This window comes from Pogona vitticeps, chromosome 8 (assembly GCF_051106095.1).
Source record: "Pogona vitticeps strain Pit_001003342236 chromosome 8, PviZW2.1, whole genome shotgun sequence".
Taxonomy (NCBI): Eukaryota; Metazoa; Chordata; class Lepidosauria; order Squamata; family Agamidae; genus Pogona; species Pogona vitticeps.
In genome coordinates this window covers 23,781,857-23,896,236 of record NC_135790.1, presented here as the reverse complement: position 1 = coordinate 23,896,236, position 114,380 = coordinate 23,781,857, and the positions used below count along the sequence as shown (strand labels likewise).

General features: G+C 46.5%; 5 protein-coding genes across 9 annotated transcripts; 2 read left to right on the top strand and 3 right to left on the bottom strand.

Moving 5' to 3' along the window:
* Positions 1 to 892: 892 nt before the first annotated feature.
* Positions 893 to 10,163, bottom strand: ACAD8 (acyl-CoA dehydrogenase family member 8). Its single transcript, XM_020792131.3, has 11 exons — positions 10,000 to 10,163; positions 8,275 to 8,375; positions 6,799 to 6,968; positions 6,612 to 6,721; positions 5,832 to 5,908; positions 5,356 to 5,493; positions 4,265 to 4,400; positions 4,068 to 4,165; positions 2,626 to 2,778; positions 1,770 to 1,872; positions 893 to 1,252 (listed from the first exon to the last, which is right to left on the bottom strand). Exons 1-11 carry the CDS (start codon positions 10,097 to 10,099, stop codon positions 1,200 to 1,202), a joined length of 1,239 nt encoding a protein of 412 aa, XP_020647790.3. The 5' UTR covers positions 10,100 to 10,163; the 3' UTR covers positions 893 to 1,199.
* Positions 10,164 to 10,296: 133 nt separating this feature from the next.
* On the top strand, positions 10,297 to 16,982 carry THYN1 (thymocyte nuclear protein 1). 2 transcript variants are annotated; one of them, XM_020794657.3, is made up of 8 exons: positions 10,297 to 10,565; positions 11,645 to 11,714; positions 12,616 to 12,839; positions 13,728 to 13,796; positions 14,667 to 14,759; positions 15,150 to 15,245; positions 15,736 to 15,886; positions 16,753 to 16,982. In XM_020794657.3, exons 2-8 carry the CDS (start codon positions 11,675 to 11,677, stop codon positions 16,794 to 16,796), a joined length of 717 nt encoding a protein of 238 aa, XP_020650316.3. In that variant the 5' UTR covers positions 10,297 to 10,565; positions 11,645 to 11,674; the 3' UTR covers positions 16,797 to 16,982. The 2 variants fall into 2 exon arrangements, with proteins under 2 accessions (XP_020650316.3, XP_020650324.3); XM_020794665.3 differs by lacking the exon at positions 13,728 to 13,796 and having other exon boundaries at positions 10,316 to 10,565.
* Positions 16,983 to 18,215: 1,233 nt separating this feature from the next.
* VPS26B (VPS26 retromer complex component B) lies at positions 18,216 to 29,860 on the bottom strand. The gene is made up of 6 exons (XM_072979143.2): positions 29,324 to 29,860; positions 25,772 to 25,928; positions 24,269 to 24,433; positions 23,657 to 23,832; positions 22,536 to 22,678; positions 18,216 to 22,376 (listed from the first exon to the last, which is right to left on the bottom strand). Exons 1-6 carry the CDS (start codon positions 29,544 to 29,546, stop codon positions 22,230 to 22,232), a joined length of 1,011 nt encoding a protein of 336 aa, XP_072835244.1. The 5' UTR covers positions 29,547 to 29,860; the 3' UTR covers positions 18,216 to 22,229.
* A 1,033-nt stretch (positions 29,861 to 30,893) lies between these two features.
* NCAPD3 (non-SMC condensin II complex subunit D3) lies at positions 30,894 to 70,235 on the top strand. 3 transcript variants are annotated; one of them, XM_020792106.3, is made up of 35 exons: positions 30,894 to 31,048; positions 31,748 to 31,902; positions 33,029 to 33,191; positions 34,381 to 34,553; positions 35,589 to 35,759; positions 36,247 to 36,308; positions 36,565 to 36,652; positions 38,636 to 38,769; positions 39,914 to 39,986; positions 40,915 to 41,040; positions 41,949 to 42,201; positions 42,550 to 42,612; positions 43,002 to 43,082; positions 44,981 to 45,054; positions 47,474 to 47,608; positions 47,710 to 47,930; positions 49,450 to 49,641; positions 49,746 to 49,843; positions 50,536 to 50,651; positions 51,714 to 51,821; positions 52,214 to 52,328; positions 52,432 to 52,542; positions 53,453 to 53,691; positions 54,734 to 54,813; positions 59,901 to 60,038; positions 61,041 to 61,174; positions 62,669 to 62,868; positions 63,142 to 63,252; positions 63,920 to 64,099; positions 64,465 to 64,610; positions 65,120 to 65,238; positions 65,351 to 65,428; positions 67,821 to 67,895; positions 68,011 to 68,071; positions 69,335 to 70,235. In XM_020792106.3, exons 1-35 carry the CDS (start codon positions 30,985 to 30,987, stop codon positions 69,447 to 69,449), a joined length of 4,452 nt encoding a protein of 1,483 aa, XP_020647765.3. In that variant the 5' UTR covers positions 30,894 to 30,984; the 3' UTR covers positions 69,450 to 70,235. The 3 variants fall into 3 exon arrangements, with proteins under 3 accessions (XP_020647765.3, XP_072835243.2, XP_078235967.1); XM_072979142.2 differs by having other exon boundaries at positions 53,453 to 53,695; positions 54,738 to 54,813; XM_078379841.1 differs by lacking the exon at positions 30,894 to 31,048 and adding an exon at positions 31,220 to 31,331 and having other exon boundaries at positions 53,453 to 53,695; positions 54,738 to 54,813.
* Positions 70,236 to 73,944: 3,709 nt separating this feature from the next.
* Positions 73,945 to 112,997, bottom strand: JAM3 (junctional adhesion molecule 3). 2 transcript variants are annotated; one of them, XM_020792085.3, is made up of 9 exons: positions 112,848 to 112,997; positions 85,167 to 85,232; positions 84,159 to 84,272; positions 83,548 to 83,700; positions 81,773 to 81,975; positions 79,979 to 80,078; positions 78,290 to 78,419; positions 77,575 to 77,629; positions 73,945 to 76,763 (listed from the first exon to the last, which is right to left on the bottom strand). In XM_020792085.3, the coding sequence occupies exons 1-9, from the start codon at positions 112,957 to 112,959 to the stop codon at positions 76,728 to 76,730; spliced, it is 969 nt and encodes a 322-aa protein (XP_020647744.3). In that variant the 5' UTR covers positions 112,960 to 112,997; the 3' UTR covers positions 73,945 to 76,727. The 2 variants fall into 2 exon arrangements, with proteins under 2 accessions (XP_020647744.3, XP_020647752.3); XM_020792093.3 differs by having other exon boundaries at positions 75,136 to 76,763; positions 83,626 to 83,700.
* Positions 112,998 to 114,380: the final 1,383 nt, after the last annotated feature.

Below are 114,380 nucleotides of genomic sequence, written 5' to 3'. Positions count from 1 at the left end.
TGAGCTTTTCGTGAGATACAGACAGACCTCTACACGGATATAGCTCGTCTTGTCATTTGACATGAAAGGAGGAGATACATCCTCAAGAAAAAAAGAGCTTAAAAGGCCATAGTAGTTTTCACGTGTCCTTCAAGGAAGACGTATCATCTCTCCGCAGTGCGGAGTAAACAAGGACATTATTTCTTTCTAAATCAAGAATGCATCCCCCTCCCAGAAAAGTCAGATATTAAAATCCATCAGCCGCCGGTCCTCAAGCTACCTTGTGATGCAGGAAGAGATACAGTTGGGATGAATCCAGCCAGCGCGGTGTACCTTTGGAAAAGTATCAGGAGGTCAGAGCAGATGACCCCTTGCTTGCAGTCTCGAACAAAGGTGGTTCCATTTAGACCTTCCAAGTCCTGCCAAGTGGTAACAATCCAGGTGCTGTTCAGCTCAGAAACACAGGATGGCTTGAGCTGTGTCTACCAGCAGAATGGAGGAACCGAAGGCTAGCCTTACGACGGGCTCATCTCTCGCTTCCAGTTCATGGTGGCCACAGCAAGGAGTAGCTGCCGGGGTGCATTGGGTCTAAAGTAGAGATGGGGACGGATATAAAAACAGATTGGTTTTTCCGACAAATATAGCCGATTTGTTAAATATCCATCGATCCATATTTGTGGGTTCCAGAGACCCCCACAAATACGAAGGGATGAATATATACTCAGTTTCCAATTTAGCTGATCGGCGGCGGTAGGCAGAATGGGCTTCTGTGGCGTGTGGTAAACTCTCCTGGGGGGACCCAATATGTGGGTGAATAACTCGGAGGTCCGACATTCAATCTTCAACAAAGTTGGCAGGCATGTTGGGGAAAGACATAGAAAGCTCTGTTGTGATTCTGGAGTTTCTAAGTATCTGGGGGGAGCTTTCCTGGTGGGGTCCTCTTTGTGAGTATATAACTCAGGGGTCCGTGATCCAATGTTCACCAAACTTTCAGGAGTTGTAGAAAAGTGTCTTGTGGAAGCTTGCCTGCAAATTCAGCGTCTCTAGGTTGTTGGGGTCCAGTTTTATAGCTGTTTAAAGCAAAGACGGATCGATTCGTTGAAGAATCTTCGTATATTTGTATCCCTTGATCCGTTAACCTTGACGGATCATGAATCAAAATGGATCACCATTTTTTTTTAATTTGTCCCCATCTCTAGTCTAAAGCTGAGCTCCTGACATTATGCCTCTAACAGATTTCTGGCCACAATCATCCTCATCACTTCGTTGGTACCTATGGACAGAGAAGACCAAAAGACAGAGATGAGTCTGGAAGCAAATAAGGGCTCCATGTGGACTGGGGTGTGTAACTGAAGAATGCCATTGCACTGAGAATCTCAGGTTGCTTTCTCTCCCTGTTGAGAAGAGCCAGCCGAGTCATTCTTTGTTGTCCTCCTGGGAGCAAAGTCTGAAAGCATTTAAAGACCCAAAATGCAGTACGGTGCCAGCTGATAACACAAAATTTAAAGTGACTATCAATTCTGGTCTCCCAAACACCAGGTCACATATTCCTATCAACTGATGAATCAGGAAACAAAAGTTCATAGACCATCAAGAGCCATTGCATTGTTAAGAGCCAAGTGGATCCATTGAACAATTACGTCATCATGTGCCTCCATCAGCATGTTGCCCCAAGCTCTCAGCGTAATTAAGGAGGACAGGGCTGGAATGGGTGAGGTTGTTGGGACCCGCCAAGCATTGTTGCCATCATCTTGGGAATACCCTGTTTGCATGCAGTGTTCCAGATTTACCTTCCAGAATCTGGTGCACTCTGATGTCCCGTACAAACTGTTGCACGGCATAATCCTTTAAGTAGCCGTAGCCCCCATGCATTTGCAGAGCCTGGTTGCAGATCTGTGTAGGAGAAAATATATTAGGATCAGGCCTTAAGAGAGAGAAACCAATAGACACAAGTTTGGAATTTGAGCAGAACAGGGGAGAATAAATCCTAGGCTGGGAACACTGGGGGGGGGGAAAGAAACATATTCTTTTTTTAAAAAGCTTTCTTTTTGAATCCCTTCAAAACTTAGCACAGCTTATTCTCCAGCATTTAAAAAAAAACAATTACTCTATCCTGTATGATACACTTTTTCTCAACAGCACATAATTAAGACACACACAGTTAAAGTAAGATATAGTACTGCCATCTTGTGGCTACATGAGTTTGCTACTTCTTTCCGGTTACAGGTACGGTATTGAGATCTTGCTGTTCTTTACCCCACCTGAAGACTGATGCAGCAGCTGGGTGAGCAGTGGCATGCAGTCCTCACGGACAGACGTTATGTCCTGCAGCAGAATCATTTCTCTTACTTGGGTTCAAACTGGATGATACAGTTTATATTGTTAGAAGTGGAGCTCATTAAAAGATAAAACAGCTTGTTTCATTCTGCATGTCATAATTTAGCCTTTTTTTGGTGGCAGGATACAGAGATTAAGAAGGGCTTCTGCTGCATGGAGATTTGAAGGAACTGTGTTTCTGGAAGGAAAACATTTACGCCAGCAGGAGGAAATAGACATTTCACTGAATGTGTGATGCGACCCTCTGTATACGGTCTTATCATTATGTCTACAGCTCTGATCGTTGCACAGATAAAAGATTTCACCTACCGTGAAACACTCATCTGTGGCAAAGAGCTTAGCCATGGAGCAGAGGGCCACAGCATCTTCGCGCCCCTCCTGCAGCGCCCGCGCCGCATTCCGCACCATGAGCCGCGCCGCCACCAGGCTTGTTGCCATCTCCGCCAGACGGAACTGGAGGTACTGTCAAAGAAAGATACCGTTCATTCAATCCCCACAGTCTTTGTTTCAGGATGGCATCCTTTCTCTAGCAACAGAGAAGTTTTAAAGCATGTAAATGCGAGTAGATAAATAGGGACCACCTCAGTGGGAAGGTAATGGCATTTCATGTCTAGTCGCGCTGGCCACGTGACCACAGAAATTGTCTTTGGACAAACGCTGGCTCTACGGCTTGGAGACAGGGATGAGCACCGTCCCCTAGAGTCGGACATGACTGGACTAAATGTCAAGGGGAACCTTTACCTATATCTAATAAACTCACTCCTTCCAGGCTGTGTCTGGGTGTGTCAGAAACACATGCCTAACTTTTACTTTGATTGGCCAGCCATGTTTCAAGCCAGGAGAGAAAAGAAGGATGAGAAGGATTAGGGCAACCAGCCCATGACTAACCAGAAGGTCCAGCCTCAGGAACAGAATAAGGCCAGCAATGTGTCGCTGCAGAGGGCTGGACAGGATCAGGGGAATCTAGGTTCAGGATCCTATGAAGTGTGTCACCTACAGTAATGACTATCTTAGGGTCACTGAAAAAGACACGGAGTGACCTTGGGTCACCTTCTCTCAGGGCTGTTGCAAGGAGGAACGTCAGGTATGCTGCCTTGAGCAGCACTAGAGTGGTAAATTTGGAAACACCAATGCTCATCATAGCAATCCCCATGGCTATTTAGTCACATAAAGAGTGCAAAAATGCAGACCGCTGGATCGGAGCACCACGATGATTGAGTAGTTCTTTTATAACTTTAATAGCTCCTCATTGCCTGTTCAAGACAGAACCGCATTCAAATATGTACACTGCAATACAAGGGGAGAGTTTGCAGTAGTATACTGTTCCTGGGAAAATCCATTCTTATCCCAGCCTCTCAGAGGATTGTCGATTTCTCAAGGGAAACTCGGTAGCCTGAGGGAGGTGGTGGTATATCATGTCATTGTCCCTGGAACTCAGAAGGTCTCGAGACTTCAGTCCTACAAGCCTTCCTTCCATTAAATCACTGGCTTTGAGCCCTTTGGATAAAAACATCGGGATAAAAGTGTGAGAACCCGCAGGGTGCTATGGGCAGAGAAGTCAACTAGGACTCGGGAGAGCTGGGTTCTGCTTGATCACAGGAACTCACAGGAAGGTTGCAGTGATTAAAGCCTCTCCTTCAATACCTCACATACCTCGAAGCCCCTTTTAGGGTCGCCATAAATCCCATGTGGCTCGAGGGCAGGTAACAACAACAGAAACGTGACTCACGACAGAGGAAGATAGAAGTCACCTGGTTGTTGGCCAAGAGCTCCCCAAACTGTTTGCGGACGTTAAGGTGATCCCGAGCCAGAAGGACCGAGGCGTGGGCAGCCCCCAGAGAGCAGGAAGCTAGAGAAGAAAGAGAGGGAATTTCTTAGGATGCCCTAAAAGGCTCCTGCCTCCCCTCCCTCCCTGGGGCGGTCCATCCCTCAATTTGGAGTTCTTTACCGATATTAATTCTCCCTCCATTCAAGCCCTTCATGGCAATGTTGAATCCTTGGCCTTCTTCTCCCAGCCGGTTGGCCACTGGAACGGCACAGTCCTCAAAGATTACGGCCCGGGTCGGCTGGGAGTTCCAACCCACCTGGAGGAGAAACAGAAAACCCTTCGTTCTCCATTTCTCGTCAGAGGCCGGAAGAAGAAAAAAAAGATGCAAATCCTGGCTTGTCTCTGAGTCAAATACGAGGGATGAGAATCCACAAAATTAGTGTCCTCTCCCTTCAAGAGGATAGCAAGGGTAGTTTTCAGGGATGCAGATTAAGTGGATCTGGCAAATAGGGATGGAACACAAAACTGCACAATGTAGCCTTTGAACTGCAGGGCAGGAAGGGACCCTCTGGATCACCGAATCGAACCTCTGCCAAAAAGGGACAGTGGGGGAATCAAACTTCCAACCTCCGGCTCCACAGCCAGAGACCTAAGCCACTGAGCTACCCAGCAGTTCCTGGAGCTAACAAGATGACAAGGTTTTATTGCTGCTTTTATTGTAGGGACTTTTAAGGAGAAGAAGCTTTTGAGAGACAGTCGGCTGCTTTTTAAACAATCCGTCTGTTGTCCCGTGCTTGCTGAGAGTGTGCTTTGTTTTTGAAAGAACTCTAGTTTTGGGCAGTTAAAGATACTAAACCAGAGGAGCCAGAGGTGGGGAGTTCGATTCCCCCCGTTGTGCGTCCTTGACAGCTGCTGGATTTGATCACCCATAGGCTCTCTTCTGGCCCTGCAGTTCTAAGATAATTATTATCATTAGTGCTCTTCCCTATCGTCATCATCATCAGTTGTTTCCGTTTTGGAAACCTGGGGAAAAATAGCATTTCCTGTCTTGCCTGGAGGCATGCCATCTTGTGGGGCTTGAAATTTCCTCATCAAAGTGTCTCGTCAAACTGAGACATTCTCAATCAAGGAGCACCAAGAATTCAGTGAATATTCTTCACAACCCTAACCCAGTGGGAAGTAATGACTTTGCTGCAGTATGTTCCGCAACGCAGGACTAGCTTCTTTTGATGGCCCCCGGGCGTAAGAACTTTGCACGTCCAAGGACTCACCTTCTTCTCCTTTTTACCAAAACTCAATCCGGGAGTCCCTTTCTCCAGCACCAAGCAGGAAATTCCTTTCGGGCCCGGCCCTCCGGTGCGAACCATCGCGACGTAGACATCAGCATCACCACCGCCGCTGATGAAGGCCTGGGTCAGGGAGGACAGAGAGGGGAACGTTCCAGAGGCCTCGTTTGCATAGTTGGTCGCACCAAAGCCAACCAAGGATCTTACGGCACCTGATGGACAAAGCCGTTCCTATTGGCTTAAGCTTTTGCTGCTTGCTGGCCGCTTTAGACAGCCGCTGGAGGAGTCAGCGATAAAGCCGCAAAAGTTCGTGCTGCATAAAACATATCCAGCCACCGGACTCTTGGTTGGTTTTGCTGCGGAGAGATGATTCAAATCCAAGAAGGCAGAAACCTGACACGTGACACATTTTCCCCGGGGAGAGGGTTCAAGCCTGATTTCAAGAAGAGGAAAGCTGGTACCTTGGAACCATTGAGGATGTAAGCGTCACCTTTCCTCTTGGCTGAAGTCAGCAAGGAAGCAGCATCGCTACCGCTGCCTGTTTGGGGAAGGGAAGGAGAATTATAATTAAAAGACATTGAAAACAGCAACACATGTTCCACGACATGTATTGTTCTTGCTGCTCTGAACGGAATTCCTGATGGGCGCTCCACATTAGTCTCAGGAATTGTAGGCAGAAATCGTGGCTGCCTTTTTTTTGGCCCCACTCAAAACGTTCTCTGGGGCCTTGTCACAAAGTTGGGATGGGCCGTCACCCCATTTTCAGCAGGCCGTTATTTCCCCTGCTCTGTTATCAAATATGGCTGCGAAAGAGGCCGAGCTACTGATCAGGAGGTTCCCGGTTCAAACCCAGCTGCTGCCAAGGATGTGCCTCCCTCAGAATCAATGTTCCTTCTAAGTTTCTCTCCCACGGTGCAGGAGCTTCGCTCCGTCTGCGCAGGGGCAGGCAGGGCTTCATTTGGAAGGGGAAGTAAGCAAACCAGCTGCCCATGCGCAACCCCGATGGAGCTCTGGGCAAGCGCATGCATGCGCAGGTTAGAGGGAGCCTTGCTCATAATGCGTCAGTAAGAGCATCCAAGATATTTCAACAGAGATGTCTTTTCTTCTGGCCTCAGACTCTTGTCTCAAATTCCACCCTGGATTGAAGAAGCGAGCCAAGCTGGATGGGGAGATTTGCAAGTGTTCTGCTCGTATGGGGTGTGCGAGTCCTCCTGCCCCCCTTGCTCCCCGCTAATTCTCACCTGGCTCAGTCAGGCAGTACGAGGCTAACTTCTCCATGCTGCAAAGCGGCGGGCAAAACCGGTGCCTCAGCTCTTCCGTCCCAAAGGTGTCGATCATCCAGGCGCACATGCTGCAGAAAGAGCAAGGAGACGGATCACCACACGGAGACTCCAGCTCTGACACCCTGAACTCGAACCCGATACCCACTTGTGGATGCTGATGTAAGCTGTCGTACTGACGCATCCTGTGGACAAGGCCTCAAAGATGATGGAAGTGTCGAGCCGGGACAAGCCAGAGCCTCCCACCTCTGGTCTCACGTAGATCCCACCAAATCCCAGCTGAGCTGCTTTCCGCATAGTATCCACCGGGAAGATCTCCTGTTGATGGGAAAGAAAAGGAGATGGGATCACCTCCAGCATCATAACGGATACTAATTGAAAAGTCTGCATTTTTTTCCCTTCTCAGCCTGAATTCTATTGGCACGCTCAATTAGAGGAGTCCCATGAGTCAATAGGATTTACATAAGTGTTGACTCACCATTCAAAAATTTAATTCAGGGGGTCCACTTGAGTCAAGAATACCATTAGGAACCAAGCTTTCTGTTCTTATTCCTCAGTATTTTAAATACACTCGAGAAGCAATGGCAAAATAATTGGTTGGTTCACTGTCTTTCAAAAATGTATGAACCTTTTTTTTATTCACATGGAATACAGTATAGATATATATATATATATATCATAAAATAACTACTGAAACAATACAGACACGTTGAAAAGCACTAACTTAAGATGCATGGACAAATTAAAAACAAACAAACTGTTAAGCAAACCCTGGAACAAACAGAGTAAGTACAGATCACACGTCCTTTGGGGAAATATTTCACAGCCAGAGAGCCCCACAAAGAAAATGTGCTGTTCTATAAATGCACCCTGTACTCCTTTCAATGGGAAAGGACAGAAAACAGCTTTCTCTCAAGCATTTATGGACAAAAATTCTAGCAAGCTGCCTTTTACACAATCAGATCACTGGCCCATATAGTCCGATACTGCTTACACTGACCGACAGCAGTGGACTCTTCAAAGTCTCAGGAAGAATTACATGTTGGACTTTGGACCTCTTCCACACAAAGCCTTTTTTAAAAAAAAAATTCTAGCATGTTTTTGGCAGACAAGTAAACTGACTCAGCTGAAGATCTTTTAATAAAATGAATTATTAATTTTCCTGCAAGGAAGTAAACTGTAATTATCTGCAGAGCCTGAAGAGGTTAATAGGGGAAAAGGTAACTTCCATGGTCACTAACTATGATGGTCTTGGGTTTCTGGAAGCTGTAGGCTCCAAAAATTGAATATACCACCTGCTGAAAGAGGTCCGTATACCCACAAGTGGCTCACACCCAGATGGGGGATCCCGTCCTCCTTTGGGAGGGTGTCTCACACATACCTCTTTATGGGCTACTCCTACCTATAACCAAAACTTCAACCTACTTACAATTTGGCGATTGAAGACTGCACACTATAAGTGAAAGAACTTACCACCAAGTAGCCCAGAAAAACATGTTTAGCATTTTTGACTAACAAGGAAACACCGAACAAGAGAAGCGGAGGTGGACACAAGCAATAACAGCGGACAGCAACTGCAGTAAACATTATTAACAGCCGGATGCTACTCCACGGTTGCGCTCACCTTTTCATCCCACTCTGCCATGTGTGGGGCCATCTCTTTGGCAGCAAAGTCAAAGGCCACTTTTTGGAACTCCTTCTGTTCTTCTGTCAGTCCCACAGAGGCTGCGGGGGGGGGGGGCGAGAAGTGTAAAAGCTTTCAAGCAGATGCAAAATTAAATTAAAGTAGATTAAGGCATGTTCACACTGTGAAATTTGGTGTGATCTGGCTGGTACTTAAAAGCTGGTCTTTATCTCGAGTCCAATCTATTTTAACTTTTGGTACATGCAGTATTAAGAGCTATTCTGCATCTTCATGAATCATGCCAAAAAGACTGCATGCCCTAGCCGTGTGCCAGAAAGATATGGGACAGCTTGAAGGATGGATCATTTAAAGTAGAAACATAAGCAGACAACATTTCTTTTCTCCATGCCAAATAAAGGTATCCTGGAGCCATACATCATAACTACGTATATGCCAGTGTGGACAGGCTCTTAACTTCAGGGAGTTGGATTAGGCTAAATGCCTAAGTATCATCGAGGGACAGTATCATCGAAGCGACCAACATGAATTTGACCAAACTCCAGGAGACAGTGGAGGACAGGAGGACCTGGCGTGCTCTGGTCCATGGGGTCACAAAGAGTCGGACACGACTTAACGACTAAACAACAACAAATGCCTAAGACCTATAAACATGTTCTGGGTGGGTGCTGCAATTTTTCATTAGCCTTTGTTTTATTTGCTTTTCAAATTCATCTTAATACTGTAGCTCTCTCAGCTGGGTTTCAGAACTGCAACTTCACTCGCCAGAGTTTTGTTAATTCATATAGTGAGCTGCTGTGGGTCCCAGTTCCATGAGAAAGGTTGGATATAACCCAATTATTTTTTGTTTAAAAATGATGAACAATCTAAGCTTCAGATCCATCTGTAGATACTGCAAAGGCTCATTCCACACCTGCCCTTGTTACCAACTGTGGTTTACTACGGTCCCCTTTAGCAACCCTAATGCCTCCTGATGCTGAAAATATCACAAACTCTCTTTGATTTCTTTTTTTTCTCCAAACTGCTTACTCCCAAGTCTTTATGAATCTGTAGGAACACCTAAAACCACAGCAGTATCATCCCGACTCTTTCTCCCAAAGGTCCTTTAATAGCACCATGGCAGGCTGAAATCCACCAGTTAAAGCCATGCCCTCATCCCAGTCTGTCCATGCAATAATAGCAATAGCAATAGCAATAGCAATAGCAATAGCAATAATAATAATAATAATAATAATAATAATAATAATAATAATAATAATAATAATAATAATAATAATAATAATAATAATAATAAAAATAAATAAATAAATAAATAAATAAATAAATAAATAATATAGGACCACTCTATCCGCCTAGAGTGATCGTATAGACCAGATGGGCGGGATACAAATCAATCAATCAATCAATCAATCAATCAGTCAATCAATCAATTAATTAAGCAATCCATCCTGCCAATCCTACAGGGGAGAAATTCTGTGGGCAAAGCCCTCCCTCGGGCAGGGAGGAAATCCAACAGGGGATGCTTTTCCTCCCAGCCCTGCCTCTCCGTGCGTAGAACGACAGGACCTGTTGGATTTCTGCCTGCCGCACTTCTGGAGCAAGCCTCACCCCCCCCCCGCTCTCCCCGCTTCCCTCCCTGCCTGCCAACCCTCCTTCCCGTGCACACGACCGGGTCCTCTTCTCGCCCCCCCCCCCCCAGCCTCTCACGGTCTATGCAGGAGGCGACGCTCCGGCGCCCCGACGCCCGCCTCCACCCGGGGGCGCCCCACAGCGGGGACCCCAGCCGGCAGCAGCTCCGCCAAGCCATGGAGCCCAGGGTCTCCCAAAGCCTCCCTCCTGGCAGGACACGCCTCCGCCGCGCGGCCTTGTGGGAGTTGTGGTCCTCCTCTCCCCGCGGTGCCTCTCCACCCCCTTTATACGTCCGGCGGAAAGGAGACTACACTTCCCAGAAGGGAGAGCGGGGGCCTGCTAGGGCTTCTGGGAGTTGCGGTGTTGGTCTGAATCGGGGAGGCGGCTTCTCATTGGTCCCGAGGCAGGGGGCCGGTCTTAAAGGCGTAGGCGCGGTTTGCATAACTGTTATTTGTCCTCCGAACTAAAATTGGCCTGAGTGTGTTCAGAAGTGCAAGCTTTTTCCTGGAGATTGATTGGAAGCGTGCAAGGGAAGGGCTGTCAGTGAGCAGCTGGTGCAGACGGGAGCTGAAGAAGAGCCCTCTGATCATTAAGGGCCAAAGTCAACAATTGCATATTTATTTCATCACAGAAATAATTAACAGGTAAGCTAAGTACCTTATACACACACACACACACACACACAGAGAGAGAGAGAGAGAGAGAGAGAGAGAGAGACAGACAGACAGACAGAGAGAGAGAGAGAGAGAGACAGAGAGGACTTGGTTCTCATGGGTACATCCTTCAGTCATGCTCCTGTTGGAGAGCAACAGTTACCAGCTCTATTTCAAAAGTTATGACATGATGTAGTTGGGCTCACTTCCTTGAGTTACCTGAACTTCTTTTTCTTTTTACCTACCTCTCTGCAAGCCGCAGGGTTGAGCCAGGAGGGCAGGAATCCCAAAGCCGTTGTCCGATAATACTTAATTTCTGCTGGACAAAGAGTTCACCAAGTGGGGAACAGCTTTTAAAAAAATTAAAGTGATGGTTTAAAGAAACAGAGCTATGGAACAAATTAATTGTTTTCTATATTTATTTAGAAATATGTCCCACTCTGGTGAGTGGTGCATGAGCTCAGATAAATATGTATTGGGTAGTTTGTTGAATTGTATGAGATTGTATTACATGTCAGCCAAGGCTGTGGCCATTACATTCCCCCATTTAGTTAAGAAGTGAGAAAGAACTTAAATAAAGTAGCCCCTAGGCAATCCCCTTCCAGGTCTAAGCAGCCCAAACTCTGCATTCTGTAACCTTATATTAACTACCTCCCCCCCCCTTCCATTGCTGTTTAATTTTTTTCTTTTAGTTTCTCTGTTTTGCAACACATGTATTTCCTTTTGTTCTTTATTGTGGCTGCTTTTTCCTGTGCATTGCAATGCATTCTGACAACCTTTGGCTGACCCTTTCCATATAAATAAGCCGTGATGGGACCGTTATATGAAATTTCAAGATGTTTCCCCTTTTTAAAAAAATCACATACTCTGCAGTCCTGTATTGCTCCCCAGGACTCATCCTGGGTTTTGCAGCCATGGAAAGAAGCAATAAAAATCTTGCCCACGAGATGCAGAAATGCCCTGTTTTCTCTGGAACTGCAGCATGACCAGAACTTGGAAATACTGTATGTTCCAGAATCTCCCAACCAACGGCTGGATTTTGAGCACAACATGTGCGATTGTTTCCACAGGCCTCCAGGTACCTTCCGTGCTTTGAGAAAATGCCTCCCCGTGGCAAGAAAAGAAGAGCAACCTCGACAGGTCAGTGGGGGGAATAAGGCCAGCTGGTCATTCTCCTGAGTGCGGAGTTTCTTGTAACTTAAAATCCACAACATCTTGCCTTTTTAAGCTAGATGCATGCAAATAATTTAGGAAAATCTATAACATTTCAGCAGGAGCGTGGGTAGCAACACAGAGACAAATAAAGCTTTTGCGGAGTGCGTCTGATGAAGTAGGCGGCGGTCCATGGAAACGTATGCTATATAAAAACTGGCCGGGGGTTTGAGGTGCCACAAGACACACAAAGATTTACATAAAGGATCTTGTTGGGCTGGGAGGGCCAGCATCCTTCTGAGCATTCTTTTCCCCAAAGACTTTTCAGTCTGACCTTTTTTCATATCAGCATTCCAGTCTCCATCCCTCATCTCATGCCAGCAATGCATTTACTCCCCTGACATACCTAGGTCTCAGATGGAGGTGTTTACATGTGAGTTTGTTTTCTTCCTCCAGTCCTACATGGCCTTTGTGTGCCTCACAGGAGGTACAGGGGTGACATTCTGTGGCTGGCACGTTCTCCCTGAGAAGTTGGAATGTTTGTGTGTGTTCCGTAACATCACTGCACCACTACCTAATGCATCTTGCAAGTATCAAGCTGCCAGCAAACAGTATATACATAATTATTGCTTGCCACACCACAAACATTATTAGGAAAAGTGAGAGATCCACAGAATGGAGATAAAAATATATTTAGCAATGCTCCAGACTTGCTTTTTGTTTCTCCATTTTCTCTTTCACTTAAAAACCAAACAGCATGGGGATTGTTATCATTTAGCTAAGGCCCACAAAGTGAACATTCCTGTTCCTTAAGAAAAATAAATAATAAATTATTGGATAAATTCATAATAGTTCTGTGGCCTTACCTATTACTTTCGCTTGCTTTCAGCTGTAAAAGAACCTGCTTCTAAAGCAGCCAAAGGAGAGGCCCAGAAGAACAGTGAGGAATCTCGATCATCCAGAGTCAAAACCAAAAGGGTGGAATCAAGAAATGTTCCTGAAAGCGCTCAAGGAGAAGTTGGTGCCAAGCAGGAAGGAAGCAAGAAAGTGTATACTCACTGGCTTATGAAATCGGAGCCTGAGAGCAGGTTGGAGAAAGGAGTGGATGTGAAAGTAAGCAAATAATCTTCCATAATTATGTGTGCGCTGGTGATTGGAAATTAAAAATATACAGTAGGATCCCCCACATCCACAGGATCACTATCCACAGTTTCACTTATCCATAGTCTGAAAATATTAAAAATGTTAAACATACAACCCAGAAATACATATTTCCATGATGTAATTACTAGAACTGGCCACTAGAGGGAGGCAGAGACCTGTCTATCTATCTATCTATCTATCTATCTATCTATCTATCTATCTATCTATCTATCTATCTATCTATCTATCTATCTATCTATCTATCTATCTATCTATCTATCTATCTATCTATCTAAAGTTGGCTATTATCCATGGGGCTTTGGCATCTGTGAGAGGGTGTCTTGGAACTGATCCCCCACAGATACTGTGGTCCTACTGCACAGCACTTAATCTAGAGCCTCTTCCATGTGGCACAGTGGACTACAAAAGCTGAATGCCACATATCTTTGCCACCATTTGGTATGTTGGTTATGGACCAACAGCTCTTTACGCTTGCTTTGCTCTGAGCTGGCCTGCCGAGGGGTAGAAGAGGAGAGAGGTTGCATTCTGATAACCTCTCACAGGCTACAGGTTCCCCATTGGGCAGCCATTCCATTTGCTAGCAGACATTCCGAGATCTTAATTCTTTTCTGCGGTTCCATCATCTCCAGTCAGCCTGCTGGCTAAGGAGAGGATGGGAGTTGTCAACCAAAATATAACTTTTTTTGTGAGCATTGGATTAGAATTCCAGCCTATTAAATTCAGTAAGATGTATTTCCAGGGAAATGGGGTACGGTATTTCAGCTTTAATAAATATCCCTTACGAAAATGGCAATTATAGGATCTTGGGTAATACACGCTTTTAATTTGATTATCCAGTTCGGCATAGAAGATTTAAAAGCTCAGCCCGAACAGACAGCATGCTGGGATGGAGTCAGGAATTATCAGGTAAGACATCAGTAGCAATTAGGTTATTTCAGTAGCCTTTTGGGGAGGGGGGTGTTCAGTTGTTAAGCCTTGGAAGAGGAAAAAAATCTTGCAAGCTGCAAAATTCAAACTCATGTTTTTTACAAGCCCCCCTTTCTGGCTCTTGTTTTCTTGTGCGCTTCTGATTCAGAGGAGTTATTTTTGAAGACTTTTGTTTTAAATCATTTAAAACTTGGCTTTGTGGTACCGGTGCCCTGAGATCTCATGATACAAGGTGAGATATAACTACTATTTTTAAATAAAAAGAGATTGGTCTGGTTATTTGAGTGGGACAGAAGAGAGACTTCTTCAGGTCCCATGAAACTCATTGGAAAAGCATGGTCAAATACTATCTCTTGGCCTACTTTCAGGGGTGTTGTTAAGATACAATGAGTAGGGCTTCATATGGGCTACTTTGAGTTCCCTGCAAGAACAATGGGATAGAAATGTAACCATCAATACAGAATTTGTGGTGAGAGGAAAATAAAACACATACACGTGCCTGTTTAGTTCAGATTAGGCGTCGTTCCCCAAAAGGATGAAGCAAAACTGAACTATGGATGAGTATGAGATTTGAATTGATAAACAATGGTTTGTAATTGACCGGAACCAGAAACTGTGATTTGCAAACCATGGTTTGTAGTAACTATGATCTGAAGTTGCTACCTGGAGTAGTGGACCACATTTTTGCTGTTGGTCTGTGGGAGTTGTCATCTTTTTTTCAAAAAAAAATGGAAGCTTTCCCACATTGTTAACCAGTGTCCTCTCCTCTGAAATCTGAAGCTATAGTAGAAGTGTTGATCGGTAGCCTTGTTTCTCATGTGGGTGTAAAACCGCTTCGCTCTCCGACAGGCACGGAATTTCTTGAGGGCCATGAAAGTCGGCCAGGAGGCTTTCTTCTATCACAGTAATTGCAAAGGACCCGGGATTGCTGGCATTGTCAAGGTGAGAGCAGATTTCTACGTGTGTACAGCATCACTCTTAAAATATAGTGCTGCGTTAAGAGGATTACAGACTATTGGTTTGAAAGTGGGTAGATTTCAATCCATGGAATGTCTAAAACTGTTGTGGGGAACCTTTCTCTCTCCAGATGCAGGACTCCATCTCCCACCATCCCTGGCCCATAGTTGGGGGATAATGGGAGTTATAATCCAGACCTATCTGGAAGGCAGATCCATTCCCCTGCATCTGAATTCAGATTTGGTCCATGTAGGCAAGCTGGAGTCATCAGCATGTGCGAACTGCGTCTCTCTTAAGCTACGACTTCTCTTCTTCAGCCATCCTCAGTTCGTGACTCAACCTTCTCCCTCTCTATCCTTCTCTCCCAAATTCTAGATAACGAAGGAAGCCTATCCGGATCACACTCAGTTTGACAAAACAGATCCTCACTATGATTCTTCCAGCAGCAAAGAGAACCCCAAGTGGTCTATGGTAAGATTTGCTGTGCCTGCGATCCGCCTTTCTCTCCAGGAAGCGTCTGATTCGCCCCTTGCCAGCCACCCCCTTTCGTGACTGCAGTCTGGATGTGGGATGTGGCAACTCTGAGCAAAGGAGGGCTTCATCGAAACCGGTCTCCTGGCTTCTTTAGCAAATCAGTTGTCTTCAAATGTTTCCCCAGCATAGATGACTCCCTGCATATTGTGAGTTAGCACAGCAGGGAGGGCTGTATGAAACATATCCCTGATGCACTAGTTTACTGCTTGCAGGGAGACTGGATAAAAGAAGAAAAATGCTCAGTGGAACATATAAAGAAATGAAGCTCTTTTTTCCCCCCACCACCTCTATTTCAGCCTGAAATCTTAAAATTTTGCTTCCTGAATGCAAGGAGGCCTTTCTTGGAGTCAATGGGCTTCCCGGTATCGTGTGTCAATTGCTATGGCTAGCATCTCCTTCATTTGCCTGCCTGTCCTTGTGTTTGTAGGTTGATGTACAGTTTGTGCGAATGACCAAGCGGTTCATCCCTCTGGCTGAGCTGAAAGCTCATCATCAGGCGCACAAAACATCTGGCGGGCCCCTGAAAGAGATGTCCCTTTTCACGAGACAGAGGCTGTCCGTCCAGCCCTTGACCGATGGTAAGGGCTGGGAAGCGGCCATTTTTGTTTCCTTAGCAACGGGGGGTTGGGAAAGGGCTGGCGGGTCATCTCCAAGCTTGTGGAAGTTGTCGGTTTGCCTCAGAAGTCTCAGAACCTGGTCACCCCTCTGGGAGTTGTGATCCAAGAGAGGCCATTTTCCAAGTTCTCCTGCTTCATGCCGGAAGTGACAGCATTTCCAAGATATGCCTGCTGAGGTTCTGCTAGACCTCCAGCAAAGGAGAGCGAAAGATAGATCTGGGTCAATGGATTTCGTAGCAGAGTCATGTTTTCGGGATTTGAATTAGGGGATTCCGGGAGTTGTCCTCCAAAAATCAGAAATTGGCACATCTCCGTTCCACAATCAAAACAATCTTTGCTCATGGTCAACTCATGTTGGAACTCAGCTCTGTAATTTATACCTTTGACCAATTCCTGTCCTCTGGGCTAATGGTGGACGCTGGCCATGAGTCTACCATGAGCCGAGATTGTTTTGATTGATATATACTTTGCCTGTTTGCTTTTCCAATCATGAACAATTCCAGAGGTGCTAGGATCACACACATGCCCCACATCTTACTTTTTTCTCTAGTTGAAAAAGTCCTTATCTCATTAAAAGGTTCAAGGAAACCAACAAGGGTCCCCCTCCCCCCCCGCATTGATTCAAATGCAGAACCATTGGCTGGCCATCCCATCTGTTCAAGACCAGGTCCTTTCAGAAACCCAAAGGGTTAAATGGCAGGACATCCGAGCAACGCTCGACTCCTCGATTCTGACAGCCTAGCAGTGGGAAGTGGGTAGAACAAAGAACATCCATGTCTTGGCACTAACTTGCTTTATCTCACCCTCCTCCCTGCCCCGCTTTTAAGAGGAATTTGAGTTTATTTTGAGCCTAGAAGAGAAGAAGCCGTAGACGTTTGAAGGAGGTTGAAGCACGGCGAAACGAGCCAAAACCGTTATGTCTATTGTGCTCCCGTCGTCTGTTTTCAAAGAAGCTGGAAGCAAGAATCTGGATATTCCTGAAGCCATGTTATGTTCACTACAGGTTGCCTTGTTTTTAAGTGGTACATCTTCCAAATTAAAGAAATAATCTGTGTTACTGGGGAGGTTTATATCTTTTTAAACGTTCTTTTGCCTCCAGAAAGTTTTCTAGGCCGCTAGTTATGCATGCGTCCCCTCAGCCCAGTGAACTCGAGGCCTGAATCCGTGGGCTGTGAAGTCTTGCCCACAGGTGGGCAACTGCACAAGCGGTTTCCACATTTTGCCAGCTGCCCGCCTTGGGCCGGTTGCACTATCGGTCACACAGCCTGCGGAAGACCAGGAGCACCATAGACAGTGGATGAAATTTCTCCAGCTGCTTGTGTGACTGTTGTTTCATAGGCGATAGGCGTTGTCTCTGACCCATTTGTGGTATCACCTGGCAGCACAAAGTTCCAAATAGAGTATTCCTAGAACGAGCTGGAATTGTTAGCATGTATACATTAATGAAACAGCGACATCTATGTTGGCTTGGGCATGTTGTGAGGATGGCTGATGGTCAGACTCCAAAAGATCTCCTGTATGGAGAATTAGTGCAGGGAAATCGCCCCAGAGGGAGACCACAGCTGCGATACAAGAAGATCTGCAAGCGGGATCTGAAGGCCTTAGCAATGGACCTCGACAGATGGGAAAACTTGACATTGGAGCGTTCAGCCTGGAGGCAGGTGGTGCATCATGGCCTCTCCCAATTTGAAGAAACCCTTGTCCAGCAGGCTGAGGCAGAGGAAGTCACAAAAGCAGCAAAACCAGGGAACTGGACAGGGGAGATTGGATTTGTCTTCAGTGTGGAAGGGATGGTCACTCTCGAATTGGCCTCCTCAGCCACACTAGACGCTGTTCCAAGTCCTCCATACAGAGCACGTTACCCTAGTCTCTCTAGACGGAAGGATGCCTAATCTAAAAACTTAAATGTGTGATTGTGGCAACCAGATTCTGGATGGGGAATAGCCAGTGGTTTGTATAGGAGTCTGCACAGAAAAAAATAAAAAATAAAACGGCAGGGGAAAAAAAGGGGAAGCTGGGATATATGTAATGAAAGTGTGGTTTATTTAAAAATCATGGGGGCGTTAACAAGACAGGCTCAGGGATGTTACAGAAGCTCCGTTGTCTATCTAGAATATTTCGCCCCACCTTCCAACCAGTGTTGACAGCCCATGGCATCCATCTGAGGTGGGCAGTGAAGACGATCGAGTCCCTATCCTTCCCTTCTTCCTTTTTTGTAAGAGTAACCACCGGGTAGAAATAATCACAAGTTCAGAAAAAGAAAAGAAAGAAAAAAACACTGACACTCAACTTTTGAAAGCCTAGACAGGCTGTTTTTTATTATTATTGGAGACAAAAAAGCAAAATATCCACCCTCCCATCCTTTAAAAATACAACCAATTCAAAGACAATTAACAAACGTGTAAACAATGCAGAGGCTTAGAATTTACAAGTTGCACAACTTTATTGAGTACCCGCGGAGTCTCTTTTCCGTACCCCCCCTCCCCTTAATGCAACCTGGTGACAATCCAATCATTATGGGCTGACTAACCTCCCTAGCTATTCTTACAGAGTCTGCACTCTCTCCCCGTTCACTGCTGCCTCGGACTACAGGTTAAATTTAATTCTCCCAGGAATAACTAGACATTGTGTGGGTGAACAGAAACCACGCTGGGAAACAGGGACGAAGTGCAAGGAAAAGGAACAGCCGGGTGGCAAAGGGGTATCATCTGCCCAAATCTAAAGTTCTAGGGCGAGATGCCCGTGTATGTTGGCTATATAAAGTATACAGTGCCAGTCCATTGGGTGGCATGTTTTGTTTTCCCCCAAATTTATTCTACTTCTCCTATTTGTGGAAGAAAGCAAGAAGTGAAAACTGCAGAAGACGCTCTGAATGTTGCAAAATATCTGAACCTTATGCTCCAAATGAGGTTCAGCTTCTTGGATAATTCCTTTAAAGTTTGGACCAAAACCTGGAGCGGATTCACTGTCCTGATGATGCTGGAATCCCCCGCCTCCATTGTCATGCTGATGGGGGGAGGGGAAAAGGAATCTGGGGGTTGCAGACCAAAAAAAATAACTTTTCCAAACCCTTGAGAACAGGGCCAATAGAGGATGCAGGAATGATCGTATTTAACCTTCCCTTGACTTTTCAGTACCTCTTCACATACTGGTTAGCAGAGTCTCCATCAGCAAGCACGCTGTCACTTTGGAAATGAAAGTTTAAAAGTTCTCAAGCTAGATTCCATATTGACGGCCACATCCCGTACCACTGTAACTTTGTACAACTGGAAAATGTTAGCTTTCTCCTGAAAAAGAAAAATGTTTGCCACTGCACGTCGTTGAAGAAGTAGGTTTCCTCCATCATCCTAACACATTCAAGTGCTTCCTGGATTACCAGCTAAGAGATTTGTCAACCGGCAGCAGAAGACCGCTTGGTTGGCCAACAACAATGACATGTCTACTGCAGCGGTTCTCAACCTTGGGTGCCCAGAGGTTCTTGGACTAAAACTCCCAGTATCCTTCATCACTCGCTGTGCTGGCCAGGATTTTTAGGAGTTGCAGCTCAAGAACATCTGGGGACCCCAGTTTGAGAACCACTGATCTGTTGGGACTGGAGACAGATGGGAGGTCAGCAGTTGGTGATAGAAGATACACAGGATGAGTCCATATCTTGCCACTGTTCTGATGGCAAAGGGTCATCTAAGAGTAGAAACGATACTCAGCTTTCTTTTCAACAGAAACTGGAACTGAATCATTCCTTTTGCTTTTGTCTGGGGAAGCAGAGGGCTGCTTGCACTCAGCACTGAATGTCTTCAACTCAGAGCAGGGAAATTGATGATGATGATGATTATTTTTTGGAGTATAGTTCCCCAAAGTCCCCTAGCCAGCAAGGTCCCATAATTGTCCAAATAAATAAACTTTGCTAAGCTCGATCCCAACTTGGCCAGGCCATTCTAAAGGGACAGGGCAAAGTTACTTTTTTTTGCAGAGTTACTTTTTTGGCAGGGCAGGGAGAGGAAGAGCAGGTAGCTCGATTTGCGAAGTTCCAAATCTTTGGAATTGACATTCAGGATTTTAGGCCCGCCTCTGCAGAAGAAAGTGCATTATTTATCACAAAACTGGGGGGGGGGGGGGGGGCCGAGGCCGGCAAAGACGGGATTGTGATTATCTCCAAAAGTCCATTTTCACAGATGAATACAAACGGGCAAGCAAAGAGATTACAACCCATGCTTCGAGAACAACACACAACTATTTAATCTTCACACAGAAGGGGGTCAGATAAAACGACAACAGTTACAACCAGCATCTGTTTGGGAAAAATGTACCTTTGTCTGGAAGGCTCTGGTTTTTCAGCAGAGGGTAAGCCAAGTTCCTCAGTCCGGAAGAACAGGGTCCAACAGTCAGGAGAAAAAGCTCTGTTACCTCTTACTTCTCTGGCGCCAGAATATACTTTTGGTCACTGTTGCGCCTGCAGGTCCCTTAAAAGTTTTTTTTAATGACAACATTGAGTATCACCATACCAGTTGAGACCACTTGCACTCAGGGTTCGAGAAGGGGCTACGACTGAGTGGCAGAGGCTTCCTTGGCTGGCAATCATCCCACATCTCCCTCTAGTGCTCTTGGTTAAAGCCTCATATGGAAGAGGGCCTAGAAAAGAGACTCTTCCCCCGACATATTTCAGGGAGCCTCTAGAAGAGGTCACAGGGAAATGCTCTTTCATCTGTGCCAGAACTTGTAAGGGTTATTCTGGTGGACTACAGTTCCCAGAATCCCCCCACCAGCAAAGTCACACTCAGGTTTTCCAAGCTATCCTCTCTTCGAGGTCAACTTTTGCTGTTCTGGCTGAGAAGCGATGAGATGATCTAGCAGGATTTCCCCACCCCAGAAGTTCAGAACAGGGCATCCTCCAGAGATATAACAGGGAAGCTCCTTCTGGGGAGTCAGAGGCTTGAGTTGAAGTCAATATTTTGCCTATTCCCTTTCTTTTTCTCAATCCATACGGTTTGGGAACGTGTGGGTTGGGATGATTCACTCAACTTCCTCCAAGCAGCAGGGAAGTCCTAGAAACGAATTCTCCAGATCTGAAAAGTGGGCGTTCACTTGAAGCACAGAACATATATACCTTCCCTCGAGTCCCACATTTCAAGCAAAATTATTTATCACTGCTTCCTCAGCGAGGTTCCCTCAGAGGCCTCTTGGGACAGTTTGCAAGAGTCCTCTTGCTATGTGGAATTGTGTTTATTCAATCTGACCTAACAGGCTTAAAAGATTGAAAGCACAAACGTCTAAACCGAGGGCCACAATCTAAAGCAGCTGAGAGGTTCCCTGTTGCCCCCCTGCAGGGCTTGGCTTAACCCACCTCCATCCATCCATCCATCCATCCATCCAAGTAGGGTCATCCCATCCCCATCGGCGCTGACCCAAACGGCTCAATTTGTCCACCAGAGTTACTGCACTTCCGAGATCCATTCAGAACACAGACTCACACAGAGACACCAAACCGTCTTCCCCAAGGTTCAATCATCCTTCCTTTTTGCCGATTTTAGAACAGGGAGACGAACCTTTGGCCCTCCGCTGGTTTCGATGGCAGCGCACACCATTTCTGACCACAGGTCCCGCTGGCCAACCCATCTAGGCCTTGGAGTTCAAAACATCCAGAGAAGCAATGATTTACCGCCACTTCGAGACGCAAAACTTTTCCGTCCACTGTGAAAGAGATGCAGCTCCTCATTTTCATGCCTGACAAAGAATTCCCTTAGCAACAGAGGTTTTGGAGACACTAGAGAAAGGATTTCCCCATCCTCGTGCGTGAGCATTAAACGCGCCTTTCATCCTCATGGCACGCCCGACGCAGGACTGAATCATGCCAACGAGGGGAGAGAAAGAGAACTTTTCTTTAAAAAAAAACCCACCAACAATATCTTCAAGCATATGGATAAACAAGCAAGAATCTTTACATCTGGAATTTTTAAAAAGCTTTCGGGTCCGCATCTCTGAATACTAACAATGTTCCCCTTACACTCAGGAAAGTTTGGACCCAGACTTTCTTCCATACCGACGGAGTACCGAATAGAGGGGGAGGTGGTGGGTGGGGGCAGGCTTCCTTGTTACATGTGCCGACTCCCTTCCCATCCTTCAAGTTGCTAGTCCTTATGATAAAAAGGAAGAAAGAAGAAAACACACACACATACATATACAACCTGACAATTTGTTTTCGCAAATCTCTGATGAAAGATCTGTTTCCTGTCTTTTTCCTTCCACAGCTCAAAGGTGCGACCGCGGATGTCCTTCTGGGAACGTCTCGCTCCCCCTCCGGATGCTCTTACTGCCGACCGTTGTTCTCTGAAGGCTGAGTGGGTGTCCTGCTCTCCGTCTGGGAGGACGTCCCTTCAAAACGCTGAGAGGCGATCGCAGCCTGATGGGACATGCTCTTCCGCACGATGTCTCCCTTGCGCCACAAAACCACCTCCTAGTCAAAGGAGAGAGGCAGAACGCGGTTTGTCCCTAAAGCATCAGCAGGATGCGCCCCACGCATGTGGGTGCAAGAAGAGGCCAAGGGGCGGTTGTGGGGTGCCACCAAGGCAGGACGCCCTGCGAAAACCCCGTTACGCTCCTCCATCTCACTCACCTGCTGCTTGAAATAGCGCCGCTCCTCCTCGTCAATCAGCACCAGGTTGAGGTAATAGCGCACCGAGAACTTCTTGTTGATGTCCCTCATGGTGGGCGTCAGCTCGTAGCCGGCGAGAAAGAGCCGAATGGGGATCGATTCCCCTGCAAGGGAGACCAAACCAAACCACGGCTAATAAACAGAATCATCAAACAGCAACGCAGCTTCTTTTTATTCCTTAAGAGCGTCCATATCCCCACAAGAGTAACCGTGGGTGGGACGCAGGATTCCAGCGACACATGGATTTTGAATGGGAAAACCTGGGCTCCGTTCCCCTTGCGGCTCCAGAAGCCAACGTGAAACCACGCACCGGCCACCCTCTGAGGCAAGTCGAGCGAGAGCTTGGAAGCAACACAGGATCAATAGCAATGGGAACCATTTTAGCCTTTGCAAATAACGGAGCAACTGCTAACATCACTAAAAATAAATAAATAAATAGTGTCGGGGAACACACACACAATGCACCAGTTTCCTCGTTCATTTATAAGGGGCTAAAATGCTTTGTGGGGTCTTTCGAGGGAGTCCTCCCCTGCAAAATTCAGAACTTTTTTTTCTTTCAGTTTTTGAGGAACTGTGGGAAAACAACTGGGTGCCTGGCAACTCACGGACCTAGATGTGACCTTCGGGGCCTACTCGACTGAGTCCTTCCCACCTACCTCAGCTCCGTTTCCCCTGAAGCTCCTACTGTAGCTTGAAGAAAAGTCTCTCATGGGGGCCAACAGGAAGGCTCACTACAGCCCATGTCTGTGTCAGACACTGCTTTCCAACTTTGGGTCCCCAGGTGTTCTTGGACTGCAACTCCCAGAAGCCTTCCCCACTCGCTGTGCTAGCCAAGATTTCTGGGAGTTGCAGTCCAAGGACATCTTGGGGAGCCAACATTTGGAACTACTGTTGTAAGAGATGACCAGAGAGGTCTTGGATGAATGGATAGCTATGGCTTTGCTAGAATCCGTTTCGGCTTTGGCCCCGCCCACCGCTGGCCGATGGCCCCGCCCTGCAACGGGAGCCCAGGAAGGAAGGAAGCCCTTGGGATGAAGAGGGATCATGTGCACACACCCCCCATGGTTTTGAGGCATCTTCACCTCTCACTGGTGCTCCATCCATGATCTCGTATTTCGCAATGGTGTCATTTTCGTGGTAAACGTTGGGTCCGGTCCCCGTGGTTTCCCTCTTGATGATATCAATCTCCATGTGTTTGATCTTGATCCGCACGAGGAGGAAATAGATCTTCCCCACAATCACATCTTTTAAATGGTATCTGGGACGGAGGGGAAATCAATGAGAACATGACGTCCAGCCCGGTCGCAATCTTGGGAAAGGTCTAAAATCTTGGGCTACCAGCCAGCCACGCTGGAAGGGGAATTTTGGGACTCGTAGTCCAGAAAAGTAACTTTTCCAGGCTCTGCCTATGACTTGAGAACTTCCCTTTCCATGCTATTATTACTAATCTTTAAAGACTTTTTTGTCTTCACTGTGGCTGGTGCCAAATGATAAAAAATTAAAACAACCCAAGAAATCAGGGAGAATTTCAAGAACAAAAACAGAAAAATGACAGAATAAAAAGGGTTTGGTTTGTGTTTTTTGTTTTTACAAATTGTTTAACGGGTGCTGAAGACAACAAACAAACAAGCAAAAAATACAACTCAGCAAAAAGCTGAGGATGCATCCTTAAGATTTATTAGCAGGGTGCTTACTTGGATTTATTGTACTCAAATTCAATGTGCAAGCAGTCCTCAATCCCTACTTCCATTTTGATGGAGGAGTTGAGTTCGGGATACGTGCTGAGTGTATGCACAACGATGTCCATCTCTTTGACCACATCGTTTAGCCTTCTGCTCACAGTGGCCCGGAGGAAATACCTGTGAAAGGAGGAGAAGAGACCCTTCTTGTTTTCAACCCTCTTGGAATTCAAATTCCCTAAGAGACCAGCTCCCGCCCGAAGAAGGGGATGGTCAAATATTTCTGAGTATTCTCTACCTGGAAAACCCTTGACGGCACATGATATTATGATGATGTCTTGGCTTTTTATTCATATTGTCTTAGCACTTCTTTGTCAGTCACTCACTCAATACAAGAAATTATTAATATCCTGTGACAAATCTACATTTCAAATGTTTTTATTTAATTTTAAACTTGCCTATGTATCCCATTCAGTAGAACTGAGGATACACAGCAACATCAAATGCATATTTCTCAAAGCCAGTTTTATTTTTATTATTATTATTGGTTCCGTATTACATTTCTTGTTTTGAGGAAGCTGCTCCAGGCCGCTTGTATTTCAATTTGTACGGCTTGACTCCACTTCTACTGTACATTTAATGAACTTCCAAGGTGCTTCCATTTGCCAATACGTGCACCATACAAACCTATCAATTCTAAAGGAAATCAACCCTGAGTGCTCACTGGAAGGACAGATCCTGAAGCTGAGGCTCCAATACTTTGGCCATCTCATGAGAAGAGAAGACTCCCTGGAAAAGACCCTGATGTTGGGAAAGTGTGAAGGCAAGAGGAGAAGGGGACGACAGAGGACGAGATGGTTGCACAGTGTCACCGAAGCAACCAACATGAATCTGACCCAACTCCGGGAGGCAGTGGAAGACAGAGGGCCTGGCATGCTCTGGTCTATGTGGTCACGAAGAGTCGGACACGACTAAACGAACGCACCATACGTCCATTTTAGGAGCTTAACGAAGCAGGTAATGAACACAGTCTAAAAGTGAATGTTTAGAAAAGCAAGTTCATCAGAATAGTTAAAATGCATTTTCTCAGCGGCCTGCATTTTAATTATTTTTAAATGAACTTTGTTTTCTTAACGTTCACTTTTAGACTGTGTTCATTACCTACTTTGTTGGCTTTACTGAGCAGTCTTCATAGGCTATTTAAATTGTCAGCTAGTAATACTGTACTATCTGCAGACAGACAACATTACATTTGACTTAGCAAGTGCTTCTCTAAAAATCTTCTTGGAGTTCAAATTGAAAAACAATGGCAAGAGTATACATCTTTGGAAAACTTCGATATGTTTTCTGTCATCTGATTTTTTCCCCCCTGCACATACACGCTACTAATTACATGACCATGGATTGACTCAAGACTTTCGTTTACTAACAACTAGAACAGCTTCCCACACTGGACTTTGTGAAAGGCTTTCGCACAGCCAATAAAGCAATAACTTCCAATTAAAAGCTGGAACTCACCTTAGCTTCACATTCTGCCCAGTATAAGACTCATATGGTTTCTCCACATGTGTGAATTCAAAGTCAAAGGTCTGTGACTGCGTGAACTCTCCAGGACGAGCCAGGTCCTTCACCAGTGAGACAAATTCATGGTGGTTCCCTCGGTCGTAATAGAGCTCTAAAGGCAAAAGACTCTCTTGGTCAAGACTCTTCTACCCAGAGTTGGTATCTCAAGTGCCACGGGGGCCTCGGATCAAAAGCAGAATTCTGCTCCATGCAAGACACTCCTGTGATGCAAAGCAGAGTTCAGAGCTATGCAACTGCTTTCTGGGCAGCAAAGCAGAGCTCAGAGCTATGCAACTGCTTTCAGGGCAGCAAAGCACAGCTCAGAACTATGCAATGACTTTCTGGGCAGCTGAGCACAGCTTATAATTATGTGACTGCTTTCAGGGCAGCAAAGCACAGCTCAGAGCTATGCAACGACTTTCTGGGCAGGAAAGCACAGCTCAGAGCTATGTGACTGCTTTCTGGGCAGCAAAGCACAGCTCAGAGCTATGCAACTGCTTTCAGGGCAGCAAAGCACAGCTCAGAACTATGCAATGACTTTCTGGGCAGCTGAGCACAGCTTAGAATTATGTGACTGCTTTCTGGGCAGCAAAGCACAGCTCAGAGCTATGCAATGACCTTCTGGGCAGCAAAGCACAGCTCAGAGCTATGTGACTGCTTTCTGGGCAGCAAAGCACAGCTTAGATTCATGCAACAATTGCCCAGGCTTTCAGTAGCTTCTTATCATCAGCCACTGCTGGGCATAACATGAAAAGATATGTGAGGGTGGCTGAGATATCTCTGAGGTTCCTCTTCTAGGGTGGGGTAGATTTACTGAGTGATTTCCTGAAGGTTATAGCAGTTAAGCAGCAGGCAGGGCACCATATACCATTTCCCTGAAAATAAGTATGATTTTTCAGGATGCTGGTAATATAAGCCCTATCCCCCCCCCCCAAAAAAGCCCCAGTTAAGTGAAACCATGCCCTCCACCCTTGTGCAGCAACCAGAAGAAGATAACATGACTGTAAAATAAAACTTCCCCTGAAAATAAGCCTTAATGAGTTTCTTTGGAGCAAAAATTAATATAAGAAAGACCCTCTCTTATTTTTGGGGAAACACGGTATTTATTTTTTTCATTTATCAGTTTAAAGCATTTGTCACCAGGCTCTGCAAAGCTATTTACAGTACATTAAAATGTAGTTTAAAACATTATTTGAAAGGCCCCAAATGTCCTCTTAATTCTATTTTTTTAAAAAGGTCCTAGAGCCTTTGGACCCATATAATGTTAGCTGTTCATTGGAAACCTATGATATCAGAGCCTACAGGCAACTTTCAGTATATTCCTTTTCTGTAGTTCGCAAAGGTTTATTGGAATTACAAGGATTCCAGTTACCGTCTGAAACCAAACCAAGTGGAAATATGATTTTTTTTTGTCCTCTTACTCAAGAAAAATAAACCACATTATTATTTTTCCTTAATAGTTTTTGATTGCTTTGGGGGTTGGACTGGTTGGTGCATTTTGTTCTACTGTTTCAGAATATCTGGGGTGTTTTTATGAAAAGAGTGAAAAGTTTGAGAACAAAATGTAAAGCCACTTGATTGCTAAGTATGAACCATTCCTTGTCTTCCAAAAAATTAGACAAGGCAATAATTTCAAAGTACACTTTTCAACTGTGCAATTTCAAAACAGCAGAAATACTTGGTTTCAAGCACATCAATAATATCCCACCATGTCTTTAAATCAAGGAGAAAAATCACCAGCCTACGGCAATTTTCTATCTGTCCCTGTTGCTTCTTCTACTGTTATCACCCATCACCGATTGGAGATAAGAGTGTCTTAAAAACACTTATGTTCTAAACACTCTGCACGGAACGGAGGTGTGGTTTCCAAGTGGAAATGGCTGTTGCTTGGAATTCAGCAGGTAGGAAGGCTGCTGTGTGGCATTTATTGCTGAGTAGACCTATCTAGAATTCACCCAAACCACATCACAATGGGTCCCTACTCCCTCTGTCTCTCGCTTTATGCCTTTAAGATTAACATAATGCTGAAGCGTAGCCCCGAGACCTTTGCCCAACGAGAAATCAGTCTCTCGAGCTAAAAAAGTTGACAGCAGCCAAGACTGAACCTTCTTGCTACTGAAACACTCAACGTTTTAACCATCAAGCTGTAATGCTCCCAACAAGCAACACAACATCACTCATCTGGTGATGAAGCACCGTCACTGCCATTCCATTAAATGCCCAGATATTGCATAGGCAAGGATGATTCAGAATTAAATACAGAGTTCTTCAAATATTCATCTTCTTTCTGAGAAGCAAGAGAGGAAAACCAGCTGTGAAAGACAAGGAGGTGTCTCGCCACGATGGACGGGCTCAAGGAGTGACAACTGCTGAACACAACAGGGGATTCAAAATAAGCATCGGATAGCCAGGATAATTTTTTCCCCTAGGTAATTGACATAGGATGGTTGCCTTTTTAAAAGGCAGAATGACCGGCAAGGTGCTGTTGCAGCATGCACAAATGAAGGATCTTAGCAACAGAAGCACTGAGGTTAATAATAGCACTGGTGTGCATGTATCCATGCAAAAGAGGGAACCCAACAGCTGATTCACACAACCAAACAGGGGAGAGGATGGTTGGATTTGCAAGCTGAGTTGGGTGGTGAAGCAAGCCTGTCACTGCGAATCTACCAGCTTGGGCATGCTTTGGGGAGGGTGCAAATAATTTTTTCATCTGGCCAACCCCGGACTGAATCCAGATGCCACTGTGCAGAGAGCAGACCCAATGAAATCAACGGGTCTGTTCCAAAGGCGACTCAGTATAGACCCAACCATGTGTTAGTATTTTTACTAGTTTAATGTCAAAGAGAGGAGGCAATTTAGATGCATCTCGACGAAATGAGAGGACTCGAGGGGTGCTACTCCCGCTTTCTGATTTCATCTGCCAGCCCATTCAGTTCTCAAACGATTTTTCGACACTCCGTAGCCAAAGCCAAAAGTGGAAACCCCACAGCGTTTACCACCAGCAAAGGGGCACCTAAAGGTTAATTTGACTCGAACGCCCTGCCCACCAACCAGAACGTCTTCGCAACCCACAATCTGCCTTGAGAGTTTGATCACAAAATGGGTGTTTTCGGGACTTAAGCTTCGCAAGACAGCTATTTAAACAGCTGATCAGCGGTTCGCAGAGCGGCTTTCCTATGGCCGCTCTTCGCTAGACAATGACGATTCTTCCCCATTGGAAGGCATTAAACAGGTTTCAATGCATTCCAACGGGGAATTGCTTTTCGCTAGACGATGATTTTGCTAAACAGCGATTTCAGTGGAACGGATTATCATCATCTAGCAAGGTACCACTGTACAAAGATACACTACCTCTGTACATGGTGGCTCCATCTACAAGCGCCACTGATTTTGCAAACCGAGTCACCCACAGCACCAAGATCCATCTACGCTCCTGACCGAGAGAAGGGACATGCAACACGGACGATCCATTCGGACACCACAGAGAACGTTAATCCATCTTACCGATTTGACCAATGAACTCCACCTTGATGCCCTGATGCTCTAGACGCTTGTTCGGGTGTTTGAGGGTCAGGATGACTCTCCCCGAAACCGTCTCGCCATCGTAGAAGAGGAAGTATTTCTCCTTCTTGCCCTCCTCTGTCTTGTGTTCCGCCCGGCGCCTGCTCTCTGCGTCGCTCAGCACCAGTTCCAACTCGGCGCTCTGTCCAAACCCAAAGAAGCTCATGGCGGATGACGGGGAGACGAGGCGGTGTCACTCCCCAAGGGAGCAAAGGCACACGACAAGCGGGGCAGGTGCAATCTCTGTGGGCCCGATCCTCCCGAAACGGTCAGGGGCTCAGAGCTCAAGCTTTGCCAAACCCGAGCTGCTGATCTTCTCTCGCTTGGCTAGGAAGAGGGACCATCGATGAATGACAGGAAGCCACCCCGCCGAGGAAGTGCCTGGATCCTAAGGAGACTTGCAACTCGATAAATAAGACGGAGCGGTGGAGACGGAAGGCAACGTGCATGGGAAACGTACTTGGACTCTAATCGATCTGCCAATAATAATAATAATAATAATAATAATAATAATAATAATAATAATAATAATAATAATATAGTGAAGGTTGTACTAAGCTTCAGCTTCCGAGCTGGAAATTTGGGGCGGGAACCCCGGAATGTCGTGCCTGGAAGGCTGCTTCCCGGTGGAGGGAAGGCGAGGCTGGCTCTCTCTCCTTACCTCCAGTCGCCAGTGCAGGAGAGGTGGGCGTGCAAGAGGAGAGGGAGGGAGGAAGGAAGGGCGCCTGCACGGATGCAACGTTGCAAGCGCCTGCAGAGGGGAGATGCTACTGAAGGAGGCCAGGAAGCGAGGGATGCTCTGGAGGCAGAAGGTGGTCCGATGGAGGCATGCAGAGAGAGAGAAGGGGGGGAAAGGACCCTCCTGGAGGGCCGCGGGGGGGGACACACACAGGGGTGTGCAATGGACGGGGCCCCCTTGCTAGGCTTCTCAATGATGCACAGAGAGGTATGCAAGGGGGGGCGGGAATTGCAGGACCGAGGAAGGGTTGTTGCTCCTTACTTTAGCAATGGAAAAAAAATAGCCAACAACCCGGAGAGGGGGGAGGTCGGTGCAAGAAGGCCCGAGGCTGCCAAGCTCAAAATGCAACGCAGCCCCGAAGCTTCCCCCTTGCACGGCCCTGCCTTTGCAAAAAAATAATAACAATAAGATGATGATGACAGCCCGCCTCCGCGCTCCCCCCCTCCCTCCGGCCGGCCTCGCTGGGTCCCCTCCTTCCTTCCCTCCTCCCTGCCTGCCTTCGCCTCCCTTGCATTCGCCGGCTGGCCGGTTACGGAGCTCGCGCCGCGTCCCAGGCTTGGCACTGCGCATGCGCCCCGCCCGGGCCTAGGGTGGGGAGGAGGGGGGGAAAAAGGGAGGAGTGCCCCGGGAAGGACAGGAGAGACCGCTCACTGCGCATGCGGCGGCCTCCACCAACCGAAGGCGCGTAAGGGGCGAGGAGGGCGTGCTTTTCCCTTCGCGCAAGCGCAGTGCCGGACCCCGAAGCCCTTCCCTTTTACCTCCGTTTCCTTCCCCCCACCCGCGGGGGATTGGCCGGCAGAGAAGGGAGGCGCTGATTGGCTGGTTCGAAGGCGAAGCGGCGGCGGCGGAGGCTCTGCTTGAAAGGATGGCGGCGGCTGCGCGGATCTTGCGCGCCCTGGAGCGCTGGGGTTTGCGCGACGTCAGCCAGGGTGAGTGAGTGAGTGAGTGAGCGGAAGGGAGGGTGCATGTTTATGGGCAAATATTTTAAAAACCAGCCCTGCGAACCTTTTCCACCTATTGTTGCTGCTGGACTACACATCCCATTTTCCCCAGCTCCCCTGAACTGGGGGATTATGGGACTTGTAGTCCGAAAAAAAAGAAAAAGTACGGTCGCCCCTCGTCAAAGGCTGCTGGAGAAGAAACCCCGCAGTCAAGGAAGGGGATAAGAGGGGGAGGAAGGTCCTCTGATGGGCTGAGGAGACTCCAGAATAGGTGAAGTGTTGCTGGCCTAGACATACACATGTGCCTTTTGCAGAGCCTGTGAAGAAGTTGCTTTCTTCATTTGCAAGTTTCTCTTTAATTCCTCTACCAGCATGGTCAGTGATCTTAGTGAATTGGGGGGGGGGGGAAGAGCTATGGTTGAAGAAAGCTATTTTTTTAGGGTTTGGGCTGTAGGGATGAAATGGCTGATTTCCTTAAAGTAAAACCCAAGGGTTCCTAATTAGAAGGGGTGCTGGAGTAAAGAGAAACAGGATTCTTTGTATTAGCGAAAGGAGAGATTATTGGGTATGAATCAGGCGTGAGAGAAAAACACCCTCCTTTTATGCCTTTACTCAGGTGGGTCTATTGTCTCAAAAGCATGCGCCGTCTTGTCTGACAAGTGTCTTTAAAATATTTTCTCTGCTCAGCCTGGGTTGACATGGCTTGGGAGTTGGATTTCACGGAGACAGAACCTCTGGATTCTCGCGTCGAGAACGGGATAACCGAAGACGGCCTGGATGCCTTCTCTCAGCTCTACTCTGCTCTCTACCCCTTCGCTGCCAACGACCATGAGACCACTGAAGTAAGAGGCTAGATGTTAGCCAAGACTGCCTTGGTTTATTTTCTTGGTTGATCCTACTCCTTCAAATGGGAGGAAGGACATCTTTGGTAGGCTGGCTAAAGCTGATGGGATCCATAGGCGAAAATATTTGTGGCCGGCAGTTTTATTTATTATTTATTTATTTATTTATTTTATTTATATCCCGCCTATCTAGTCGATAGACCACTCTAGGCGGCTTACAACATGGGATACCACAATAAAAACAACAGAATTACATAAAAGAAAACTTTCAACAATTGGGTTAAAACATTAGGAAAGAAAAGAGAAGGGGATCAGGAATTAACTAGGAGGAAAGGCCTGCCGAAACATCAATGTTTTTAATTGCTTTTTGAAAATACCGAGCGAGGGGGCCGCGCGAATATCAGGGGGAAGGTTGTTCCAGAGGCGAGGAGCCACTGCCGAGAAGGCCCGATTTCTTGTCTTTTCCTTCCGGGCCTCCCTCGGCGTTAGGCTCCTCAGCCTCACCTCCTGGCTTGCACGAGTGACACGGGTAGATCTTGGTGGTAGAAGGCGTTCCGCCAAGTATCGAGGCCCTAAACCGTTTAGGGCTTTGTACATAAGCGTCAACACTTTGAAGTCGATGCGGAATCTGATGGGCAGCCAATGCAATGTGGCCAGAGTGGGTGAGATGTGTTGGAATTTTTTCACCCCACTGAGGAGTCTGGCCTCCCATCTCTGGAGCTATTGAACTTCATCGCACCTAACAGTGCACAGTGTTGCCAGTTGTCGGTCAGGCAGGCAGCACGCCAGAAGTTGGAAATACGAATTCTCTTCATTACAGCTCACAGAATCCCCAGCCAAGTTTTTGTTAGCATTGATGAGCCAGTTCATAAATCAGGCGGCAAATCTTGTCCTTTGATTCCCACCGTCTTCTCTGAAGATCACAGAAGTTTCTTGGCAGGCAGGGCTGATGGAGAGGCCCTTCTCTGAAGATCACAGTTGACCCTGCTGGCTTTAAACTAGTCAGGCTAACCAACAATGCTTCTTGCTTAAAGGCAAGCTATTGGCTCCACTCCTGGGTGGGTGTTTGATGTCATAATAAAGGTGTTGTGTTTCTTCTTGTCAGGTTATTGCTCTTTTGTTTCAGAGCGTCTGGCCCCTGTTTGCAGAGAACAATATTTCCCACAACGCTGTTGTCGCTGTGTTGTATCACTTTGTTCAAGAGGCCCAGAATAAAAAGGCCGGTCTTCATCAGCGGCTGTACGGGCTTCACGCTGCTGGCTTGTACTTTTTACTGGTTGAGATTCCAGGTAAGCATGTTGGAAGGTTTGAACGCCAGGCTCCCCTGTGGTTTATAGCGGTGTTCTGAGCAGATATCACCAAAATAAGTTCAATTCAGGGAAGCTATCTAAATACAGCTTTCTTTATTCCTTTTATTTATATACGGTACGACTGCAGTTATCCACAGAGATCAGTTTCAAGGCTCCCTCCGTGGATGCCAGAAACCTGCAGATAATAGTGAACCCTGTACATAGCATAGTCTCTTGTTCCCTCTAGTGGCCTCTTCATGTAATTAGATTGTGGAAGTATGAATTTCTGGGTGTTTTCATTTAATGTTTTTAATATTTTCAGACTGTGGATAAGTGAAACTGTGGATATTGACCCTACAGATACAGAGAACTACTGTACTGAAAATGTTTTATCCTGCTTCTTAGTCAAAAAGCCTCTTACAGCAGCTTACGTATATAAATAAAAATACAGTGGTGCCTCGCTTAACGGGCGCCCCGTTTAACGACGAATCCGCATAGCGATGAAGATTTTGCGATCGCAGAAGCAATCGCATTGTGATGTTTTAAATAGGAAAAAATCGCTTTGCGATGATCAGTACCCTGTTTTGCTTACCGATCATCGCATAGCAATGACTTTCCAGCAGCTGATCGGCGGTTCCAAAATGGCCGGCGGGTTAAAAAAAATGGCCTCCCACTGTGTTTTCGCCCGGATTCCTTGCTTACCGGGCAGTGAAAATGGCCGCCGTATGGAGGATTTTCGCTTAAAGGTGAGTTTTAAGCCCATAGGAACACATTGAAGGGGTTTGAATGCATTCCTATGGGCTTTTTAAAACCGCATAGTGACGAAATCACTTTGCAGCGATTTTTGCTGCACTGATTATCGTCACTATGCGGGGCACCACTGTAAGCATATATATATATATGCAGCTTATAAGCTTGCATATATATATGCAAGCTTATAAGCTGAAAAAATATGATGCAAACAGAGATGGGAGGAGAGGGGAAGCAAATAGTCATTCTTTCTCCCAAAATAGATCATGCCTACATCTGCTTTAGAGTACTGCATGCAAACACAGAAAGCTGTTAAATCCTATATGGATCCATTTTGTTCCTTACTGTCAACTTTGCTGAGATGTTTCGTTTGCCATTATGTTTTTGCTGTCGGGCGTTTCGTAATTTGCAGATTCTTACCCGTCTTCCCTTTCGGCAGGCAGCATAGCCAACCAGGTGTTCCACCCCGTCATGTTTGGAAAATGCCTCCAGACCCTCTCTAAATGCTGGTCCCAGGAGTCCATTCTGCCCAGAAAAAGGAAGAAAGACCACAGCAAGAACCCTTCAAGTCACAAGAAGAGGGGCAAGTTGTCAAGGAAAGAAAATAACCCGGTAAGGAATGCCTGCTGTCCGAACCCGGCAAGGATTTCGGCCTTTTCCCTGGTGAGGTGGCCATGTCTCTTGACCCAGAGACAGATATTTGGCAGACTGCAAGCTGCTCTGTAGGGATCCAGGCTTCAAAAGCATCTTACCGCCTAAACAATACTACATGTGAGCGGAATACACCATGTAACCTATGGTTAATGGAAAAACGTATGGAGCACAGAAGATTATGGGCTACTGAATTTTGCAACTTTTAAAGTTTTGGAGTCTGTTTAAAGACACAGTCTTCCCCCAACCACCAACGTGGAAAGATGCACTGGTTTGGACATGTTATTTTGCCTGTTAATCTCTTCTTTTCGAACCTCTGGAAATTACTGCCACATGTTTATATTTGTTCACTGTCTTGTTTCCTGGAGTTATCACTTATTCTTGTGAATTGTTTCTTGCCCATTTGTAAAACAAATAGGTTTTTAAAAGCAGTCTGCCTTGCTCCGTAAACTGGCACCTTTCCCAGTGTTTTGTTTCCATAGCTTCGTACCATACAGCTGTTCAAAGTACAGTATATATTGTGATTAAGAGGGACACAAGGACATGCAGATTGACGTAAAGATCTAATGTGGAATGTTGTGGCAGCTTCTCTCCTGTTGAAGCCAGGAGCAAACGTTTTTATTACATATTGATGAAAATCCAGATGTTTCCTACAGCCCATCAAAGCGCTCAGGGCCAGTTGTCGCAATGTGTGGCTTTGTTTAGCGAAACCGTAATAATTCATTAGTAAACTGGCTTCCCATGTGTTAACTTTCCTGAGAAGGTAGGAACGTTGAGGTCAATTGGTGATCGAGTCAACAGTAACTTAGTAGAAATTATAAAGTTAGTACAAATAGATGTTTGTATTGCACTTACCGTATTTGAGTATTAATTTGTTCTGTTTCACTCTCTGCCCTTCTGGTGTCTTGCACAGCTGGTCAAAATAATTATAAAATTTATTGGAATGGAGTTCACCCTCGGTATAGCAAACTCATTGTCCGTTCGTTGCCATTCTAGGTCAAGGAGAACTTTGAAGAGGACGAAGATCAGGAAGAAGAGGTCTACTTTTCCGCACAGGAGTGGCTTCAGATTCGGGAAGCCCTCTTTCTCCTCCTCAAAAACCTCTTGAGGCTTCTTTCCAAGTTCTCCTTGAAAGAACGACCGCAGTGTGCGGAGACTTGCATTCAGGTGACTGGCCCGACTGAGAGAGAAACTTCCTTGCATAGAAGTTGTAAAGCACATTTTTCTCTTAGAAGGGACTAGCTCCGCTGCCTTGTAGGAACTGGGAATTAAAATTCATGGGACTCAGAATATCTTTACACTAAGGATAGTAGCAAAGTGACACATCCATGCTCTAAAGCTCGAGAGAAAAGGTGAGGGAACTGTGTTTTCTTGAAGTCTCAACGGGATCTGGTTAGAGACATTTCTGAGAACAAGATGTTAGGCTTGTTTTGATCAATGTTCTGTTAAATGTTTATATGAGAGCTTGAAAGGGTCTCTCTCCTGCTGTCAAGCCAGGAAGGCCCTTCAGGTCTATAAGGTTCTGAAACAGCAGCATACAACTACAAGTCACCCTTGCTTAGGCTGTCTTACCCGAGACCATTCGGCATCTTATACAAGACTCTTATCTTTGCTGTTCAATGTAGCTCTCAACTTCCTTTGGTTTCTCTTCTAGATCTTTGTTAATTTGACACAGTTTGAGCCCTGCGCTCTTGACTTTGAACCTTCAAAGAAGAGGTGAGTTGATTGTCTTGAATCTTAATATTGTCCTGGGAGGGATGTGACACCTTATACCAGTTGAGTGGAACTTGCAGATGTTGAAATGAAGTCAACCCCTCCTCTATCATACCCAGTTACAAAATGAAGCTGTGCATTACCTTTCTTTTTGTGTGTGATAAATGTTTGGGGATTTTAAACTCAGATTTTGAAAATAAAATTTTATAAAAAAATTCTGTTTTCTATTTTTAACTTTTATTCTTCTTTTTTGGTACAGGGCAATAGATCAAGCCAAGTACATCCCCGAGCTCGCCTACGCTGCTCTCCGCCTGTTGTGTTCTCCACTTCACAATCTAGAAGATAAGGTAACTATTTAAATAGGATCATAACCCCTGCGGGTGGCTCATCTATATAGAGAGATCTTGAGGTGTGCATCCTGCTTGTCAAAAGGACAAGTGAACCTCCTAGAAGATTCGGGGTCGTCTTAAAGGAATCTTAAACCCATCGCTTAAGAGACTGCCCTAGAAGTGGCTGGGAAAGGGAGCTTTCAGAAATTCAGAGAGATTTGATTGTCATTCACATTAGCCCAAGCTAGTCTAGATAGCATTGAGGCTGATGGAAATTGCAGTCCAATAGCACATACTGTAGAGAGTGAAGCTCATACACATCAATGCATGATGGGGGAGTCCGGAAATGCAATGGTACCAAAATGTCTCCTTGTTTTGTAATGTCCTGATTATAGAAAGTAGAAGTATGCAGATGTGTAGTTTCTGCCCCCACCTAATGGCGTCTTCCATTTCCTGTATGCTTATTTGATAGGCATCACATGAGACCTTGGTTCTCTCCAGCTTTCAGTGATATTTCTACCTCTTTGGTTGATTTTTCATTGTTCCAGGAAGATAATCTTAGGAGCCAAGTAGAGAAATCCAAGGCGAGCATTTGTTAAATAACAGGCAAAGCTACAGATGACATAGGCAGATGTGAAATTAGGGTGGCGGAAATTCCCCTTCTAAATCTTAAATGCATATGCATGTTGCAAGTGCCATTATATTTGATTTTTTTTAACTCTAGGTCTTTGGATAACCAACTCATAAGCAACTTTTCTCTCTCTGATTTTAGATTCTGCAATCTCCCTCCCTCCCTCTCTCTCTCTCTCTCTCTCTCTCTCTCTCACACACACACACACACACACACACACACAGAGAGAGAGAGAGGGAGGGAGAGAGAGAGAGAGAGTGTGTTCCTGAGGTCAGAAACGTCAGGCAGAATTAATCCCACCTTTGCAGGATGAAAGCAGTTCTTTGGTTTGCCTGCTAGAGGGAGCTTTAATACCATCACACATGACTGGAGGGTGACATTTCGCGAGAAGGAATGGAAGAGGGGGGGAGCATTTTCATACTGAGTCAAGACAAATCCTCGGAATAATGTTTCCTTTGATTCTTTTAATCCCCTGAAAGGCTGACACTCTGAGCTTTTTGTTCAGTTCAGTCATTCTAAGTAAAATGTGCCTTCTGCTGGGTTTTTAATTTAGAGTGTCCCTTGCTGAAATAATCATAATTATTGGATGTGGCACCCGTATTATAGTTATAACAATAGAACTGCAGAGCTGAAAGGGACCCTATGGATCATTGAGTCCAGCCCCGTCAAGGAGGCCCAGTGGGGGGGGGGGGATCAAACTCCCAACCTCATCTAAACCACTGAGCAGTTCATGATGTGATATATGACCATGGTTGTCTAAAAGGTGTGTGCTTGAAGACCTGAAGCACATTTCTCTCCTTTTCCTCGCTCTGTCAGGTGATGTGATCCGGAGGGTATAGCTTTGCAGCCAAAATCTGCCTTTTTCAGCTTCTAGATGCACATCAGGGTATAGACAGAAACGGGCCTTCCGTGGTTAATGGCACCTGTGCCCTAGGGGATCTTTAAATCCCTGGCACGAGGAGAGGAGAGTCCAATAGTAGTCCAGTTGTAGTTTGACCCAGGTTGATGTTGCCACACCCGAATGGGTGGGAGTTTTTGCTTTGATTTGTTTTTGCAGAAATAGGCTGAGCTGCCTTCCAGACCCACTCGGGGAAGAGAGAATGCCAGCAGACTGCAGAAACTTTATTGGGGAAAGGGAAATGTCCCCCCGCCCTCCCTCTGGTTGCAGTCTACTTTTTCTTTTAAGGAAGGCATTCCTGCAAAGCCCTGTAGCGCCAGGAGAGGAGACCGGCTCTAACCTCTATGCACCATAATTTTGAGTTCACTTCACACATGCTGGGCGTGCAAGTTTTGTCAAAAGAAGCGAGCAACATGGAACTCTCAACCGGACGCCTGCTTGCCTGCTAGTGCCTCCCTTCTTTATCTTTCAGATTCTGCGCCGCGTCTTCCACAGATTTCTCAATATCATCCTCATGGTGGCCGGGACAGAGGCCTCCGGCGGCGCATCATCCAGTATTCCGTCTCAGGCCTTCGCTGCTCGGAACCACGCCATCGGATTCATCAGGTGAAGCTCCGTGGGGCTGTTTCCTTAGCTTCTGTGCCTGCACAGAGCTGCATTAACAAATGTATGGTGACCCTCTTTGGGGTTTTCTAGGTAGAGAATACTCAGAAGCGTTTTATCCTTCCCCTTTTCTGCGGGTGCCTGGGAACTGTGCAGTTTGCCCAAGGCCACCCAGGCTGGCTTTTTTTTCCCAGGAGGCACACAGTGGGGAATCAAGTTGTTTTAACTATCCTGCATTTCACGGACATGGATTCAATGTGTGTGTCAACTCCGCTTCATTTAGATGGGGAGGTTAAGGGGAAGAGTGAAGGCAAGAGGATAAGGGGACGACATAGAATGAGATGGTTGGACAGTGTTCTCGAAGCTACCAACATGAATTTGACCAAACTGGGAGGCAGTGGAAGACAGGCGTGCTCTGGTCCATGGGGTCACGAAGAGGCGGACACGACTTAACGACTAAACAACAACAACAATGGGGAAGAGTCTCATGCTTTTCACCCATTAGCAGCCCTTGGGTGTTCAACTTCTCCAAACGGTGAGGAATTTATAAAATTCATACTCTTTCTCAGTTACCCATGTTATTAATGCAGCCGCATTACTGAAGCTTAAGCAGATGTGTGGGCTTGGTGAGAAACCACCTGGCAGAGCACTCGGCCCGCAAGCGTGTGAAATCAGAATAAAATAAAAGGTTTAATAAAAGCAAAGAGCAAGACCTAGGTTTTCACATCCATGCTTATGATCAGTGACACACAATGTGGTTGTTGTGTGTGTATAGTTCTGGGTGCAGAATGGTAATCTGGCAAGGCAACCTTCTTAAAAGTATACATACAAATGTAAATATGTAAGCTTACTTGCCTTATTTGCCTAGAGGGAATTCTTAGTCACTCCCAGTGGCTAGACAAGTGGCGGAGTGGATCGAATATGGACGGGCATCATACAGGATCACGTTTTTGATCAGCCATGAAACTCAGTAGCTCTCAGCCTATGATCGGTTTCATATTATGCTAAACACATGTTTATTGTCTTGGTTTGGAAAATTCAAGTCTCTTCCCCTCTCTTGTTAAAAACAGAATTGTGTCAAGCATAGCATCCACAGGGCTGCTTCTCAAATAACGTTCACACCTCCCTCCCCCTCAACCCCCCCCAGCTCTCTAACTGAGGAACTGAAAGAGGCTGCCTTTCCCATCTTACGGATTTTATTGCAACACATCTGTGCCAAGGTAAGTCCTGTTCATCACACGGCTTTCTTCTGAAAAAGAGAGGGTGGGTTTCCTGAAGGCGGGAGGCGAAGTGGCCCAGGAGGGAGGGGTTTAAGTCGCTGAATCAGCTGGGGATTTTCCTTGGGCTGGTCTGGTCTTGGCCCAAGGGTGGCGTGTGGGGAACTGTGGGTGCAGCGATCTTGATTTTTCGGCCATAGAAGGATAAACACGGGTCTGCGGAACATGTTTCTGGCGCATCAGGTTGTCTTTAAAAAGAAAAAAAAGATCCAGGTTTCAAAATAAATCCTTTGAGAACACTTGTAACTAGAGAGGGTCACGAAATGAACCATGAACCCCCTCCCCAAAAAAAAACAACAACTGAGGAATCGGGCCAGTTCGTTTCATGAGTTTGGGGATCCTGTTTGGCCAAAGCAAAACGAAATGCCCAACTTTTTTCTCTTTGGTGTTTCATGGTCTTTGGCCAAAAAGAGGGGATGCCCGCTTGCTCTCTTCCCACTGCCCCATTCGGCACCTGCAGCTGCCTCTGACAATGTGCCCACGGCGGAGGTGGAGGCAGAAGGACCGGGTTGCCCTCCCCCCCCCCCGGCACCAACCAGGAACGTAAACTGGGAAGTGGTTCGTGGTTAGCCACAAACCACGACAAGCCCCTGGTTTTCCGGTTCGTGCCCATCTCTAGCTGTAACTGTATGCCATCCTCTGCATGCTGAGGCATTGTTTTCTGATCCGTTCATGACGTCACAAAGCTCTGTGTTGCCCATTCAGTGCATCATCTAAAGTATTTCCTCGGTTGTCTCTGCGCCAACCTGGAGCAGCCAATTTTCTTGAGTTGCTTATGTCTGTTTCTAACCGCTGTCTGGCTCCAGAGACTGAAAGTGTGCTGACGTTTTCCCCCAGTTCAAATCAGCCTGAGCCGTTTCTTTGCTCCCAGGTCCCGGATAAAACAGAGTATCGCTCGTTGGCAGCACAAGCTTTGGTGCAGCTGCTGTACAGGCTCCCGTGTGCGAACCACGCCGACTTCATCGCCTGGCTGTACAGCTTCTCGCTCCATAGCAAGGTGAGACAGGTGGCAGTCTCATTAGCCCTTCAGCAAGGGAGCCCGGTCACATCCTTGCCATGTGGGGATGCCTCTGGGATGAAGGTGGAAAATTCAGGTGGCCTCCAACCCCATAGGCCTCACGGTTGGCAACCTGGGTATCAGGCTTCCAACCAGAAGCATTGGAGTCTGCTAGCAAGGCCCTTTTCCGCATCTCTGCAGTGCCAGCCCTACAGTTTGTGGGGACACCAGAGAAGGCCTTCCCTATGGTGACTCCCTAGTTGTTGGCCCCATTTGGGTGGTTAAGTTAAAAACCTGGCTCTTGGCAAAGTTTTGGGAGACCGAGCGTGGTAGCTTGACTTTAGGTTGTGGGGGGATGGCACACCATGCGGTCGGTTCCAAGCCTTGCCAGCGGATGCTGAAAACCTCAGATAATAGCAAACGCTATACATAGCATGGTAAAAGAAAAAGAAACCCAGAAAAAGTAGGGTATTTTCACCACCTGGCTACTAGAGGGAACCAGAGACCATGCTGTGTATTCCTGTTGAAGAAGAATACGTAGCGTGGTCTTGCTCTCTCTAACAGTTAGTTCTGATAAATACATTGTGAATATACATACATACATACATGCATGCATGCATACATACATACATACATACATACATACATACATACATACATACATACATACATACATACATACATACATACATACATATTCCCTTTTGTATTTTTAATACTTTCAGACTGCAGATCAGTGAAACTGTGGATGATTGGAACCACAGATCCCAATCCCACCAATACGGGGGCCCTACTGCATGTGGATTACAGTCCTTTTAGATGGTCGTTGAGAAATTTTGATCCAGGGCGGGATCTAGATGTTTTAAGGAATAAGGGGTCGATGATGGCCCGGCCTTTCTCTCCAACAGATCTCCTACCGAGTGTTTGCCCTCGATGTCGCCTTAGCCCTTCTGAACCTTCCAGAACGGGATCCGGAGGTTGATTTGTCGGAAGAACAGCAGATGTTCCTGAAGCACAAATTCCTGGTGCAGGTCATGATTTTCAGCCGGTGTTCGGACAAAGTGCCGACGGTCCGCAGCAAAGCCCTTTTGAGCTTCGCTCAGTGCCTGGAAACCAAAGCCATGTCTAACCTGGAGAACATTCAGGAGCTCTTGCAGGGCAGTAAGTGTCGTGGACTCACGAGGGTGCGGCTGAGATCCTCAGACTCGGGGGGCTCAAATCCTCACTTGTTCACGAAAGACACGAAAGTCTGTATCTCTCGGCCTGCTTAGCAGCCTTCTTGGGTGGTTGTGAAGCGGGAGCAGGGAAGGGTGATAACTCTGAGTAACTTGGAAGAAGGAGTTTCTAAGTACAACAGGATACCGTTTAGAACAGATCCAGAGGAAGGTGTTCATTCACGTTGCTGACATTTTTGCAACTGCAGTGAAGCTGCCCGGATCCAGACTGTGTTGAGAAAGCCTTTGATTATAACATTGCATCTTCAGCCTTCTTCCTCTGTCTCCTCTACAGCTGCTTTTTCTTCAGTAGTGGACTCAAACACCCCATCTGGGACCTTCCTAACTACCACAGAAGGTAAATGAAACAGTCTTTCTCATTATCCTTCCCCCCACTTTGGCAGACTGTCCTTCAGGTTTCCAGAGGGACTCTTCATCTGCCAGAAGCTGGTAGAGATGCACCCGGGTGGAGCTGTCCGAATAGCTATTCCCTAACCTCTGCTCATCTCGGCTTAAAAGCCTACGCCCTTGTGCTCTCCGAGCAGCCGAACGGCATCGTATTTCCCCTTTGCCCCGAGTAGCTTGTTTCTGATGTCACGACACAACCGCCCCCCTCGTGATCAGAAGCAGCCTCTTTGAGAGTCTTTCTCAGAGGTGTCGGTCTCTAGACAATACTTTCTGGGGTGATTCATGGATGATGGACTCTGGTGACTTTATTTAGGGGCTTTTATGTTTTCGTCGCTTAAGGTTTCACCAGCCACCGTCAGAAGACTTTCCCAACGTTCAAAACCATCGAAGTAACCGAACGAGACTCGTCAGAGTTTGACGGTAGGCTGGGCCTGTCATTGGCTTTCCCTGTTCCTCCGCCAGTTCTTGTACATTGGTATCTTTTGGTATATATACTGTATTCATTCAGAAATAATTGCCTGTTCAGAATGTCGGGGCATTTACTTATAGTCTGCATGTGGCTAAGAGACACCATCCAGAAATGCTGGCTTAAAGCTGGGCAGAGTATGTTTGCCTTCTTATTTGTCCTTTAGAATTTTGGCTTATTGTGATGTCTCAATAGCCCCACAGAGAAACTCTCCTTGTATTCAAGATATCTTATAGATAAGGCACTTTGGTGTACAAATTGTATGTTCGTATGGCAATAGGATACAGAAAGATATCTGTAGGAATTTATTAGCAGGTGCAGTGACCCTTTGATGGCTTCCCATCAAGAATCGTGGAAGCTGGAATTTTTTGCATCAGGAACATTTTCAAAGGATTCTAGCCCTTAGACTTTTATTTCCTCGATGTCTAAAGGATTGCTAGGCTGCCGTCTTATCTCCTTTTAATAATAACCATGTGCTGCCAAGTCAGTTCTGACTCTTGGTGACCCATTTCAGGATTTTTCCAGGTGGAGACTATTCAGAAGTGATGTTTCCTTCTTCTGTGGGACATTTTTGGGGCTGTGCAGCTTGTCCAAGGCTACACAGGCTGGCTCTTCTCCCAGGAGAAGATTGGTGGGGGATTAAATTCCCAACTTCCGGCTCTGCAGCCTGATACCCTAAACTGCTGGGCTACCCAGCCTGTCTCCATTTACCTAGGATGTCATCAAACTCAATAGGGCTTACTTCTGAAGAAGGGCTAGTAAGCGAGCAGTTGAGCAAAAGGCAAATTGAATCTGCGGAGTTTGGGGGGGGAGAGATCTGTCTCCTGGATTTTTTAGCTTTCTCTGTGAATGTGGCACACAGCCAGCCAGCCGGTGGCAACTCTGAAATGAATTACCTGTTGGTAAGCCGAAGTACAGATTTATGCACATACAGAGCAAGAAGAATAAACCTGTGGCTTTGAATCTCTTTTACGTCCGTTGCCTTTGGCATGTGAAGCTGAAAAGGTGGCGTGACCATTTTTATAAATAAGGCTCGGAGTTGGGAAGCTCCAGTTCCCACCTCAGCTGCAAATTTAAGTAGCCTCAGGTAAGCTAGTCTCTCTGTCTTGACCCTTTGGGGTGCCCTTCTGCCCACACACCTGTTGTATACGCCCGTGATGCTGGTGCCCTGCGATACAAGCCTGTGAGATGCTGAGGACAGAGGGAGGTGGTATCTATTTGGGGGATCTATAGAGAACATCGGTACCTATTTGGGGGATGAGAGAGAGAGAGAGAGAGCTGAAGAACCGAACAATCTGTAGGAGGAGAGCTGCCAAGGTCCAAATGCTGCTCAGCCTCCGGAGCGAGAAAGCAAGTTGGGAGCCACCGCAAAGAAGACTCCGTGCTAGCTGCTGCCTGAAGCAAGTGCAGTCCCGAAAGGAGCAGATCAAGAGAGAGGCTGAGCAAAGAAGACCGAAGTCCCTCTCTGGGTGAGGAGAGGTTGTGATGGATTTGGCAACATAGCTTTTCCAGGATCCCACGCTGCAAAAGATTCATTTCAGGGACTGATCCTAAGATGCCTCCGGTCCTCGTCAGGTGGGAACGGGTATGGCAGGGAAGATGAACTTCAAATTAGTTTGGGAAAGTTTTTACTAAGCATTTCCAGACTCTCTCAGCCTGCTTGGACCAAAAATAGTCCGATGGGTGCCTTCCCATGTTTTTCGCCTATGATTCTCACTCCGGATGCTTGAAATGCCCGACCTTCGTGATGCTCTGCTGAGCATAAAGTTGTTTCCAAACTCCTCGGTTCATTTTCCTTCTCTCTCTCTCTCTCTCTCTCTCTCTCTCTCTCTCTCTCCCTCCCTCCCAACAGGCAAAGAGATCATGGTTATGCTCAGGCTGAGAGCTGGGGATGAGAAGACAAATGTTAGAAAGTCTGCCCTCCAGGTAGGTTCCTGGCCGGCTTTTATGCTTCCTTGACATTCATACAGGTGACTGTTTGTGAGCAGCCGTAACTTTCAAGCAGTAGTGAAAACTTCCTGATGTTTGCCCCTGGATCTTGTGACCCTGAACACTTAGCAGTGCCTGGACGCCTTCTCGTCCCTGCTTCTCTCCTCTATCAAAAAGAGACAGTGGGTGGCATCTGGCTTCTCTAATGACCTACTAATGAGTCCTTTTCTCCTCACCAAACGAAGTGGGGGGGCACAGTTTACTAATTTGCGACCAACCCCCTTGGTAGCTTGTCTGATTTCTAATTGATTGACGACTGCATTCAGATCTTCAGAGGTGACCATGGACTTTTCAGCTGCTTTCACTTTAGTTATGTTTTGCTATGATAATTTGTTTAGCTGTGGTTTAATAGTACAACTTTTCTGTGTTCATATGTCTTTTATTACCCCGTTTCCCCGAAAATAAGACCTAACCTGAAAATAAGCCCTAGTATGATTTTTCAGGATGCTCGTAATATCAGCCCTACCCCCAAAATCAGCCCTAGTTAAGTGAAACCCTGCCCTCCACCATTGTGCAGCAACCAGAAGAAGATGACATGACTGTATCTGAATAAATGTAGATTGTTGTACATGAAACAAAATAAAACATCCCCTAAAAATAAGCCCTAATGGTTTTTTTGGAGCAAAAATTAATATAAGACCCAGTCTTATTTTCGGGGAAACACGGTAGTTAACCTCGTTTTGGGCTTTGCTGGACTCCTGGTTCTGCGAGCAAGACAGAATTGATGTCAAATAAATAAATATAGTTAAAGATAAGCTTGTTGTTCTTCACACACCATGGAAAGGAACATATACAAATTTTAGAAGCCAAGACTTGAAATCAAGTTGATAGTCCCAACTCAAGTAGACCCATTGCGTCAATGGAGCTTCTATAAGAGTTGATTCACTATTGAGCCATTGGGCTTACTCTAGTGGAGGTTTGCAGGCAGACTAAGGCGTAAATCATTCCCGTCATTTGCTTCTTGGTCCTTTTTGCAAAACACAAGATGGCAAGGAATGAACCGGTGACCTTTTCTGCGAAAAGCAGATTCTCCTCAACTGGGACCCTTTCCTGCCTCTTCTCCCTTCCATTAATTTGAAACTATAAATGTGCATAACATAAGCCACTGGGATAGGCTAGGCTATAAATCTAAATAACCCAAATTATCCCAGATTTGTGCCGATAATGAGTGAGAGAGAATTCCTGTCCCTGGAAGCGACACAGTCTGATGAATGACTATGAAATGTGACCTTAACTTTGGCAAATACTTGATCTCCCGCTGAGAGATTTATTACTATGTAATGAAATATGTAAGCTTGAATAAATCACTTTTTAACATTTAAACCCTCATGTTTAGAATATTTATAGTGACATAATGAATGTGTGAGGTGGGGTAATGAATTGGTGCCCATTTGAATGCAGAACTGCATAAGCGTTAGGTGTGCAGAATATTACTTGATATGTGTCTGTGCTCCGTACTAGAGACGGCCCAAATCGGTGGTTCATGCCGGTTTGTTTTTGGACTGAACAGGTTTTGGGCTCTTCCCTGCCCCGCCTCCTCTGGGCACTGCCCCTGATTGGGTTCCTGCCAGAGGAGGCAGGGCTTTGGGAAGGGCTGAATTCCTGTTTGGCCAGAAAACAAACTGGCCCAGACCACCGTTTCAGCAGTTCTTGCCTATCTACTGCTGGGAATAGTAAACTTGTTCAAGCCCCGCCCCATGTTGGTTGATCCCTGTTGTACTGACTGCAGAACATCAGGCTCAATTTGAACTGCTGGACAGCTCTGTGCTTTAGGTCTCTGGCTACAGAGCCAGAGGTTGTGAGTTCGATTCCCCCACCCCCTTATGCCTCCTTGAGAGGGGCTAGAATCCATGATCCATAAGGTGGGTCCCATCCAGCTCTGCAGTTCTATTATATAGTATCATTCGATTAACCTGTTCCAGCATGAGATTCTGTTCCCCTTTTCCATTACTCTTGCTTCGTGTTCCCCCTAGTGGGAGCCTGTAGGCAAAAGCCAACCTTTAAACTCAACCATGGGGCAGGGGAATCCTCACTGAATGTATTGTGACCCTTTCAGGAGGACATCCTTGACTGGGTGGTGGATGGAGTCCATGCAACAGGTGCAAAGGCATTCCTTAGGGCCAGTGAATTTTGCACAGGGCTACCATGTAAATTCTGCTCCCTGCAGGAAATCTGCCACAGCCATAAGGCTTGAAAAGAGTAGCAAATGCTTCCATACTTTGTCAGCTACAATGTGTGGAATTAAAATCCAATTCTAACTTCACTAGAGTCTTAGACTTGCTTTTTGGTAGATATTTGCTTACCTTATCACGTTGTTCCTGTGTGCGTTCTGACCTACGGCTCATCCGACGTGTAGGTGCTGATGAGTGTCTTGAAACATCACGTGATTCCATGCACCCCAGAAGACTTGGCCACTTTCCAGGATCGGTGTCGCGATCCTGCCGTCTCTGTAAGGAAGCAAGCCCTGCAGTCTCTCTCAGACCTCTTAACGGTGAGCAGGAGCTTGCGATCTTTACTTCTGGGTGTGGCCTGCTTGCAAAATCCATTCAGTCCCTCCTTCTGCGCTCCTAACAAGGTTTTGCCCTTATTCAGTCTCAGCCGGACGACGTTCTCATACAGAAAGCCTGGCTAAAGGGAGTCGTCCCCGTCATCATGGACTGTGAGAGCACCGTGCAGGAGAAGGCCTTGGACTGTGTCGACCGTCTCCTGCTGCAGCCGATTCAGCCCTCGAACCGATTCAGCTCTCGGGACGAAAGCCAAGTGCTGGCCTGGGACCTGCTGACTTTGCTTGCCACAGAAAGTCTTGAACTAAGGTAAGGTTCGGAAGCCACTAAGCCTCGCCGCTGAGGTTGCTGACTGGGGCCGGACACCAGGATCGCACAACTGCCCCTGTTACAGCAGCCCCACTGGTTGCTGATCTGTTTCTGGGCTGAATTCAAGGGCTTGATTCTAGCCCAGAAGGTCCCCAACCGTAGCTGGTTGCTTTTCAAAGAGCGTAAGATGGTTGGATGCTAATGAGAAGCATCTAAGTGAGAGAAACGGTCTCTCTGTCACTCACGGGGACCAGAACATGTGTCTTCATTCCGGTGCGCAATATGCTTCTTGTCTGTGATTAAGAGCGCTTATTCTGTCTCTTTTCCCAGACCTTAATAGCAAGCAGCAAAAGGGATGAGGTGGTGCTTCTGGAATGACAGGAACACATATGCTGATTTTAAAAACAACGTATGTTTATTAATCAATAGCATGTAGCACTTTCAGAAATAGAACGCTGATCCATGGATCGTGCCGCTTTGCAACTGGTGGCGACGTCACGAGCCTTCCTTTTGGCTGTAGAACAGTATATTTGGCGTTCCCATACCGCCTGCAAAAATGTCTCAGTGTTTTTTTCCCCGACACCCTGAGTCAGGGCGATGTCGGTATCTTTTTCTCCAGACCTTTGAGGGTGATTGTTTTGGCACAGGGAAATAGAAAAGCTTAAAAGCGCGCAGGTAACCAGCTGCCAAGATGGAGGAATGAAACATAAACGTCTTCCATCATAAATCTCCATCTCTCTCTCTATCTCTTTTCCCCCTTTCTGTGCCCTATATTTATCTCAAGATTGACGAGATAGAGAGTTTTCCAGTTCTGAGATGGCCTTTTCCAACTTCCTAGACCTTTTTGTTTTGCTGAATTCAATCTTCCGTGAGATTTCTAGATTTCATATTCCAAAGCTTTCTGGCATCATCATCATCTTAGAACTGCAGGCCTAGGTTCCCAAAGTGGTCTATATGGACCCCCAGGGGTCGATTTCGACTTGCAGGGGGTCCACATCAGAGAGAAAAAAAAATTGAGGTGCAAGTTTAGACTTTTATCAAAGCTTGGCAAGGGGGCAGGAGGTCTACGGAAAACAAATTAGTCGGCAAGTGGTCTACGGGGCAAAAAAGTTTGGGAACCTATGTATGGATCATCGAGGCCAGCCCCGGTCAAAGAGGCCCAGTGGGGGAATCGAACTCCAAACCTCTGGCTCTGCAGTTAAAGGCCTCTGCCTTCACAGAGGAGCTGCCCGACGGTGCCTCCTGCAGAGTTAGAACCAGCCTGGGTGGCCTTGGGCAAGCTGCACAGTCCCAGGGCGCCCCCCAGAGGAAGGGAAGGGTCAACAACCTCTTGAGTATTCTCTATCTGGAAAAATCCTGGAAAGGGTTGTTATGAATAAGTGTTGGCTTGATGGCACGTGGGGACGATGACCACGATTGATGGAGTGTAAGCAAAGAGCCTGTAGTGGCTTCTTTTGTGACCGCTAAAGACTTGAAATGGTTTAAGGTGGCTCCCTGTTCGGTTTGTCCTTTCTTTCAGCCGCTACTTCAACAAAGCTTTCCACCTGTGGTCCAAGCAGGACCGATTCTCCTCCGCTTTCGTCAACAGCGTGGTCTCCCACACAGGAACAGAGCGTGCCGTGCCGGCGTGGATGCTGCTGGCCAAAGTGGCCGGATCCTCACCCAAACTAAATTATTCCAAAATAATTGATGCCTGGGACCATCTGGACAGGCAAGTGTGGTTTTGCACAGAAGGTGGATGGGCCTGGACCTCATTCAGAAGCCAAGGAGGTTTCTCTTCTCCTGATAACGTCATGTCTTTTCTGGGTTTTCTAGACAGCTGGGAGCCACCTCAGAGATCACGGGACACATTCTGGGTGTGATCAGGAGCATTGCGAAGCACTTGCCCAGCGCTGTCCAAAGCAGGTTGACTGGTAGGTGTCTCTTCAGAAGCCACATTCTGGCCATTCTGGCACCAGCATATCTAGAGCAGATGCTGTTGGATTCAAACTCCCAGAAGCCTTCACTAGTAGCTGTGCTGGCCAGGATTTCTGGGAGTTGTAATCCAAGAACATCTTGGAGACCCCAAAGTGGTGGGAACCACTGTTCTCAGCAGGGTTGCATATGGGTCCCTGGGTTACTCTGGCACATTTGAAGAGGGACTGGAAACAATTCCTCACACACCATCTTATACGGTTCGTTATACAACTTATACAATCATGATTCAGCCTACAATAAGACCTCCATATCCACTGAAGATTGGTTCCAAGCCCCAGTGCTGAAATATTTTCACTTGCATTACCAAAAGTGGCCACTAGAGGCAACAGAGACCATGCTATAGTCTTCACTAACAGGTATTCATAAAACGGTCTTTGGTTCCCTCTAGTGGCCTGTTCTGGTAATACATGTGAAAATAGTTTTTTCTTGTTTTTTTTTCTTTTAATATTTTAAGACCTTGAATAAATGAAACTGAGGATACTGATCCCGCAGATACAAGGATCCTGTATATTCCTTTCATTTTGTCTTTGTGGCCATTGCAAAAAAAAAAAAAAAAAGGTTGAGATTGGCTGCTATGGAGTCCCATCGGATTGTCATCTCACACTAGATGTCTCACCTCCTTTTTCAGAGGATATCAAACACTGGCTGCAGGATTTCCAGTGTCCCCTAGAGATGATCAGTCCAGCTGTTGAGACTCTCCAGAAAATTTGCCATGCTTCTACAGAGGGCCCAAAGGAGGCTCAGGTGAGGCTGAACATCTATCCCACCACGGCGACTGTTGAGACATAGATTTCAAATTTCTTTGCAGGACGCTTCCTTTCTTGAAACTGCATCATCTGCGTCAAAGAAGCCTTTTATGGCCAGAGTGCGTGCAGAGCAGATGGGCTCCCAACCGCGTGGGAAGACATTTTGCTGATGATTTGATTCTGCTTTGGATCACATAGTGTGGATGAGCTTAAGCACCTTGTTTTTGTTAGCACCATTCTGATTACTGCCCTCTTCTATGTGGTCAAAGAACAGAGGAGGGCGACAAGGAGGATCAGGGGGGACTGGAAACCAAGCCCTAGGGTGAAAGACTGAAAGAACTGGGCATGTTTTCCCTTGAGAAAAGAAGACTGAGATAGGATAACATGTTTCAAATATTTGAATGGCAGTCATGCAGAGGAGGGGCAGGATCTGTTTTCAACCATCCCCGAGTGCAGGAATGCAACAATGAGCTCAAGTTAAAGGAAGCCAGATTTTTGTTGACTATCAGGAAAAATGTCTTAACTGTTAGAGTGGTACAACAATGGAGCCAGTGACCTTGGGAGGTGATGAGCGCTCTAATGCTGGAGGCATTCAAGAGAAAATTGGACCGCTATCTATCAGATCTGTTTTGACCTGGATTCCTGCATTGAGCAGGGGGTTGGATTTGAAGGCTTTATAAACCCCTCCCGACTCAATGATTCTTTGAGGGTGGAGGCTCTACTGAAAAGGTGCACCTCTTTCCTGCATATATTCGTCACCCTTGGTGTGTGTGTGTGTGTGAGACGAGAGTCTTCCGCATGTGCTGACATACGTTTGTTCCTGATCGACATCAGTTCATTCATGATCAAGCTGCAGCTACATCTATGATTCCCTCCTGGAAGAGATTCCATGGCAAAGAAAAACTCACCCTTTGTCGTGATCTGCTCCCTGAGTGGTGTTTAAACGGTTCTTCTCTTTTGGGTTTGGGGACTTGCGTGTTGGGTGGGAGAGAAGCGGCCGGAAAGGCCGCAGTGTCTCCTTAAGCGAGCCCGGTGTCAAACTCTTCCCCTCTTTGAACAGGAGCAGCTGAACCAGGTGTTTGGAGACCTGGTGTCCACGTGCGAAGGTTGCATCTCCCGAATCGTCCTCCAAGAGGATGGAACGGAACATCTGCAAGAGGATGTCTTGGTAATTAAAGCCAGGCGGAGTGTGGCTCCTGAGGCTTGAAGTCTTTGGTTTTTTTAAAATTTAAAACAAAATATATAATTTCCAATAAGGTATACCATGCATGGGTCACTTGGGCGCCTTCTGGCTCTTCCCCTTTACGCTGCAAAACCATTTTCCCAGAGTCGTCCTGGGTGCTTTTTTCCCCTTCTCTGAAAGGGGTTTTTACTGCTAAAAAACGGGCTGGTGGCCGCTGCTGGTTTGGCCACGCGGGTGGGGTCATGCGCTGAAATTGGCCCCTGGGATCCAAGACGCCGCCTTTCTGCTCTAGACCCATTGACAGCTCAGCGATGACATGGCACTCGGGCCCCCGCGTGGGGCTTTTCCGCCACGCCGACCACCTCCTTTTTTTGCAGGTGCGGCATCTTTTCACCTTGGGGGAGGCGGCCCAGCTCTGCCCAGCCAGAGTGGAGAAACGGGTTTTCCTGCTGATCCAGTCCATCTTGGCGAGTCCCGACATTCTGGACCAACGTAAGGCCTTTCTGTCCCTTTGGCTTAGCTGCTCCGCCGGCCGGAAGGTCCGCCTGCTTCGGCAGGCCCTACCCCCTCTAACTTCTCTTCTACGCTTTCTTAGTGTCCTGTTCCGAGGACCACCAGGAGGACCTTCCACCGTCGCAACCCCTGTCTCAGTTCAGAGGTTCTGGGATGCCTTCCGCGGTCAGAGCCCACGCTTTCATCACCTTAGGTAGGACTCTAGAGGTTTGGGTAGAGCAGCTGGTCATTCTCCGCTCCTCCCTCCTTCTCCGATACCCATTGATGACCATAAACATCCTTCAGACGTGTCCTTATTGAGCGGGGAAAGCAATGCTTCCTTTGCTGCCAACCGTAAGCTCCCAGTGGCGTGAGAGGGACCCCGGGCCAAGAGGGGCCCTACCTACTGCATGACTCCACTGTCCACTTCTCAAGGAATGGGTAGCCCAAACCCTCGCGGAACTGCCGGCCTTTTTTGCCCAGAGAGAAAGAGAAGAGAGTAAGTGGCACGAGGGCTCTTCATCCTGTCTCCTTGAACGGACCCCAACTTCCTCGGAAGCCACGAGGAATCAACCTCCTGGTTGTTCCGGGGATCAGCTTAGCACAAGGCAACAATTTGGGCTGTCAGACATAGCTAGGAACGAGACCGCTCGGAAACCAGGGATGGGTGCTCCCAAGCAAGAACCGTGCCCTGCCGTATGGTGTTCTATATAATAGAATAGGTGCTACCCATCAAGAGTTGTGTTGTGTTGTATTCTGTGGAATAGAATCTTAGAACTGCAAAGCTGGAAAGGGACCGTATGGATCATCGAGTCCAGCAAGGAATCAAACTCCCAACTGCTGGCTCCACAGCCGGATCCCGAAACCCCTGAGCGATCCGGTCGTTGACGGTCCTGGGCCAGTTGGATCAATGGTCAACTTGCGCTGAAGCCGCCGCTTCGGTGCGCGCTTGCTCCTTGAAAACCAGCCACGGGGGAGAAATGTTCACCCTTCCGAGCGATTCCTATTTCCTGGATCCCTCCCTTCCGGCCGGGGCCCCCTGTCACTTGGGGCATCAAGGCCTGGCAGGAAGGGCCGCCCCGGCCTCTCGGCGCTGAGCCCCTCCTCTCCTCCCTCCCCGACAGGCAAGCTGTGTCTACAGCATGAGGACCTGGCCAAGCGGAGCATTGCCGCCCTGGCGCGAGAGTTGGAGGTCTCCAAGGACATGGCCATCCGCAACAACGTGGTCATTGTGATGTGTGACCTCTGCATCCGCTACACCACCATGGCCGACAGGTACATCCCGGACATCTCCGTATGCCTGAAGGATCCGGAGCCTTTCATCCGGAGGCAGACGCTCATCCTCCTCACCAACCTCTTGCAGGCAAGTGAAGCAGGCCGGTGGGTTGGTGGTCTTGAAGGGCCACGTGGCTCTTGATGCGGAGGACGGTGTGTGTACAATTCCATCGGGACACAAGTATATAGTAGTGTATAGAGTAGGACGGTGTCATCCATGGGGGATCAGTGTCAATCTCATCCCTCTCCTGCAGATGCCGAGAAACATGGGACGTTACTGAATGATGGACGTTGTGTGGTCTCTGGCTCCCTCTCATGCCCATTTCTGTGAAAAAGACCCTGGAAATACATCTAAATACCAATCTCTGGGTTTTTAAAAAAATTATTATTATTTACTCTTGGCAGGCAGCAGATAAGTGAATCCACGGATACTGGTCCCGTGGATAGCGGGGTCTTACTGTAATTCAGCATCTGCAGAATGTCTTCTCACCTAGGGGGAAAAAGGAATGAGGTTTTTAGATCTTGCAGGGGCAGACAAGGGGAACTGTAGCAGATCCGCCTATTTGTACTGGGTTGTGGGGAGTCAGACCCACTGTGAAGTCCGAGGGGTAAGGGTGTCCCCCATCCCTCTTCTTAACAAGCCTCACAAAATCGTTGTGAAGATCTAATGGAGAGAGGATGAACAAAGAGAAGAAATGTAATCTGGGGTGAAAGCCGTGGGGAATATATGGCCAACCCCTGCTAGAATCTCAGGCGTTCAAGGGCTGCATGATTTTGAGTTTGGAGCATCCGTGTCCTGCGTCAGTCCTTATTAGCCGTAAAACCTAAAAGGAGAAAACCTGCAGACAAATTTTATGGGCTGAGTAACCCTTGCTCAGTTTACAAAATGCATACGGGTTGTAGAGTTCAGCTTTCTTTGGCACGGCTTTTAAAAATGCCGTTACCCTGCGCTCGTGGCATTGCCAGCTCCCCGGACTCTAAAACGAGCACCCAAGAGGCTGCAGAAATAGGTTGGCGATTTGTTTAAGGCTTCCAGACAGGATGGATTTGCTTAATAAGGCTGCTTTCGTTTGGTGGGTCTGTCGTCCGGAGTGGTAATCGGAAGGTATCGCTTGTCTTGTTTCCTGTAGGAAGAGTTTGTGAAGTGGAAAGGATCCCTTTTCTTTAGATTCATCAGCGTCTTGGTGGATCCAGATCCAGATCTCGCCAGGTAAAGGACCGTCCCCCGAAGGAAAACTAGGGTCCTAGCTAAGTTTCCATCCCGGACTTTGTTGACCTTTGAGGATGTGGTTATTCCAACCAGATCTTTTGCCCTTTGCCTCTCCCTTCATGTGCACAGTCACACGGAGGCGGCTCCTTTCTTTCTGCTTGCATCTTGGCGAGCGACGCACCTGCTTTGGGTGACGGATTCATTATCATGGGAACGAGGTGTCTCGTTTTAAAAGCCACACTTCTGCTTTCAAGGCTCGTAAAGATAGTCTTGAGCAGGTTTGAAATTCCCAGCCTCTCTTTCCAGCTGAATATTACTATCCCGTGCAAACTTTGGGGACAGCTTTCCGATTTCCCCAGACTTCTCTCATTTCCATCCCTCCTGTTTTGATCCACTTCCAGTCTGAAGAATTCTGCTTGAGTCCGTAAGCTTTTAGACACTCTTCATTTGACCCTAACAAGGATCTTACCCTTCACTTTGGATTCCTCCCCCTCCCCAAATGCTTGGGCACGACAACTCGTGGGGGCCTCTGCCTAAAGTTGCTTGCTTTGTGCATCGACCCGAGTCCATGGGGGGAGTAGGGAACCAAACTCCTCAGCCTTGGGGAGTCGGGTGTTTTGCTCAGGAGCATCCCTGAGAGGTCTGTAGGGGCTTTCCAGTTCCAGCACCATCCACATGTGCAGTTCCTTAAGATCAGCTGCACCGGCACCTCTGCAGAGGAAGATCAGAGGTTGGAAGCAACGAAAGAGGTAGGAGGTGGTGCCTCGCTAGACAATTACCTCGCAAAATGGTTAATTCACAAGACGATGGGGTTTTGCATTCGCTATAGCACTTCGCAAAACGGTTTCCCCTATGGGCGATTTTCGCTAGACGATGTTTCGGTCCGTGCTTCGCAAGACTTTTTTTTTTTTTCGAGACCATTTTCTGCAAGACGACAATTTTAACAGCTGAGTCTGCGCTTCGCAAAACGTTTTTTTTAGGGATGGTTTTTCGCAAGGCAGCGGTTTTGACAGCTGGGTCCGTGCTTCACAAAACGGTTTCTCTATGGGCGATTTTCGCAAAACGACAATTCCCCCCCATTGGAACGCGCTAAATGGATTTCAGTGCATTCTAATGGGGAGCCGCGTTTTGCAAGACGATGTTTTCACAAGACAGTGATTTTTGCGGAATGAATTAACATCGTCTTGCGAGACACCACTGTACTTGTGGTTCAATGGGAACACTCCTCTCTGCATTTCTTCCAGGGACGTTTGGGGTTGTGCTGTGCTGTGTGACTCCAGCAGGTGGCGCTCTTGGACCATCCGCAGAGCACCTGTCCTCCTATAGGCATGGTGGTTTCCTAAATTTCTGTGTGTGTTTAAAAGCCCCAAGCCCTGTTCCTTGGTCCTTCTTACCCTCATGAGGTTCAAGTTACCCCTTGGCTAAACAGATCTTGGCAGAGGGTGTGACTTCAAACCAGCCAGCTAAATCGCCAAACCAGAAAACACAATATTTCTGGCGCAAAAAAATGAGGCTGGCTTTATTTTTAGATCACGTATGTATGTGGCATAGAGGTCGTCTACTTGGGAGAAGCAGAGAAAGAAATACCTGTTCCAAAATGGTGCTTGCTGCTTCTAACTCCTTGCATTAATTTTTTAATTGCACGCTTAATGCAAGACACCTTTTCTGAGCCAAGGAAAAAGGTGGTCATAGATTGAATAAGGCATTTTTCATTTGCTCCTTCAAAGCGCTCTGAGGTGCAAAGGCATTTACGTAGCCTGTAACTCTGTGAAGTTTGCCCTAGAGCCGGGCAAATGGGCCTCTCATCTGAGTCAGTCAGGAGGGAGCTGGCAGGACGGTAAGCTTCAGGATTTAACAGAACTCTTTATGCGGAAATATTTTAACTTGAAAAATAGTTTAAAAGGATAGCATCCTGGAAAAAGTGGCTTATTTAAAGAGAATGTCTGAAGGAGGTTGGATCCTGGGTTTTCATCAACTCCAGCTTTAACCGAACGACGTCGACTTCTGACTTTCTCCATTCAGAATCATAGCATCCAGATTAGCTGACTGTTCTAGCCCAGGGTAAGATATCAAATAAGGATACAACTGCTCCTGAACGACCATGTGTCCCTGTAACCAGTCTGCCCTGGGTCTTAATCACAACATAAGCTGTAATTCATGGCACATCTGCTGATCCATCCTGCTTTTCTTTTTCTTTTTTAAAATCTGAAATCCCTGCCATCAATCAGATCCTTTACAGTTTCTTGCAGATTTTGTTCATTTAGATACCCTGCTTACATGGGGGATAAAATCTGCAGGATTTGTTTGAAGAAATGGGTTTAGGATGAACGTCAGTGATGTAAATTGATGACATTATCTGTCAAGGGAAGACATTCGGGGGCATAGCAAGAGGAAGAGGGTCTAAGCTGTCCTGTACTCAGCACCGGAGACTCAAGCTGGATTTGCAACCCCTGCCTTTACTCTGGAGGAGTGCACCTAACAATCTTCAAATAACATTTTTTTAAAACTTCTAAAACATTGTTTTAAAGAGATTAAATGCATCCGTTGGCTTATCTTTCTGGTTTACGCAAGCATAATTGTTTGAAAGTTTTAAATCTCAGGCATTATTTCCAAGCTCTGCTCTGAAGCAGGAAAGAGGAGAGACACAGATCCTCACTGTAACTTTAAAACAGAAGGTGCTTTGGGTCTAAATGCTGCAAGTTTAAATTGCTGAATGAATCAGCTCAGGATTTCCTTGCTTAATCAGGGACTCAAGCTCCGGTTCATGTTCTCCAGTGTTCCACTTTTCCCAGCGGCAATTCAGGTGCTTCCAGATGAAGGCATGCGCCCCCCCCCCCCGCTTTGCTCACTTCCAGTATCTAGTGCTCTGATCTGCCTCTAAACTGGAGGGTTGCATTTCGTGATCTTAGCAATAGTCTGGAGCGTGGGGGGGGGGAGCTTTCCTCTCCAAGAGTCTCTTACACTTTGTTAAAGCCATCAAATTTAATCACTGTTACCCCGTCTTGGCCCAATGTGTTCCGTAAGTTTTAATGAGACATACATTTTTAACACTATGTTTCTTTAATTTTACTCCTCTCTTCCTCGGTCATTCATCACCCGGAAGTCTCATTTTCTCTGTAGCAGCTTACTTTATATATCTGGGTAAAATCCTGGAACGCTCTTCTTCTGTGGAGCTCATCCAGGTTGTGTCTGAAAGCTGTCGAGCCCCAAAGAGTGTGTTCTTGATAAATACTCACCCATAGGGAGGGCGAGTGCTTTTATTAAAAATGCTTCTTCTCGCCCTGCGTTCCAAGCTGCGATTCAGGCTGGGAAGACCTGCTCTCCTTAATAAGATCTTGCTAGCAGGAGTGACTGCCGGTTAATTATCACTAACGTTGTAATTGCAGTCAGTGTTTACTGTTCAATTGAGTTATTCCTCTCTTTAATTGTGTTGAATTATAATTAGAAGCAAAATTGCAGGATGGGGCCTGAAAGCTTTTCAAAGGCGTCTCGAGTAAGAAAACGGTGTTAAAAATAGAGCCTGTAATGCTTGCACGTTGTGCATCTAAACAGCGCTGTCATCTGGGAAGTCCTGCAATCTCAGAGGGGCCCTTCCCGCACGTGGTGCTTCTCGGTCCCTTACTTGGTCACCGGTGAAATTCCTCCGGTGCCTGGAGCCAGTGACCCAGAGGGATGTGAGGGTCTCCGTTGTAGGGCACAGTGTTTCAGAAAGACAGTTAAGTGCTTGTTAATCAGAGCCCACAAACCATGCGAGGAGCTAGCGGTTGGAAGTACCTAGTTACTTCCTAGCTATTTGTAATTAATTCTCCATTATAGGGATAACTCTGCCAAGGTGACTTATGCATCTACCTAGATGTCCAGTCTGGAGGTAACTAGTTATAAGTAGTTTGTTGCTTGTAATTAATGTCTTTTGGAGACCTCTGGGTAGTTTGGGCGGCATATAAATTGAATAAATAAATAAATAAATAAATAAATAAAGGCACAACCACACTAAGCTGCGGATGCATCTTAACGAAAAGGTTAACTTCACTCCTTTGGTTTAGATGGGCGGGATAGAAATCCAATAAATCAATAAACTCCTTGTACATGAGTTGTCCTTCAGTGCAACTGTAACTCCTTAGTTGCTTTCATAGTAACTTTACTTCCCATCGTTACTTTCCACAGTAGTTACTAATGGTAGAGGAGGAAGAGCACGTGATGCCTTGTGCTCTGTTGTGGATGTTGAAAAGATGAGGAGAGGCGAGCAGACCCCAAGCCAGTTCTGTATCCCAAAGCTTCAGTCATTTGGGATTTATCAATGACCAAAAAGTAAGGTTTTATTGATTTGTGGAAGAAGGCAGAAAAAAAAAACTTCCTTTTTTGAAAAAAAGTAACTATAATAGGAATTAACTACTTTTTGGAAAGAGAAGTGTGCCACTCTTTAACAGTAACTTTCCAAGATGTAGCCAAACACTGGAACTGTGCAATAACTATCTGGGCTTTCCTAGACTACAAATTATGCCGATCGCAAGCTTGCCTCCTTTTGCACATTGTTTCCACTTGATGGAGCAAAAGGCACTGAAGCTATTCTCTATGGAGACCCTATTAAGGCCTTGACCCCCCTTTTTTAATAGCTAAGGCAAGAGGCTCAGTTGTCCACTCAGTATCTCCCGGTCTGTAGCGGCGACTCTGGGAAGACAGGCTCCGGAGGTCAGGGCGCTCCTCCTTCCAGCTGAACCCATTGGCGGGGTCACGTTCTGCCCTCCTCGCTGGGTTCAGGCCAGGAGCCCTGCGCCAGGGGCATCTTTAAGCACGCACGAAGGACCCCTTCCTCTGGGCGTTTGGAAGGTCACGTAGCCGCTTGGGTTGACGGACCGATCGGACGAAGATAAGTCCTTATCGGTTCGGCTTGGCTGGGGAAGATCAGGATAAGGCACGCTCTGGGGCAGCTCTGAGTCCTCGGCAGAGCCGGCATCGCTGCTTCCTCAAATCAAAAAGGTGGCTGTCGTTTGCAGAAAGCAAGGGATGGGCAAGGTCCCAAAGGCGCCGTGCGGGTGTCCTGGAAGGCTCTTTTTCTTTATCTCCCCCCCCCCTTCTCTTCTGCACAGCTTAGCCAAATTCTGCCTGGCCCACCTTCTGCTCAAGAGGAATCCCGCAATGTTCTCCCAGCACTTCATCGAGTGCATCTTCCACTTCAACAGCTACGAGCGACACGAGAAATACAACCGATTCCCCCAGAGCGAGCGGTCAGTGAATCTGCTGTGGTGGAGTTGACGGGGTGTTGGTATGGAAAGGGCAGCCGGACGCCCCGGTAACCTAACATGCCTGACGCTTTCCTGCTGAGCTTCTGCATCCTTACCGTGCAAGGTCCGATGACCATTTCCCCAGGAGGAAAATTCCTTTGTGCAGTGCAGTAATTGTGCAAAAGGGGTGCGACCCCATGTTATTCCGCTCTGCCCCTAGACTCCCCACACCTCACACCAAAGTGTAGGGTTCCCTGGGGTGGAGGCTTCCCCTTTGGGCTTCGGGGTGGCCATTTGCAGAAGGCAGAAGCTGTCTTGGGCTCTGCCCTGCAAGGGCTGGGTAGCAGTGGCCAAGCAGGGCCAAGGCAGCGCCTGCTCCTCGGGTGCTCAGACAGGGTGCTTCGCCTCCTGCGGCTCGCAGGTCCGGGCGTTGGCGCATAGGCAGCCTGTCCTAGGAGAGCTGCCTTTCTGCTACGAGGAGGCCAACAGCCCGAGGCAGGGAAAGGGAGGAGCGTGGGATGGGGTGGAAGAGCAATGGCGAGGAAGAGGGACAGCTAGAGAGAGGAAGGGGTTGAAAGAGAGAGTGAGAGCGAGAGAGAAAGCCAGCTAGGGCAAGAGGTGGAGAGAAAGTGTCAGAAAACATAGAACTCTGGGCTGAGAGCAAGATCTCATCCCTGTCTGGTGATGGAGCAATATGTATAGGGAAATTAAGAGAATGTGCTAATTGTAGGGATAGCAGCCCCTTGCAAGCTGGCTCCCTCCTTCATTCTTGCATCTCCCTCTTGACGGTGATCAGCATGAGATGTTCACCTTTGTGAGCCTCAAGAGGATTTATTGGTGGGGGGCTATGACCCTGGTGTTCCTTCCATTTCCCCAGGAGTGTGCCATGTGTTACCCTCACAGCACCTTCCAAATCCAATCTGTGAATGAGTACGCTGCTTCGAGAGCGCCCAAGGGCGGCCATCAGTCCCCGTCCCTGAGCAGATCGCTCTTCTCTCCCTACAGGGAGAAGAGCCGCTTTTCGCTGAAGGGCCCAGCGAACAAAGGAAAGCGGATGCAAATCTACACGTTCCTGCTGGAGCATTTTACCGACGAGCAGCGATTCAACATCACCTCGAAAATCAGCCTGAGTGTCTTAGGTAAGGCCCGTGGCTTCTGGCGCAGAGCCCCTGGCGAGGAACACGGACCGAAGGACAGGGCAGTCTCTGTGTGAGAGGAACGGCACCCCCAAAGCCGCCCCCTTGGTAGGGAAAACTCGGGTAATGCGCCGATGACAGAGGTGGGCAGGGACGTCCCCAAAACCCAAGTATTTCAACACTCCCAAATTTGACTTGGCAGAAAGATTTTTGTGGTGCTGGATGTGAAAAACTGTGGATGCTCAGAGGCGTTCTTGGGCTGCTAACCCTTAAGAGGCATGCTTAAAATGACTGAAAGGCAGGTTCCTTCCCTTGGATGCTCAGCCTGGACCATCCAAATGTTTCCACTTTCAGCTTCCCCTATCGCTGGCCCTACTGGGAGTTGTAGGGCACGAGGTGGCCGACCCCAAAGCGAACGGCCTCCCTGGTTGTTGTTGTTCATCTCAAGACTTTTGTTAACTCCACTCTGCGGGTTTGCTGGAGCCTGAGTGGGGTTGCTCGGTGGCCTTTCTCGGTCTTACGTTTGGGGCTGTGGCCGACCGATGTTTTCACGGAGGGATCAAACAGTGAGAGGGTCGCGGGCATCTGGGGGGGCGGGAACGGGACTCTCGGAAGATCTCTAGGTTTATCCCGGATGAGCCTCTGGGATGGCTTTTCATAGGCACCCCGTGGCCACGAGTAAAAAGCCCCCCGTCTGTTCCCACGGTGATTCTTCTGGATGTCCCAGATGAAATTCTTCCGTCGATTGCACCAACTCCTCTCTCCTTATTGCAGTGTCTGCTGAAGCACCTTCATGAGAATGAGTAAACCCAGTTCTTTGAGTTTCCTCAGGAAACGACCTTGTACAGAGTCAGACCCTTGGATCATCTGGGCAGTTATTGTTGACATCCACGGATAGCCTGTCTTCCAGAGTCTCACGCCAGTTTCTTTCCCAGCCCTACCTGGCGACGTCGCAAGTAGAATTAGGACCTTGAGAGGTTCTTATCTTAGCTGTGGTGCCGACTCTTCCCCCTTGGGCACCTTTTTACCTATAAGTTCCCTCTGTGGGATCTGGACTCTTTGCAGAGAGCCCGTGCGTCTGTGAATATACCATGAGGCAGGGGAATGTTCAGATCCCATGCGGATTCTGTGTAAAAGCAGGTGAACTCCCCAGAGGCGTTTGTCCAAGTTTGCCAGCTGCATAACTACCTTAAACTTAATGCATGTTTTTCTCAACCTCCTATTCCCGTCCCTCTCGCCCTCCCACTGCACACCTCATGAATGGTCCAGACTTTCCTGCCTTTTCTCCCATCTGCCTAATGGTGGGTCTTACCTGCTCCGCTCGGTTTCCTCTCATGCAGCCCCCTGCCCAATCAGGTTCGCTCCAAATCACGGGTGTAGAAGGTGTCAGTCCAAGAATCGGACGGGTATGAATTCCACCGCAGGGTTTAATCCTGCTCTTATCCTGAAACAGGTGGAACTCCTCTTGTCCATCTTGTTCTCTAACCTTCCCTCCAGCCTGCTTCGTGGACGGGGTCCTCCCTCTCGACCCAGAGGCCAGCGAGCTGCTGTCAGACACCTTTGGGATCCTGAGCTGCAAGGAGATCAAACTCTCGGCGATGAAGTCGAGACCTGAGGAAGACCTCCAGCCCGAGGAGGATGAATTGGCCATGGCCAATGCCGTCATGCAGGTGGCTCAAAAGAAACTCATCTCCCAGGTAAGTCTCAAACTGCAAAAGTTCGTGGAGTTCTGCTGTGGAGTGGGCAGCCCGTTCCAAATCCTCCTTAAGAGTAGGATGTTTCATCGGTGTGAGAGGCGGAGTTATGCAAATTATACGGGTTTGTACCTTTCAGGGGGAGGAGCCTAAGTCCTGTCTTAAGGTGCTCTGGGGCTCCCACGGTTGAGTCAATTTCTCCACCATTTGGAGTTGATCACTCTCACTTGTCTGAACCCCTTCTCTCCCTTTCCTTCTGTTCAATCCGATCTCCAGGTTCAGAAGAAGCATTTTGTGGAGAATGTGATTCCAATCATCACTTCTCTGAAGGCCTTGTTGGAGCAGAGCCGGCTTCCTGCGTTGAGAGACCTCATGAACTACCTCCGGGTAATCTCTTCCTGCCCTGTCATGCAGGGTCATCATCAGCCAGGGTCAGTGGTCTTCTCCCACCGCTAGGCACGGTTGCCCGGCTCCTGTTGCCGGGTTGCATTGTGAACCGCTGGCATCTGAGCACCAGAGAAGGGAGGGCATGAGGAGAGGAACACGGCTACAAAGCCCAAGCCTGGCTGGCTGGAGAAGGATGGAAAAAGCCTGAGGGGAGCCTGCAGGATCTCTGCTCAGAGTTTCCCAGGTTAGGTGATGGGACCAGAACCTTCAGAGTCCTTGAGTGAGGTCCTCAATGGGGTGGGTAGTGGGTGGCCTGTGAGCCCCCGCTTAAAATGATTGCCCCAAAAGGTAACTCACAATCCTCAGGGCTGGCGTGATGTGCTTTTAATTTGGCTCAAATAAAATAACACTTCTTGCTGGCTGTTGAGTTTGATCCATTTGATTGTAAGTAATGAAACTTTTTATCCTTCCTCCTGTTAATGTCTCAGAGCGAGTTATTGAGACTATAAGTGCCAGTTAGTGAGAGAAAAAGAAAAGTGGGGATTGGTCTTCTCCGGCTAACGACAAGTGAATGTGACCTGGTCGTTCCCTAGAGCGGGCAGCCGGCTTTTCACTTTTGCTGATGCTTCTCCCTTGACGTGTCCCCAACCCCTCCTGCCTCTTTCAGGAAGTGATGCAAGATTACAGGAACGAAGTCAAAGAGCTTTTTGCCGCGGACAAGCAGCTGGCGGCGGAGCTGGAGTATGATCTGAAGAAGTACGAGGAGCAGTTGCAGAGGGAGTCTGAGCAAGGCCAGGAGGAAGCCTCTTCCATGACGGAAGCCCCAGACGCTCAGGCTGGCAGACAGGTGCAGACGCCCTTTTGGTTCTTCGAAAGGAGGACACGGCTCTGCGGAGAGCCTGAAATCTCCATTTTCCAGGCTGCCTGTCTCTTCTGTCCAAGCTCTGGATGCTTGGGCTTTAAAAACCACCCTGAGAGTCTCATATTTCTTACCACCCCCATGTCCAGGTTTCGGGGAGAAAAACTTCCAGTTTGGTCTTCAGAGCTGTAGCCTTGAAGATCCCCAACCTCAGCTGTCTGGCTGTAAAATGGGGATAACGGGGCCTTGAGCTATTGAGTGAGTGTAAGAGAAATCACCGAGCTCTCTGGGTATCAGATAAGATTAACAATTGAATTTTAGCATGCGTCCTTTTTTTCGCCCTGTTTAAATAGCCTCCTCCAGACTCCGAGAAGGGCACTCTTCTTCCCAGTGATCAAAATGGGATAGGCGCCAGAGGCTCCTTGGTTTTGGGATCTCCTCGTTCGGCGTCCTTTGGGTTCATGACGCCCAGACCAGTTCTGCAGAAACCCAGGCACAGGTACAGTATCTCGTGGACTCCAGCAGGGACGCGTTCTTCCATTTTAAGCTCAACCCTAGTCAGCACAGCCGTGGCGAAGGAGGGCGGTGGAAGCCCTATGATCACCTTCTCCTGTTTTTTGCAGAAAATGTATTTGGTGGGAAGAACGGTGGGAAGCTTACGATGTGTCCCGAACTGTTCGTTTGTTTTGATAAGGTTGCCGCTGGCCTTAGGCTCGCACGGCTGGGGCCATTTATGCATCCGCGCGTCGCGCTGCACGTTCAGCATTGCTCCGGCTCCAGCGCTGTGAATTTAATCGGCACCATGTGGTGCTCGGGGGAACGACTTGCAAAGCTCTTCCCCCTCTGTGATGGGGAACCTCCACGAATTTTCATCAACCGCTCGGATAATCTCTTCCTCGACTGGAAATTAAATCCAACACTTGCCAGAGGTCGCCGAGTATTTATTCCCCACCCCTCCTGTAGCAGCTGAAACCCCGGTAACCGTCTCTGTGCTCTTCCCCTTTATAGGAAGTTGTCCTTGAGCACCTTTGCCATCCTCAATTCGGCGAAACAGGCTGTGGAGGCGGCCAACAGGCAGCGCAGCAAGAGCATGGGGCAGAGACCTGCCTCTCCGGACAGCAGCAAAGGTCAGCCGCCCGGCAAGACATGGATCTGTTGCAGAAGGGACCCCGTTGCAGCCGCAGCTGTAGGATGAGTGTCTTATGTCCTTCTTTTTCTTCCTTCCTCCCCCCCCCCCAGCCTCCTTCTGCAGCCTCAACCAGCGGTCGTCCGAATCCAGCATTCCCCTGGACGTCCGAGCCATCAGCACCCCGGAGAGTAAGTTTCTACTACATCCCCAGGGTGGCCTTCCTTGAAGGAAGAAAGGCAGAGCGACCAAAAAGCTTCAAAGGAGGAGAACAGGAAAATAAACAGCTGCAGGAACCCAAACCACCCATTTGGGGGGGTCCATCGCCCCAAGCTGGCAGCCCCCCTCATTGTGGGGTTGCAGCCCCCCCCCATGAGTGTGATATCCTCTGAACAGCAGCAGGCCTGCCTTTGCTCATACAGGCAGACAACTGCTCCAGGCTCAAGCTGGTCCTCGGGAGCTTAGGGGGTGGCTTCTCCCCACCCACCCCCACCCCGAGCCACAGCGTTGTGCTGATGACAGGACAGCTCTGATCGGTGTGTGCCCCCCCCTTCCCCTAACTTGGCCGGACCAGCCGACTCACCAGGAACACCAGACACCTCCTTGCCTTCCTTTTCTCTGCTTTGCAAAAAATAAGCAAGCAAATAAATCTTGGGAGCCCCCCACCCCCAAGCCGTGAAAAATCATGCCTTCCTTCCCAGCTGATGTTCCACTTAAGTGGCATATGCTGGGGAGGGAGGGGTGGGGGGGGAGCCTTTAATCCCAGCGCAAGGCAAGGCTTAACATTCCAGCTTTCCTTCCTAGCAGCCACACAAGCTGCATTTTGCATGTCTGCTTCCTGAGCTGGCCCGTCTTGAGCTCTCCGCACCACGGCAGGCTCTGGATCCCCGGGTCCTTGAAACATTACAAGGGGGGGGGGACAGTCCTCCTGTCCCTTTCAGGGTGTCCCGTTTCCATCGAAGTGCTAGCGAAGCACCAATCACGACCGATAACCACCGTTTCCGAAACAGCGGCCACGTCTCGGCTGGGCTGCCGTGAATCCAGCTTCTGCTCTCTTTGGCCTTGCCGGGATGTTCTGAAGCCAAGCGGGCAAGCTGAGAGCGGGCTTAAGCGCCCACCACCGCCACCTTGTCTGATGCTTTTGTTAGCTGGCTGGGCCTGCCCACGTCTCTGCTAAGCCATCAGGGGGTGCGCCAGTGCCCTTAAAAGAAAAGATAGCAAAGGACAGCCTTTCCCAGAGACCCCTTGCTTGGTGACCTGGAAGGGATTAGTTCTGCTCTGAGGCGAACAGCTCTTTGCCTGTCTGCTTCTCTCTCTCTCACTCTTTTATCATTACAACTTTGCAACCCTAGGAATGCGAATCCTTGGAGTTGCTGTGAGGTGGGCTGCGATCCGTATTGCTGCCCCCCTCCTCCTTCCGGCTCCATTCCCTACTAGCTCTTTGCTAGCATAGACAGCCCTTGGCCCAATGCCATATAGCTCCTGCCCGCAATTACTCAGCTGTTGAACGTCCGCACGTGATAGCGTAGAACCTTGGTGAGCCACAGGGTGAATAGAACATGGATACACTTTTTGGCCTGATCCGGAAGCACTCGTCTCACAACAGTGTGATGTGGCTACAAAAAAGGCAAATGCTATTTTAGGCTTCATTAACAGAAGTACAGTCTCCAAATCCCGCAAGGTGCTAGTTCCCTTCCATTCGGGACTAGTTAGGACTCATCTTTAGTCCTGTGTCCTATTCTTGGCACTGCACTTTAAGAAGGATGCCGACAAAATTGGAGCAAGTTCAAAGGAGGGCGACAAGGCTGATCAGGTCGCTGGAAACCAAGCCCTGCAAGGAAAGACTGCAAGAGTGGGACATGTTTTGCCTTGAGAAAAGAAGACTGAGACAGGAGATAGGATAAGACTTTTCAAATACTTGAATGGTCGTCATCCAGAGGAGGGGCAAGATCTGTTCTCGGCCATCCCCGAGTGTAGGACTCACAACAATGGGCTCAAGTTAAAAGGAAGCTAGATTTTGGTTGACTATCACGAATAACTTCCTAACTGTTAGAGCAGTACAGCAATGGAACCAGTCACCTCGGGCGTTGGTGATTGCTCCAACACTGAAAGCATTCAAAAGAAATTTAGACAACCACCTGCCAGATATCCTTTGATTTGTATTCCTGCATCAAGCAGGAGGGGTGGACTCGATGGCCTTATAGGCCCCTTCCAACTTCATGATTCTTACGTTCTCAAGCTCTGGTTCATAGGAGCTAAAACTAAGGGCCGTACCTTTCTTGCAAGCCGAGATCCATCGCCCTTTCTCGGAATTGCTCCGTAAAGTTGTCTTGTCCACTCACAGCATTGAACAATGAAATGATAATCTTTGCAGAGTGTATCTCGGGGCGATTTGATGGCACTACATTGGATTTGCAACTAAATCCCGAAGCGTTACGGCCTCCCTGCTTTCTTGTTTATACCTATCTGGATTCTTTTGTAATAATGAAAAGAAGCAAAGAACCATCTTGTGGAAAGCTTAAGAGGCTAGGCTGTGATAATCCTTGTGGGTCCTTTTTTTTTACTTCCCCATTTTCTTCCCAGAGTCCATTAACAACATGACCTTTGGGGCCGGAGTCAGCTATATCAGCCTGACACGCACGCCGGCTTCAGCAAAAGGTAAGTCATGGGCTATTTCCAGTCCTAATAATTTAGGGGAGGTTGAAGCAGGGGGGATTTAATGAGAAAGACTTAGGCACGGGAATACTCCTGTTTTGTTTTTTTTCTCCTGCAGAAAAACAAGGAGAGCAAGATGCACAGAGACAGATTGTCTGCTTACAGTCCCCTGATAAGCCGTGAGTATAAACAGAAACTTCGGCCAGACAGAGTCCTGCAACTGGAAGTTAGCTTCTGTCTGATCCACTGCCCATCAAACGTTTTCATGTATTTCAAATTTATATGTTAGGATTCCCCCCCCCCCGAAACAGCTCAGTGTGACCTCATGTCTCCCCCACTCCTTTTAACCCTCAGCCCTGAGCCTGTGAGGTGAGCTCATTTGAGAGGCGGCAGTGGGGTTCCACCACAACTCAGCCATATTTTTTTCCCCACATCCCGAGGCTAATTGATGCTGGGACTTCCCTGATCCTGGCATAGTAACTGCTGCACCATGTGGGTTCTTGAGTCATAGTTGGGATCTCCCTGATGCTTAACCCTGTTTGGTGGTCCTGGATACCAGTCATCTGTGCAGAGTTGGTAGGATAGTGGGGAGCGGGGGGAACGACATGCAGGCAACTTGGAGGGGCTGGAACGTGGCAATGCGCTCTTTTCTCTGCTCTCTGGAAAGCCATCCAAAGACACCTCTGCCTCTCCCGGCTGAAATGCGTGCTCTCAGCAGGCTTGAGTGATGAAAGCCGATGAGAAGACTGTATTGTTGCAAACTGCAGGAAGAGGAAGGTTTGTTAACCGGATAAGCTTCTCCTTTATAAAGTGATCTGTGAGGGGAATAGACTCCATGAGCCCACAGGACCCCCTGTCCTCTAAGGAGTATCCCGCTTCTTTTAGCAGAGATAGCAGCTAAATAATAGCCATGGCTTTTTATATAACCGTCTACTCCCTCTGATGTCATTAATGTTCCACCCGGGGCAACAGCTTATGTCTCCCTGCTAGGATATTGACAAGATTCAGGATAAGATTCTTTATTTAAGAACTGCATCCATAGCAGGACCTCCTTATCCGCGGGATCAGTATCTACTGATCCACTTAACCCACGGTCTAAAAATCTTAAAAGAAAATTTCCCCGAATATAAATTTCTAATTATGAAGTTACCAGAAACTGCTACGGTACTAGAAAGAAGGAGTCCAGCGACCATGCTCTGTATAGCGTTCACTATTAAAATCATGTTTGCTATGATCCACATTTTTCAGCATCCACGAGGGAGCTTGGAACCGATTCCCTGTGAATACAGGGTTGTACTGTACACTTCTTTCTACACGTTACCTGGTTTGTACGATTGCGGCCACACCACGGACGTGTCTGCTGCTTGTAGAGTATGAATGGCTCTAACCACTCATTCTCTTGAATGTGTTACTTAGGCACTATTTTCTGCCTTGCTTTGTAGATCAGCACCACCGCCACAGTGGAAAGTAAAATCTCCCGGAAGGGGAAGCCGGGGCCCCTCAAGTGTGGGTCTGAAAAGGTCCACCCGCAAGATGCCCTTGAAAACAGCCCACTGATGACTCAAACCTACTAAAGCCATAATTTGTACATAAGCGTAATCATGGCCATTTTCTTCTTTCTCACAGAATCTCTCTGGAGATCAGAATATAATCCTTCTCTTGTAGATACCTTCTTCCTGGTATCACGATTTTAATTTTTTTTTATTGACCTAAACATGTCCTGTGGAATTGCTTGAGAGTAGTAACGCCTCCTCATCCTGGTTGAGACAACATCTGCCCATGACCCGTAAGACTATCACGGGGACTATTTCTAGTGTCCATCTGAAATAATCGGAAGAAAATGCCTTCCAGTCCAGGTAACCAGCACTGCAGATCCCTTTGCCGTTGAACCAATATGGGCTAACAGACTCTGCCTCTTCCCTTACGTTGCTAAAATCAGAGCGGTTAGCCCAGTTTTCATCATTGAGGTGATGCTACTGAGCAATCGTATATGAAAGACAGTGCACCAGACCTGTGTTGGCAAAGCCATGGAAATGCTTCTCGTTAAAAACGAGAGCACTTTAGTCCGAAGGGTTGTGGTCACGGCCTTTTGGTTAATATACAGCCTTCTTTAGATACGGGCCCACATTTTTCGCCGTAGTTCTAGTTTTCACAAACAGGGCTTTGAAAAATCATGCCGTACACGCTTGCCTCAGAAGGAAGACCATGTACTTCAGTCAAACCATAGTATAAGATTTTTCTCCATGCAAGGCTGTCCTGTCCTTGGCGACAATTTCCTAGTTTCAGAACATGTTTATTCCAGCTGCTACACAATTATGTACACAATAAATGCTCTTAACAGACTTTGTGCATAGTCGGCTGCTTTAATTCGAAACCTGCTTTTTGCCTGGAGTCTTAAAACTTCATTTCTGGGTGCTTTCATTTCCCTCATAGATAAATAAGGGCCAAGACAGTCCCTCTCAGCTGGGGCCTCCAATTAGAAGAGGATTCTAATTTAAGCCCCCCCCCCCCAATTCAAATCCCTCCAGAAGTGGGCTGAAGACAATCATCATTTTCTCAGATTCTCCCGTCTGCAATACAAAGATGAGGCCTCACTTGCACATACGGGTGATGGCAAGAAAATCGAGGTGGCATACTTTGAATAAACTTCAAGCACAGTTTAATTCAAGTGGGTTTTTTTTCCTTCCTGGTATTTCGACCAGAGGGAGAAAACATCCGTTGTATCAGTAGAAGACGGTCTAAGGGGCACCAGGTTGGAACAGAATTAAAAGTATGTCTAGCCATGAAGCCAACCTCTTGGTCTATGTAGATGCAGCTTTCCCCCACTTCCCATCTTCAGGGTTGCTCTTGTCTATGGTCAGGAGTTTACCAGGCAAACCTGAAGTTCTGTGATGTCAGCTGGGCACCTCAAAGTTTTCTCTGTGAGGTCAACTTTACATAGGTAAGTCATAGCCTGGTGTTACCTGCTGAGTAAAGTGGTAAGCTCAGCCTCCTTTTAGCTAAGAAGACTTGAAGAGAACTTCTGTGCACCTCCAATGAGATCCCCTTTCAAACTAATGTTAAGATTTTTTTTAAAGCAGGGGCTGGTCAAGAGTTGCAGCCCTCTTTAGCTGTAGAAGGGCAACTCACGAGCGTTAGCAAAGCCGACACATGGATGTTGGCCACAAGATGCTCGCCTCTGCTTTTATTTTACCCAGGGACCTGCAGAACCCGTGCTGAAGATGTTCAAGCACACATCCCTTGTGGGTAATCTGGCAGTAATCCTGCTTCTCTCCAAAACCAAGTGATTTAACTAGTCTGGCATACCCACCAGCGTCTTGGGTCACAGCGTCCCCACCACCACCACACACACAAAAAAAACACTCAAGACACGATTGATATTTATGCAAAAACATTCTTGGCAAAGTTAAATGCAATACATTAGTACAAACTAGTCACATATTTACAATGGGTTCTGTGAAACTTATCCGGGGTGGATTCCCCTGATTTGCTAACAAGATGCCACTAGTGCATTTTGGAGGGGATCTCCGAAGCGCCACGCTTGTTTGTTCTTCGCCGGCGGAGTTTCGGAGCAGCGGTCTTGTTAGCGGGAGACTTCTAAGGGGCTGCCTCTGCTACAAGCTAGGCTAACAACCCAAATGAGTTTAGTCTCTAAGGAACTCTGGTGGCATAGATCGGGAAGAGACGAGGAAACGGTCCCTTCTCCCTGTACTTCTTTATCCCTTTTTGCATCAAGAGGTATGGATTCAAGGCAGTTAGATATAAAACAGTGTCTCAGCTATTTTTTTTCCCAGATTTGAGTTGGTTCAACGGGAGTCAAACAGCACTCCAGCTTAACAGCCAGGAGGGTTGTGCTTTTTAACACCCCTCCGTCTGAAGAACTCCACACGATAAACTTAGCAGCTCAAAGAGAAGAACCCACTTGTTTTTTTTTCTTTCCGAAATGCTCATGTTATTTTCTAAGTGCTTGCAGGGGTATTAAAAAGCAAACCTCACCCTTCCTGCTCTTCTCTCCCCAGTCTCAAGTGGTGTACTCTCCAGCATGCGACCACTTCCAGTGGAAAATGAGCTCTGAACAACATCTGCTACAGAATGAGACCACGGAGGTTTCGAGGTGGGAGGAGGGATCGTCTTGCTCCCAAGGAGTCCGTGGGAGACGCTAAGTCTATGTTTCTGTGCTCCCCAAAGTAAATCATTCCCTGGTGTTACCTGAGGAAACGTGTATGAAATGCTGTATACTCCCTGCAGCGTTAGTCTACTACGTGATTTAAAGACAACATTCAAAAATGGATTTCCCTCTGCTTTGAAATAGCACTAACCCAAATTCCGCCACCTCATTCTAAAGCAGAAAAATGAAGCTACATCCAACTTGGCCTTGGCTAAGGGTCAATGATAGCATACGTTGAATTCCTGAAACAGCTGTTTTCCTATAACTTGGTCCCTTGCCCAAATTTGGACTTTTGAGAGCCACCATGTCTTGCACCCATTATATCTAAACTCCAGCTATCTCGTATTTACCCCCGGGCCGTTTTGTAAAGAGCCCAAACTTTTCGCTCCTTCTGGGTTGCCTTAACTGAACGACAGCGGGCCATGCTGGAAATCATGGCTCTTAATCTGGAGCAGATGGGCGGTTGGTTGTGTAGCTAGATCTCTCTCTCAGGCAGCTGGTGCCACGCTTTCGTTCCAATAAATTATAATAATACCACACGTCTTCTCTCCATCACGGGCTTAAGAGGCATTCTAGAAAAGGGGCAACCAAGATGGAAGGGGGAAGCCATTCTGATTCCAAAGGCAACCCTCTTCGATCGTAATTCAGGCTCAAAGGGAGGAAAACGCCTTGGCAGTGGATAAAGAGTCTACTTTGGTCAGATGCCTCTGAGAGGTAGCCACAGTTCGTTCAAAACAAGATGGCGGCAGTGTGACGCATTGGAATGGCTTTTCTGTGGTTGCCACCTGACTCGCAAAGCTAGGGAACGAGGCTCCTGCAGAAAAGCGGAATGAAATGCACCAATGGCATCTCCTACATACCCCAGTCTGTTAAAATACACACACACACACATACACACACACACCTTCAAAGTAACAGATTTGCGGGATATTCCACGGCCAATGAAAACCGAGCACAAACAGAACACAAAGCAGTCCCGAAAATTCCAAAAATGCTTTTTTCCGCACCCAGAGTTAAGACCATTAAAATGTGTAAATGTAAAACACCATCACAATTTTAAAAGGAAAAAAAAATATGCTAGGCTTCTAAAAAAAGTTGAACCACACTCTTTTTTTCAATCACAGCAAAAGCACTGCTCTTGGAGGTTGTTTTTTCCACTAAATTGCACCACCGCACCCTTTCAAGCTTGGAAAGAAACAAAGGGTGAGAAACTCAGAATTATCTGCTGGCAGGCAGAGGAGTGGTTACTGAAACAGGGGAAAAAGAAAGATAAAGGAAAACAAGTTATTTTTTAAAAAAACATTCCTGCCTCACCCTCTTTTTTTTCCTTTGTTATGAATTTACAACAGGAATGTCTAGGGGTGGGAAAGCGGATGAGCTGAAAAGGAGGCGAGAGAGTCAAGAACTTTATATATAAAAAGTTTTCGACCCAGTAAAAGTTTCATACCTTGGGCAGGACCGAAAAGGCACGGCTGAGCCAAGCAGCCTGCGGAGGCCAGAAGCTGGGGAAGGGGTGTGTGGTCTTCTGAATGCCCCACGGCCCCACAGGATCTGACATTCCCATGAGTTTCAAATGTAGTGTGTTCGGAGACATCAGAGAAGGACGGTGTGCTTTAAAAAAAAAACACCAGCAACTCCTCTTTAACTTCCCAGAATATATATACAGTGGTGCCTCGCAGAACGGTCGCTCCGTAGAGCGACGAATGTTCTTTTGATTCAAGAGAAAAAGGAGAATCGTCATTATTTTCTTGCAGACTACAGACTTCCCCTGCAACCCACCCCAACTCTCTATTCTCCCCTATGAAGAAAAACAGGAAGGAGCCGGTTGCTTTCTTGCTAGCCCTACACACTTTGGTGTGCTCTGCACTGTTAACGATACTGATGTGGTTTAAAATGGAACAGGCATCCTTGCCTGTCATTAAACAAAAGAAATCGAAATGCCTTAAAAAGAGCTACATTAGGACTTAATACTGTTTGGCCTACCAACCTATTTACATTTTAAATAGAAACGTTAACCACTCTCTCTTTTTTTTAATTATTTTTTTGAAGTAATCAAAATATATCTTTGCAAAAAAAAATTTTTTTTTTTAGAACGCAAGGATTCTACAAAAGGAGGAAGAGTAGAAAAGCTCCACTTTCGGTCCCAGAACCACATGAGAATTTTATACCCGAGGGCTTTAAGCTTTTAGGATTACCCAGCCAGAGAGGAGGGTCGGATGCTTAGGTGGCTGCAGAGAGGGGGACCCACGAGGGGTAAGTGCCGAAAACAGATCAGAAGCCGCACACACGTGCACCCGGGGAGAGAGGGTGAGAAGCAAGCTCGAAACACCGTCCGCTCGAAAGTCACAGTCCTGCAGGTGACATTTTTGTAAGGAAAAGGCAGGAAAGCGGGATTTCTGTCGCCTCTGACTGGTGTCTGACATGCTTTGAACCACCCACTCACCACGGGAGCCCTCAAAAAAAGGCCCTGAATGGGAAGCAGGGAAGGAGTGGTGGCCGGTGGCACAGAGGGGTGACCAACCAAAGATTAGGCTGGCACAGCCTTCTGTCTCAGAATCCAAAGATGGACCAATCCTGCCATGGAGATGTAGCAGATGGAGCAAGCAGCAGCCGCCCCCACCTCTCCTGAAAAAAGGAAGGCAGAGGGGTGAGGTGGGGGAAGCTAGTCAATTTCACCCTGGCTTCGTATTCCCACTTTGTGGGCATGGGTGGGATCGCCCTGAATTCCACTCTGATAGCCCAGATATTAGGTAGCTGCTAAGGTGGGGGGCAATGATTTACCATATTTCTTCCATGTATAAGACACCCTCCATGTACAAGACACCCACACTTTTCTAATCCAAAATTAAGAAAAATAAGTGGGGCTTAGCAAGTGTAGGGGGAAATGGATCAAAGCGCTGCAGGATCGCTTTGATCCCTGCTTTCCCCTCCACTTGTTTTTGTTCTCTCCTCAGCTTACTTCCGTGTCTAAGACGGCCCTCAATTTTTAGTCTAAATATTTTAGACAAAAGTATAGTCTTATACATGGAAAAATACGGTAATTATAAAAGACCCCCAGAGAACGCTTTAGGCGCAATGGGGCTGTCTATAAGCAGCACGCTTTAATCCACCTGTGTTCATGCTGGACATCATGTTCGAAACGGCACAGTGGTGGAAGGAGAGGGACATCTCATGGGCCACTACAAACCAAGGATCTGGCGCCATCCTGAAGATCGTCAGGTTTTGTTTTGCATCAAAGTCTGTGGATGTCCCTCCGCTTTCCCTGAAATAATTGGTGAGGAAGAAAGAAATTCAAAGACACCATTGGTTCAAACAAAATTTCCAAGGTAGCGCCAAGTTCTTGACGGCTTTTGCTGCTCCATGTTCGCTCAGCCACTTGGCTGGAGAATTTTTTTACAGACTCAAGAACTAGTCTTCCACAGCCAATAATAATAAAGAAATCTGCCACATTAGAAGGGTTTTATCCTCGCCTTCCCTAGACAGGCTAGTTTCGTGTGAAAGGTTTTGTTTTATTCCTGAAATGGTGGGACAGTAAAAAAAAACCACAGACTCCATTTGCAGCCGGGAGCTGTATTCAGGCAAAATTGCTCTAGCGTCGTAAAGTCATGAGGACGCGATGCTGCTCCCTTGCCTCAACTTTCACGCCAAGGGGCAACCTTGAGCTGGCAAAATGGACTGCTAGCAGGGGTCCATCATGCTAAACGGGTGCAGGATGGATGGCCAGGCACTTTTTACAGCTAGGTGGGAGCTTCTTACCCCTCGTGGCCAGGATTTCATGCTATGGCAGGGGGTCCAGCAAAGTATCACCTGTAGGCTACATGGGGGGCCCAAGGGATGTTTCGTGAGCTCCCCAGAGATCTCTCCAATGCCCCCCTCCTTGAAAAAATCTGCCCCCCCCAAGTCAGGGTTTGCTCTTGGAAACATCCAGGAACAATGGTGTTAGTAGCAAGACATCCCCCCAAAAAAACCATCTTCCCCCAAAATCACACAGAATTGGCCATTTCATTATTTTTTCCAACATGATTTGGTGGTGGTGGGTCTCAGGGAGAGAAACAGTGGGTCCCCAAATGCCATGAACTCTAGCACCTCTGTTCAATGGCCTCTCAAATCTGCAGAAGGGAGGAAGGGAGAAAGGAAAGGAAAGGAAGGAAGGAAGGAAGGAAAGAAAATAAAACAGTGTCTCGAATTGATTTTTGCCTCCGGAGCTCAGATGGGTTGGCAGTTTGTAAACTACCACTGGCAGGAGACAACTTCACAACCCTGGCAACACAAAGGTGTCACAGTCCCACAGAAGGAGGGTTTATAGATATTCTCTCACAGAATCATTTCCTCTTGGCAAAGATGAGTGGAGTTCCTTTCCTTGCCACCAGGAAGGAGCGCAGAGATCCCGTCAGGACCTTCTCAGGCAGAAGACACCAGTTTGGTTGTATAAAAAAGTCCTTGCGCGGCTTTGGCAACGAAAAGAAGTAAAAAATCAGGTATGCGCAGGTGTGCGCGCAGAGGTGTGTTTGTTCGTTCACTGGTTTCTTTCCGAAACTCATCCACACGCAGCGTAGCGTTCATCACCTCTGCGGTTGCTTATTCGGTCTCAGATGGAGGATCTGTTGTTCTCTCCCACACTCCCATTCCTGCTGGCAGGCGCTGACGCCCCGTGCTCTTTCAGCGTCTCATATCACAAAGGAAGACTTGTGCCTAAAGTCGCCCTGGAAAAGAAGACACCCGGAAAGTGCGTCAGAATGTTTCGGAAGGCAGTTTTCCTTGTTTGCTGTCACTGTTACCTTTGGGGGGGGGGGTTCTTTTCCTCTTGACATTGCTAATGATCTGGATGTTTTCTGTGGGTGGGTGGGCACCTGCATCTATCTGCTGTTAGTCGCCCAGAACAGTGGTTTTCCATTCGATGGGCAGAATGTAAATGTATTCATTCATTCGTTCATTCGTTCATACATTAATTCGTTCATACATATTCATTCGTAACTAGAGATGGGCACAAACCTAGGTTTGGGGGTTCGTGCCGTGTGTTCCCTTCCCCTCCCACTCCAGCTGGATCTCCCACTCACCAACTAGTGTGCGCCACCTCTCCTCCTCCTCCTCTTTGATTGTTCGACCAGCCACCAGCAGGAGCACCGACTTCCCTGCCCCGCCTCCTTGGCCGATCGGCCACTCAGACATGGAGGCGGGACAGGCAAACCTGTGCTCTTTCCGGGGACTGGTCGAACAGCTGAAAAGGAGGAGGAGGAGAGGAGCATGTGACAGCTGGTAAGCGGGTCATTGGCCGGGGAGGCAGGGGAAGAGAAGGGATCTGTGTGTACGAACCAGCACGAACTTCCGAACCGAGGTTCGTGCCCATCTCTACGCCTAACCTTCAAATTATACCTTCAAGCTGGTTTTAGAATTGCCTCCTCTGGCCCAGCCGAAACAGCAAAATAAATGCCATGTCGTTAGCCTGGATATCCTGTTCTTTAACTTTCTCTTTAAAGGGTTTCTGTTAGCTTTGACTCCATGACATTCTCTTACCTCATCATCTGTGCGGATGTAGTTCACCCCGTCTGGTTTTGTTGGCGTTTTGTAGCTGAAAGGAAGGAAGAACATCCTTTACCGAGGTCCTCTGGGGAAGGCTAGTGGGTTAGGCTGCCTGGTTTCCACACTTTTTCTGCCTTTGCCCAGAGATGATATTTCCCTCCCTACTTAAAAATGGTGCGTGACCTTGCCTGCTTAACACATGGCACGGCGGTCAGGTGGCAAAGCCCTGAAGGGGGTTGTAGCCATGTCAGCCTCAAGAGGCAGAGTAACATCTGTAGGCATGCAGGAACCATTCCTACAGATGTTTTATCTCCTTTTCCCTTTTCTACCTGTCTTGACAAAGGATGGCAACCCCTTGACCGTTTAAGGGTATCAGAAGGCTGCCGTTGATGGGCATTGGCTGATTCAGGTCACCCCTTCATTGGCAAAGAAGCTGTCCAGCATGAATCTAATTTCTGGGTAATGTTTCACCCACTTGTTAAGCCTTCATTTCAACAAAACATGGGGTTGACCAGGAAGTCTCCCAAATCCAGGACAAGGAAAGCCATTCGCTTCACATCTAAACCCGTCCTAAACGTGCAAGGAGACCTGGTTATCTCCACCGTCTGCCATTCTTCTCCCTCCACCACCCCCACCACCAACAACACTACTCCCTTAGTAAAATCCTCAGGAAGAGTAGCAAGGCAAAAGGCTGCTGGCTTCAGCCCACCTGTTTCCATTTTGCTTGTTGTTGACAAAGAAGCCCTTCCGATAGGCACAGCAGATTCCCACCGTAGTCAGTGACAGGACCAGCAGGACCACCAAGATGCCAACGATGATGCCAGCAATGTTCAGGTCATCTGGAGGAACAGAGAGAGAGAGAGAGATTCAGCCTCCATTCCCTCCCAGCAAACAGGCAACGGGGATGGTCCTGCTTCACCGTTCCATGCAAGAACTACGTCAGGTACTCCCTTCCAATGGATTCTGGAAATCACTGATTGTTCATTCGTTAGCTCGTTCGCTTGTTTTGCCCAGGTAACCCAAGAAAAATAGGTGCAAACTGACTGACTACAAATTATTTACAGTAGCTACATATTCTTAAAGTACCATAGCACTTTAAAGGTTGAGAGTTCGATTCCCCACTGCGCCTCCTTGACTTGATGACCTCTCGGTTCCCTTCCGGCTCTGCACCTCCGAGACATTATCTTCTAGAATCCCCAAAACAGATTTGTCCAGATGCTAGCCGGGGCAATTCTGGAACTTGTAGTCCTGGAATGTAACTTTTCCACATTCTGAGACGGACAGCCATAAACCAGACTAACTGATATGAAAAATTCTTCATTTCTATCCAGAAAGGTAACTTTTCAAAGCTCTGCTCTGTCTGTGTGTGTGCTCAAGAAGTACATCAGCCCAGTTAAAATAATTACAGTGGTGCCTCGCATAACGATATTAATTGGTTCCATTAAAAACATTGTTATGTGAAAACATCATTAAGCGAAACACCATTTCCCATAGGAATGCATTGAAAACTGGTTAATCCGTTCCAGTAGGAGCCTATTCAATACATTTCAATGGCAAAAAAAAATTCACCAAAAATTCAAAGACTCAGAACAAAGCCAAATTACTTTAACGAAGGTTTTATTAGGTGCACTAACGATTCCAAGCATTTTAAACATTTTTTAAACATTTTAGAATATTTTTAAAATAGCGAAAACAGGGCTGTCAAAAAAAACGTTAAGCGAAACAGGGGACCTAAAACTGTCATCGTTAAGTGAAGCAAGGTCCCAAACATCGTTATGCGAAAATCCCCCATAGGAAACATCGTTAGGTGAGGCGGCAAAATTTCCAGCAAAGGCCATCGTTATGCAAATTCATCGTTGAGCGAGGCACTCGTTAAGCGAGGCACCACTGTACACAGGCAGGCTATGCAGAGACCTCTTAATTCTCTTTCTCTCTGTCCACCACCGTGGTCCTAATATTCTGGTTTTGTCTTTGAAAAGGCTTTGTCCAGGGTGGTCTGCAGGGAAACTGCTGCAACTCTCACCCAGAGACTTCCACAGACTATTATAATAAAGATGCAAGCCTATGAAATGTGCTAAGAATTTCTTGGATCAAGAAAATCAGCAAAGAAGGTGAAACAGGAAATCGTGAAAGACGTCGAATGCTGAAAGCTGTCCCTGTAATGAAAAGGACCACTTGTGGAACTCCAGATAAAATAAATGAGAAAAGCAGCACGGGGAGGTGAAGAATTTATCCACTGAATAACCTGGGAGAGTGACGGGAGCGCAACACAACATAATTATTCATTTTAGCTCCATTCGACCCTCGGAAGAGCCGTAATAAGGTTGAAGCTCTTTGAGGAGAGATCGAGAAGTTCCCGGCAGAACCTCGAGGCTCGCTTCCTATCCATGCTACTCACAGACTTCCATGTCTTGTCCTTCGCACCAAGCATTTCCAACAGCATTCATCGCTCGACAGCTGTACCGGCCCGAGTCTCCTTTTTGCACTTCACTGAAGACCTGCAGGAATCATAAAATAATGGGGGATCCTAGTATGACCTGACAGTCATTCAAACTTTCCTCAGACACGGAGCCTTTACAAGAGAGAACTGTGCCATTTAAGAATGCAAAGCTGGCAGGGAGAGATGTTACACAAAGTTGCCCTACATCAAAGCAATGAGCAATCTCAAGATACCAGCCGAACCAAAACAGATCTCAAAATTTATGCAGAAACCTTTTCCGGAAATGTCTGTTTCCCCACACACACACACACTTGCTTTAATCTCTGTTTTATGCTTGCATGAATGGACTGCATAAATATAATGAGGTCCCATCTTTACAACATTATAATATATGTCTTCTGATATATGACAAGGGCTGCCCATTTTTGGAGAAAGTAAGAAAACATCTTCACAGAAAACAACTCCCTCTGCCAGCAAAACAGGTCTGTTAATGCATCTGTGCAATCTCAAAAGTCTTAAACAACTATTTTGTCACTGTGGGCGGTTAAAGCCAATTTCCACCGCTGAGACAGAGTGACATTTGCATCCGTCAAGAAGTAAGTCCTAGTCTTCTGCATCTGGAAAACAAGCCAATTTCATTTTTTAAAAAAAGCTTAAATCTTGCTTTCGTCACTAATGTGCCTCTTGAGACTTCAGAGACATCAACGCACATGCGCTACTGGTAAAAAGGTATGTAGGATTTACAGCACCTGTGAAAGGACCACAAAATTTCTTAGCACTACTGAAATTATCCACTCTCCATCTGAGAGTGTAACCAGTGACTGTTATTTCTCTGAAATTTGAGAGAGCAAAGCCAGCATTGTTAGGAAACAGAAGAAGAAGACGAAGGCCAGGTGGGCACAAACACTGAGCATGTAGAAGTCTTCCAAACGTTATCCACACCTCTACCCTTCTCCCTTTCTCCAAAGCATTGGTTCTGTCACATGCACTATGGGCCAGACTAGCTGGGGATGATAAACGTGGTCATCCAAAACCTCTGAAAGGCCAAAGGCTCCCACCTCCTCGTCTACAATGCAGTGCACAACACAGCAGGTATTCACATCCAGCATGCAAATCCATAACTCTGCTTATACCCTTCAAAACACACACGGACACAGAAAGAGAGAGAACTGGAGTCTTCCTTGTTCAGGAAAAAACAGAATGCACACCCTCAGGCCTAGTTGCATACAGTACATAGTAACAGCCACACTGCTTGTTCTGCAGTGGCCAAAATTCTGCTGCTTAGCGGAGTAAATCCCATTAGAGTAAGCCTACTGAATCAGTGCAGATAGGGTGAGTCAACTCCTCCGCAGGTTTCATGGCTTCAAACCGATCTACTCTAGTTGCAACTGAGTATGGTAAAGTAAGTTGCAACTAAAAGAGGCCCATTTGAATCCATGGAATTTATGGAGGAGTTGACTCACCCAACCAGCACTGATTCAATGGGCCTCCTCTAGTGGGACTTACTGCACTAAGGAACAGGATTTCAACCTGTGTTTAGAAGGAGATCTATATGCATGGCCCGCATCTCCTCTGGCCATATGCAAGATTCCCAGTTTTGCTGTGAATTTACCATCAGGCCAATGCAGTAGACCTTGTAGACCCAACCAATGAAATGTTGATTAGGAGGGAACACAAGACCTCCAAAGGAAAAGCTGAGCTGGGACGTAGGCCAGGCCACTGTTCCTCTCCTTGATGTCCCATTAGACTTACCAATGTGCCGGTTCTGGGGTCCACTGTGAAGGAAGAGTTCTGGAACTTAGAGCTGGTTTTGGAATCCAGTGGCAGCGTTTCACCATTACGGTGCCAGCTGTACGTTGGCTCTGGGAAGCCTTCCTTTTCCTGGCAAGACAGGGTGGCCGATTTGCCGACCGGCACAGATTGGGGCACTCGGCACTTTGGGGCCACCGGTTTCACTGTTGAGGAAGGAGAGGACCCACCTATGAGACATGCTGGTGGACAACCTGACTCCAACTTGTACCCACATTTCTGCACGACCCACCCCTACATTGGCATCCTAGCATCCTTTGGTACCAAACAGATTGTGTCAACAATGAGAAAACATTTTCTAAACAAGGTCCTGCAAGTCAAGTCTGGACAACAAAAGAGAACCATCCTATTTCTTACTGTGGTGGGTCTGCCTGGACTTAATTTGGCCTGGGATCTCTTAAGCCAAAAGGCAACATGGACAAGGAAGATGGACAAGATTCACTCTGTGCCATAACCAATCCTGCGGGTCAGTTTAAGCCAATAAAAAAAGATTTGTAGGCTGTAAAACCAACAATGAACCTTGCAGCACCTTCAAGATTAAAAGACATTTTGCTTAGTCTAAGCATTCATGGACCACAGGCCACTTTTCAGAGGCTAACCTATTAGGCTTCCCGACTTCTCTGCCTCCCTTCTACCATAAATTTCCTACATTCAGCCCAGTGGCTTTGTACCAAAGGTGAAGAACCCAGGGCTAGGCTGACCCAAGATGAAGAAGAGAAGAGGGATCTTTTAATAGTTATGGAGAAATGAGAATTTCAGCAGATGCAACTTGCTCCTATAAATATTACTAGACACCCCCCCAACTCCCATGAGTCTTGGCCAACTCTCACGATGGGGGTCAGTTCAAAAACATCTGGAGAGTGGCAGATCTCTCCACCCCTGCTTGATAGGCTGTGTTTGCCTCTGCTAGCTGGGAATAATGAGGGCTGTAATCCAATATATCCAGAGGGGTACTAGATTGGTGAGGGCTTCTCCAACAGGGACACGATACTGCTTGTGTGAAAGCTATTTGTCTTCCTTAGAAGTGGTTTCCTACAGAGCAATGCTCTAGTATCTTCTTCCTCCTAGGAATCTCCAGGCAGGTAAATAGGAAATCTTCAGGAAGGCATCTGCCATCAGTCATCAACATTCAACCAGCCCTCTCCAACCTGGTACCGTCTGGAAACACTGAATGATAACACTCATCACTCCTAGCTAGTATGGCTCATGATCATGGTAGCTGTGGATGATGGGAATCGTAGCCTGCAAGGTCTCCTGCTGAGACAGTGGCGCCTCTTGCTAAGAGGAAACAGGGCTGGGAGAACCATATAATTCAGAAGTCCTTTTTTTTTTTTTTTTTTTTTTGGACTTCTATACCGCCCCATAGCAGTACAAGCACTCTCCGGGCGGTTTATAATTGAATTATACAGGCTACACATTGCCCCCCCCCCAGCAAGCTGGGTACTCATTTTACCGACCTCGGAAGGATAGAAGGCTGAGTCAACCTTGAGCCGGCTACCTGGGATTTGAACCCCAGGTCGTGAGCACAGTTTTAGCTGCAGTACACGAGTTATGAGCGGCGAACACTAGCCAGGTCGATGGACCAGCTAGGGCCAGAGGGTCTTGTGCGCCCAGCAGTTCTCTGGGGATCAGGGTGGGGAGAGAGAGCCAGGTGGCGTTCTCGTCAAAGCAGCCGGGCACCCCATTTGGACAAAACACGAAGAGATTCAGGCATGTACCATGAATGGTCAGGTTGATATTGATCTCTGCTCCAATTTGGGTGTCATCGGGGGCCACCACCTCGCACCGGTACAGACCTTTATCTGCCCGGGTCACGTTGTAGATGATCAGAGACGTTCTGCTGTGCAGCTGTGCCCGTTGTGCCCACTCTCCTGCAGAGACAGGGGGAGGAGAAGCAAGGGGGGAGGTTAAGCAAACCAGGCACCCCTTCATCCTTGGCAAACGACCTGAACCGTCCACATTTCCTGAATTTCTCTGCCCCAATGCTCGCATTAGGAAGAGACGCACAGGCATTTCAGCATCAAGGATAAACTGCATGAAAAACACTCTGGCTCATGACTTCTTTTTTTTTAATGCTGTGAGCTGCCCTGGGTCTTTTTTTTTACCAAAAAGGTGGGGTACAAATATTTTTAATGAATGAATTGAATTCAGTGCCACTCAACTCCAGTCTAGACAGCAACTGAGCCTGACTCCACCACCGGGAATGGGGTCCTCCTAAGTTTGTAGGACACACAAAGTTCCAACACCCCAGAAGCCCTTGTTTCCCAACTCCTGGAAAACACCATGATCAAGTGAAGCCCCCAGAAGAGAGGACAGCAGTGCTTCCTACCTTGCAACTTGTTGTTGTACAACAAATAGGTGGTTTCTTTGCTTCCAATTTTCTTCCACTCAATCCTGGGGTGGGCAGTCTTGGTGGAGGCAATGATGCATGAAAGTTCGGCACCTGTAGCAGGAATGCACACATCCGTCCACACTCACTTTGAAAGGGAGAAGGCACCGCCCGGCCTTCACGGCGGGAAGCTCATCCCCACCCAAGACCTTGTCTTTTCACCATCTTCCAATCAAAATAAAATCTGCTTGGCTCCAGAGACTTCAAGGAGGGAGGAGACGAACCCAAGCCAGCCAAAAGAACAACCAGTAGAGAGGGCAACCGCAGAGAGAAAACACACATTTCTGCAGACCAAAAACATTTGCTGGGTTCCTTTCAAGCCGATCCTTGCATCAGGCGCCTGGCTCAGGAGCCAAGATGCCGACGAGGCTCGGCAGATCTCAGCAGATCAAGGGCAGAGACATAGATTGGACGTCTCTAACAGAGCCTGCCAGCCTCACCCCTGAATGACATCTAAGAAATTAGGAACTGCCATATTGAAAGGAGTACCGGAAGATTTTTTTTAGTGTACCTTTTCTTGTGGGGAAGAGGACTTGCAGTGGCGCTAGGAATCTTAGCAACATTTAGTCGATGGGTCTATGAAAGGCACATACAGATGGTTCAAGACACAAGAATGAGCTAGGTTGTTTTCCTGCAAGGAATGAAGCAGCCCAGGCTGTGGCACATTAGTTCCCTGGAGAGTTCGTCTCTGAAGCTAAGCAGACGCAAGCCTGGCCAAGATCAGGATGGGAGACTGTGTTCTCTACTCCCTGGCTCAGGAAGAGGGGGCATAGCTCAATGATACAGGACATGCTTGGCATGAAAAGGTCCTGAGCCCAATCTACGGGATATCCTTAGTAGGGCTGTGAAGGAGCTGCTATCCATCAAGGTGGGTACATGAGCAAGGACCAAGGGCCTGCATTGGGATAGGGGGCAGCTTCCTATACTCTCCCCTCCCACCACACTTACGTTGAAATTCCTGGACCACGGGATTTAGGTTGGTGGATATCAGCTCTACAGCCAAGATCCGGTATCCTGTGAAAATGAACGAGGGGTAAGTTAATAAACAAACGGGGTTCCTTTGTCACTCCTGGTCTTGAGGCAATAGTTTGAATGCCTCCCTAGCAATATTACCCCCTTTGCAAAACGCAGCTCCTTCCGTCTAGCAAAGCATGATTTATTTTCCACTGAGTCACCTACACAGATATGTACCTAGACAGCATGAGAGGGCAAGTTGCACAGTCCCAGGACATCCCCAGAAGATTACCCCACTTCTGAGTAATTTCCACCTGACAAATCCTGAAAAAGATCACCATAAGTTAGATCTGGCTTGACGGCACACTGTGATGAGGATGATGTACAGTTTCGCAGAATTCATGCTATTTGCCAGGTTTTGGTGAGGAACCTATGGTAAAAGCCAAGCTAGAAAATAAGTGTGGCACTCTAATACAACTCCCATCGTCCTTTATCCACGTGGTCCGTGGGAGCTCTAATCCCAACACATCTGGAGGGCATCAGATTGGAAACCTAATACAGGTTGATTTAACCAGCCAGTTATATTGGAACATCTCATGTCGTCCAAGAAAGGTAAAAGCAACTTGAAGCCCTTTCCATTTTATCTTCACGAGAATCCTCTGAGGTGAATTTGGTAAGAAAATAGAGCTGCCCTCAAGGTTCCCTCTAAGCAGTGGTGTCCAACCTTGGCCCTCCAGATGTTCTTGGACTTCAACTCCCAGAAATCCTGGCCAGCAGAGGTGGTGGTGAAGGCTTCTGGGAGTTGTAGTCCAAGAACATCTGGAGGGCCAAGGTTGGACACCACTGCTCTAAGGTGTGCATGTGCGTGTGCACACGGAGCTCCATCGACACTACACATCAGCAGCTGGTGTTGGTGCCCGTTTACTTGATGGTCCCCTGGGGCAAAGCTCCGTTCGCTCCACTCTCGTTTCGGCACGGAGACCATCACAGAATCATAGAATAGTGAAGCTGGAAGGAGCCTATAAGGTCATCAAGTCCAACCCCCTGCTCAATGCAGGAACCTAAATCAAATCTGCCCGGTGGTTGTCTAAGTTTCTCTTGGAGCACTCACTACCTCTCGAAGTCATGGGTTCCATTGTTGTACTGCTCTCACAGTTAGGAAGTTTTTCCTGATATTCTACCGAAATCTGGCTTCCTGTAAATTAAGCCCCTTGTTGCATCTCCTGCACTCTGGGATGCTTCAGAACAGATCCTGCCCCTCCTCTGTAGGAGACAACCTTTCAAGTATTTGAAAAGTGTTATCCTATCACCCGTCTTCTTTTCAAATAATAGGCCCTGACCCCCCCCCCCCCAAAAAAAAATTCTTAGCTACCAAGATCAGTAAACATGGCAAGCTTTGTCTTAGGTCCAAGCCAGTCAGTTCCGAATTTTCTCCCGAAAAGGAGTGTGCTCGCTGGATCGCACCCCCAACTCCCACACGATGGGCCAACCCCCATTGGCAGTTTCACAGGGGCCATCTGGCAGCTTGACTAAAATATATTATGCCAATAGTCTTACATACAATGAAATCATGCTAGATACTCTAGCTAATCTTGGCTGGTTAGTGAGATATTTTTAATCCAACTCATCTGTTTGGTTTTCTCCCTTCTGTAACACATCATCTCCTGCAAGAAAGACTCCAAGATGTAGCAGGCACTTTTTTTCCAAAATGTTTTCCACTATCCTATTCACTTCTTTTTATCTTGCAGCCATGGCATATTAAAGACACTCATATACAGTTTGGTTAAATTTCTCCTCCCTTCATGATGGTATAGTCTGAGGTTGTTCTTACCCCAAAGACGTACCTCTGATCTCCCTCAAACATAAGTGTATTGGCATGAAAGTCTTTCTGTATTCATGTTCCAGATACTGTTTTGGGTCCTTCCTTTGAAACCCGGCTCTTCCTCCCCATGTCCAATTTTCGAGAGAGACCAGGAAATGTTTAAAATGTGTTCTAATGAGATATCTGCCAGAGCAGCCTGGCTTTGCCGCCTTTTAGTGGTTAATACGAGGTTACTATAAATAAATGCTAGAAGGTTATTTAACAAGTAAAAATAAAATAGCCACATGAAGGGCTTTTAAAATGTGCAGCTTCTTCCTCTCCATAGCTTTCTCCTCCACACCATTTAATCGTGAAGCAGGTATCCAGATGTGAAATTCTGGCCCTCCAGTTCGGTGTTGCATACACACTTGTACATAAAACATGCTGGCTGGAATGGGAAAGAGCACCCCTGTCGTCTATCACCGACACTTTCTCAAAACATACCGTATTTTTCGCACCATAAGACACACTTTTTCCCACAAAACAGGGGAGTGGAAAGTCTGTGTGTCTTATGGAGTGAAGAAAACAGATTATATTTTCCTGTTTTCTTCTCCTAAAAAATTGGTGCGTCTTATGGAAATGTGCGTCTTATGGAGCGAAAAATACGGTAAATCAGAGCCTCACAACTTCCTTGTTAATCAACGGTGGGTAACTCTTCCAGATGCTATTGGGCTCCCATTAGCCTTAGCCGGAAAAAAGCCAACAGTAAGAGTTTAGAGACAGGCAGAACTGGCAAGTCCCAAACACCTGGTTCAGCTGATAAACGAACTGGCACGAATCACCAAGCTGGGAGTTCGTGCCCATCTCTAGTAGGGATGCTGGAAATTGCAACCCAACAACACAGAATGGGGCTAATATTTGCCTGCCTTTGCTGTCAACCTACAAAGTCCACGGGGACGGTCATGTACAGAGCTCTGAAATTTGCCCGTCCCTGATGTAAACAGAGACAGGCGCATAAGTGGGGTCATCAACCACTGAATATTTCCCCCATCCCATTCCGTATTTTCGCCCAGGTTTGAAGTCCAAAAAGGGAATTCTTTCAGGCTCTGCTTCCTGACCTGTCAGGAAGCATCCTCAGTTCCATTGCCCGTAGATCATCCATGATAAAAAGAGGTCTTTGAGTACGCTGTGCATGAATATTACGTTGCCAGCTTGTTGACGCCAAGTCTGTCTACCTTTGCAGAGTAACCAAGACAGAGGTCACCTGAGAGAACCCCACAGAAGCCTTGTTGTGTTCCATCAGGAAAGATTCAATGGGACACAAATGTCATAAATAGGTACATAAATTAATAAAAAGAGGGAGGCAAAGTAGGCAGTCTATGCTGCCTATCCAACCTTAACATTTCCAAAACAGACACTAGACCGCACAGAAGCTGCAGTAGAAGCCCTTTTGCCCTTTCATCCCTCCAGATGTTCTTCCAGTCTAGCCCTTAAAGAGAATCAGTTCCTTTTTCTCCCTCTCTCCTTGCTTTCGTCCCCCTTCTGGAGTAAATGCATCGCCTTAATCCCAGGAAAAAGCCAAGGCATTATAAAACAACTGGTGGAAAAGAAGCCACGCTCGGCAGACAAAATATCCCCCCTGAACTCCTCTTGACGCTTTCACCAAGAAGCTTCCACTGATGTCCTCCAAAGGTGAGAGACCATTTTGCGAACAGTACACATGTCCCCCTCTGGACACTCTCAAGCAAACAGTTCTTCTTTTTTGAACAAATAATAGTGGTTTAGGTCTCTGGCTGTGGAGCCAGAGTTTGGGAGTTTGATTCCCCGCTGTGCCTCCAGGGAGAAGAGCCAGCTTGGGTAGCCTTGGGCAAGCCGCACAGTCCCAGGGATCCCCAGAAGAAGGGAAGGGCAAACCACGTCTGAGTGTTCTCTACCCACGCAACCCAAAAAAGGGTCATCGTAAGCCAGAATCAACTTGACAGCACACTGCTACTGCTGCTGCTGCTACTACTACTACCACAAAGTGAAATGAAATACAGTCGTGCCCTGCTTGACAATTACCCCAAATTACGATGAATCCGCTTCACAACGATGTTTTTGTGATCGCAATTGCGATCGCAAAATGATGTTTTAAATAGGGTTTTTTCGCTTTGCGAAGATCGGTTCCCTGCTTCAGGAACCGATTCTTCACATTATGATCAAAACAGCTGATCGTTGGGTTTTCAAAATGGCCACCAGGTGCTTAAAATGGTTTCCTACTGTGCTTAGGGACGGATTCCTCGCTATACAGGCACCGAAAATGGCCGCCGTATGGAGGATCTTTGCTGGACGGTGAGTTTTTAGCCCACTGGAACACATTGAATGGTTTTCAATGCGTTTCAATGGTTTTTTAAATTTCACTTTACGACGTTTTCGCTCTACAGCGATTTCGCTGGAACGAATTAACGTCGTTAAGCGAGGCACCACTGTATTACAGCCAAACAGTTTATTTATGTGCCATCAAGCCAGAATCAATCTATAGCGACCCTCGTAGGGCTTTCAACGTAAGGAGATATTTGAGGGGTGGCTTTACCTATTCCACACCCTCAGTGAGTTTCCATTGGCTGAGCAGAGATTTGAACCCAGGCCTTAGTTAGTTACTCTGTTGACTACGTCACACTGGCTAGTGAACCGTAGTTTGATGAGGACATTTCTTGCTGAAAAGGCCTGGAACCTTTTTTTACACCTCAGATGGTTAGCAAATTAGCTTCCTTCGTTTTTGAGATTTGTCCACCAGCAAGCACAAGATGTGCTCGGAAGTGACAAAGCGATGCTTCCGTTATTTCTCCGGAACATCCAGGAATTCCCGCCTGTATTACTATATCGTTTGGCCTGCTATCCGATGCAGCCGGGTTTTTCTTGCATGCCTGTTTTCACCTCTGAAAGCGCAGGTCGTGAGTTTCGCAAACCCATCCTCTCAGATCCTTACGTGGACACCCCGCTACATGTTCAGCTATCCAGACAAATTCAGAGTCTTGAAATGTTATAGGAAAAAACATTCAACAAAGAAATATGTAGGCAATTTTCTCCATCTGAAATATTCCTCAGTTTAGAGACTCCCGGTGGAAGAGAAATTTTCACTACAGGTCAAAACAGCTCTCGCTCAGCAAGAACTAAAGAGCACCAGTCAGAAGCTAATAAATCTTCTCAGGCTCTGTGTTTTATTTTAAGCGTCAAACTAGAAAACAGAAGACCAACCTACACAGAAGCTTGCCACAAGTTATAAAAAGCTGGTCTCTTGTCGCAGAGCAGCAGTTTCAAGGAAAGACCTCAGCTGCTCATCCATCCTCCGTGCAATTATGAAACACCCACACACTTGTGAAACTTTATTTTCACCACCCTACCAGCACAGTTGGACATGGTCAGATGTACGCTTCAGGCTGCCTCGCCAGGAGGGAGCCGAGGATCCTGCACACTACCTAACCAATCAAACCTGCCGATACGTAGGCAAGAGAGTGGGCAACAAGTGAGGGCAAGTCCGTGCTGAGCGAGACAAACATTTTCTGTGCAGCTCCTTCTCTTCATATAAGAACATATGATGTTTTGATGGCTGATGCAATGCACAAGATTCCCCCCCCCCAAATGGGGCATTCAGACCACCTGATGGTACCACCACTCCCCACTCTGCATCTGCACTTACACATCCATCAATGCAAGGTCACACAAATTAGTATCTTTCCTTGATGCATAATGGAAGGTCACACAAATTAGTCTATTTCCACGATGCATACCCTCCTCCTTGGTGATGTGCGAGCGGCTGCCCAAGATGCTTAGGTCCTCCAGTGTCCCTCTCTCCCCAAATCTGAGGCAGCAGCCCCCTTCTCCCTCATGGTAGGGCCGTGGCTGATCTCATACTCCAAGGTCTCGCTTGAAGCTCACAGGCTTGGCAGGCAACGGCTCCATGGGTCGGCTCTCATTTGCCCCTGCATTCGAGTCTTTTGTAAGCAGGAACAGCTCTATCAGCACATTTTTGCATTGTCTATCTTCGTGTGTGCGCGTGTGTGTGCTGCCCTCCTTCCTTCCCATGCCTAACCATAATACAGGCTTGGTGGCGGAGAGCGGGAGAAACTGGGTAGATGACTAAGATAAGGATCAGTACAGGAAATTGGAAAACAATGGATTTTTTCCATTTTTTTAAAAAAGCAGACATAAAATGCATCATTTCCCATCTATTCTTTTCTTGGGCTCATAGACTTCTTTTGTCCTCTAAAAAATGCCCCACCAAGTAGGATATGGGCAACGGAAATTAACATTTTGATTCAGGAGGCCAGGCCAGATGTTCCTCTGGCCCACATGTGATAGACCAGGAAGTATCCAAGTGGATGTTAAAGGAGCACTAGATATACAGTACAGTGGTGCCTTGCTAGACAGCTACCCCACATGACAGTTTTTTCACTAGACATTGACTTTTTGCGATCGCTATAGCGATTCACAAAACAGTGATTCCTATGGGGGAATTTTGCTGGACAATGTTTGGTCCCTGCTACGCAAACCGATTTTCGCTAGACGACAATTTTGACAGCTCCCTCCACGCTCGCAAAACGGGTGTTTTCGGGACCTAAGCTTCACAAGACAGCTATTTAAACAGCTGATCGGCAGTTCGCAAAGCAGCTTTCCTATGGCCGATCTTTGCTAGACAATGACAATTCTTCCCCACTGGAACGCATTAAACAGTTTTCAATGCATTCCAGTGAGGAAATGCTTTTCGCTAGATGATGATTTCGCTAAACAGCGATTTCAGTGGAACCGATTATCATCGTCTAGCGAGGCACCACTGTATATTTATGTGTCTGTACACGTGCATCTACATGCAGACATGCAATTAGAGCATTTTTTCCTATTCAACCCCCCATCCCCAGCCCACCTAAGAAAAATAAAATGTAGGCTTCATTCTGGAACAACAGTATCTCATCTTGGCTAGGTAGGACCTACAGAAAACTCAGAGATAACAATAGAAACACTTTTACCTCTTGGCCAGTATCTTACATTATTATCTTACCTTTTGGAAAGGTTAACACAACCATCTCCATCTCATTAGCTAAGCCAGAATGATATAAAGCAGCCTTTAAGAATGCATCCCTCAAATGCTGTCATATGGAGGAGGGGCAGGATCTGTTCTTGACCATCCCACAGTGCAGGGCACATAATAATGGGCTCAAGGTATAGGAAGCTGGATTTAGGCTGAAGATCAGGAAAAACTTCTTAACTGTTAGGGCAGTGTGACAGTGGAACCCGAGATCTCAGGAGGTTAGCACTCCAATCCTGGAGGCATTCAAGAGAACATTGGAAAACCCTCTCTCAGATCTGCTTTGATTTGGATTCCTGCCCTGAGCAAAGCGTTGGATTTGATAGCCTTAGAGGCCCCTTCCACCTCAGTTACTCTACGATTCTATAGTCTATTAAGCCTGCAACAGCTCAATGATTCTCCTCCTCCCTGGAATTATTACAAAAACAGATGCTCATTCCAAGAACTGGAAAGTCAACAGGGAAAAAAATAGGAATTAACAACTGAACGGGAAAATGGGGAAGGAGAAGGCCTGTTCATTGTTCGGAAATCAACGCAGCTTTTGCAGCTGAGATAACTTGAGGAAATGTAGCTTTTTTTTTCCTACTTAGGTGATGGTGGACATCCTTTGCCTGCCAAACGGGAGCTGCAAGAAATCCGGTAAGCAGCCTGGAATGAAAGAGGTTAAAAGCAGCCTTACCAAAGCAGAGTTTAAAACCAAGCATTTAAGCAAAGAAGTCAAATTCTTCTAATCCTCAAGCTTCTTCTCCCCACTCTCTCTCTCTCTCCCTCTTTCTCCTGCTATTTTTAGCAAAGTATTTTCCGACCATGCCAAATGTTCTGATGCTGTCTGCCGTCAGAGGCCCCTTTTCCCACAGAAGCTCTGCCTGAGCCCCATGGTGCAACAAACTCATCCCAACTGGTTCTGACCCAGTTGCACACTTGCCAGAGAGGGCACACCTCTGCACACTTCCACCCATGCTAGACTATTAGCTGATAGCTAATTCTAAAGACCCTTGCAACTCCCAGGTTGGTAACTGATTACCGTATTTTTCAGTGTATAAGACCCAAAAGTAAGAAATCTAAGTGGGACTTAGCAAGTGTAGGGGGAAAGGGATCAAAGCCCTACAGGATCGCTTTGATCCCTGCTTTCCCTTCCACTTGTTTTTGTTCTCTCCTAAGCTTACTTCCGTGTATAAGACCCTCAATTTTTATTCTAAAGATTTTAGACAAAAATACAGTGGTACCCCACATAGCGATGTTAATCCATTCCAGGAAAACATTGCTATCCGGAAACATCGCTATGCAGGGGGGAAACCCCATAGGAAAGCATTAAACTCCGTTTAATGTGTTCCTATGGGGACAAAACTCACTGCTATGCGAAGATTCCCCATCCAGCCACCATTTTCGACGCCTCGGTAAGCGAGGGCAGGGCGCGAAAACGGAGCGAGCGGCCATTTTCTTCTTCCAGTGGCCATTTTGGAAACACCAATCCGCTGCTTTGGAAACATTGCAATGCGAAGATCGGTAAGCGAAATGCTTACCAATCATCGAAATGCGATGTTTTGCCACCTAAAACATCACAATGCGATTGCATTAGCGATCGCAAAAACGTGTCGCTATGCGGATTCGTCGTTAAACGGTGCACTCGTTAAGCGAGGCACCACTGTATAATACACAGAAAAATACGGTATGTTGTGTTCTGAAGTATCCATGGACTGGGGGAACAGCAACACTGGTTCTGCCTGGGGAGTAAGGATGCAAACTTCCAACCCTCACAAACAAGGACAAGGAACAGTAAAACTCACTCCTTACCCTGTAAAACAGCAAGGTATTTGTGGCACTCTGGACAACAAAGGGGAAGGGTTTAAAGGGAATTGCACAATATTGTGTAAACGAACACTTTCACAAATTAAAGCATAAATAGTGCTTTAATGCAAACTGCACAGATTGTGCAAAACAGCAACGGCTGTTGCTTTGTTGCATGGACTTTTATCAGTTAGAAGCATGACATGGGGTGTTTGTGTCTTCCCCCCCCCCCAGCCAGTTATTCTGTGCTTGCTTGGGAAGCAAACTCTGCTTTTCAGATGGAAATTTTGCTCCCATTACAGGGACTTTGACAAGAGAAACCTGCACTCTTTGTCTCACTCTTACCTGAAGGTAAGGAATCTAGCAGGGCTTGAAAACACCTCATTCCTTATTGAGTGAAGACAGTCCAGGTTAGCAAGAACTAAGTATACAAAGAGTATTCTTGACAGCCGTGCTATTGAATTGGTTTGATGGAAATTGACGGGACAGTCAGCTCTTTAAGACCTAATGCAAAGAGGAACGAAGACGTTGGTCTCTAGAAGCTTCCCTATTTTATGCATCTCAGCTGCTGAGGACTCTAAAAGGAGCCAAGATGAATGAGGCAGTGAACAGTTGTTCTAGATGGGTTCTGACAGGAATGGAAACTGTAGGATAGCCTTATTTAAATGAGTAACATAAAACAGAATGGGGAGTGCTCTGTCTAAATCTCGCCTGCTGTTGAAACAGACGGTGTTGTTACAAAGAGCCAAAATCCTGCCATTCTGGTTTCCTTCAACTTCAACAAAGACCTTGACACCATGAAGCTACAACAGAAGATATGACGTCTGCTTTGATGGGAGATTCACACATGTCAGAATACGAATCCCTCTCCCCTTGAGTCCCCTTGGACGCCTCCCTTGATTTTAGCTCTAAGGCTCAGCTTGTCCCTTCCCCTAGCGATTAATTTATTGAACAGAAAGAGTCTCCCTGTGTCAGCAGAGTCTCCTTGCGTCAAGGAACGGATGACAATGGGTCCTTCTATCTGGTGCTTGATCATAAACATCATTTCTGTTTCAAAGAGCATGATTTCAACGCTAGAACGAATCTTTTTTAGATGGATAAAGAAGACTATTTTGCCCCCCGTTTGGCTGCAGAGCTACTGATGAAATTTTCTTGGTCTATTGGCCTGGTTCAGACAACCAGGGGGATAAGAGTAAATCCTCAAGTTTGTATAAGTCCTCTGACACTCCTCAACCCCAATGGCACTGGTGGGGCTACCAGCATGAGAGGTGACCAAATATCCTTTTGGTGTCTCCAGAAGAAAGTTCAAAGGGATTCTACCTCCTTCCTAGCCATTCTTCAGTGGCATCCCAAAATCTTCCTTTTGAAATAGCCATCTCATTCTTCCTAAGGTCAAGGCTGGCTTTCACGTCACTCTTGAAAGCGGAGAGAGACAAGATAGCCACTGCCACCAGCTTTCACAGAGCAGCCCTTAATTGAGAGGACTGATCAATACAGTGGACCCTCTACTTACGGAATTAATCCGTATTGGAACGGTGGCTGCAGGTCAAAAAGTCTGTAGGTCGAGTCTCCATTGACCTACAATGCATTGAAAACCAATGAATCTTGTAACTGGCCGTTTTTGTTCCATTTTTGTTCCATTTTGGCTTTTTTCTGGTCTGTAGGTTGATTCTCTGGCTGCAAGTCGAACCTAAATTTTGTGGCCAGAGAAGTCTGTAACTCGAAAAGTCTATAAGTCGAGCCGTCTGTAAGTCGAGGGTCCACTGTATTTCAAAAATACAGTACGGGCTCTGTCTACTCTATGAAGCCAGAGCCTCCAAAATCAAGCAAAGGACAATGTCTCGTAATGGATGTGATGTTGAACAAGAAAGGAAATCTCTGAAAACAAAATATATCTCTTAGGTTAGATGTTAAGGACATATTCAAAGGGTCATCATCCACAAGCTAGACCTTTAAAGTTAACGACAATTAGATATTTTTGGCAGGCCTAGTTCTTCCCCCCACGAGTGCAAATCTATGGGGTGAAAACCTTCAAAATCACTGTACTCATTTCTGTCTCGCTGCTACAGATACAACTAATGTCTGTTCCTTGTGGAATCTGACACTCCAAACTAGCATGTCTGAATTCATCAGCGAGCCAATTTCATATGTATCACCAAAGAGATGCTTTAGAAACTAATGGGCGAAACAATCCAAGCCAATAACTCATCATCTTAGCTGGTCAGGAACAGCCGGACACCCCCTTGTTCCAATCCCTGTTATGTTCCTCGGGTGTGCTTGTGGGAAGGAAGGCTATCTGGAAAAAAGCAATCTCATTACAGGAAGCTAATGCAAGCTGACCTGCTCTTAAGATAACTAGAGCTGAGTCCATCTCACTATGGGACAGTCTGAGCATCTGACCTGGAAAAGAAGGGCAGCTCAGCAGGTTATATTGCCAAATGCCAAAATTAATTAGCACTAATGCACTTGTGCAGACATCTGGCTTGTACATCTTTCTCCGGTCCATCGATGTAAAAAAGAGTAACGACATTTAGCAGTGACTTTTCAAAGCACGCCACATATATTTTCACAACAACCTGCACAACAGTCCTGTGAGGTGAGCCAGTATTATCTCCGAATAGCAAGGAATAGGGAGGGGGCCTTAAGGCCCCTATAAATTCAAGGCTAAGATGTGTTGCTGGATTTTTTTATTGGCTTTGCTCCTGCACCTTCAACAACACCTCAAAATGCAATATATATAATTATTATATATGCAATACATAACGCAATATATAATTATTATATTTTGCATTTTGCAAAATAATTATATATATTGCACTTTGAGGTGTTGTTTGCAGGAGCAGCAAAGCCAGCTTTTCTTATCTCTTATATGAGATAAGAAGTGTGTGTGTGTGTGTGTGTGTGTGTGTGTATGTAGATTTCCTAACTTGGATATATATATTGCATTTTGAAGTGTGTGTGTGTGTGTGTGTGTGTGTGTGTGTGTGTGTGTGTGTGTGTGTGTGTAGATTTCCTAACTTGGATATATATATTGCATTTTGAGGTGTTGTACCAAGCTTTTCTTATCTCTTATAAGAACACGAAAAGTATAAATAATTATTATGAAATAAAGGGACCTTAGAAGTTCAGCTGTAGTATAAAAAAAAACTAATGGAACCGATGAGCTGTTAATTCTGCATCTTCTCCCCTTATCTCAGAGTTCATAACTAAACCACAAGGAAAAGAAGGGAGATAAAAAGACTGTAAAACTACCCAGCACATTCCAAATTGGGAAAGCTGTAACTGTCCTCCGAAAAGGCTTTTTTTTTTTCAAGCTTTGAAGCACAGCAACACACACGACATGACACCCATGCACACCTTCAGCAAAGAAGGAGAAAAAGACAACACTGTCCAATAGGTAGATCTTCCTTTTCTGTCCTCTCCCCCCCCTTTCCCCTTTGCTCCTAGTTGGGAGAAATGCTTGTTAAATCATGCTGGAAATCCAAGTGAGGACCAAAACGGCCTTGGCCTCAAAGCGATCAGAAGCTTGTTAACGAGAGGAGTTAGTAAGCAGTGTCAAAACACAAACTCAGGCACAGGCGAAAACACACTCCCGGGAGACCGCCTGCCCTCCCAACCGCGGATCCAGAAAATGCCACCTCAGCAGCCGGGCGAGAGAATATCCCCTGCTACTACACCTCCTGATCTTGCTGTGAGAAAGGGTTTACTTTGTCCACGTCAAGGTTTTCTGGAGATAAACAAGTCTCCTGCTGGAGGGCTGGATTAGGAAGAGCTCGTGTGTTGTCTAAAGCTTTAGGGACAGACGCACCACTTAGGACGCCGGATGATAACTTTATCTGCTGTCTCAAGCGAAAGAATAGTGTGTAACGGGAAATGTCTGACTCCTCCTAGAAGTAAGTAGATTCTTCTAAAATACTGTATATAATAACACTGTTCCAATATCACCTAAAGATAGGGGGAGAAAAAACTGAACATTTAAATTCCACGAAAACATCTGGTAGTTCAACTAATTCTCTCCTGCTGAATCTCAGAGGCTTCCTGTTCGTAATAACTGGACCAGAGTGAAGTTCTGTGGGTCACGTGAAATAGCTCTTGCATTGAGTACATGAACTGGTATATTCAGTTATTATAGCCAGCTGTCAGTTTCTGGAGATATTGCCCATATCTGTCAAGTGCCAATGAAGACTGTTTCGATAGAGCAAACTTTTAGTATTTCAGAGGCTGAAATCCTGTGACACTGTTACACCAAAGGCGTAACTCTTTGAGGCAAACTGCCCCAGGTTAAGAAATCTCTATAGGCATGATCCGTTGCATGCTGAGTCACACCACTGGGTGTAGGGCAGTGACACCTATTGAGATTTCCTAACTTGGGGCAATACATCTCTAAAAGTTATGTCTTTTGTGTAACAGTGCAACAGGATCTCAACCATTGTATAGGAAGCTGGGGTCTGCTCTATCTTTCCTCTGTCAAGGTTGATAACAATCTTCCTTCCTGCACTGATCGACACCAGCTTCGGGGACATAATTTCTTCCAGCTTGGCAGTCTAAAGCACCACTTTTACCAGGTAGGATACTCTGCAATGAGATGCTTCCCCGGAATTGAAATAGATGTGTTGGTTTGTCTTCTTTCATGAGTCCTGCCATCTAACCATTCAGCAGTTGTTATCACTTACGCTGACTTGTTGTTGTTGTTGTTGTTGTTGTTTAGTCATTAAGTCATGTCCGACTCTTCGTGATCCCATGGAGCAGAGCACGCCAGGCCCTCCTGTCTTCCACTGCCTCCCGGAGTTGGGTCAAATTCGTGTTGGTAGCTTTGATGACACTGTCCATCCATCTCGTCCTCTGTCGTCCCCTTCTCTTGCCTTCACACTTTCCCAACATCAGGGTCTTTTCCAGGGAGTCTTCTCTTCTTGTGAGATGGCCAAAGTATTAGAGCCTCAGCTTCAGGATCTGTCCTTCCAGTGAGCACTCAGGGTTGATTTCCTTCAAAATGGATAGGTTTGGTCTCCTTGCAGTCCAGGGGTCTCTCAAGAGCCTCCTTCAGCACCACAATTCAAAGGCATCAATTCTTCGGCGGTCAGCTTTCTTTATGGTCCAGCTCTCACTTCCATACATCACTTACTTATAGCTTACTTACTTATAGCTTAAAAGAACTAAAGGTGGCCCATTTCATCTCAAGATTTCCTTTCCACTTTGCATCACTCCTCCAGCTCCTGACCTTCTTGTTTGCATGAAGACAGTGATACCTAGCACAATTATGATTACAGTACAATTATGCTGTTGTATTGGGTTGTATTACCAGCCGCGCATTCATCTGCTAGTAAAATATCAACACCTCTTTCCTTATCAATCAGAGCTCAAGGGTATAATGGCTTTCTGGCAGGCAGACGTTCAACGCATGCAGCTTTTGTAAGGCTGGAGTTGCAACGATTTTATTAATATTTTACATTCTTAGTCAACTTTTAATCTGGGCAACTGGGACTGAATTACACCTCGATCTGCTTTACTTCAGCCAAGTGGCTCCATCCTAAACCTTTAGATCTTCACATCATGGCTGGGACACGAAACCCAGCAGGTACTTAAGAATATACACAGCATTAGAAGCTATATGCAAGGCTGCCCGCTTTTCATTCCCTTCTCAGCGGCATTGCTGAATTAAGCAGCAGTCCAACATGCAGGAGAGAGAGCCACATTTTTAAGAGTTCATTTGCATTTCTGATACTTCCAATACTTGGGGTTACGACGTGTCTTTATTCAAATAAATAGTTCCCTTGTTGGTATTATTTTGTGTTGATAACAATGGCCTGCGCTTTTGAGCAACAGCGCGATCAAAGCTTCCTTTTCCTAGAGTTGACAACCCAGCTATGAAATCTTTCCCCGGGCTAAACTCGGTTGCAAAATCTAAAACCACAGTTTTGCTAATTTTAAAACACTTGTCTGCCTAGAGGATCTTTCCTGTTGTTGTTATTGTTGCTGTTGTGTCAGATTTTGGAGACAAGGATTTAGAGAGGCACATGAAATACAACTGGACTTATATTCTCACTGCTGGCCTCTGGAATGTGACATTCTTCCACAGAACTGATCCATGCAAGAAGTAGGAAGCCAAGAGATATCACCACACGAACACAGAGATCTTGTTCACACATGACTGTAGAGGCGCGGTGCCTGCTTTACCATGACATCTTCCTTGTCAACCTTTTGAACAGGACATACCAGGTGGGGTCAAAAATAAAAAAGCACATACATCTCCCAAGAGGGCCACAGATTGGAGCTGTGAAGAAGCAGCTGAGATTTTATCAGCCACATCCTGCTTCATTTTCTATCTCTGAATTATATTCCAGTGGATCTCTGTGGCAGGATTACAGGTAACAAAGATTAAGAATGCAGTAAATTCCTTGCTAGTTCTGAAGGAGGTCCATCATTCTGTTTCACGTAGGAATCGACAAATGCTTGTAAACCAGTGGTTCCCAATCTTGGGTAACCCAAGATATTCTTGGGTTGCAACCCCCAGAAACCCCACCCAACACAGGTGGCAGTGAAGGCTTCTGGGAACTGCAGTCCAAGAACCACCTGGGTTACCTTAAGGTTGGGAAGCACTGCTCTCTTAGGAAACCCTGGTTAAAGGTTTGGCCAACTAAGACAGAATGAACAGGGGAAAAAAACATTTGGCACTGACCCTACACAATGCAGTGAGCCTTCTTGTTCAGTTTTCCTGTCTGCCCAGGGAGGAGCAAGAGGTGATATACTTAAGAGGCAGGTTCATATCCTTCCCAATGAATTGTTGTTGTTTTCATGCATGCCTTCTATATTTTGGGTCAAAGCCTCCGTTGCCCAACTGTAGTTATAGCCTTTCCTATCAGTAACCTAAAGCAGCACATAACAGAAAAGCGGCAGTATCCTCCATGCTAGATGACATCAACCTATAGTATTTAGAGCTACGCTGCCCCTGGATTTGCAAGCTCTGTTGAGCTCAGATTTCAGTAAGAAATAACAACACAGGCGCATGCAATGGGTCCAGAACTCGGAGGGAACCCCCCTAGGAGGTATTGCTGAAATAGCTAGCAGGATTTTTAAAATACAGTGGTGTCTCGCTTAACGAGGATAATCCATTCCAGCGAAATCGCTGTAGAGTGAAATCCTCGTTAAGCGAAATAAAAATTCCCATTGAAACGCATTGAAAACCCGTTCAATGTGTTCCAATGGGCTGGAAAACTCACCGTCCAGCGAAGATCCTCCATTTTACACAGTGGGCAGCCATTCTGAAGCAGCCAATCAGCTGTTTTAAAAACATTGTAATGCGAAGAATCGGTTCCCGAAGCAGGGAACCAATAGTCAGGAAGTGAATTTTGCCTATTAAAACATCGTTTTGTGATTGCAAAACAGTCATCGTATAGCAGTTTCATCATTTGATGGGGTAATCGTTAAGCGAGGCACCACTGTACAGTGGTGCCTCGCATAACGTTTTTAATTGGTTCCAAAAAAAAACCTTATGCGAAAAAAACTTTATGCAAAACACCATTTCCCATAGGAATGCATTGGAAACCGGTTAATCCGTTCCAATAGGCACGGATTGGCGTCCTTAAGTGAAAAAACCCATAGGAAACATTGTTAAACGATACAATGTTTCCTCCATTGGAATGTATTAAAGCCGACTCAATACATTTCAATGGCTTTGCGAAGTCAATTTTTGCAAATTTAAGTGTGTCATAAAAGGGTCAAAAATGGTTTTAAATGCTTGGATTAGCTTCTGCACCCTCTAAAACGGATGCAAAAGTTAATTTGGCTTTGATCTGACTTTTCGTTAATTTATGGTGAATTTCCCCCCCCCCCCAATTTTTGACAGCTGTCAAAATCTGACAGCTCCATTGTTTCCTATGGGGGAGAAAAAAATTCACAAAAAATTAACAAAAAGTCAGATCAACGCCAAATTAAGTATGCACACATTTTAGAAGGTGCACTAACGATTCCAAGCATTTAAAACCATTTTTCAACATGTTAAGACACTTTTGTAATTGAAAAAAATGAACATCGTTAAGTGAAGCAGGGGACATAAAACCAAAAACGTTAAGCGAAGCATGGTCCCAAAATCGCTATGTGAAAATCGCCCATAGGGAAAAACGTTATACGAAGCACAATCTGACTCTGAAAAAATAAACGTTAAGCGAAAAAAACGTTAAACAAAGCAAACGTTATGCGAGGCACCACTGTATATCTCTTTCAATTTGTGTGTGTGTGTGTGTGTTTGTTTCTATATGTGTCTCTCTCTGTGTGTTTCTTTTAAATGATAATTTGTAACCAGCCCTGCAGATGAGTTACCAAACAACAATGACGGAGTGGCTAACGTTAACACCCAGCTAGATACCAATTCCAGGGGTATTTATAGGAACCACAAATTTCCACGGGAAAACAGTGTGGAAAGAGGGGGGAAAAGTGTAACAGTATGGAACAAACCAAACTGAAAGGCTTTCTGTGCCCCGGCAACAGTGTGGAGGGAAGGGCCTTCACTTCCTGACATTAGTATCAAATGACACTCAAATTTGTATTTCCATCTGCCATTGGCAAAAACATAACAACTCTAATTCTAGAATGTCTCCCAACCTGTTGCTCTTTTTCTAGAATCAAGATAGATGGCAAGAGGCAGCGGTTCAGTAATGCAATTGCTTTATTGACTACATATCAAGTAAAAGGGAAGGGTTGTGGACCTCTCGCAAGATTCGGTGGAGTTTTACAAAGGGAATGAATGGGGCTTCGTAAATGAGCGGAAAATCGACTTAATATATCTCCAAATAGTCCCAGTGAAGGGATACACTACAACTGTACAATTTATTTTGTTCATAAGTTCTCTCCCCGTCCCCCGTTTGTATTCTTTGCATTGCTAGGTATTTTCTTTTACTTCGTTTCTCTCTTCTTTTTTTGAGGTAAAGAAAAATTAAAGGAAAAAAAAAACCCGAAAATGCAACTGCTTCTGAAGCCAGAGAAGAAGGCATTTTTCTTACGGCATTTGACCTTCAAAATTTCAACAAAAACAGTTCCTTGTGCTCAGTTTGACAGCTCCTCGTTTTAGGAAGATGGCCCTTGCTCTAGATAACCTCGCTGGGAGCAAATCAGGGCGTCTTACGGCTACCTTGCATCAAGCGAACCCCCAAAAAACATTGAGAAGAAAAGAATTCAGCATCTCCCAACAAAACCAACAAAAGTTAATGTTTCGTCAGCCTGGTGGAAAACAAAGCTGCATTTACTTTTCCAAAATAAAAGAAAGCCGTACTTATTCGGACGAATTTTGTGCTCTTGTGGAAATCCTGGGGACAGGAGGAGAGAGTTCCATCCAGCAAGAAGGCCGTGTGAACAAACAAAGGCTTTTAAGTTGTGTTCATTACCAAACACCACCACCAAAGCTTTGCCGTCCTGTCCTTTATCAGGAAAAGCGGTACCTTGGCTCTAACGAGCTTTGGCCTGCACAACACAACATTCGTTCCCCTTGTTTTTTTGGAGCCTAAACATCTAATAAGGACGAATTTTCCTTATGGTAAGAACTTTTAAGCAGTGGAAGAGCTTACCTCCCGATGTGGTGGATGCCTCATCGCTGGAGGTTTTCAAGAAAAGATTGGACAGCCATCTGTCCGGGATGGCCGGAGGTCTCCTGCCTTGGGCAGTGGGTTGGACTAGAAGACCTCTAAGGTCCCTTCCAACCCTATGATGGCTCTATGATTTTTTAATGGCTTTTAGGCAAGAGATGATTTACATCACACGCTGTCCTGAGGGTGCCCCCAATGCTACTACAGTATTATAAAACAAATGCCTGTCATTGGGTATAAGAGAGTCTTCTGGGGGTGCGGGGGGGGGGATTACAGATCACTTTCATTTAATTGTTATAAAACAAGAGGCATTTAAAAAAAACACACACACACCATCCAGCAGCGCAATCACTCAAGATGTACTGGCTTTTTATTTCCTTTTTAATCTGGTCAGTCTGGGGTAATCTCATCTGGTAATTGGGTGACCAGATGCAAAGGAGATGGGACCCTTTTTTTGCTGTTAATCGTGGCTCAGCAGAGAAACTTTTTTGGCAGGGACAGCTTTCTATAAAAGGCCTTTAAAATGTGTGAAACCTGCAGAGCTAATATTTTGAAGTGTCTCCTTGCAAATGGCCTTTGCTCCTAAGAATCTGGAGGATTTTCTGCCAGAATTGGCTTCTGGATAGGTGGGCAAATATATATATATTTCCTCATTGTTACGCTGTTCTTGTATAGCGTTGTTAATATTTATTGCTTAGGATGTGATCTTTCCTACATTTTCCACATTCTGCTGATTGGTGCCCTGCAGACACCCAAAATGTCCCACCAGTGAAATAAATAAATAAATAAATAAATAAATAAATAAATAAATAAATAAATAAATAAATAAATATATATATATATATATATATATATATATATATATATATATATATATATATATATATATATATATATATATATATATATATATATATATATATATATATATATATATATATATATATATATATATATAAGACGATACGAGAAAAATGCAAGCATGTAAATAATGCATTTGATCCCTAGGTTGATCCATGACATTTTGCCACTATAAACTAAGGAAAGATACTGTCAATAAGAGACCAAAATAAGTCTGTATGCCCACAAACGGTTTTAAATTGTATCATATTTTGTTTGCTTGTGTTTTTATTGCATTGTTTACTCTTCCGTGCTGTTATTGTAACCCTACTTCAAGATTTGTTACAGAGGAAAAGTACAGGAATATTTCTCACAAAATCAAGGCGTTTGGGAGTTGAATCGCAGGATTTCCATTCCTTCTGACAAAACAGTTTCCTCTATTGAGGCCCCTGAAGGTTAAAGATTAGTTGCAGGGATACAAGACAGGCCACACGGTTAGGGCAGCCCCATGCAAAGGAAGCCAGCGATCCTGGGATGTGCGTAGTTGTGGAAGAGGGGATTTGAGCAGGTATGGCCGAAGCTGAAATTCTCTCTTCCATCCAAGTCTGAAAATGAATCAGTCCTCCTTTTCACGGGCCTGCCCTATTGCATGAAGCACATGGCTCTGCCCTCCCAACATGGCTGCACAAGGTGGCGGCCATTTTGAATATGGGAGACCTCCCTGTACAACATGTCTACAACTCCTATCAACACACTCAGTACTTGGCTAGGGACGGTGGAAGTTGTAGTCCAACGGATTGTGGGTGGGCCTATTTGAGAGACACCATCTTTCCATCTGCTAAGACCTCAGATGCAACATCGGCCCACCCAACATGGCTGCACGAGGTGGCGGCCATTTTGAATACGGGAGACCTCACTGCACAACATGTCTACAACTCCTATCAACACACTCGGTACAGGCAGTGGCTAGGGATGGTGGAAGTTGTAGTCCAACGGATTGTGGGTGGGCCTGTTTGAGAGACGCCATCTTTCCATCCACTAAGACCTCAGATGCAACATCGGCCCAACATGCGTTATGAATATCAATTAATCCGTTTCCAACTTCTCTTCTTCCTGGGCAAATCACTTGACTGTCCATAGTCAAAACACAGAGTCATAATTTTCCTCCTACCTTTTTTTAAATCCCCCCCCCCAATAGAGAATCTAACCTTTTAAATTAATTTTATCTCCTTGCTTCCTTCGCTCTTATGGTCCATGACTTCCAAACAAGCCTCGAGATGGAATTAATGTTCTGTGTGCAAGACAGACAAGCAGAGAAAGATGGAGCTTACCCCACGCGCTCACATATGCGCATCAACCCCTTTTGCAACAATAGAAAGTATTTTGCCAAAAAGGGGAAGATTTTTTTTATTATTATTAAAAAGGGAAGATGTGGGCGATCCTGAATCAGCCCTTCATGGCCCCTGGGAATTGTTTGCCTTTTCCCTCCCTCCCTCCTCAGTCTAACCCTGCCTGAGCAAAAGTTGACAAGCATTCCTTGGATTTAAGCAGGCACACGGGTGCAATCAACTGTGAAAGGCTGCTTCTAAATTTATGGCCGAATCCAGTTCTGCCTCAACACACATGCCCCCTCCCCCAAAAAAGGACATGGCCAAGAAGGAAGAGATACAAATTTCTAAAGAGCAAAAGTGAGCATAAATAAACCTCAATTGTTCTGGGCCGGTGGTTTTCCAAACCATGTTCCAGGGCAACCCAGTGTTATTTGGCAGTTTAGCAGAAATGGGATGATCAACGCAAGTGTGTGTTTGTACTGGTGTTCATACAGACCACCCACACTCTTCATTACCTACCTTTGGCTGCAGTAAATAAGGGCTCAGGAAAGCCCCAAGTGTTATGAGCTGCTCTATCAGCCGGTACAGTGGACCCTTGACTTATAGACGGCTTGACTTACAGACTTTTTGAGTTACAGACTTCTCTGGCCGCAAAATTTAGGTTTGACTTGCAGACTGAGATTTGACTTACAGACCAGAAAAAAACCAAAATGGAACAAAAACGGCCTGTTACGGGATTAATCGGTTTTCAATGCACTGTAGGTCAATGGAGACTTGACTTACAGACTTTTTGACTTGAGAACCGCCTTCCAATACGGATTAAGGTCTCAAGTCAAGACCCCACTGTACAATGCTTAAGCCCAAAAACTTTGCTTAGTACCCTACATTAACGGAGCAAGGTTTCTATAGATACCCACAAACAGAAGACCCAAATGAACAGCATCCTGAATAGGAGGACAGACAGGCCATTTCCAGTTCTCTTTTGGAGTTTTAAGAAGTGTCCCAGAAGATGCATAAAGCATTTTAGAGGGAATTGGGTGCCAGCTGCTTGAATTAATGCGTGGCTACAGAAAAGTCTTGCATAATTGTCTTAGGATGATGCAGTGATTGATGGATAATAGGAATGCAATAACAGCCGATATTGCCTGTTTTGCAGATAAAGTACTACAGACTGAAATATAATATTTACACCTGCTGGTGTAACTTTATGCTGCACAATTATGAGGACAACACCAGTCCAGGGCAGAAATATTGAACTGAATTGAAAGCTTCCTATTCCTCCCCCTTTTGAGGTTCCAAGGCTCCCTTTTGACCTGCGGAAGTTTTTGGGAGCCTTGGGAAAGGGGTAGGTTTAAAGAGCCAAAAAGCACCCCCAAATTGGCAGCAGGGGTCCTGATTCTGGTGGTGATTTTTGGCTATTAAAGGCTTCCTCCCCCCATCTCGAGGCTGTCAAAGGCTTCCCTAGCTCAGAAGGGAGCCTTAGGGAACCTAAGGGGGGAGTAGGAAACTTTTAATGAAATGAAATGAAATGAAATATAACCAGCATGGACAGATGACATCCTAGTTGCAGGGTGTAAAGTTACACCAATAGCGTTTCATGTACAGTGTTATACAGTGGTGACTCGCTTAACGGGTGCCCCGTTTAATGAAGAAATCGCATAGCGATGAAGATTTTGAGATCACAAAAGCGATCGCATTGCGATGTTTTGAATGGGGAAAAATCGCTTTGCAATGTTTCACTTACCGATCATCGCAAAACGATGATTTTTTAACAGCTGATCGGTGGTTCCAAAATGGCCGCCGGGTAAAAAAAAAATGGCTGCCCGCTGTTTTCTGGGACGGATTCCTCGCTTACCGGGCAACGAAAATGGCCACCCTATGGAGGATTTTTGTTTAAAGGTGAGTCTGAAGCCCATAGGAATGTATTGAAGGGATTTCAATGCATTCCTATGGGCTTTTTAATATCGCATAGCAACGAAATCACTTTGCAGCGATTTTTGCTGCACCGATTATCATTGCTATGTGAGACACCACTCTACTGTTAAAATTAATAAAGTGTTGGGATTGTTGTTATCTTAATGATGTATTGTCACAATCTTGTCCTGATAGGCATTTTCATTTTCCATTACTGTTCTTGTGTTGCAAACCTCTTTTAGTGTCTTACATGGCTCAGCAGCGCCCATGAAAAGCAATGATGTTGATGATGGCGATCCAAAAGAAGAGAAGCACAAGGACCTCAACTGAACCACAGAGAACCTAGGAATTACTCCTTAGAAACTCACTGACAATTTCCGCCAAGTCCTTATCCAGAGTTCCAAGTCACAAATAGAAGAACAGATTTAACAGGAAGGTATCAAACTCTGAAGGAGTCTCCAAGATAAACAACATTAATCTTGGGTGATAGAAATAAACAGGTCGGAAAAAAGAAAACCCCACATTTAATATGAGGTCATTATGGTTTTTGAAACACAAACATAGAGAGAAGCAGGCACGCACGCACACAGTTCCCTGTCAACTGAGAAGCACTTAAGCAACAAAAGCAGTTGCACTAAAAGTTGACAGCAAGAGGCAGCTTGCTATGCTCACACATTCTTGGCCAACAGCTGTAAAGCGAACACACATGGGGTGGATGTGACACACAGATGCTCCTCTTATAGTCTGGGGGAGAAGTTACTGTTTATTTAATGGGAAACACCAAACGGCTGCTTAAGGATGTACCGGAATTTGCACTGAACGTGTCACCCAACTCAGCAAGCGTGTGTACAGGGTCGTTGTCCTTATCTCACAACAGTCACACCGCTCCTTGTGTTTCTAGCACTCGAGATCCCCTTTCCAATGTTGGAGGCTTCAAGGCTAAACACAACAGCGCCACAAAAAGTGATACTGAAGCCGCCCCCCCCCCGACAGCTGGCCCATGGCAGCACTTGCCTGCTTGAAAGACAGCTGGATGTTTTATCTTTAAGAGCGACATTCTTAACTACAATCTTACAGAAAGGTCTTTGTAGGCACAAAGCCTATTCCTGGCGCCAAAGAATTCCAGGACTCCCGATTATGTTCTCAAAGATGCAGGATGTAATTCGCCACCAAACTGGACCGAGAGTAAGTCGTCTCAAGGCCTAGGCGGGGGTCACAACAACTTGAGAATGCCATCCTCTGAAGCAGGGATGAGGACTCAAATAAATCAGAATTATGTCACATGGATGAATTGACTTGTTTTTTTTTCTTCTCCCAATACAGTGGCGCCTTGCTTTACGACTGCCCCGCATTATGACAAAACCGCTTAACGACTATCTTTTGCGATCGCAATTGCGATCGCAAAACAATGGTCTGAATGGGGGAATTTCGCTTTGCGATGATCGGTTCCCTGCTTCGGGAAGCAATTCTTCGCAAAATGACGTTTTTTGAACAGCTGATTGGCAGTTTCAAAATGGCCGCCGGGTGATTAAAATGGCTCCCCGCTGTGTTTAGGGACGGATTCCTTGCTATACAGGCAGCGAAAATGGCCGCTGTATTGAGGATCTCCGCTGGACGGTGAGTTTTTACCCCATTGGAACGCATTGAACGGGTTTCAATGTGTTTCAATTAGGTTTTTATTTTCGATTTATGATGTTTTCGCTTAACGGCGATTTTCCTGGAACGGATTATCGTCGTTAAACGAGGCACCACTGTAACTTGGTCTTGACTTGACACGGTGCCGTCTTCCTTCTGCCATACGGTTCTTTCGGCACACTTCCATAATTTCTGTCCCAAACTGAACAAGAACATGTCTTTGCCTTGGCTAAAAACTTATTAGTTGTACCCCCATCACCCCAGTGCTCTGCCCCTTTTCTTCCCACAACCTTCAGCTTCCTTCTTCTTTTTCTTTTTTTTTTAATGCTGGTCTTGCCTCTCCTTCTGCTTCCATACTTCATTACCACAGTATTCACCACAGGACTCGTTTGAACTTGCATGGAACTGGAGCCCCATTTTTAGACACTGGACAATGTTCATATCACAGTCATTCCCATCCAACCATTATAGTCCAAAGAAGAATATTTTAGCCTATACTATTTGTCAGGGGTTGCTTTCGTTTACATCATAGTGTGTTACAAAAGTGATTTCTTTTTAAACTACAGATTGGATAAAAGGCCTGGTGGACAAGAGAGGAACTGCCTAGTTCATCGTTGAAGGAAAAGACCTGATCATTGTACTTTTATTTGACACACTATACAGAAGAGTCCACCAAAGCCCTACAATCCAGCACTATGAGAAGTTAAATGTTGTGGGTCCCACTGGGGATTAGATAGAACAAATTTCAAGATATAATCATTTCAGACCTTTAGGTGGGCCAATCGGTTAAGATTTGTGCACATGTATGTGTTACCATTTCAAAGCCATTGTAGGGAAAACAGAAATATTGATAAGCCATTGGTTTGCGGCCAGAGGCAAAGCATAGGTTGGAGATCCTCTGACTTACTTTGTAAAACGGTCTCTCCAATGTTCATGGTTGAGCATGACCAGAACAGAAGGTAATTTACAAGAGGGCCCAGCTGACGTTCTAAGGAAACCAATTTCAGTCGATAAACAAAACTTCTACCGTATCAATGCAGAATTTTGTGTTTCCAGCTGTTAACCGTTTCAGAAATCTTTTGAAACTGACAAACCAACTTTTGAAAACATTTACAAGATGCGTGAGGAAGCAACAAACAACTCAGTTTGAAATAAAAACCCCGCGACATACAAAGGAAAAAGAATAGTTTAGATACCTAGACATCAGACATGAGACGTCATTAAAAACAAAAACGCCAATGAGCTTAGCAATATTGTTTAAAATCTGGGAGGACATAGTGGTGCCTGCAGGATAACTGTGGGTGAATTCATTTTCAGAGGCCACCACAGTAAAGGCACCGTCTGCAAAGTTTGCAATGGGAAGGTTCATATAGTAAAAAAGGCAATCCTTTAGAGACTTTAGTTGCAGACTGCGTTAGAGTTTTAATGATTAAATTAGCACCTCAATTTTTTTGCAGTGGTGTTCTTTTTAGTGCAGGCAAAATATGTTTTTGATAGTGATGAGGTGTGTTCCCTTCCCGACGTGTGAGTAGGTGATGATGTCCATCTAGACTGCAGACACCTCAAAGCATGGAATATTTAATGCTGCTTTGTAAGTCACCCTCTAGGCTGATGGCAGAAGACAGGGAATAAAAAGAAAAGAGCATTTAGCAATCAGAATTTTACAGCTTGTTCCTCCTTCTTGCATAGGCAGGCACACTGGCAAAACCAATGAAAAACCTCCAGGTCACCTTTAGAAATGTAATCATACACAATAAAAGTTGCTAGTTTTAAAGGTGCCACAGAGATCTTCCCCGTTTTTGCTGCGACTGGCTTTCAGGGCCACCCCCTTGCATATTTTGATGCCTTTGGCATCCAGGATGGCCTTGAAAATAAATTCAGTCCCAGTCTTTGAACAGTTGGGATTCTCCCCAAAACTAAACCAACTGGAGCGAGAATAATTGAAATAATCCCCTAAAAAAGGGAGAGTAACATCAACATTTTCGAGGGCTGTTGGAAACGTGACAAAACACCCCTCCCCCTCCCAAACAATTTCTGTGTGTGAGGTTATCAGACAATGTGGTCATTGATTATACCCATGCATCTATGTATTTTTCTGGCTGTCGCAGTAAAGTGTTCCCATGTTGAGTCACCAGGAGCAAAAAGCTGTACAGAAAGTTCGTGCTATTTTTTTTTTCTACACGGGCACGTTTTCAACGCCATAAACCAAATAAGCCAAAAGCAGCCCAATGACCCCTGGCTGCAAGCTCTCCCACCCCCCACCCACCCCCCGCCATCCTCGGGTCTTCATTTAGCAGCAACCGTGAATGGCATTATCAAATGTTTTTGCAATTAATGCTCCAAACATTTGTGTGGGGCGCCTGGAACAATGGGTGTCTCTGTTGCCAAGTGAACAGGGATCCAGTATCAACTGGGCAGGCACCAGCGCATTCCTGATTCTCTGGTGCTCTCTCTCTCTGGAAAAGTGGGGGAAGCGCTTGAACGGCGGGGAGCCTTGGAAGGAAGCCATAAAACCCTTTTATTATTGCATGTGCATGTATTCTCAACTGCATACAGATGAACTGGTGAAGGAGGGCCCCCCTTTTCCTATATCAGATTTTTAACCAGACGCTCCCTTTTCACCCCACATCCCACTCCACACCCTTCCAAACACACTACACAAGAACAAAATAATAATCTTGCTGCACCCTCTCGCCTTCCTTCCAGCCTACAACAGCAGGATGTATTTCAAAGAAAAAACAAGAAACGCCAGCTGCTTGTATAGAGGTGGGTGCTTCTTCTTATGCCCCCCCTCCCCATAAACAAAAGACCTTCTTGAGTGAAAAGCCCCAAAGGGGAACTCCTGGCTTGATAAGTACCCCTTCTTTTGTCTCTCCTTCAGAAGGGAGCTGAATCAGACATTCCCCATCTGGTCCTTTACTGGAACACAGGACAAAAAAAAATTGTTCAGTTTTTATTCGGCGCAGAAGGCGCAGAATTTCAAAAGGCCCGGGGAAGAAGGCGCCTGAAACATAATCAACCCCAAAGTTTCCCAGGATCTTTGGAAGTGCCATCTATTGAAGCCCAAGGATTGGTTTTCTTCTAAGGGCAACTTTTCCCAACAAAGCTTCGCTCCACCCGGCCTTTGTTGTTGTTCTTGGGTTAACTCCGGCCAATGCATAAGCATCGGACCTGGACTTTCCTAGGACCGTTATTTCTCAAGAAGGTGAAAACTTTCCCTTCCTTGAGCTACCTCTCGGGGTTTTCCTCCAAAGATGCTAGCAACACCATCCGCTTCTTTTCCCCAGCGTAGGTTTCCCTCCCTCCCCCCCCCAAAAAAAATAACAAAGCCTTCCAAACAATCCCAGCTTTCCTAAAGGCACCATCGAGAGCCTCTATTGTCCCACCGGCTTCGCGCTGGGGAAGAAAGTCGAGCACCAAGCGCTCCCCCAGCCCAGCCGGTTCGATACCTCCCTTGCACGGATCCAGATCATCCCCCCCTCCAGATCACCCACCTCGTGGTGGATGAAAACCATGACGGGCGGGGCTGGGAGGACAAATAAACCCCCCTCCCCAAAAAAACAACCCCTTCCAATCGCTTCCCATACTTGAGTCCTCTTTGGTGCGAACGTGCAAACCCCGGCAGCCACCCCAAAAGGTCCCCCCCTTTTCCAGATTTCTTTCCCCCCCCCGCTTAACCCCCTCCCACCCTAACCTCAGCCCGGGGGGGGCGGGCAAGAGACTCACGGAGCATCGCGGCGAAGAGGAGGAAAAGCGCCGCCCGCCGCCTGAGCGCCATGATGGGGAGGATGATACTAAGCCGTCGGCCCGGCCCGGGCGGAGCTTGCGCATTCCCCATCTGGCCAAGTCCCAGCGTTGGGTGGGAGGAGGAAAAAAAGGGAGAAGAGGGAATGAGAGAGAGGAAAAAAAGGGGGGGGGGGGAGGAAGCCAGCCGAGAGATGCCGCCGCCTTGCCATCCAGGCAACCGTTGCTAGGAGACCAGAGATGCTGGGGCTCCATTGCCACGGCAACCGCATCCACAGCCAGGAAGAGGAGGAGGAAGGGACCTCCTGAAGGAGGCGATTTGGTTGCTCCTTTTTTTCACCCCACAGAGCTGGCTGGATAGCCCAGAAGTTTAGGTCTCTGGCTGCGGTGTCAAGGGTTGGGAGTTCGAGTCCCATTCGGTGCCTCCTTGGGAGAACAGCCAGCCTGGGGAGCCTTGGGCAAGCGGCATAGTTCCCCGGGCACCCCCCAGAAGAAGGGGATGGTAAAACACTTCTGAGTGTTTCTCTACCTGGAAAACTCTGGAAAAGGGGTCACTGTATGTCAGAATTGATGATGTGATGGCACGTGATAATTTTTTCCCCAGGGGCCATCGGTAAAATGGGTTGGTTGTCAGGATAGGAGGGGAGGAACTGGGCTGGAGGATACCCAGAAATAACCCATTAGCCAGTTTACACGGGATGCCACCTCTGAGGACAGCGATCTGGTTTGATTTGGAATGATGAGCAGCCTTAGGCATGGCTAGTGCCTGGAAGGGATGCAGGAAAAAGCCCAAGATATTTTGCTGGTAGAGATGGAGCAGTAAATGTTGAGTCCAAAGACATATGAGATTTCGGCCCATGAGGCAGAACATCTAAGAATGTGTAAATAGCTCACAAGTCGTTTCTCCGTTTGGGACACCCCAAACCTGCTCTCTGAAGCAGCGGCCTCTTGTTTGTTCCGTGACTGAGCTGGTCCTGAATGGCAAATCATCTGACTCATTAATATCCATTCTGACTTAATGTGGTTCCAGGCAGAATTCTTTCCTTGCTGTAGCTCATATGACCCCAGGTTTCTCCTATTTGTGTACTAACTGGGTCTAATCCAGCTTGGCTTCAGAACTCAGAGCGGTTCAGGGTAACAGATGATTCTGTCCAAAGGATAAAGGCAAGCGTGAGCAGCATTGAGTCCCAGTTCTGGAAAAACCATGGGACTTCAGTTAAATGAAATGATTTATATACCTCCATTACTGTGCATTTAACCTCCAACCCGGGGCCAAATCCAATCCTCTTAGGATCTAGTCTGTTTCTCTGGTCCTCCCTAGGCAGCCATGTTTCCTTACATAAGATGCCACCATGTGTGGGTTTCCATTATTTTTTGTCCAATTTAAAAAAAAAGTTGAAATGGACTTGCTAAAGGTTATTCACTGGCTATAAATGTTTTACACTTAATAAGCCAGTCAACTGAGACCTGCCTATTTGTCATTACTCTTGCCAAGCACCCAGAATGGGACCCCCA

Bases quoted from the DNA above. Each gene is read 5' to 3' on its own strand.
- ACAD8 (XM_020792131.3), bottom strand. From the start codon at position 10,099: ATGGCTTGGCGGAGCTGCTGCCGGCTGGGGTCCCCGCTGTGGGGCGCC. The intron at 8,376-9,999 runs GTGAGAGGCTGG...CCCCCCCCGCAG, and splicing joins CGTCGCCTCCTGCATAGACC to CCTCTGTGGGACTGACAGAA. The intron at 1,253-1,769 runs GTAAATCTGGAA...CTCTGTCCATAG, and splicing joins AGTGCACCAGATTCTGGAAG to GTACCAACGAAGTGATGAGG.
- THYN1 (XM_020794657.3), top strand. From the start codon at position 11,675: ATGCCTCCCCGTGGCAAGAAAAGAAGAGCAACCTCGACAG. The intron at 11,715-12,615 runs GTCAGTGGGGGG...GCTTGCTTTCAG, and splicing joins AAGAAGAGCAACCTCGACAG to CTGTAAAAGAACCTGCTTCT. The intron at 15,246-15,735 runs GTAAGATTTGCT...TTGTGTTTGTAG, and splicing joins AGAACCCCAAGTGGTCTATG to GTTGATGTACAGTTTGTGCG.
- VPS26B (XM_072979143.2), bottom strand. From the start codon at position 29,546: ATGAGCTTCTTTGGGTTTGGACAGAGCGCCGAGTTGGAACTGGTGCTG. The intron at 25,929-29,323 runs GTAAGATGGATT...TTTTGCCTTTAG, and splicing joins GGAGTTCATTGGTCAAATCG to AGCTCTATTACGACCGAGGG. The intron at 22,377-22,535 runs GTGAGTGAGATG...TCCTTTGACTAG, and splicing joins GGCGCTATTTCAAGCAGCAG to GAGGTGGTTTTGTGGCGCAA.
- NCAPD3 (XM_020792106.3), top strand. From the start codon at position 30,985: ATGGCGGCGGCTGCGCGGATCTTGCGCGCCCTGGAGCGCTGGGGTTTG. The intron at 39,987-40,914 runs GTAAGTCCTGTT...CTTTGCTCCCAG, and splicing joins TGCAACACATCTGTGCCAAG to GTCCCGGATAAAACAGAGTA. The intron at 64,611-65,119 runs GTACAGTATCTC...TCCCCTTTATAG, and splicing joins CTGCAGAAACCCAGGCACAG to GAAGTTGTCCTTGAGCACCT.
- JAM3 (XM_020792085.3), bottom strand. From the start codon at position 112,959: ATGGGGAATGCGCAAGCTCCGCCCGGGCCGGGCCGACGGCTTAGTATC. The intron at 81,976-83,547 runs GTACATGCCTGA...CTTCCTCAACAG, and splicing joins TATCAACCTGACCATTCATG to TGAAACCGGTGGCCCCAAAG. The intron at 80,079-81,772 runs GTAAGTCTAATG...TGATTCCTGCAG, and splicing joins ACCCCAGAACCGGCACATTG to GTCTTCAGTGAAGTGCAAAA.